This window comes from Thermobia domestica, chromosome 2 (genome assembly GCF_964235325.1).
Source record: "Thermobia domestica chromosome 2, izTheDome1.hap1.1, whole genome shotgun sequence".
NCBI classification, from domain to species: Eukaryota; Metazoa; Arthropoda; class Insecta; order Zygentoma; family Lepismatidae; genus Thermobia; species Thermobia domestica.
In genome coordinates this window covers 316,166,896-316,311,074 of record NC_137455.1, presented here as the reverse complement: position 1 = coordinate 316,311,074, position 144,179 = coordinate 316,166,896, and positions in this window count along the sequence as shown.

Below are 144,179 nucleotides of genomic sequence, written 5' to 3'. Positions count from 1 at the left end.
AGCATTAAAACTAACAATTGTATATCAGAGGAATTATTTTTGCTTGATTGAATAGTGTCGTCTCTCCCACTAGATGGAGAAACCAACTCATTGTTTTTCATTTTATATTGTTTACGAAACCAACTGACTCTTATCATTTTCATCGCTGCTGCTGATTAACGCACTGAGAATCACTCATGATGCACCATGAGCTCTACTGGGCACAGTTTAGGAAAGACTGTTGTAGGGACTGTATATTACAGCGTTAGGTTCAAACAAATATTTGCAGTCCGCGTTGGCTCCGTGGTAGAGCGTCCAACTCTGTTACATAGGATCCTTGTTTCGATCCGAGCTCCTATCAAGTGAACGTTTTGATGAACAAACAACGTGTGCGTGGGTTTCCTCGAGGTTCTCCTGTTTCCTCCCACTATCTTCATTCCACCATTTCATTCATGTTCATCATCCCATCTCCTTTAGACTAACCGGCATAATTGTGAGAAGTTAAACTCAAAGATTTCCTTTAATTTGATTTCAGTAAATATTTATACTTATCTGCAAACTTGGCAAGGTAATAAAAATATTGGTTTGGTACTCGTAAAAAGGCTCAAGCAGTTGTCAATCTTGATCCCCTTATGGATAATGTTACTGAAGGGGTATTATTCTGCATAAGCGGACATGACAGATACTATACGAATGAATTCATTTGCATACGTTAATGATGTAGCTTGTCTGCTCTATAAAAAGTGGCACTACCTTCGACAACATTATTGGCGTGTGCAAGTTAATCTTGTATACGTGATAACTAATATATAATTGAACTCCAGAACTCTAATTTATAGATAACTAATATAAACATACATCATCCAATCAGTAGGCAAAAGACATTAGGTACCCTATAGCTGCTGTTCTGAAGTAGTATATCCAGTTACTACGTTACATAAATATTCTATAGCCTGGTCTTAGCCAAATCATTCAGGCAAAACCATATACTAATTTATTACTTTTAAAATATCATATACTTGGCGGCAGACGAAATGTTCTTGTAGTAAATGTACCGTTCTCCTATGTAAGTCATCGATGATAAGAATAAAAAGAACATTTTACTAACAACCAGAAATTGTTTGGTCCACTTGATATCTTATTACTTTCCGGTGTGTCCCTAATATACCTGCTCTGGCATTAACCAACCAAAAGAAATTTCTACTTGATAAGCTTAATTTTAGTATGTTCTTTTTATCCAGCTGTGCCTTGGCTAATTTATCTAAACTTACAACAAACAATTTGTCCGGAAATCCTGTGAGTTACCATGGGATACAATTGAGTATATCGATACCAACATTAAACACTTCTGCTCTAAGTTATTATTTGCTTATATTGGGGGATGAAAGAAAAATACTGAATTTGATAGGAAAAGGAAATGAAATTGGTTAAGATACTGAGTCAGAGGAGATTACTTTGTAAGAAATTCTAAGGGTTCACAAACAGCTCTACCAATGTTCTTCTGTTAGATGATAATTGGAAACTCTACAGTCAAGTTCAATTAGAGTGGGATGCTCTTGCTCTTCAGTATGATGATTCAATTCTTCTGAACTGTTTTAACTCTTGAAAACTTACTTTAACATTAAGAATGTGATTCTGTTACTATTTTCTATAGAAAAGGAACCTATAAACCACATTTACAAAATTGATCGTAAGAACATAAAACCTGTCACTTCTTTACGAGGTCTTCGTGTTATAATTGAAAGTAAGATTACTTTTGCAGACATAAAAAGATCCTAATTCCTTAAGCTTATTCTATATCATATGTTGCTTCCACTATTGAGTACTGTTCTTCTATTTGGTCTATGGTCTGCCCTACTCATTTTTTTAAAAAAAAATCAATTCCGTAATTAATTTATTTTTAGCCATTTTATCTTACCGAGTACCTTACCTCCGAACTTCCAAAAAATGACGTTTTAAAACTCCTCAATGTCAAACCTCCCCTAGTGAGAAACAAAATTTCTTCAAATGTCCCTTCTGAACCGAATTGTCAGTAGTTACAATCAGTTACCAGAAACTGTAGAGATTTTTTCAAATAAGTATACATTCAAATCCTGTTTATATAAGCTAGTTTTGTAATGTTGCTGTTGTGTTGTAGCATTTTGAGCTCAAATTGTTATTCAATTTTTATCTAAAATGTTAAAATGTTTCATTGTAAAATTGCCTAGTGCTGTAACCTATTATAAATAAATACATACATACCATAGTAGTGCAAGTTCTCGAAGGATCAAGAGAAGAAGAAAAAGGTATTATCTCATAGACGATATCAGGATCAAACATTCTTAGGATTTAACAAAAAAGTAAGGCTGCAAATATAAACGAATAAAGGACGATAAGTTTACTATAAGCACGTTGTAATGTAACAAAGAGTATTCTACATCAGGCTAAATATTAAATTGTGTTCGTAACTTGAAATAGAAAGCCAATATGCTTAAAATCATAACAATAATTCCTCGGAACAAATAGCTTCATCGGACACTTTTTCCTGTAAAAGTTACCCGACAACATAAAAAAAGAGTTGTTCGCCTTCAGTGGGGAAACTGAAGGAGATACGTTTGACTTCATAGAAAGAAAATATCATTGGAATATATTTTGTTGATGGTTGTCTTATCTGCCCAACATAACAGCAGCAAGCACTACTTTAAATTCAAATCAACATTGTCTAGTTTTTTCCTAGCTTGAATGCAGTTTCTGATTCCTGATTAATATAGCTTCGTATGTCAGCAGCTGTTAAAGAACAAAAACATCCAGCAGCAAAATGCTTTTGTCTTTATTTAGTGTTTGAAGTTATTGAAGTTTGAAGAAGCAAGGTAATATGAGAAGTTGACCTACAACTTAACGAGGGATCCGAACCACATCAACTGTCACTGAGAATTTAACCCGAGTCTCCCACGCCAAAGTTATGTACGCTACACACTTAACTTTTTGAGTGTAACAGAAAGATGCACCTCCAGGAAGTCATGCGAGATTCAGTGTTACTTTATGCGAGACGAAAGAGCGTTCTTTAGATCTGGAATAGATACAAAATAAGTATAAAAGTCATTGTACATACTACAAAGGATACTTGTTGGAGAAAACATTTAACACTCTGAGAGAACTCAATGGTTACGGGTACAAATCTTATTTGATTGATGAGCTAAATTATGCTAGGCTAGAAGATTCAAGTATCGGAAACGTGCAATTAGCAGCAGTGTTAGACGATATTCGAATTTACATAATATACTATTCATAAAGCTCGAATAATTCGATCTTGCTTCTTTAACGAAAAGCTGATAAACAAACGCCAAGAGAAGATCCCAAGAGTTAGGATATGTTTCTGCTCAATGAGAAGTAGATCACAAATACACTCTATGACTTAAACTAAAAAATAATAGGTAAAGAAACAACTAACAGATTGCAGCAATAACAATAAATAAGGTCAGTAAGTTTGCAACCAGTGGAAACTTTTCCCCATATCATTATGCATTCTGAATACACAAAGCTACAAACATATACCTCATTTTAGGATCTTTGTTGTAGGAGAAAGAACGATGGATGAATGGAAGAAACATGGCGCCAGAACCAAAAATATAAATGAAAAGATTTGCTTAACATTTGGGTTTACAGTCCATACAATCGGTAACTACCTGCTACAGTATTAAAACGAACTATTTCAGAAAGAATGTTTGGTCACCTCACAGCCGATAAGGAGTTTCTAGTGGAAAGTAAGTTCCTAAAGAGAGGACAAAATAAACTTCACGTTTGAGGAGGTAACATTAGATTAAAGGTGGAACAAAAGCTTACTAGATTTATTGCAGCCAATGAGACAACAACATGTAAGGTATAAAGTACGTCACACAGTTGCGCAATACGACCACCCATGAGTGTACAACAAACGAGAAGTATGTGCACAAACGTACCGCGCATTGGCAGAATTATATTTACCAAGAAACATACACTAGCAATAAACCTCGAGAACAAAAGCAATAACTTAAATCTGTAAGGTCCGACTTCTTTTTTTCACAGTCAAAGATTTTGCGACAAAGACCCGTCAAGTCAAAAAAGGTAAAGCGTAAACGAGATAGCTTCACAAGAGGTTCTTGTCATCCGATTTTCTTCAAACTTGGCACATAAATACGAGACCAAAAATAAATTGACACGTATTTTTGTTTCTTTGAGTAAGTAGGTTAAGGGGGCAAAGTGCCCCTTTAAAAAAAAACGACTACCTTAATTAAAAGGGCCACATAGTTGAAACGAAACTTTGCGGATGCAAAGATGACTTCAAGGTAGGAAATACCTAGATTAGTGCATGCGTCAACAAAGTGACACCGGATCATTTTTTTCGTAAACCATTTGGTATATGAACAAATCAGCTGCCACGTATCCTATTATGTTTGTGGGTACACGTTTTGAAATAATACTTTTGGTCCCAGGGTCCCAGACAGGGTCCAACGCAAAATGACCCCGCACAGTCTTTTTGGAAATTGGATTTCGGCGGAGTTGCTTGAAAGCGTGATATATTGTAGATATTGGGATACTGAGAATAAGTCTTAATGAGCACAACCATCAATCAATGACCGTTTGGCCACTACAACGCCACTTTTTCGAAAAGAACCGAAGCACACGATATACTGGATTCCGATGGAATTGCTTGAAACCGTGATATGTTGTAGAAATTATACTCCTGAGAAAATCTCAATGGGCACAACCATTAATCATTGACCGTTCGGCCAGTACATGGCCACTTTTTCGAAAACAGCAGAAAATAACAATGTTCTGCATTTCGGTGAAAATGACAAAAACCGTTATGTGTTGTAGATCTTTTCATCCTGAGGAAAATGTCTCAAGAAACATAACAACCAATAACTGCGACAGAGGGAGGTAACTCAAGTGGTAAAGCGTTGGCTTCGCATTCGGCAGTTCGTGGGTTCTATTACTTCTGCCGACCATCCTGACTGGGTTTTCCAGGGATTCCCTCACTCCTACAAGTCAAATGTCGGGAAGGTACCTATTAAACAGGTCTTGGCCGATACCATCCCAAATCATTTCCATTGTTATTGTTGTTGTTAGATATCCAGTATAAAATGGCCTCTCAGCTGCAACTGGTGATTGCTAAATAAATAAAGAAATCACTGTCCGTTTGGTTACTGCATTGTCACTTTTTCGACAACAGCCGAAGACAATGATATTCTGGATTTCGGTGTTATAGATTTACATCGTGATATGTTAAAATATGTTGGTCCTTAGAAAAAGTCACAATGAGTGGGACAAAATTAAACTCCGCAAAACCACAGGATAATCGACCCAAGCGGAACCGCCTGAATGAACAAATGCTGTACCAATTGACCTATACTTGTTCGGTAGCCGCAACTGAACACTTTGTCTCAGGATTACATCTACAAAATATCATAGTTTCATTCATTTTGACTGAAATTCAAAATATAGTTATACTCGGCTGTTTTTAAAAAGAGACTCTGTAATGGCTAAACGGCCACTGATTGGTGCTTGTGTTCATTACGAGTTTTCCTCAGAATCAAAACATCTACTACCCGTCACGATTTAGAGTCTTTTCCACCGAAATCCACAATATCATTACCTTCAGCTGCTTAAAAAAAGTGACACTGTAGTGGCGAAACGGTAGGTGACTGGTGGTTGTACCCATTTAGACTTTTCTCAGAAGCATAAATTCTACAACATATCACGGTTTAAAACAATTCTACCTGAATCCACTTTCCGTAAAAAGTGTGCGGGGTCCTTTGAAAATGGCAAGATGGATGAAGTAGCATTAGGTTTGATAGTTTTTAAATAAGGAAGATAAAACACGTGTTTGTGTTCTGCGGAAAAATACGGTAAGAGGGAGGCAGCAAAAGCCAGAGTTCATAATTTCTGGTGATAAAGAAACGGTGCTCTGTCTATGCAAAGGCAACCTGAAAGAATCCCAGTGATCCACTATTTTGCAGCGAAACACAGAATATGGGACGTAATTGAACAATGGGGTAAAATGCTTTCTGCTAGGTGGCAAACATGTCACTTTTGTAGCCCAGAAATTAGCTGGAATGAATACAATGTGGTTCATCAGATGAGATGCTAGGTAAGATAGTACATATGGATATTGAGTGTGTTCCTGATACAAGTTGGGATGAAGCCAAGCTCATCCAATGATTGCAGCGAAACTACCAACTCAAGTGAGATGACCAACAACTCGAATAACAGAAATATTAAAAAACGAGGAACAAACGAGCAAGCAGAGGAAAGAAATGTTATGAAGTCCAAGAAGGTGAAGGGAGAAGAGAATGTAAATTGGAAAAAACAAAAATGTTCACAAGAAAATTATTGGACCAGACTGCAAATGTAAATGTAAATGCTTTTCGATACTAAGAAACGTGCAAAAGAACACTAATAAATCGATTCTACGATATTGGTGATAAAAATACTACCCATTTAAAACATTCGGAAAACATTCCAGATCCCCATACTCACACCTGTTTTGTAAACATATAAATATTAGCAGGAAAGGTCATGATTATATCAAAGGTCTCTGTAATCAAGATCCAATTGCGTGATGGTAAGTTACACTCATATCCATGCATATTTGATTTTTCTTGGGACGTTCTTTGTGTCTCCTGTCTCTTACCAGGTTTCAAACTATCAACTTAAGTGAGATGACCAACAACTCGAATAACAGAAAGATTAAAAAACGAGGAAGAAATGAGCAAACAGGGGAAATAAATGTTATGAAGTCCAAGAAGGCGAGAGGAGAAGAGCTTGTAAATTGGAAAAAGCAAAAATGTTCAGAAGAAAGTTATTGGACCAGACTGCAAATGTAAGTGTAAATGCTTTTCGAAACTAAGAAACGTGCAAAATAACTCTAATAAATCCATTATACGACATTGTTGATAAAAATATTGCCCATTTAAAACATTCGGAAAACATTCCAGATCCCCATACTCACACCTGTTTTGTAAACATGTAAACATTAGCAGGAAAGGTCATGACAATATCAAAGATCTCTGTGATCAACATCCAATTGCGTGATGATAAGTAACACTCGTATCCAAGCATATTTGCATTTTCTTGGGACGCTCTTTGTGTCTACGGTCTCTTACCAGGTTTCACTTTTTCAGTAACATCAGATTATTCTCCAAGCTATTTGACTGTGTTCAGTATTGATTTCGTTATTTCGTCCCTATATGACACAAAACGTCCCATGTTTTACCGCAGAAATACCAAGCCCCCATTTTCCTCATTTCCGATAGCCTGTACTTGGACATATTATTATTTCTCTTGCGCAAAACTTTATTAAATATGACGTCCATTTTTTAACTGCTGGAAAGTTTACGCTACCTTAATCTAATTTTCCTAGACATCAGTTCCATTGTTTTGACGTGTTTATGCTATGCGAATACTTTTGTAGTTCTACTTTCTCTTTGTTAGATATTGTATGATTTGTAATTTAGAGAAACATTTTCATTCATAGAAGGACTTCATCCCTTATCTACCTAGGAATAATCATTTTCTCGTACATACATAAAAATGTTAAGTGGTTTTAGGTAGTCTCTACATTACCCTTTTTGAAATCATCGAATACGTAAATTTCCTGTTTTGACACCTGTGTCAATGTGTCAGATCTATAGAAATGGCCATAGACTTTTCGATCAACTTTTTTTTACATTTGATCCGCCATTCTATACCAAAGGTAGGGCTCCTTTATGACTAAGCGGTTAGTGTACGAGCCTTTGGCGTGGGAAACCCGGATTCGATTCTCACCGATGGCTTATGTGGTTCGGATTCAACGTTAATCAATAGGTCCCATCTCATATAACCTGGCTGTTGAAAGGGACGTTAAACTGAGAATCAACTCAACTCAACTATATTACACAGGACTAGACAGTCGAGACTTCCACCAGCTTCTTTCACTTCAAAACAACTCTCAAACAATACGCGATTTGACACCTCTTGCTATTTGAAAATTATGAGTAGGACTCGTCTGTGACTCTGGGACATATTTTTCCCTTAATTCATTGTGTACTTTTAAAATGATGCAATAAGTGTTTCCCTGTTTAACATCTATCTCACGTTTCACATTTATAAAGGTTAGCATAGACTTTTCAATCCAGATTGTGTTTTCATTTTGACCCGCCACCATTGTGCGCAGGGCTATACCAGAGAGTGGAGACTTTTTCCATCTTCTATTTCACAACAGGCTTCATTCAGTAAGCTACTCGATTACCCTTGTCATGTGCAAATTTTGCATTCGAAACCCCCTGGGACCCTGGGGCCAAACAATTATTTCAAAACTTGTTCCCACAAATATAATGGGATCCGCGGTCGCTGATTTGTATATGTACCAACCGGCAAATTTAATCATTTCGTAGGGGAAAGTATCCCTGCAACCCTTTTCTCGCAGAAACGACAAAACACGTATTTCCTACTTTGTAGTTATCTTTGCATCGCAAGGTTTCATTTCTATAGTATAGCTATTTTTATCAAGGGAGCCCTTTGTTCTCCTGAACCTATTTTCAGAAAGAAACAAAAAATACGTGTCGGTTTATTTTCGGTCTAGTATTTATATGCCAAGTTTGAAGAAAATCGGATGAGGAGAAACCCTTGTGAAGCTATCTCCTTTACACTTTAACTTTTTGGACTTGAAGGGTTTTTATCCCAAAGTCTTCAATTGAACAAAGGAACACCGCCACTAATACAAGGATACTTTCATGAACGCTACATTTGCTCAAATGACTTCTTTCATTTTATGGATATTGAATGAAATCCTTCAAGTCCCGGGCTTTATATGTCTCTGGAAAGCGGTTGTGTGGGGAAAGAGAGAGTAAAGTTAAAAAAGGAAATACTACATTTATCTTCATACAAGGTTCTGCTACATTAGGTTTAAAGTGTAATTTTTGACGTTTCTTCGACGGTTAGAAAATAAAATGAAAATTTCACTTGCTGCCCGGTCTTCTCAGTACTATTATTTATGGTAGAAAGTTTATGTACGAAGTGATGTTAATTTTATTAGTTGTCTGTGGTTACCAACTCTTTTGTGTTGTTGATATATTTTGAGCTCATGAGCTAATAGAGGCGGAGAATTCTTTCCCGAAATACTTTTGTATAGAGTGGAGAGGAGGGGAAATAATACAAAGAATGCAGTCAAAAGTAGGGACTGACGCTCAGGTCAAGAAACAATTTAGGGACGTACTATATAACAACGCAAACGTTTTTATAGATAGACCACGTATAATGTATCTCATCCAAAATAACATAAAGTCCAAGAACATTGACCTATTTTATTTCAAGCTACGAGTCCAGAAAAGGTAGTATTCTTCTCAAAACTAAAAGAGGTTGTGTGCCATGCAGAGACGTCCGAGACAAAATATTGTACAGAGGAGAAACTCAAAATAGGAAATAAATTCATTGGATTATTATCTTTTTTTGGCAATTTTTCCGCTTCCATTTTTTAAAAAGAAACATTGCTGCTATACTGCTGATAATGACAATACTTTTAAAGAGCGTGCTATTCAAGTTGGACAGTTTTCATGATGAGGCTCTACAAAAAATAAAGGAATGCAGCAGAACATCGGAAGCTTCCCCTATAGAAATTTATTGAACCCTTTTCCATATTTCTCGACGGAAGCTCCATTGCCTCTCGATACACTGCTCGTTAGAAAGATGAGGAAGGGAAATATCGGTGGTAGAATATACTCATTCTGTCAGACCTGCGTTCACTGCGCAATATTTAAAGTAATGACCAAAATGGCAAGTTGAGAGATGTAAATATCCTAGCAAATAAACCGAGATAAATTACACATATTGATACATTCGCACAACTCCAAACTAGTAGAATGGTAGTGTATTGATATTGCTTTGTTCGGGGTGATGGGTTTACCAAACTGGTGAAATTATAGAATGTAAGGAAATTGACGATCAAAATAATGGTGGGCTGTAATATAAACTTGTTTGCTAACGCCGTACTTCATGAGATTAAATCATCTGACAGTCATAGTTGATAAAGTGGCAACCCATATGGAGATTTGTCACGGTCCTCCATATGGCATCATGAAAAGTCAGGCTAAACTTGCACTCAGTCTGTGAGAGATGGGTCCAAAAAAGTTCGATGAATAGCACAAGCGAAAACTGTGATAATCTGTCAGCACCTACTGGACCCTTATGCTAACGAAGGTTAAGCGTTTCTCATATGAATCATCAATTCATCACTGCAGATGAAAGCGGTTTCTTCACTTTGAACCTGAGAGCAAAGGACAGAGCATGGAATGGAAGTACCTGAGATCTCCCGTCAAGAAGAAATTCAAGAGTCAACCTTTTGCAGGGAAAAGGACACTCACAGTATTTTGGGAATCAAAATGATCAATTCTGGAACATGACCTGGGAAAACGGTTAATATTAAACAGTAAAAGGTAGAGTGATCAGGTAATCACACTAATCAATTAAACATTTGTATTGTCTTATTAACGGAATTGTTTTATTATTTGTTTTATGTAATTAATTAAACAGTAATCAGGTAATCACCAGCAGAAAACTACAAACGCCAGGCAAAGCGGTTGCGCCTTCAGTGACCTTCTTCCGAGAGATAACAACAAGGTTAATACACGGATAATGTTATATAGGTAATAACATAAAATTATAGTAACTTCAAAGCTAGAGCTAATTTTGCATTTTCATCAACATTTTCGTTATCAGCACACCAGAGAACATAAAGTTTAGCTGTTCTCATACCAGTTACAGAAACAAAGTAAGATTTTGTTGCCTAGTGTTATTAATAATTTATGTTTTTTATAAACTAGTGACATAAAAGTGTAGATAGCCAATGATGTTTTAATGATATTGTAATGACCGGATATTAAATATAACTCATGTGAAATGCATACATTTTATATATTTATAGGAGACCGCATGGTTGAGTAGTAGATCGCTTATAGGGTTCCTCGTTAGATCTCGGGCCAAGTAAGTTTCTAGAAGACAACATAATGTTAATGGGTTTTCTCACGGTACTCCAGTTTCCACCCACATACTATTCAATCTATTATTAAATCATTGCTTACTTACCTTCCGTAGCCTAACAGGCATAATCGTGAGTCGTTGAATTGAATTGTATACGTATATGTGCTTATATAATATTTTTTATAGTGCTTCACGTTTATCTTCGCACAGGTTACGTTTCAAAACTATGTGATTTAGTATTTCAGTATCTTTGTTGTACTTACGAAAGTCATTGTATTTGTAGTTTATTATATAGAACTGCGGTAAGCGCAGTAATTAATTTTAATATCAGCAACGTAATCAATTATCTTCTGTTGCAGTCTTTAATAATGATTCACGGATAAACTTTGTTTTAATTCTTTCACACTCCACTACTATGATCCCGGGCTGTCATTTCCAACATGATTATTCAATGTTTTTAATATCTGTAAACTTAAGGTTTTACAGTATAACTAAAATTGGAAGCATGTAATCTAATTGAGGCTAGTTGTCCCATGTCAGCTGGTCATTGGACAAATTGATCACATTCTCTGTAAGTGTTATGTTTGAATAGAATAAAGAGTGTATTAACTTTATTGGGTACTTTAAATTAAAGATAATGTAAAATTAATATTCTAATGACAACACTAACCATGTGGATTTATATTTCAGCGAATTACTCACAATGATATTAAACCTTTAATGTGTCATTTTTCCAATGAGATTGACTTTTATTTTTTAATTTAGAGTAGTTTCGAAGTAGGAAACACGGGAATCTTAAAAAAAAGTAATGCAAATGTTATGGCGTATATTGGGCATTTTATCGTGCATGCATATAGAGTCTATGCCAAGTTGCACCTTGACATCTGCAAAGTCCACTAAAAACAGATAAAAGCAATAGCGCGACGAATTGTCATAGTTCGGTGGTAAGAACCAAAATATTTGTACGCTCTGCAGTTTCTGACTAAAAGATCATACTTCTCACAAATCTTCTTCAACTTATACCCAACAATTTACGAACGGGAGCTAAGCTGAAATTCTTGGCGGATCGCTTTGCCAGGCGTGGTTGTATAGGACTACCTATAGGAGTGGGCTACTATTCGCTCCATTTGATTCGATATTTGAGATTCCCACGTACCCACTACGACACAAAAGATTACATTTCAAGTGTTGTTAATTATAGCAATAGAATATCTTTAAGAATACCGTAAACATAAATACAATTTTGGCGAGTGAAAATTTGGTAAATTCTGCATTTTGTTATCCTTCTTACATTTTTCTTCAGATTATTCCCACCCATTCGTGAAAAGCGCAATGTTGAAATCCTTGTTTGGTGTTTCTTAAATGTATGGTTCAGCGTCGTCGTCATTTCAGATTAGGTTGGGGGGAACATTCCTACCGACGTAAGAGCTTCACGTTTTTAACAGCATGTCGGTAAACGAGCAATTAAAGAAGATGTGTTCCTAAAAATCAGGGCGCCAGTGCCCCTAAAACTCTATGACGCCCGTGGCAAAATTCTCTATTTGTGACCTGCTCACATGCTCTCACTTGATACCTGGCATCCTGACGCGATGGCAGGTCTCAAACGACTTACCTTTGTAGTGCAAAAAAAGTGTCAATCTTTTTCAGCGATGTCTTTAGACCAAACTCACGAGGAAATTAACGCCACGCTCAAAAGTTACGGGGGAATTATTGGCCTGACGAAAGTTCGAAAACATTATGGAGATTTCTTTTAGCATTCTCAGAAATATTTCAATACACTGAACGCATGGAATTCACTTTCAAATGTTAAGAATTTGATACTAAACATTAGGGTGGAGCGTGTCGCAATTTTGTTGGAAATTCGATGACGGCTGGTGCATAAACGGTACCATTACTGACACCAATCTTCTTGATTTTTTTAAAATTGGATAAACCCTTACACTGCCTCAACGGACTTAAAGTTTTTAAGTGTTTGGTTAGGCAACACGCACAACACCAATGACAGAAAATATACTTGTGGTTGTTTTTAGAGTTACCTGATGACTATAATACAATTATTTTATTAAAAGAAACTTGTAGCAATGCCAGTAAATAATTTTAAAACCTTTATGAGTCAAAGTACAAACAAATTTGCTCAGTTGTTGGAATTAATGTTCAGATCTTTTTTCGAATGGCACGTTAACGATGATTATAGGCATAGCCCTTGATATAACAAAATTTTCTTTGTGCAACTCTTCGATTATTTTGCTCTGTATGCAAAATAACCAAGAACTCACCGCGGGGAGGTGGTTGCACATCGAGCTCCGCCCAATTACCCATCCGGTAGGCATACGTTGACATTTGACCTTAGGTCAAGTAGTTTTTTTTTTTTTGGTCTCGAAGCGGGGCATTCATGTTCTAGACTTCAGTTTTCCTCTAGATATCTCTTACGGTCTGGCCGAACTTTTGCGACGCTGCTTCGAACACCAGCTTCCCTTTGCGTTCCACAGCTTGACTATGGCAAGGGAAACTTGTTGTTAGAGTAGCTAAAGATCGGATGTTTTCATCAAGCCGCTGATCCATTATGTTTCGTGTGATTGGCGGTTCTTATACATTTGGGCCAATTAACCGTGTCGTAGTAATTTTCAGCTGTAAACTTTAATTTCGGAATAATGAAGTCACGTGGGCATCTTGATTTCGGAGTCTTCTGGCTGCGGCAGTTTTCTATCCATCTCCAGCCTAACGTCGGAATATGCGGATTTTCATCTGCTGTCATCGCTTTGAGCAGGTTTTCATAATGAGGGTAGTATTCGTTTGTTAGTAGAACAGAATGAACTATGTGTTGTAAATTTGTTGGCAGAAAACGTGATACCTTAGCTATGCTAAACAGATCCATGGCGCCCATTTCACATCAAGGATTTCGCCGTATTGAAAACTAGACGGGAGCGTATGCTTTAAAAATGTACTGGTAAGGTAAACATATACTTAAACTAGGTTTATCAGTACTGATGTAGTGGCGAAGCATCCTAGAGGCCAATGTAAGGCATCCTGAATGTGATAATGGTCTAGTTTTCTCTTTGCTAGATTGGTAGTACAAATTCCTGTAACAACACCCTCACAGATTTCAAAGAGATGATTGTGGTTGCTGCTTAAACCATCTGTTTTTCAATTTCAGAACCCATTCAATGGGAATGGATGTAAAGAAGACAATCGGTGCACGTTCACAATTCTTTAATTTCTTTCCGATGGGGCCGGAGAAAGCATTGGATCCGGTCGTCCCACCATCCAATTAGGTAAACTGGTGTCGAAATGGCAACTCGTTGGTATGAAGAAAGCAAATGAAATGCTGCAGTACCTTTCCTAGTGATCTTTCTATCTGATTTATCACGCTGTTATCCCATCCTGTGTTCGTGCCTTCACCATCGCTGCCGACTAAATCAAGACTTGACACGTCGTACTGGTTCTTTTCTAAAAGCTCCAATATAGAGTAGGCAATATTCTTGACAGTGCCTGACTTAGGTGTGGCATGACTCAAGTATTCTGAACCGGGCTCCGATACAACTGTGATATGCTTTTCTGTAACCTCTCGTCTTTGTAGTTTGCCGTTATTTTCTCTTGCACAAGAGTTGCATCATTTTTCCATCGAAGTAGATACTTGGAATCGGCCCGCCTAGGTGAGCCTTTTCTTTCTGGATCTTCTCACAAAGGTTATATTTTTCTCTTCGTACCTTAGAACTGTCAACAACAGATTTTTGTTCTCTGGCGTTATGAATTTCGCGTCCTCAAGTACGGCAGAAGCGATCAAAGCAACCTGTCTGTTTGAAGCTCCAATTCTAAACGCTGTCTTCACTGTATTTTGAAGAAAGATGCATTTTAGGCTATGTTTCCTTCTTAATCGCGCCTCGAAGTCAGGCCCCGACATGTTTCCCGATTAAACAATTTCGCTTGATTCCCCTTACGACGCCGGCATCTTTGACATGTGCTTATGCCTAATCCCACTAGTTGATGGACTTGCTTCAACACTGCACGTGTCCTTGTTGGTTCACTGCCCCTTAAATGTGCTCACTTTAAATGAAAATATCTTTAGCAGAGATTTGCTTGTTCGGACGTCAATGTTACCAATGCTCATTTCCCGCGACGTTCTCTGGTCCAAAAGAAACTTGAATTTTCGTTTTGGAATCTTGCGTGTCCTCTCACAGTTGCAATCTTCGGCGGTTTTACATTTGCAAGACTCAATATCAAAAAGAGAATTTTCCGCTTGTCAACAAAACCTGCACGAAGTGTTGCTTGTTGTCCTTGTCGACTGAAATGTTTTTCCTTGATGCGACACTTATTACAAAATGTTTTCTGTATGTCAAAACTCTATTTTCTGAAATCACAGGAATGCATGCTTGACGCCAAATATATATAACGAGATACTTTGTATCGGTTAATAATTACATATATCTTGGGCAGAAAGTGCTTTTACACAAGCACTATACCTCTTATAATGTTACTTAAAAATAATAAAAGAAGAATGTTCTAATATATAAGAAATATACATAATTGTCTAGTTGGTTGCTATGTAGTTGTTTATAGATACTCAGTGGACATGTTTGATTACAAGACAGTTTGTGTGAATATACATTAAAAGGGAATCAAAGAATAAATTATTTAATACTTATCATGGACTTGTAATTTCAGTAGAAAAGGTGAGCATACTAGTGAATGTAATTACGGAAGATATTTTAAGGTGTAAACGATTACTGTCACTAAAGTTATACCTATATTAACTGGAACCAGGGTTAACGACTACCTTTGGTGAGTCGTTGTAAAATTTTTGGTTTACCTCACCCGGGACTCTTGTAAATTCATATCCCGAAGTCTAAAGTAAGGGTGAATTTACCTCAGTAAGAAGATTCATGAATACGAACTCAACTATTCTTAGAAGTGGCAGAGTAATTACAAGAAAAATTATGATTGGTGAGACAGTAGAGAATGAAACTGTTGATAGTGTTAGCAACGAGCAAAATATAGCTCCCATTGCACCTGAAATGTTGACATTAGAAGACAGAATTTTACTAGCATTACAGCGACAGGAACAAAATTTAGTTCAGATGTCCAAAGAGTTAAAACAAACAGTACAGCAAAAATCTGAAGAATTGAATGGACGATTAGAAAGACAATATGAAGAATTGAATGGACGATTAGAAAGACAGCATGAAGAATTGGGTAGACGATTAGAACAAATGGATCAAAAGTCGGAAGAAGCTAAACAATCTGTAATCCAAGCTGTGACAGATATCACCTTACAATTTGACGAGAAACTACAAAGACTATCTGAAGATTGCAAGGATAATTACAATCATGTAATCCAAGAAGTTAATATTGTAAAAAAAGATTTTGAAGCAATCGAATCTTCTGTTCGTCAGCAAAAGATTCAGGTGACAGATAATTCTAACCAAATACGGGCAAATACACAATTGATATCTACCTTACAGGAGGAAATTAGGACGTTACAGATTAAAGACAACGCATACAACAACAACATGGTTAATGATCGTTTGGAGTTCCCTCATTCACGAGAGATGACCTCGCATTCACCCAAAGCAGATTGACGTGGACCTTACGTTATCTCTTCCTCAAGTAATCCATCCGATGAGGACATTATTTTGGAAAGAATTCAACCAAGGAATACAGATGGGCGGAAAAGAGATGGTGGAACTACGCATAACGCAGTAGGTAGAAATTGTCACTCAACACGAACACGAAATGGTGAAAGGAATGTAAAGTTAAGTGTAAAAATGAGCGAAATACGTGCTATGAGTAAGTTTAGTGGTAGATGTAATCAAAATGCTACTTCTTTCCTAGACAAATTTCAGGATGAATGCAGTATAATGTGTATAGATAAATCTCAATATATGAAACTAATCCCTCATTTATTACTTCCACCATGTTCTTTATGGTTTAAGGCAGTACGGGATCACGTCAATACATATGAGGAATTCAAAACGTGCGTTGATCGCAAATTATGAAAACGACTTTTTACTTGCAAACAGAGATGCTACGATTAGAAACCAACCTTTTAATCCTCGCTTGCACGAATCTGTTGTTGATTTTGTTGTGAATACGTATAACGAATTAAAAGTCGTAAACCCACTGCAATCTGAGTCTAGAGTGATTGCATCTATTCGAAATCTACTGCCGTTTAAATTACAACAAATCCTGTTTTCTACGCAATGCATGAGTTTTAATCATCTATTGATGCTTGTCCAATGTTATGAAACTCAATACCAGGCACAGAATCATCAAGCGGGAGTAGGCAAAATTAAAAACAATTCAGATCACTTTGTACCTGTCCGGAATCTAAATATCCGTAATGCAGACGATACGGAACATAACCTAGATCGAGTAAATTTAAACCATCAGAACAATCAGAATAGGCAAGGATATGATGGGAATCCACCTAACCTAACTAATCGTGACAATCATTATGTCAGACCATTTAACCAAAGTAGATTCAAAAATAGACGAAATACATGGGGAAATTCCAGAAATACTGTAAACTACATTGATAGACGTAACCGTAATTCAAGAGATGGCACTTCGTATCAAAATCAAAATAATGACACAATTCCTGTACAGAATAACAATGCGGGACATAATCATGATTGTGCGGTACAATGTACTTTATTGGAATCATATGCAAGTACGAATCTAAACTGACTGCAGTTGATGTGGTAAGGGTTAAACCCATATCAGCTATTGATTCTTATGAATATTTATGTGTGAAAATAAATTTATTTTCTTCTTTTCGCTCAATCGAGCATAGGTTATAATATCTACCTTTGGTGAATCGTTATGTTCTTACTGATTAAAAACAAAGGTTATTTATATTATATTGATTTGTGTTGAAACTTTATTGTCAAAGATTATATTCAATATAAGGTTCATTCTATTAAGCTAATTATCCGACCACAGTATTCATGTGTCACCTTATATGATACTCGAATAAGATTCTTTTGTATCATGACGCCTTATTGATATGATGTATACTTTAAAATACCATCTAACGTAGTTGTTATATAATGCGCCCTGGAAAGATCAAACATTTTTTTAACATGACCGCTTTTAATGATGAATGAAACCGCTGATCATTGTAATTTGTGTTTTAAAATGTAATTATCTCTTACGCTTTTGATTTCGCATCCTTCGTTGATTATATTAGTAAGCGACGACATTTTATGATAAAAGATAAATATTAATGGAATAATAGTTTTATTATAAATGTATTTATATGAAGGAAACTTAATGAAGTTATATATGAGGGGCGATCAAAATGTAAAAGACACAATTAATATAATATCATTATTATAAACGGACCAGTGGTTCTTAAATATAAAAGTCAAGCTCCCATGTAACTTTTATATTTAGTCCCTTTATCGGGCGACATTTTATATAACGAGATACTTTGTATCGGTTAATAATTACATATATCTTGGGCAGAAAGTGCTTTTACACAAGCACTATACCTCTTATAATGTTACTTAAAAATAATAAAAGAAGAATGTTCTAATATATAAGAAATATACATTATTGTCTAGTTGGTTGCTATGTAGTTGTTTATAGATACTCAGTGGACATGTTTGATTACAAGACAGTTTGTGTGAATATACATTAAAAGGGAATCAAAGAATAAATTATTTAATACTTATCATGGACTTGTAATTTCAGTAGAAAAGGTGAGCATACTAGTGAATGTAATTACGGAAGATATTTTAAGGTGTAAACGATTACTGTCACTAAAGTTATACCTATATTAACTGGAACCAGGGTTAACGACTACCTTTGGTGAGTCGTTGTAATATGTAGAACTCTTTTTCCATCTACTTACAAATGTCAGTCACTCGTAATTTAGTTACACATTCGTCACCACTTAAACCACTTCGAAATCAATGATAACGTCTCATAACGTCATCGTACGTGCGGTACTGCACTTCATCTATTTCACTTGGAGTGCCAAATAAGCCTCTTTTCACACTTTCGCGTGTTGTTCTGCGTGAGGCTTTTTCTTCATCTTGCTTTTGCTTGCTTCCGTACTGGAAAACAAGTATACAAGATGTCTCTGAATCGTATAGCACTAAGAAGACTGTAACTTTATGTACAATGCACAAACTATCTGTCTTAACAGAAACAGTAACGAATTAAAACCGTTAAAACTTAAGCTGCAATAAACTGGCCTGTTGGATTGGTTGGCCGAAGTACACAATATTTTTACCACCGCCAAACTTCGAGCGAGAATATTCGAGATACGTTGCCGTAGTTTCTGGAGCCAATGGGGCAAGAGAAATATTCTGGACTGAGTCGGACTTTGCGACGACCTTGTTGTTGCGACGACCTTGAAGTTGTGAAGCCTGCCGGTAGATGGCATTTGCTGTCGGTGCACATAACAAGCGAAAAGTTATCAATAACAAATCGTGTTATATCAAGAGCTATGCCTGTAATCATCGTTAACGTGGCATTCGAAACAAAATCTGGACTTAATTCCATCAACTGAGCTAATATTTTTGTACTTTGACTCATAAACATTTTAAAATTATTTATTGGCATTGCTACAAGTTTCTCTGAATAAACTAATTGTATTATAACCATCAGGTAACTCTAAAAACTAACACAAGTAGCTTTTCTGCCATTGGTGTAGTGCGTGTTGCCTAATCAAACACTTTAAAAATTTTAAGTCCATTGGGGCAGTGTAAGGAGTTGTCCAAAAAATTAAAAAAAAAACAAAACAGTAAGGTCGCTGCCACTAATGGCACCTTTTCCACACCAGCCGTCATCGAACTTCCAACAAAAGTGCAAAACGCTCCACCCTACTAAACATCATAATACATCTAGAACATTTACTGAAAAATTTCAGAGACGTGTACGTTCGTTATTAATGAGTTTTAAAGTATGCTGGTAATCTTTTCTGGAAACAACGTGAGAGCTTCATCGGTCTTACAAATGACTGCGTGTTGTTTAGTCGTCTTTACATTGCATGCCATCAGGCGATTTGGAAGAATTCTTTGAGTATGAAAGAGAGTTGCACCCTAAATCACTGATAGCACGAGAATATACAGCTGAGTAGACGTGAATAGTTTTGATATGGCAGCTATTATTCATATGATTTCTAGAGGAGCAGCCAAAACGTTTGAGAAATATACTGCAAATTGCTTGCAATAGTAAAATAGATCGATATGGTATGGAACGAATATTTTCCCACCTCCATAAACGTAATGACACGAGAATCAAGGAGAACTAGATAGAAATACTGCTTCTCCTCTAATGCTCCAATTCCCGAGAAATTTGTTCAGTTCCTGCGATCAAGTGACAATAAGCGACCACTTTTTCGTTTAATCATTCCAAAGTTGATGTAGATCAGGCAAATGAATAAAGAAGTTTATACCACTAAAAGGAAGTTTGCACTGACTACGGCCACCAGATTGAACACTAATTCTTTAAGCAACTACAAGCAAGAGGAAGCGGACTCACGGATGATGATTCATTTGGCAGACACTGCCTCTTGTGGATATCGAAAGGTGTTCCTTTGAACTGTGGACAGAGATGTTGTAGTTTTGGCTGTCAGCGTTTTTTTTTTTTTTTTTTTTTAGTTGACACTGGAGAACACGTTCTTTGTCTTTGAACTTGGAGAAAGCATTTAGTATGTACGCAATGTCATTTAATGAAGGATTTGATGTTATAAAGGTTGTTTCGAGAAACGTGGAATCGGTGAAACCATATTCAGTTGGCATTGGACTGGGCATTATCTGTCCGTATACGCATTTCACACTATTCACAGGAATAACTGCTTAGTTACTGTATAATTAAGATTAGGTATAGAGTACCATAACTACTGTGAATATAGGCTATCCACGAATAATCGGTTGGCCTACCAAGGACATTTAAATAATTTCTATAAATACAGCAACTCATACTGTTATTCCCTAATACACTCACACACCTTCATGAAATATCTTTTTGTTTACTGGTAATCGAGTGACACTGTACGCTTTGCTTACTTAAGTATTGCAAACGCCTAAGGTATGTGCTATTTCTATATTCTAGATACATAACCGTGAGAGAAATGTCAGAGTCATTGCGACCATCAAATGCGGAAACACTTTTTTAGTTCCATTCATTTATGGGATGTGATACTACATCATTTTACGGAAGAGGGAAGGAAGTGGCAAAAAAGCGCACTACCAGTAGTGACTGGAGCTTTTACTTCACTGGCCAACGGAAATATAGATGAGGTGACTACATCATTAGAAAACTACGTTTTGCTACTATATGATAAATCATCGAATATAGATTCTGTAAACGAAGCAGGGAAGCATATATTTACAAAGAAAAAAGAATGATGGAATCAATTCTACCTACACAAGGCACTCTGTTTCAACATGTTCGCCGAGCATCTTATTAGTCTATGATTTGGGCTCAATGTTTGAGACCACTACATGAGTTTCTCCAACTACAGAGACCTGTTTGGAGTTGGAGCTCCTCTGTGGCTAAGCGGTTAGCGTACGCCCTTTTGGGATCTTAGACCCGGGTTTGATTCCTTGTGGGAGCTCATGTGGTTCGGATTCTCTATTAATCAGTAGGTCCACGTCTCATATAGCCTCGCTACTGAACGGGACGTTAAACTTAAAATCAAGTCAAGTCAAGTGTTTGGAGTAGGTTAAGTGTGGTTGCAAGAGGATGTGCTCCGAGAATCAGTACAAATGCTGGAAGTCTTCATTGACCTATACACCACTTTGATACTGCGTATAAACTGTTTCGAGTACTTTTATAAACTTCTTTGGCTTCTGTATTTTCCTTTAGTAATTAGTTGGTAGTGCAAATAACGTTGTGACAGCGTACAGTGTTGTTAATGGCAGTTAACTATGGATTGCGTTTGTAAAGCAAAAATGATGATGGTATTCTACTTATATATGTGCTCATTTTAAATCACTCTTATGCTATAATTGAACAATCCTTGAAATCTGACACTTTTTGATTACCTACTCAGGTATACAATTTGACAAATCATGTGAGAATCAAACACTTTTATGGCTAAAATTAAAAAAAAAGCAATCCCCCAATGTAGGCAATCCGTCATGAAGACCACCCTCTTTTACCGAAGTGTACGACAGTGTTTGTACATTTAGTTAATGATTGACCCTACCATTTTTACACTTTTCATGTAGTAGGAAATACGTTTGAATGCCAAATACCGAATCAAACTCTGCAAACAGTGATCTACTTCTGTAGGCAGGCTACCATGCTTGACAAAGCCTGCCGCCAAGAGTTTCAGCTTTTCTTTCCTTCTTAAATTGTTGACCATAGTCCAAAGAATATCTGTGGGAAGTGTGATCTTATAGTCATAAAATGCAGAGTTGAACCCATTAACCGCCGGACTATCAGTGTACTAGCACTTTTGCACCCGTTACACTTCTGTCTAACACAGAAAAAATCAACAGTTCAAAACCTGTATACCTAAATAGCAAAGAGAGCTCAAAAATGACAAGTTGTCAACACCGCGTGCAGCAAGTACCAAAAAAATCCAGTTCTGATTTACTATGATATCAAGCGGGAAATTCACAACTCATTAATGAAAGGGTATATTAGCTGATACACAAAGCTGCTTTTCTTTATCCGAACTAGAAACTACTTGCTGCAATACGATTTCAAAGTAAACTTTGCATATATTCAAAGCTGCGCGCTAAAGGGTTAAAACGGTGAGAGATTCAGTCCATTTTCAAGCAGATTGTTTGTTTTTAATAATACTAACTAATGGCAGATTGCAAATGTTTCCCGTTCTAAAGATAAATGTAAAATTGGTAATTTTATATTTACTTTTTAGGGTAATACTTGGAATAAGTGTTAATGATAACATTTTATTAATTGGTTTTGAGGCAAGCTGTAAATTATAAAATTGTTTCATTCACTAGTTGGTCAAAGGAGAAATGTTCCAATGGAACGTTTTATTTGTTTTGCACACATTTGCTAAAGGAGACAATGGAAAGATTGGAGTAAGAACCTTGGTGTTGTTTTCATAATTAAAATTATAACAACAGAGAATGTTTATTTATTAATTTTTTAGCGAACGTTAGAGAAAAGAATCGTATATGCAAAGCATTTGACTAAAATATTTCAATCTACTTCTCAAATGTTTATAAGCTAACAGGTATAAATTGTATACATTTCCTATGAAAATTACAACAGTCATATTTGAATGTTCTAAGTATACTATTGTTACTTAGGAAACGATTTATCAATTGAATGAACTGAGTGAACATATTTTAAACAAATTTCTCAGAAGACAATTAATGTACTAATAATATTAACAGTTGCTTTAAAAACATTTATTCCCAGCCACATTGATGTTTTTGTCCTGATAGTATAGCACAATTTGAGCAAAGGAATATTGAGTTTTCTAAGACATTATTAATTTCAAGATGGATGATAATAAGAGATTTCTTCCAGAAACAAGTCTGCAATAATATTTGGTATATCTGAGGTAGGTAGTTTATTGCTATAGTTATCGAGTGTTTCATATACTTATTAATTAATTACAAATACCTGGAGAAACTGAAATTTACAAGGTTATCGCAGTATTGGAACAACTTTAGGTCTCAAAAGAGTTCTGATGTGATGTGTATTAGATTCATGAAAATACAGAACAATATTAAGTAGAATATTACACCACTCTGCATGTGATATAACACTCACTTCCTTTAGAGACGATGTAGGCGGAAACCTAGGTCGAATTCATGTCTACAAAATTTAGCCCCAATACTTACTTAAGTCCGGGGATTCAGCTAAGCATGGGAGAAGTTCAACTTCATTCCGTTGTCCTAAATCCACTCTGCAATACCTCTAGCTACGTAATTGATTGCACAATCATTATAGGATATTCCGTAATTTGTATACTCTATTATCTGCGACATACTATGAACATGATCATCTAAATACACATACAACACAATCAGTGACCGTACTGGTAACCGTCACCACAGAGTAACCTGAAAACAAGAATATTGCGGCCAAGAGCAGAAGTGAGTCGTTGACGTGTTTCTCGGTTGGGGATAGACGTTGCATATCACAAGCTTCCTTCGGCTTCCTCCACACATCGCATGAAATCAAACCAAATATAATTTATCTGATCATGTCTCACGATATCGTCCTTCGTTGGTTCATATTCCATGTTTGTGACACCATTGGGGACGTGCCAAAGTTGTTTATCAAGTTGTAACCTATTCCATATGCCCACAGCATGCCCATATATACTTTCGCTCATGTCATGCCGATGTGAAAGCTTTATGTGCTTTTACAAATTGCCTGCCAAGTTCTGCCCTACTCTGGATGTTCATGACGCTACCTAGATTTTACTGTAATGCAAATCCAATGTTCACGAAAATAAAACGTGATTGAATTTCAAATGTTAACCAGTACATTACATTTCAAAATGGGTATTACAGGTTGGATTACTCAGTGCAGTATTCATCTTGCTAATGCCAATAATCGATATCTAGACACATTTGAACCACAGAACTGTATAACGTATCTTAAATACAAGAATATTTGTATTGGCATGTAATATATGAGTCCTCTTGTTGGCGATTTTTATTTCGATATTCTGCATTCGAGATATAATTACGATGGTATGATGCAACGAAAACAAGATCAAACTGAACGCTGTTTTCTTATGGTAGATTTAGACTACCCATTCGAGCTTCATTACAAACACTCTGATTTAAAAATTGCTACTGTGAACGTATGCTCACGTAATAGTAAACAATCAAAATTACTGCTAACTTTAGAAAACAGATAAAATTATATATTTCATTACCGTCGACTGCAGTATTACTTGACGACCACTGAGTACAAGCCTGCGCTAAAAGATAGTAAACTAAATCAAGTATAATGCTATAGAGAGTTGAAGTGATTCGCTTGGCACATAGAAATCAACACACACAAACGCTCAGAAGCGAAACGTTTGCTCGAGAATAGTTTCTACAAACTGCACAAAGAGAGAGTGTTTATGATAAAATAATGAATGGCGTCAGCAAATATCAAGATTTGAAACTTATATAGTGTTAGCCTGGTCTACTCTTGTACGAAGTTAATGTTTGGGTAGTAGCAAGAATGAGAAGACCAAACTAATCTAAGAGAAATATCTTTAATTTCTCTCTTAACATGCCCCAGAAAGTTAGGCAAGATGTGTAACATGAAGTTCAAGAATAATTTAGTTGTGATCAATGAAAACGTTATCGAACTCAGAGAAAAGGCATATTATTCAATTTATAACAATTTATTGGTCAATGATTTTAGTGTCCTTAGATTAACTCGATTAAATATCTGAAAGGTCATGAGGAATAAAAGTAAGGAAATCTGGCCATAAGAATTATCATACCTGGGATGCTTCTGGTTCTATGCTGTCAGAAACCTCATCTGCAGTTCAGCCCCAAATTCTATAAAATGTCCATGCAAAGATGAAACTTGTCACTCGTGAATTATACGCGAATACGTTGACTAAAACCACTTAATCCGATTCGTTCTTTGGATGTAAGTTCGTATAGTAAAGCAACATGTCAGATTATTATTTCGACGCGTGATCTAATGAATCTTAACTTTTCGTTGACTACCGGTCAACTCTCGGCTTATTAGCTTCCCGTTAACTAGCTTCTTATAAACTCGCTTCTAATTAACTGACTACTTAATAACTGACTTCTTATTGACTGAACTCTCTTTCCAAGGAAACGGTTTTATATAATTGAGAAATGAGGTTGCAGATATCGGAGATATTTCATGACAACAACAGACTCCAGTTAGCACTTGGAAATCTTGAGAAACTCAAATGGAACAGAACATTCTGCTGACTAAAAATCCTTAGAATCTCCAGACACAATCTCTCGGATAATTTAAATTTTGTCAATCTAAGAAATTTTATAAAAACAAATAGATACATAATTCTTACGATATCATAGACATTCTGTTCTCAATTTTGAAAGTAAAAACGCTGATCCAATCGTAATTGTTTGAAAGACGTAATGACCTCATTGTATGAATTCTCTTGTTAACATAATACAACTAGGTTGCAGTATTTGCTTTTTCGTAATGAAATAATAAAGCGTCAGCAAACTAAATGATTATAATAACATGATGTTGTTATTATTTGTGTGACATGATTTTAATGAATAAGAATGATGATGTAGATAAAATTAATTTAAATGACATAAAATATTGTAACTTTACCAAAAATTGAAATCTAAAACTATAACATTTAATAATATCCCATAAATATCCTAAAGTATTATATGACATCACATAGCATCCTATAACATCCCTTGGCGAGTAAAACTTCGACACATTCGTGCTGTCGAAAAATAAAAGTAAAAATATAATTTGCATGAAAAATAAATATATAAATATATATATACATTCTTAATATAATATGAATATAAAGAAAAATAAATTTAAAAATTAATGTTGATGTCTGAATATTGCTATCAAAATTGCACTTGTAATGTTCAAATGTAGAAAGTAATAATAATATGAAATTAATAAAAATCTTGCAGATAAAAATTCTGTCCATTTATATACACATATTGCGCAAATATTGTATTTTGCTTTATGCATTGTTAAGATTCTAGTATCAGTTCAGCACGCAAGAGTGCATAACTATAAAGTATGTCTAATGAGATGTTCCAGCATGTGCTCCCCTCTGTCGACATAAAAACAAAACATCACAAAGACACTCCAATGAATCACAAATAACGTAAGTTACGCCTACTACCAATGAATGGAAGATTACGATGTTCTTTTATCGGCGGGATGAGTTGTGATTCGCTTTTACAGTTAGTAAGATACCTTTGTATCTACGTTGACCGACATGTCGTGACACTTGATATGCTGAAACAGTCGTTCACACACAAGTGGACACATCTTTGATAAGAAATAATTAAAAGAACGAAAATAATTATTTTCTTTTTTGTAAACTTCACTGCATTTTGCACTTAAACACAAAGAACACAAATCTCCACTGTTTGATTTCTGTGAAGCTTTCCACTGAAAACACCATTTTTAATAAAATATTTGCCATCACTTTTCAGTAGTTTAATCACTTATAATTACTTGTGGTGTAAAAACACATAACAGAGATTGCATCCTGTAAAGTGATGAGTTGGAACTAGTTACGTATTTCCAGGAGAAAAACTGTGATATCGCAGTCCTTTCTGCAATGTTTGCGAGGGGGAACCCGTGTCGAACGTCTTCCAAAATTTTAGTAGTTTTCCTGGTGAGTTTTTCGGTGTGTGTTAGTGATACATTTTCACAGAATTGGAGAATCCATTGATAAAAAAATGCATTCACATTGCGATAAAGTTTTATCGTCTTTGAAACATTTGAAGTCACTGGGTGCATCCGTTGTTGATGGTGGTGATTCTCTTCATGTTCGTGGTATGGCCAGAAAATTTGGGAAGGGTTGGGGTAGGGATAGGGATTCAGATAAAATAAATCTCAGAAAAAGAAAAGTGGTGTTTTTCAAGGAAGATTCATTTAAATAGAAAGTGTTTATTACATAAGTGCTTGATCGTGATGAGCCTTGGCCTTGTGTATAAGAATGTAGATCAGTGTGAGTTGTGCAAGAATGAGCTTGAAGGAAATTACATTGTAGCGTTAGTGATGTTAACATATAATTGATGATATAAAAGATTGATGTTCTTTTTAGCTTTTCTCTTTCAAAGTCGAAAGGTACATTATAATAATAATAAATAAAATTCGTAATACTAATATCGTGGTGTGAAGAATTACCATAATCTGTATGCATTGTAAAGAAACTCATGAATTAACTGTAGATGCGAAATAAATAATTAAATAATTTAATCGTGGCTTAAACACTAGGATGTAGGTTCTAAAATATTGATGTTAATTTGTTGGTTCCAAGTGGCTCGAAAGGAGTTAAAATTAACCAAAATAGGTAACACTAAATGGTTTCTTAATTCATAAATAGTATGAATGTTTAACCATTACATACTCTTAATTATACCGAATATTTGATCGATTTTCTTAAACTGTATTTATTATTATAATTTTCATTTAAAATGGCAACTTATAAATATGCTTAGCATATATTCAAGCCATAAGTTAATATTTGTTGTAGCTAGGTGGTCAATAGCTTAATAATATAAATAATTAATAATTAATAACTTATTAATCTATCAATAGCTTCCAAGTAAGTGAATACTCTAATTATCAAGTATTAAATGTTCATAGCTTCAGTTTTTTTTAAATATTACGCTATTAAATATATGATTAAAATGAATCTTAAATCTATGATCTTAAATTTGATTTACTTATGAACGATACAGTTCGTTACAAACATGAAGCTTAGTATAGATATGTTATTATTAAATATTTGAGCTGTATGGAAACCAAAGGGTAATAGAACCTTAAGAGTTATTGTGTGTGGAACTTACGCGCTAGAATAATTATGGATGGCTACGCGCTTACAAATAATGTACATGGAATCTTACATAGGTGAGTACCATAATTTATTTTAAAATATCAATGTATTCTTTACTGTACTATTTATATCGTTACTACAATGTTTATATATGTGACTTTAAAAAAACTTTTTTGAACGCTAAAATCTGAATTCAATCATGAATTCTGTGATATCTCGTCGAAATTTTACGTATTTGAGTACGTTCGTCAGCATTTATTTCTAATCTTTGCTATAAGCAGCCAACTTTTCGGTTAGCGAAGACCGAGTGCACAGCCTGAAATAACATATAGAAACAAATAAAAAAAATTCAAGTTGATAATTTTTTTTAATAGCTGAAGTCAATCATTTTTGTATTAGATTATCAATAGTACTATATTGCCTTCAAAAGACATCCCATTTCCTGAATGTCAGAAAAAGGTGTTATGTTTGTGAGAAGATGTCTCAGCCGTGCGCACCGACTTCCCGGTAAAAGAAGAACAATAATACTACCATAGAATAATCAATATTCTTTTCTTCCTTTTTTTTAATTTAGTTCTCACATGCCTTATTGTATAATTTTAATCTTCGGATATCGAAAGTGTCAATTTTGGTTTGTTTCTTTTCGTTCACATATTTTATTTTATATGAACTTTCGTTCACTTTTTCTAGTATTTCACCTATTAATTTATATTTATTGAAAAAACAAGCTGCAATTCCGGGTTTCTGTCCTAGTTCTTTGATTAAGAATCGTTGACCTGGAATGAAATTTTCTTGTTTATATTTCTTTTCCATGTATCGTCTTTGTTGTTTATATTGCTTTTGCAAGTTTTTGTAAGCTAAATCGCGAGCTTCTTTTAGCGCTGTGAAACGTTCCTCGTTTTCTTGGTCATCACAAGGTCAATAAAAATGTGATATATTTTCATTCTCGCATCATAACCATGAAGAAGAAAAAAAGGAGAAAATTTTGTCCCTTCATGTACATGGGTGTTCAAAGTAAATACTATGCTTGGAAGAACGATGTCCCAAGAATTTATATTTTTATCTATGTAGTGTTTTAACGTATCCTGGAAAATAGCGTTTATTCTTTCTACTTGACCTATTGAAAAATGAGCTCCGGTATCGGCAAAATTCAAACAAATTCCGAATCTTTCTGTCATTTCTTCCATTATTTTCCCTTGATGAGAAGAGACGGTCTAGCAAGATCTGTCTTGGGATTCCAAACTTTAGTATTAGTTCTTCATATATAATTTGTGAGATTTCTTCTGCGCATACATTGGAAATTGTATTGGAATTGGAATTGCGCATACATCATGTCAGTCATTACTAGAATGTATTTGTGTCTATGAGTTCCAGATAAAGGAAGGTTTCCTATTTCGTCAAGAACGATCGACTCCATCGGTCCATATTGAGGGCATGTTTGTGGGTGTAACGTTATTTTTTCCTGCTTTCGTTTGTTTACTTGGCACGTTATGCAGGTATCAAATTTTTCATGTAGAAAACCTTTCAAATTGGGAATATAGATGTTCTTATATAAAGCATTGTACATCTTACTGTAGCCAAAGTGACCTCCGCCCATGGGGTCAGAATGAGCTTGGTTAAAAACTGCATCCCTCATGCTGTATGGTATACACAAAAGAAGTTTCTTACCATTAGCAAAACGATGAATCCTGTATAAACGGTCATCTTTAATTTCATACATTTTCTTCGTTCTGTCTAAAGTGATGGAACTATTTTCGGGATATTGAATCGCTTTATAGATCGGTCCGAAAAAATTATCTTCGTTCTGCAATCTAGCAACATCTAAGCCTTGTTGGAATGTTAAAAATAAGTCAAGTTGTTCAGAATCGAAATCTTTTGTCTTCTCGATATCCGTATTTCTGCTTAAAGTATCGGCGGGGTTGTTTTTACCAGCTATATGTATAGGAAGGTAACGGTAACTTTCAAGTTCAAGTGCCCAACGAAGGAGTTTTGGTGATAATTTTGGTGATGTTTTTAAATATGTAAGACTCTTACAGTCTGTTAACAGTCCAAATTCGTTACATGCCGAAAAGAAATTGAATGCTCTGCAAGCAGACAAAATAGCTGAAAGTTCTATTTCTACAATATGGCGTCGTGTTTCCTCCGGTCTTAACAATCTGCAGAAATAGCCTAAAGGAGACCAAGAACCATCTGATTGCTGTTGTAGGAGGACCGCTCCAATGGATTTGGTGCAAGCATCTGTACATAAGCGTAGAGGCTTTCCTGGAACATAGGGTGCTAAAAGTGGTGTACCTAAAAGAACTAGTTTTAGTTTTTCAAATACTTTTTGTTTTTCTTCATCCCAAATAAATTTAGAGTTTTTTCTTGTCATGCGCTGTAATGGAGCTACTAATTCTGCGTAATCTTTACAGAATCGGTGCACATAGTTCGTGAGACCTAAAAAAGACCCTAATTCTTTTTGGGATTTGGGCGGATGAAATGATTTTATTGCTTTAATAGTTTTTTCACTTATCTGGTATCCGCTGTTCGATACGATGTGTTCTAAACCCAAAAATTTTTCTTGTATAAATTTACATTTTTCCACTGAAATTTTAAGTCCTGCGGTACGCAAACGAACAAAAATTGCCTTTAAGATGTCTATCATATGCTCTTGCGATTTCGACCATAGGAAAATGTCATCCATATAACAGTTGACATTCTCTGGGTGAACATTCGCTAAGGTCATTGCCATAATCCTAGAATATATTGCTCCTGCAGAAACGAAACTCTGAGGAAGTCGCTGGAATTGAAAACTGCCCAATCCTGGAATACTGAACGCTGTACATGGTCTTGATTCAGGTGTAATTGGGATGGTGAAATATGCCGATTTTATATCGAAGACCGAAAACCAATTATGTCCACTCATCGTTGTCAAAATTTGATGAACTAAAGGTAAAGAAATTGTAATCAGAATTAGGTAAAGAATTGGAGGTAAAGAAATTGTAAAGAATAATAATCTGACATGACACGTTGACTAAAACCACTTAATCCGATTCGTTCTTTGGATGTAAGTTCGTATAGTAAAGCAACATGTCAGATTATTATTTCGACGCGTGATCTAATGAATCTTAACTTTTCGTTGACTACCGATCAACTCTCGGCTTATTAGCTTCCCGTTAACTAGCTTCTTATAAACTCGCTTCTAATTAACTGACTACTTAATAACTGACTTCTTATTGACTGAACTCTCTTTCCAAGGAAACGGTTTTATATAAATTGAGAAATGAGGTTGCAGATATCGGAGATATTTCATGACAACAACAGACTCCAGTTAGCACTTGGAAATCTTGAGAACATTCTGCTGACCAGAAATCTTTAGAATCTCCAGACACAATCTCTCGGATAATTTAAATTTTGTAAATCTAAGAAATTTTCTAAAAACAGATAGATACATAATTCTTACAATATCATAGACATTCTGTTCTCAATTTTGAAAGTAAAAACGCTGGTCCAATTGTAATTGTTTGACAGACGCAATAACCTCCTTTTATGAATTCTCTTGTTAACATAATACAACTAGGTTGCAGTATTTGCTTTATCGTAATGAAATAATAAAGCGTCAGCAAACTAAATGATTTTAATAACATGATGTTCTTCTTATTTTTTGTGACATGATTTTAATGAATAAGAATGATGATGTAGATAAAATTAATTTAAATGACATAAAATATTGTAACTTTACCAAAAATTGAAATCTAAACTATAACATTTAATAATATCCCATAAATATCCTAAAGTATCATATGACATCACGTAGCATCCTATAACAATAGGACAATTAAAGTGTAGAAAGCTACTAGCATCTAGAGGTCAAAAGAACCGCGTAATAAATAACCAACAGCTTGAATTGTTCAATATGCTGAAAAAAAGGTAAGTGAAGTTAGGTAAACCCATGTACATAGTTGCAACAGTGCTTGAGCTGTCTAAGCTTGTCATTCAATACAGAATTCACTTATTGAATATTAACGTTTGATGTAGAAAGAGCTTTCGACAAGGTTTAGCACCCTGGCTTACTACACAAACTTCGTAACTACATTGGTAGAATTCAGCTCCTGTTTCATTGTGAGGAAAGTCTAAAAAAATGTCCTTGTCACTTTGTTTGCGACTATGAAAATTTAGGTCGGCCATCATAATGTAATGCCGGAAATTGAAACCAATCTGGTGGAAGAAATCGTAGTTGATAACTCGTCCTGGACGATGGCAAATGATGACAAGGGTAACTGTGCGACCTCGAAAATAAATCGCCGTGATGCTATGCTCGGAAAGGTGAAGTGTAGGTGGAACCGTAACTGTACGATAAGAAAGATTGTGCCGGATGCCAATAGATGTGCCTCCGTAGAGACGTGGACTGTTGGAGCGTCGTGACGAAGTAGATGTACTTTGGTATATAACACGTTAAATATGGTGCCAGGTAAGTTTCATTTAATGCAAACGCGGCAATTTGTTCTTTCTGGAGAAGAGTACTAGATGCGTAAACAGAAATCGTATGTTTTGAAACAGTAAGTTGCAACTCATGATAATAAAGGATAGAAGAGAATAGATTGTTTGATCCATATTAAACATAAACTTGAAGGGGTTGGATTTGGAAATGCACTGTTGGTCCGGAGTGTTACCTGAAGTTGTAAATTAAATAATAGATTGACTGTGTGCATGATTTGAGTTAGAATATGGTTGCGAAGAAATGGAGGAATGTTTTGCAATGAAATAGTGAGAAACCGGGGAAGATCTTCTTCAGTTACTCGATGACGTAACGAATTTGCTGGTGGAGTTGATGCGTCGACCGAACGTACAGGAACAACAAGTTCACGCTTATCTGGATCTGGATGACGCTTAGCTTTACATTTGTAGCTGTATGTTGGGTGATGTTTAGAACAGCGATCACAACGTGGTGGTACTTAAAAGTTTTGACACTCTTAAGTAGGATCTTCGAGGGAACAATAACCAGATTTGACGTTGTTTGTGCACTCAGCTGTTGGGTGTGAGTTATACTGTTGACACTTCTCGCATAGAACGGGCAGAGGTGCTGGCGTGCGAGATGGCTCAACCTTATATCGGCGTCTATATATATATGATCCGTTAGATAGAAGTTGATCGATCAACTGCTGTTGATCAGTTAGCAGTCGTATGAGATAGGTTGATCCCTGGTCGTTCTTGATCCTAATGCAACGCTTTATAGGTATCCCTTCCTGATGAAGTTTAGCAAGAATTTCATCAGCAAGATCAGGTTCTACACCACGAATAACTACGGACAACATAGGAGCTCTCCGTGGTGGAGGAGAAGTATTGTGTGTATCCGATTGCAAGGTAGAACTCTTTGCTTTCCTCCTTAAAATTTCATAAGTTGCCTTATTACGAACATGCTTGGCGAAATTCGGGTTATTAGATTTCAAAATGATGCTACGGAGTGTCTTAACAATTTCACGAATGTCAGGACGAGGGACAAACTTGATTAATTCTAACAATGTCGTACTTTGGATCATAGTCAGTTAATAAGAAGTTGTACACCGGATCTGGTTGATATTGCCGCTGTTTATTGTCGGCAGAAGTGGTCCAATCCATATTGTAACTGGCAGCTGGAGATGAAGACTGACTAACGTTGGTTGTAATTCGTTCCTTCTTTAGATCTAGGGTTTGTTCACCGTCAGCGAGAGATAGAGAACGAATCCGATGTCCCTTAGTTACGCATTCAGCATAGGTAGAAGAAGTAATAGTTTTACGGTCTAAACGAGATGTTGGCGTAAATTGCGTGGCTGTGTTTTCTGGCGACCGTTAGGCCCAATGTTGAGAGGTAGTCATCCTAAATCCTGACTTCTTGGTGAAGTATGCTAATGTTATACATTTTTTTGGTAGCCGCGGGTAGCCACCCGTGCGAGGGATACGCCATCTATGGGAAGGTAGATGTATGTGAACTGATAAGAAGAACAGTGGTAGTTGGTCTATGTGATATTTGAATACTGATATATGGACGGTTAAGGATAAAGAGAAAGGAAATGGTGAAACAACGAAGGAAGATTGTGAATTGCATTTTTATTTATTTATATATTTATTATTCTCAGTTTTGAAAGGGACATTGTGATCTTTGGATCACAATCATGAAGTGATGATGGAGGTGATGAACATGATGTGATGAAGTGCGATACACAGCAAACAAAATACAGGGTTATATTAGTGGACAGATGCATGTTATCCTTCTCCCTTGGGGGCTGCTCCAAGCATTGATGAAAGGACAACTGGAGCCCAGATTAGTTACAAAGGACTTACTGTGCATATGAAGGGTGGGATGAGACGGACTTCAATTCTGCGGCTAAGAGGAGATGGTGGTGATTGGGAGGAAGAGTGTAGTGACAGAGTGTAAAAAGGAGCGCCAATGGTGTATGGAGAGTATGGGTACGAAGTGGAAAGTCGATGTGTGCTGTCATCGTATCGATGAGGAGTGGGTGGCGACCCTCAAGGCAAGTAGTGATGTACTTAAGACATAGAGACTCAAGATGGAAAAGAATATGTGGAAAGGTCATGCGTTGATAAAGTCGGACTGGGTAGTTTCATTCTGTAAGCAATGTGGAGTGTATGTCGTTCCAATATCTTCAGTTTATTGTAGAATGTGAGGAGTGTGGTAATCCAGGCTAGATGAGCATATGTGATGACCGGACGTAGAAATACTTTATAGGTATTGAGTACAGTTGTTGAACTGAGACCCCAAGTAGTGCTTGTAAGACGTTTAAGTAAATTAAGACGATTGTAAGCTTTGGTGGTAATGTGCTGCAAATGAGCCTTCCAGGTGAGATGTGTGTCTAAGAAAAGTCCTAAATATGTTACTGTTTTGTTGAGTGGAAGACGTGTATCGCTGACTGAGAGATGAAGGAGTTTGGGATTTCTCTGTACTTTTGTGCGATGTTTAGGGTGTAGGAAAACTATAGTTTGTGACTTGACAATGTTGATCTTTAGGCGCCACACTTTGCACCATTGGACAAATGTATGGCGGATGGCATAGAAGTAATTGATGGATGGTTTTGATCAGCGCCAAAAAGGCGGTGTCATCTGCGTATTGGAAAACATGTATATTATCGGGCAGAGTTGGAAAGTCAGCTACATAGAGCAGATACAATAGTGAAGAAAGAGACGATCCTTGCAGGTACACCAGAGTGAAGAAATATTGGATGAGAGAAGGTATGATTAATGGTAACGTATGCTAGGCGACAGAACAGAAAATTATATATGAATCTGATGTAAGTAAGAGGAAGACGAAAGTTGAGAAGTTTATATACAAGGCATGGTGCCAAAAGCTTTTTCAAGATCAAAGAGAGTTAAAGAAGATGGCCATGAAGTATTATAGTGATTTTTCATGTAGTTATGAAGGCGGAATAACTGATTATTAATACTGAAATTTGGACGAAAACCTGCTTGATGTGATGGTAATAAATTATATCTGGAAAGATGTGTATGAAGACGGTGTACTAGAATCTTTTCTAAGATTTTGCTGAATACTGGAGTCAATTGTATAGGTCGATATGAGGAGGCACAGTCGACAGGTCTGTTGGGTTTGAGAAACAACAGTACCTTTGAAGTTTTCCACTGTAATGGTATATAGCCAGTGCGGAGGATGAAAGTAAAGATGAGAGAAAGAGTGTATAATACTGCGTATTTACTTTCCTTCATATGTCGATATGAGATGTTATCAGTGCCAGGTGCGGCGTTTCGTTTTCGTGCAATAGCTGTCCTGATATCTTCTGGAGTGATGGGTGTCGTAAGAGGACGTGATGTAATAAGCGGATGAGTACTGTTTGGCTGAAGATGAGGTGAAGAAAAGTCGAAGTGACCCACTGGGTGATTGCGAACTGGATGTTCGGGAGTTAGCGGTGTAAAGATATCTTGGAGATAACTGGCGAAGGCGTTCGCTTTGTCCAGATCAGAGTCTAAATGTGAGTCCTTGATGATGAGTGGGTATGAAGTTTTGGTATATTTGCCAGAGAGAGCGTTTACCCGTTTCCAATATCATGTAGGATGAGTGGTTTTGGAAAGAGAATTGCAAGTTTTGATCCATTGTCTTAATTTAAAGGCTTTAACATAATTGTGAATAGTGCGCTAGAGTGCTCGGTGATGTCTAAATACTTCTCGATTTCCTGTACGAGTATATTCACGGAAGAACTGCCGTGATCTTTTCACCATGGCAAGATATTGTGGTGGAAGTTTAGGTTTGTGTGGTGCATATTGAGATTGTGGTATATATTGTGCAGATGCTTGATTGATATGATTGGTGATAGTCTCTAATGATTGATATAACTCTGACTCTGTTGTAGGAGTATTTAGACCTTCGAGATGTTCAGTGAGATATGTTCGATGTTTCTTCCAGTCCGCTTTTTTATATCGAGTAACTATGCGACGTGGAGGTACATCGAGATTTCGAGGGGTACGGCATTGCATACTGAATTTTATGGGCACATGGTCGCTCCCGAAAGGATCAAGGACATATATAGTGGAGCGTGGCGTTATAGAGGCAGACGTTATAGCGATATCGGGCGTGGTATTTGATTCAGGTCTGGTTGGGTTACGAAGGTGATGAAAAGTGCCCGTCGTATTGGTGAGAATGAAATTCAAAAAATAAGTTTGGTCTCTATTGGATCGACTATGGCAATTTATAACAGCTTGAATGATGTAGCGCTGAAAAGTGTTTGATATGTATTAAAAAATGACTGAGGAATTGGATGCCCTGAGTAGACGTAGATAGCGACCACTGTAGTATAATCGGATTTATAGTAAAGATTGATTACTAGATTTTCTGGGAGGTTCTGAATTGCTGGATTGTGGATAGGATATGGGATGTGAGGTGAAAACCCAACAGCTACCCCGCCATTTGCCCGTCGTGCTGGTAAAGTATTGTCTTTGCGAAAGATCGTATACCCTGTTATTTTGAATTTCATTTTAGGAGTCAGATGTGTTTCGTTAAGAAGAAAAGCATTGATTTTCTTCTCGAGTAACAGTTGTTCAAATAGTATTTTGTGCGTGCAGAGAGAGCGTATGTTAGCAAATAGAAAAACAACACCCATAATGTCCACACTGTGATGATATTTAGAAGGTTTGTGAAGATGGGGATGTATGAAAGTAGGCAGTTGGCCCATTGTATGTCGCTTGGAACTGAAGATGGAAGACTGATTGAGCAGCATACTGGACGTGTTGTAGAACTAACGGACGTGCAAACGGATGGATGTCTTGTAGATTAAGAGTAATGAAAGCAAGAAGCTGTTTAATAATTATTGGTTGATCAGATGTGCTGTTTTCGGAAGTTTGATTCTGTGCGTTGTAACGTGCCCGTTACAAGTCACAGGAAAAAAAAAACAAAAAAGAAATTAAAAAAAAATTAAAATTTAAAATCATCGATAAGGAAAATGGTAAAATTACTATTAATGTATTTAATATTATGTGTTACAGCAGGAGACATAAGTTTATATAAAAGAATCATCTTCGAATTTTTTTAAAAATTTAAGAGAGAAAGAATTAATGTAAAAATAACGCTTGTGAGAAGATTTCCTTTGCCTTTCGTAACCGAGAAATATCAAGGTCTTGGCTTATGCGCTAGTCGTTGACTGCGCATGGTCACGGCTTTGCGGCCGTAAGTAGCTGGCCTCGGCTAGCTGACTTGGGATGTGTTGTATGAACGGGTAACATCTGGAGGGATTAAGCTGTTCGAATGGATTATGAATCTAAATGGACGTTTCGTGTTGGTTCACGTTTCTTGTATTGAAGTCTTCGTTTGTAGAAGAGTGTGTTATAGAAGGAAATAAGAATATCCATTACAAGTGAGGATTATGATTATAGTGATATTTCATTTTCTACAATATTTAGTGTATTTGCATATTTTTGAAAAATTAGTGAAAATAGTGTTGCTTGGAAATTCGATAAAAGTGTTGGAAGGGAGGCTTGGTTTAGTTCTCTCTGATTCTATTAGCAAGCAAATTGCAGAAAGGTGCATGAGTAATACTCAGAATCACGTAATTATAATTGTGTATATATTTTTTTCTCGATTTCGTGAATGTGGGAAATTGTGGATCTACGTCCCATTTTCTCAATTGAGTTTCAAATTGAATTGAGATCATTTAAATTGAATCCTGAGCATAACCTCACCTTACAGTGGAATATTCTTGTTTTGATAAGAGAGTCCGAGACGATTGAGGGCAGAGAAACTACAGAAAGTTGAGGTAAAAACGTGGATTTTCAGAGGTGAGTTAATTTTCAATTTTTCTATTAGATTGTCTGTCTACGTCTTTATGTGTATTCTGTGGGTTGTCTTGTTGGTTCCATTTGGTTAGGTTTTCAGTGGAATAATTATCGTGAATAAGCTCGGCAAATCCAGGGGAACAAAGGTGGAGGGATTTGTACCCGAAACCTATGAAATGTGCTATTCATCCTATGTTTATTACAGGTCTGAAATTCATGTTTTTGATTCAAAGAGTAAAATCCGAAAGGCTTATTAATGCTGTTTTTGAATTCTGAAGAACTGACAGTAAAATTTAATTCTCTTTTCTTTAAAAAAGAAAACTTCGTTTGACTTGTTCGTACTGTTTGGAGTATGTTTGACCGGTTTGTGTTTCAGATGTTTCGATGTTGGAACGCATTCAATTGAGTATAGCAAAGTTGTTTGCAGTTGTTTTACGTCGGGAATTTTTCTTTTTTCAAACTAAATTGCGACAAATTAATAAAAAAAATAATTTCTTTTTATGATAAGAATTTATGAAACTTTTTCTTCGGTTTGTAAGAAAGGGAAATCTTCACTCGATTAAAGGTACAAATGTATTTCTTGTTTTTAAAGAAAGGAATATATTAGTACTAGACTAGACAAGAGAGGTCCTAGACTGGCCTTGATTGTTCATATTACAGTTAAGTGTGAGAGGTCCTTGACTGGCCTCGAATATTTGCGTCAAACTTCAGAGGTTCCTGACTTGACTGGAGAATTTGCTTTATTATTCAATTTTTGAAGATTTACAATTCAGCGAACAATTCTTTGAATTATATTAAATATTTTTTCTTTTCTCAAACTGAGAAATAAAATACTGAATCCAGATTTTGACTTGGCAGCGAGAAGACAGATTAATTATTGTAATTTATTTGTAATAAACATTTATTTCCTGAATTGGTTGTGTTGTTATTTGTTTATATATATATATACATATTTACTGTTAATTTGTGAACTATTACTCCTCTGGATTTCCGAATTGAAACAACAGCCTGAGCTATCCGGATGCTTGCTCGTGTAAAGCCCCTTCTGAGGCCAGGCTGGATTGGTTTTTCCCACCTTGTCCGCTAGGCTACGGATGGGGGCGTTACAAATTTGAACACAGCCCAAGTCAGCTTCTAAAATTTTTGGGTTTGTATTGTAAGTCCGTTCTTTTCTAAAATTTTTGGGTTTGTATTGTAAATCCTTAAATAATTTTTTTTAGTTGGTATTGTAAGTATTTCATGTCCGCTATTAATTTTGTTGTTGTAAGTATTTCAAGTCCGTTGGTTATTACTGATATACTTATTAAACTCATAATTATTTTTGGATTTTCGCAATTGCTTTTGCATTTCAGAATTAAATTCGTGATTGCTACTTGGAAATTATTGTTCATTTATAAATTACTAGTATCTTTGATAAATTAAATTAAGGTGAAGCAAGGTATTATTAGGATTATTTCCATTTGGTCAAAAAAAAAAGTCTGGGTCGCAGTAGTGTTCGTAGTTAGTATTGTATTTTGTATGTATTATAATTATATTATTTATGTTCTATTTATACTTGTATTGTTCTATAATAATACATATGTGTAATCCGATGGAGTATGTCAGTATTGATATTCCGGAGCAATATTCCGAATTGATAACGGTAGATAGAACCGGCAATCTTGAAACAGATACTAGATCTGATTTTGGACAGTTGAATATGTCACTGACTCCGCCAACTCAAGGGAGTTTTCATATTAGACAACCATCTATGGGAGCTAATAATTTAGAATGTGGAGGTAGTTCGCAGTCACCTGCGGATGAATACAATTTCAGTAGATTTGTTAATATTGGGAGTTTGAACGAATCGTTTCGAGATCAGAGGCAAGTCACTTTTAATGAGCCTTTAATGAGTTCTGGTTCAAATAATGATAGGAATTCGATAAATTTTGGAAATTCAGGTCCTGATAAGAATGAGGTTCCTTCTAGGTACTTGAATCTTAGAGATTATTACCGAAGGGTTTCTCAAATTAGAAATTCCACTCCCAAGACTTCGTTACATCCGCGGTATGGTGCTCCACCTAGGAGAACTCAGATGGGTGAAAATGTATTAACAGGGTTGCCAACTTTGCATAGTACTAATGAATCTTCAAATGTTGAGCATAATCTCCTGATGAAGTATACATTTAAAAGAACTAGTGATTTTCTAGAGTCAAAATTTAAGGAATTTAAAACAACTGATGGCAGTAATAGTTTGCAAGTTTTTGAAATATTAGCCAAAATTGAGGAAACTCTAATGGATACTAGCTACTCTTTGAGTATGATTCTTTCTGTTCTTGTCGGGAAATGTGAAGGTTCATTATTAAAAGAAATTTTGTTAGCATTAAATCATCAAATAGCTTGGAATGAGTTAAAATCTAGGCTTGTTAACAATTTTATTACGCCTGTTGCATTACATTCACTTATTTCTGAGAGAATTTATAGACGTAAACGCCTCACTGAATCAGTTACTCAGTATGTAAGATCTATAGTAATTGCCATGAATGTATTAAATTTTATGGATAATGAGTCAGACATGGTAAATATCATTGTATGTGGCATGAATCCAAACCATAGATATAAAATGCTGAATTATTACATCCCAGCTACCCGATCCGAGTTAATGGATATTGCTGATAAGCATGAATTAAACTTTCGAAATCAATTGGAATATAATAAGGAAATGGGTTTTTCTCGGAAAAAGACTAATTTAGTAATGTTAAATCCTGATCAAGGTTTTAAAAATAGAGAATTTCCAGTGGGTGATAAAAATTTTTCTTTGAATAAAGAATTAAATAATTCTTACCCTACTAATGTAAAGAATCGTTTGAAAGTAGAATCTCAGGTTCATGGAAAAAACAAGATTCCGAATGAATGGACTGATCAATTCAAAGCACCTAATGCTTCAGTTAACACAATTCCTAGTGAATTGGATAATACCGTCGCTTCATTTGTGGTTGGTAAATTACATAATTATTTAACAGACATTTGTGTGGATGGAGGTTCAAGTTTTAACATCGTTCGACTGGACTTAGTGCGGTTTTGTGGATTGGAGAAATTTATTAGATTGACTCCTGAAAAGGTGGTGAATGCTCCGTCCGGGTTAAATTTTTCAACAAACCGGGAGATAATATTGACTTTGAATCTCTCCGGTCATTTTGAGAGAATATCATTTAAGATAGTGGAACAGTTGCCTTGTATGTGTCTTTTGGGAACGCCTTTCTTACGATCGACAAACTCAGTTATAGATTATGCTAGAAACTGTTTGATTCTACGCGGTGGAAAGAAACGGGTTAGGTTAAATTATAAGAAGGTGATTCAACATAACAAACATCTTAGCGGATTTAAATCTGGTGATGAGTCTGGCCAAAGGGATGTAATGATAACTGATCATCACTCTACTAAACATGATGTTTCTTCTGTTTCGAACTTTATGGTATCGATTTTTATTTGTGAAGATGGATTTAATTTTCGGAAAAAAGATGCGAGTGTTCAGTGCGATTTGGATTATTTTGACCTTGAATCCAAATTATTAGAAATTCCAGCGCCTAGTGCTATCCAGCTGAATCATCTGAGATCTATGATTGATTCAGAAGTTGGAGATGTTCGAAAGATCGAAGATTCCATTGAATCCATGTGGAAGGATGAAAGTCGTACGAATTTTGGGAAAATACTGGGTGGTGCGATTGAAAGGTCCGTAGTTACAAATCCAGTTCGGACTCAGTATAATAATTCATCTTCAGAGGGCAGTTGTGTCTCAGTTATTGATAATTTTTATGGAAATCAGAGTGGTGCAAATGAAATATCCGAAATTAACTTGGAGAATTCGGGACAGTGCATTGCGAATTCTCGGTTAATGGACAAATTAGGAAATAGTAGTCCAATAGAAAATTCGGGTCAACCTTTAGTTGTCGATTTAACATCTGCAGTTCTTAATGTTGAACTTGGTCATAGTGAACATTCGGCGAGCAATGCTAGGTTGCCAGATAAGGAGCAAGATAGTGTTGTGAAACCCGATGCAAATACTAGTGGAAAGAAAAGCAAGCGTAGGAATCGTAGGAAGAAAGGATTAAAGAATAAAACTTTAGTGGTAACTCCGGATACAAACTTAGCTGAAAAGAAAGTGGAGCTTAGTCATAGCAGTGGTCCAGTGAATAAAGTGGATAAACTGAATTCTTTAGATGGTAGCAGCGGCTCTGAAGTTTCAGATATTGATATAGATCAAGCTGAAAACTTTCACAAGTTGATTCAGAGAAATAAAAAGTTTATTTCGGACGAGCCTCGTACATCCGATAGTTTACATGATCAGACTACCATGCAGGTGAAAAATCCGGAATGCACACAGTTGAAAAACCAAAATGATAATCGGGATTCTTGGAGATTCAATGAACCAGAGGTGATCTCTTTCATTGATTCTATAAAGGTTAAATATAAAGACGTGATATCAGATAGAGTAGGGTGTATAAAAAATTTTATTGGCAGATTATATCTTAAGGACAATAAACCATTTAAGGACACACCATTTCCTATTCCAAAAAATAAAGAAAAGATTTTTTATGATCAAATTCGAGAGTTATTGGATCAAGGTATTCTAGAGGAAGTTGATCACTCTAATTTTGCCAGTAGCTGTTTTCTAGTTCGGAATAAGAATAACACTCATCGTATTGTTGGGAATTACATTAAGGCTAATTCACTTATTGTGAACGACGTATATCCGTCTCCTAATTTAGAGGAATGCCTTACAGGTTTAGCTGATAAGCGCGTGTACACGAAAATAGATTTACGCCGTGCGTACTTCCAAATCCAGCTAGATAAAGGTTCTCGAGACATAACAACTATTGTAACTCCAAAAGGGTGCTATCAGTATACTCGTCTTCCAGTAGGAATTAAGACGGGAAGTAATATTTTGTCTCGAGCCATGGAAAAGGTATTAGGAGATATGAGAGACGAGGGTGTTAAATTATTTTTCGATGATGTCCTGATAGCTTCCAATTCCATCGAAGAACATATGAAAACTGTTGAAAGGGTATTCGAACGATTTAAAGATTATGGTATTACTGTATCCCCAGACAAATGTATGTTCTTTTATAGACGTATTAACTATTTAGGATATGTGATAGAAGGGGATCAAATGGAAATCGATCCTAGTAGGGTGTCAGCCATTAAAAACATTCCTCCTCCTAGAAATAGACGTGGTCTTATGAAAATATTAGGTTTATTTAATTACTACTCCAAATTTGCTTCTGAATTTCAAGAACTAATGGGACCTTTGAGTGCCTTAAAGTCACCCAAGGTAAAATTTGAATGGACGAAGGAGCATCAAATGTTGCTAGATAGACTAAAGAACATTTTAATTGAAAATGTCGTTTTGAAAACGCCGGATTTGAACAAGAGGTTCATTGTTAACGTGGACGGCTCTGGGAAGAGTGTGGCTGGGTGCGTCTCTCAGGAGAATGAAAATGGCAATCTTCAACCAGTTGCCTACTTTAGTAAACGGCTTTCGGAGGCTGATAAGCACCGAAGCATATATGAAATAGAGTTTATCAGCCTGGTTAAAACTATTTCACGTTATAAACATTATCTCATAAATGAATTTGACGTACTCACCGACAACAAAGCGTTAACTTGGATTTTGAATAATAGCAAGAGACTCTTGAAATATGGTCCATTGGTAGAAATACTTTGTCAGTTTAATTTTAAGATAAAACATGTCAGGTCAGCAGACAATACCGTTGCGGACTTTCTGACCAGGATGTACGATCCTTTTGAGTTCGACATTATGGAAGGACCTGTAGGACTAGCTGCTTTCAAGAAGAACATGGAAATAGCCAATAAGTGGAAACTTCCTTTAGTAGAAGATTCGATTGATAAATTACAGCGAGAAGACATCGAGCTGAAGGAAATAATAGAGAAGTTAGAGCGTGGGGAAAGTATTTCAGGATTCCTACTTAATAATAAAATACTTATGAAGAAGACTAAATCTGTCATGAATCCATATAAGGTGGTAATTCCTAAAAAACTACGAAAGGTTATGATAGAATATCATCATGACGACAGGATAGTCGGAGGACATTCTGGTACTTATAAGACATTAAAAAAGCTGATGCGGAAATTTACTTGGGAAAAAATGAAAGAGGATGTTAGAGACTATGTTTCTACATGTGATATTTGTCAGAAATCCAAAGAGGTTAATCAGAAGAAGATGGGGCATCTAGCTTCCGAATTCAGTAAAAGAATAAATGCTCATTGGATGTTTGACATTGTAGGTGTTCTCCCAAATTCTCAGGGATATAAGTTTATTTTGATTGGAGTTGATAACGCCAGTCGCTTCGTTGTGTTGGAAAAATTGAGGACCATAAATTCAACAGTGGTGGCAAATAAAATGATGGAGATTTTCAGTAGAATTGGTTTTCCGGAGGCCATATCGACTGACAATGCTTCCATCTTTGTGTCTGAGAAATTTAGAACCTTCTTGTTTGGACTAGGGATTCGTCATATCCGACTCAGTCCCTATCACCCGGGAGGAAACGCAGCGGAGAGATTTATAAAAACCTTAAAGGCGGCGTTACGTGCCTATATATCAAAAAGGTAACATCTATGGAGCAGTCTGATTCCGCAATTGCAGTTTACACTGAATATCAGCGAGCATGAGGGACTGAAGATGTGTCCTATCGAATTATTCTACGGACGTCCATATTCTACACCATTAGAGAATCGATGGCACATCGTCAGTTCAGACTATGGTGGGAAGTCATCGGCTGAATTGTGGAATAACGCTATTGAAAACATGGAAAAGAGCTGGAGTAAACGGCGGAAGCTGATGATGAGAAGAAGAAACCCTGTAAATTTCAGTATTGGTGATAAAGTTTTATTAAAAACTCACGTTAAATCTTCGTTGAAGGATAAAATAGCTAAGTCCTTAGCCGATAAGTGGTATGGTCCGTTTGTAGTGAGGAGTTTCTTAACTCCCAATACGATTCTTGTTTCTGACGAAAATGATTCTCCAAATTCTTATCGCCGATCCCATGTTTCAGAGGTAAAAGTATATAGAGATAGAAGAAACCTAGATAGAGTGGGGGACGAAGATTAAAATTCCTTTAAAAACCTTGCTTTATCCTTAAAAGTTTAAGTCTAGTTTATGGTTTAATGCAATTGCAATTGAATTAATTATGTTAGAATATATATATATTCATCAGTATTTTTGCTATTTTTATTAAAATTGTAAATTATTTATTACTTGTAAATATAGATTTTACTATGGCCATAGTGAAACAAAAAAAATGTAAATACAGTAATATATTTATATATATATATTTAGTTTTGAACCATAGTGAAACAAAAAAATTGTAAATATAATAAATTATATATATATATATATATGTTTAAGTAAAAATTTTGAATTTGTAAATAACAGTAATAACTTTAAATATATATATTAAAGTAAAAGTTTTTTTTGAAATTTTGAAACTAGTTTAGAATATTTAACGTTGTTTGTTATATATATATATATATTATTTGGTAGTCAGTTGATTCTTGTATATATATGTTTGTTTAAAATTTGTGTCTTATAATCTTTTTGTATTCCGTAGCTTGCCAAGAAGAAGACGTCGAAAAATTCTTGGTTTGAGAATTTTTCTTTTCCAGGGCGGCGAGTTTGTAACGTGCCCGTTACAAGTCACAGGAAAAAAAAAACAAAAAAGAAATTAAAAAAAAATTAAAATTTAAAATCATCGATAAGGAAAATGGTAAAATTACTATTAATGTATTTAATATTATGTGTTACAGCAGGAGACATAAGTTTATATAAAAGAATCATCTTCGAATTTTTTTAAAAATTTAAGAGAGAAAGAATTAATGTAAAAATAACGCTTGTGAGAAGATTTCCTTTGCCTTTCGTAACCGAGAAATATCAAGGTCTTGGCTTATGCGCTAGTCGTTGACTGCGCATGGTCACGGCTTTGCGGCCGTAAGTAGCTGGCCTCGGCTAGCTGACTTGGGATGTGTTGTATGAACGGGTAACATCTGGAGGGATTAAGCTGTTCGAATGGATTATGAATCTAAATGGACGTTTCGTGTTGGTTCACGTTTCTTGTATTGAAGTCTTCGTTTGTAGAAGAGTGTGTTATAGAAGGAAATAAGAATATCCATTACAAGTGAGGATTATGATTATAGTGATATTTCATTTTCTACAATATTTAGTGTATTTGCATATTTTTGAAAAATTAGTGAAAATAGTGTTGCTTGGAAATTCGATAAAAGTGTTGGAAGGGAGGCTTGGTTTAGTTCTCTCTGATTCTATTAGCAAGCAAATTGCAGAAAGGTGCATGAGTAATACTCAGAATCACGTAATTATAATTGTGTATATATTTTTTTCTCGATTTCGTGAATGTGGGAAATTGTGGATCTACGTCCCATTTTCTCAATTGAGTTTCAAATTGAATTGAGATCATTTAAATTGAATCCTGAGCATAACCTCACCTTACAGTGGAATATTCTTGTTTTGATAAGAGAGTCCGAGACGATTGAGGGCAGAGAAACTACAGAAAGTTGAGGTAAAAACGTGGATTTTCAGAGGTGAGTTAATTTTCAATTTTTCTATTAGATTGTCTGTCTACGTCTTTATGTGTATTCTGTGGGTTGTCTTGTTGGTTCCATTTGGTTAGGTTTTCAGTGGAATAATTATCGTGAATAAGCTCGGCAAATCCAGGGGAACAAAGGTGGAGGGATTTGTACCCGAAACCTATGAAATGTGCTATTCATCCTATGTTTATTACAGGTCTGAAATTCATGTTTTTGATTCAAAGAGTAAAATCCGAAAGGCTTATTAATGCTGTTTTTGAATTCTGAAGAACTGACAGTAAAATTTAATTCTCTTTTCTTTAAAAAAGAAAACTTCGTTTGACTTGTTCGTACTGTTTGGAGTATGTTTGACCGGTTTGTGTTTCAGATGTTTCGATGTTGGAACGCATTCAATTGAGTATAGCAAAGTTGTTTGCAGTTGTTTTACGTCGGGAATTTTCTTTTTTCAAACTAAATTGCGACAAATTAATAAAAAAAATAATTTCTTTTTATGATAAGAATTTATGAAACTTTTTCTTCGGTTTGTAAGAAAGGGAAATCTTCACTCGATTAAAGGTACAAATGTATTTCTTGTTTTTAAAGAAAGGAATATATTAGTACTAGACTAGACAAGAGAGGTCCTAGACTGGCCTTGATTGTTCATATTACAGTTAAGTGTGAGAGGTCCTTGACTGGCCTCGAATATTTGCGTCAAACTTCAGAGGTTCCTGACTTGACTGGAGAATTTGCTTTATTATTCAATTTTTGAAGATTTACAATTCAGCGAACAATTCTTTGAATTATATTAAATATTTTTTCTTTTCTCAAACTGAGAAATAAAATACTGAATCCAGATTTTGACTTGGCAGCGAGAAGACAGATTAATTATTGTAATTTATTTGTAATAAACATTTATTTCCTGAATTGGTTGTGTTGTTATTTGTTTATATATATATATACATATTTACTGTTAATTTGTGAACTATTACTCCTCTGGATTTCCGAATTGAAACAACAGCCTGAGCTATCCGGATGCTTGCTCGTGTAAAGCCCCTTCTGAGGCCAGGCTGGATTGGTTTTTCCCACCTTGTCCGCTAGGCTACGGATGGGGGCGTTACAGCGTCATACATTCTAAGTGGAACTACTAGTTCAGTTTTTCCTTATTCTGGAGTAGGTTTGGCTTTGCATTTATAGTTATACGCTGGATGACGTTAATGACAGGTTGAAAACTCAGGTGGGAGTTGAATATTTGGACAAGAGCGGGTAGGATGAGGGCCACCGCAGTAGCCACATTTAAACGGGTTTACGCATTTAGGTGTAGGATGAGTGTATTCCTTTCATCGATCACAGAGTATGGAAAGGTAAGGCCATGTGTTGAATGATTTCACTCTATGTCTTTGCTTATATATGAATACTCCATGTTCAAGCAGGTCGTCAATCGTTTCCTGTGACTCTGTCAGTCCCCTGACCATATAAGTAGCTCCTTGATTATTTCTAATGCGAATGCATTTTTAGAAGGTGTATTCCTCTTGGTAGAGTTCTTCTTTGATTTCTTCGTCACTGTAAGACGGATCAACATCGCGGATGACTACGGATAGAATAGGAGTTCGTCTGGGTGGTGGCATTTGTTTCTTATGGTGGTTGTTCAGTTTTGTTAGTTTTGCTGTTTTACCGAATATCTTAAAACTATGTTTGTCTCTAACTGTTGTTGCGAAGTTAGGTATTGGCGATTTAATGATTTATCCGTTTTGAGTTTGTATGATCTGTGTGATTTGAGACCGTGGTCTATATTTGAGAAGTTGCTGGAGTAGAAGTTTGGTGTCCCGGAATTTGGGATCATAATCCTGGAGTAGAAAGTTACGAGTTTGTATCTGTGGTTTCTGAGGAAATTGTTGAATGTCATCAACAATCATAAGGCGGGAGCTGTCGTCTGAACTGGCGATGCTAATATTGTCATCATGATGCTTTTTATGAGGTGGGGATTTTGGATTAGATGCTGGGTCGCCTTGAATAGGATTACCCACTAATCCTTGATCGTGATCACTCTTGCGCTTCTCTACCGTCGTTGAGACAACAGAAGCTGTAGGAACTGCATCTGGAAGATCGGGATGCTGTCCACTGGCCATAGTAGCCGGACAAGATGATTTTTAGAATGCTGTGTATGCGTGTGTAGCAGATGTCTGTTGCAGTACAGATGATGAGATGAATGATGAAGCAAAAGCTTCCAAAAATTAGTACACTAATGTGTACTGTAGTGCGGCCTCCACTCGAGTGAAACCCTTGATCTCCCTCACTCTCTCGCCCAAAAAGTGTGAACTACCACGCTTGCGTCCACAAACGCGTAATATTCTCAGCCTAGACCTGACACTACAGGAATACCTCTAGTGAGAAAGCTGGAAACCAGCTAGGTATGTGTTATACATTTTCTTACAATGCCAGCCAAGGCTAGCTACCTTTTACAGGGTTACGCCCTGTTTTAGGGAGGTGGTGTGGGAAGCCTTAGGATTCAAGGTCTAGGGATAGTCTAAGTGCTGTAGTATACCTTTATTCATTTAAGTGGTAGACTTAAGGAACGCTGTGTTCCCTAACATTTGGCGTGGATATGCAATGATCACAATTGACAAACATTAAATACAGTGATACATGTTAATACATACAGTCATGCAGTTGTTATGAATTGCAAAAACAAAATAATAATAAAAATAATGAAAATTAGGTTTTCAGTATATAGGATAGTCACGGAAATAACATACATAATAAGAAACATGATATGAAACAACTAGAACAAGTATGAAAAGAGACAAATTTTGAAATAAAGACAAAATGAGCAAATATATCTTTTAATATATGAGTCCGGAATTATTTATTGATGGAAGTGAAGGATGAAGTGGGGTGCAATGCACAAAAGAACACAAAGCATTAAATGTTAGCAGACGAATACGGTTATCTTCTTGCATGGGGGGACTCTAGGCTATGGTGAAAGACGGTGGGAACCCAAGTTAGTAGACAGATGAAATCACTGTGCATGAAATGATGGGGATATGAGAGGACGATGAACATGAGTAATGTAATCATTAATAAGGAAATGTGAGGGATCGTCTGGTGGAAGTGTGTAATGATATAGCGTGAAAAGAAGGGGTAATGGAGTATGTACACCTTGTCTCAAAAAGGTTGAGCGCATTCTTTATTGGTGTTTTGAGGCAAAAATTTTCAAAGTCCAACTTCGGGTATCTTCGGGAAATAGTAAACCAGGTTCGAACCTCCAAGCCAGCCTTTGTAATCGGGAAAAAGTTTGCAGATGTGTTTTTCTTCTTTTAAATATAATAAGACTTGTTATCAAGTGTTGAAAAAAAGCAACATTGATTGAAATACTTAATGACACAATATTTCGAAACTTTGTATTAATGTCACCACATGCTTGTTTGTCATTTAGCTCTCCATACGTAATGGAACATTTAGATATGTAAACGAATCTTTCCATATGTAAAAGAATGCTCAAAGTTAAGACATAGAACATAATTATCGCCTAAGTACTAAAATAATAGTCAAAGTGGAACAAAAACAGCGTTTGTAGTGGATATGAATGTCATAATTTTCTTGAGAACCGTTATACGTCGCTAAAAGTACCTTAGCAGAAGTCCTTGTGTTAGCTCACTGGTAAGCTGTTGGATTTCAAATCATAAGGTTGTGAGTTCAAATCCCTTCTGGGTCAATGACTTTTTAAAAAATTATATTTTCCGCAATGCATCAAAAATTATATAAAATAATGACATTAAATACATCAGTTGTATATATATAACATAATCATTGCAGAATGTAGTAATTATTATGTTTAAAATATAACATCTGAAATAGGTAGGTGTCCACAGTAGGTCTGTATTATATATATGTATTATATATATATGAGAATATTAAATACAAGTTAAGAAACTCGTTCACTAGCAATAAATAAATCATGTAGTGTATTTATTTGCAGCTATTTGTCATATAGAGGGTAATTCTCAACATTCATAATACAGCATGTCATTTATGTTCTTGAAAACTTATTCGTTGCATAAACCGAAAGTTTAAACAGAGAATCCAAAGTCGCAACGCTCGCAAGAAATTCATGAACCCCAAAGGTCACGTGAGCAGACTGGAATTGTCCTTATGAAGCACGCCACAGCAGAAAGTCTTTACATAGATTTTCAATTCAATTCCTGATATATGCTTTTGCAATGTGGAAGTGGTGATGCCTTTAGTCGCTCTCTCTCGCTCGCTCGCTCACTCTCTATTTATACAGAATATAAAAGTGGATGGATGTGTGTGTTTCAACATAATTCTGATATATCTAGCGCAATTATAACTATATTTCTTACAGTCTGGAAAAGAGTACTGTCGGGATACATATCAAAAATGCTAGAAACTGGTCGATATTAGTATCGAATCCATAGCTTCGTGGTCGCTTAGGTGAATAGTTCTACTTTCAATTCAAGTCCAATTAAGTTCCCATTAGCGCCCAGGGTGGTTACGTAGCGACATAAAAATATCGAAATCAACCGATATTAGAATCGAATCGTAAATTTTCAGCGCCGCTAACTGCCGCATTTCCCATTAGTCCACATTAGTCCACATTTCACATTAGTCCCATTGCCTAGAGGGCAATATATTTGCAGAGTGCAAAGTTTAAAACTTGAATAATATTTTAATTTTTTCCGTATGAAAAAGTTAAAAATCAAGAGCAAATATACTATTTCATGAACAATCCTCTTTTACTGTTCTAATATGTATAATAATAGCGTAAGAAATCTAAAAATAATTCAGAACACGTTTCACATTTGTTATTTTTTGTTACGTAGTTCTAGCTGTAGCATGTAGTGAGTGGTATTTAAATGTAATAAATTCACTAATTAAGCATATTCGAATTAAGTTTTAAGTTAGGGATGAAGGGGCGGAGAAATATGTAGTTATTGGGGCGCCGAGAGCAAAAGTGCGTAGAGGCGCCGAGCTTTTAAATGCAACACTGGTCGCTAAATTAATTGGTAGAAATTTTAATGTCATTTAAGACCAAATTTAGTCCTAACGGTGGCAGTATCCGTTTGCTCTCCTAGGAGAAATGAAAGGGGCTGACATCAAAATTATATATATACAAAAGACCGACATTAGTGTCGAATCCATAATTTTCGAGGTGGATTAGATAAAGAGTGGCACTCCAGGTGCTTAATGATATAGAAAATTAGTTTTTCTTTCTTTTTTTACGTTGGTCTACTTTTCCTTGATTTGAGACTTTCAAATTTCATCCTATTTTCTACTGAAATGTGTCTGTAAGGCAAACAAAGAAATAATTATATATGATAAATTTAAATTCATTTTAATTCGGAAGTTGAGAAACACTTTGCCATTATATATCGTAAAGGTCAAATCCACCAGCATAGTAACAGAGAGGTGCTTGAGCCATTGACGGTAGAAATTCAAACTCCGGTAAGTGATAATTTCACAGTCTTGTTTTATTACAAGTGTAGCCTCTTTAGTCAACGGAGAAGAGGACGTTGATCATGGGTCAGAGTTGATGTCGATGGGTCGGAGTTGGTCGCAATGGTTCAGAGTGGTTCATAGTTGGTGGTGGGTCAGAGTAGATCACGATGGATGATGGGTCAGAGTGGGCCAATGGGTCATTTGGGTGGTGGGTGATACTGGATCATGGTGGGTCGTGAATCAAATTTTCATTGACCCACACCATCTCTGGTTAAAATTGTACTAAAGATAAGAGGCACCGAAGATGCATGTCGGCTATTATGCTCAAATTTTGCACATAGATAGTACCCCACCAGAAAGCAATAAATCTGAAACGGTTCACGGTATCACCTCCTAGAACTCGAGATGTAGGGGTTTGTCTGATTGGCTAAATTAAGACGTCAATGATTTATCCATTAACAAGCAAGCTTTTTATGATCGTTTCCGTAGGGAAATCAGAAGAACGCGTGCCTAGTAATCTTAATATTGATAGTTCGCGTCCACCCCGGGGTATTTGTTTTGTGTTCTTTTGACTCACCTAAATATAAACAAATCACACATATAGGCATTTTAACATATTTTGGGAGAGTAATTTTGTGGTTCGTTGTCGTTTCATCGCGTCTCTGCCGCTGGTAGTAAAGTTTTCAAAATGGAACTGGGGCCACCGCGGATTGTCGCTGCGGGGCCACCAATTTTTGGCGAGAGGTCAATAGTTGACCATCTGTAGTCCACCGACGCTTACAGCTTAGGGTAATGAACGATGTCTTTGCCTTGTAGACGTCATGACTACCGACGTCGGCAGTCAACTAGCTTTTAGTATTCCTTTACTAACCATCTATCGTTCATGTTTATACACGGTGTTGTACTACTACTACTACTACTACTACTACTACTACTACTACTACTACTACTACTACTACTACTAATAATAATAATAATAATAATAATAATAATAATAATAATAATTATTATTATTATTATTATTATTATTATTATTATTATTTGTAGTAATAGTAGTATAATTGACAATAGAATAATTATATTGTCTATGTGTTGTCTAGGTAGGACTACACACAGGATTTGGCTCGTTTTACTTTGACTCGACTCTAATCCGAGTCGAGTTGGAGGATATTTTTCGCGCCGAGTTCTAGAGTAGACCTCAAAGATGTCTGTTTCGAGTCGAGTCGAGTTTCAAAGAAAAGTCGCTCGTGCCCATCCCTACTAATGAGAGCTTAATCGGAGTTAAGCGAAATCGAAAGTCACACTATTTATCTAAGCGCCCCGAAAACTATGAATTCGACACTAATACCGATCATTTTCTAGCAATCTTTTATATGTATCCCCCTCCCATTCACCATAGGTAACCCGACAGCACTCTTTTTCAGACTATAAGAAATTTGGTTAAAATTACTCTAGGCCAGTGGTTCTCAATCTAATTCCTATCACGATCCCCTTTTATCACATCCTCTTGCCAGCGACCTTTTTATAATTTGTGTTTTATAATAAGCTTGTGTGGGATTTTTAACATACCTATTTCTATAATAGTAGAATCCATTTCTTGTTTATAGTGAACAGTGCCGTGGCATGGAAAATCAGCGCTCGGGGCGAGAGTATACGACGATGTCTCCGTACATATGAGTGAGGTCGACACACTAGCTGTGAAGCGCCACCATGGTTGGCACGAAGCTCAATAAAATTTTCAAAAGTAAACTCTGCCTTTTCTTGATTTTGAGCACATTTTATTACGTTTTTCCTTCTATTTTATACATGTGCACATGCACTTTCCTATAGGGATGCACGCGAGACGCGAGAAGTCTCGTCTCGTCTCGCATTTGCGATACGAGACACGAGACGAGAGTGAAAATTTTATGCGAGACGCGAGACGAGACTAAACCATGCGAGACGAGACTCGGTTAAGTCTCGCACGAGAAGTCTCGCGAGACTTCTCGCAGTCTCGCAACATTTATGAATTACCTTTAATTGTATATTTAGTAATTTTACATTTATTGAGTTTTCTAAGTTGAGCGTTAATGCCTCCAGGAACAAAAAAGTGATTGGGGCAATAGACATTTTATCAGATTTATTATTATTCAAGGTTGATTTTCAGAATTAAAGCCTTCTTTAGTTTCTAAACATCATTAAAAAAGAAAAGCTTTGTAAATTGGAAATTTATTACAGCATCAATTTAGGACTTTATTTTGCGACACAAACACATACACGCGGGCGCGCACGAATACATGAACTTCTGTTTTTGGTCTAAAAAGCGAATAAGACTCCCTATTGCTGCGAAATATGATATTTCTGTTGTTTCTATCTTTTTCACATTACAACTAGCGATTAATGTTGGGGAATGGCGGGGAAATCCCCTCTCGTCAAAGTTTATCCCCGGCCCGGCTCGCAGAAATAACATGATATTTTTACATGGAATAAGTATTTTTTTCTATATATTTATCAAAAACATCCCCCTCTAGTTCGGAAGTTTAATTCAAATACTGGTTTGGCAGGATGTCCCTATAGGTTTCGTGGGAGATGGTAGGAATGGCCCTATATCTGTCAGTAATTTTATTTTCTAGATCTGGCAGTATAAGTTGAAAGCGAAAGTTGATAAAATGCGATAATCCAACATTGCTACAAGCCCGAACGAACCAAAAGAATTGGGTCGTATTGTGTTGTGAGGAGTTCTTCTGTTGTGTACAAGCGCTTTTGGTGGTATAAAAACATCTTTATATTGGAAAATCACCCTTCAAGGAAACGACCAAAACGTGTAAATGTTGATAGTGGCGACGATATTTTAGAAGAGGCAAATATTGCTGGAGACCTCTAAGCTAAAAAACAATGTTGGATCCAGCAACAATTTATGCTGGTTTTGCTGTAAATTATGCTATTAATTTGACGAATATTAATGGTCCAGCGATCAAATTCCAGCACAACTTTTCTTTTAATTTGGAGCGGAGGGGACACAAGTTCGGATACCATATTGAACTCTAGGTTCCGTCTCCTTAGGATGTTAGGATCCCATGGAAAGCAATGGCAAACCACCATTCACCTTGCCAAGGGACTTTTAGGTCAAATACCTGCCTTCGGACAGAATATCACATCATCATTCATTAACAGCCATAGAATAACACATTGCAAAATTTTGACCTAGAATATATGCGAGACCATGCAAGAAAGTCTCGCGCGAGACGCGAGATGAGACTCAAAATTTTATGCGAGACGCGAGACGAGACTTCACATTTGCGAGACGAGACCTTACGCGAGACGAGACCAACACTTTTCCATTTCTCGTATCGTCTTGTCTCGCGTGCATCCCTACTTTCCTAACATGAGTAACACACTTCCTACGAAATTTGTGCCCCCTTTTTTCGGCGCCCGGCATTGACAGTGGATACAGTAACTGTACTATCTATATTCCCAACGACGAATGTGCTGGTTCAAGATGGATGTTAAACTCCTTCTTTGAAGAGGCCATTAACGTATCTGATCTAAGCCCACAACTTCTTAACCAAATAATAGAATGATCATGCTACAAGTCTTTGCAACTGGTTTTCTGTAACAAAGACTTGGACAAGTTCTGCCTGATGAGGAGAGAAGAATATCCTGGTCTGGTATCTGCTGCTTTAAAAGTAATAATTCCATTTGCTACATCGTACTTGTGCGAAAGTTTTTTTTTCATGGTAAACATTAAAACAAAGACAAGAAATCGCTTATCAGTTGAAAATGACTTCATAATGTTCGTCACGAAGATTGAACCGGGCATTGCCACACTAGTGAAATTACACCATGCTTAGGTATCTCATTAGGTTTCAATTTTAATTGTATTTCAATGTGCAGGTTTTGTTCCATGTGTATTTTTCTAGTATTTCTATATACAGTTCTCATTAGTATCATATCATACGTCTTTCATTTAAATTCATTTTTAAACAACTCTGCACCCTTTGACAATGTTCAGTAGACTTATTTTTTATTGTTCTGTACAGTATGTATAAAAATTAAAAGTATGCCTATCAGAACAAAATTCAAAATAATTTCCGGTATTAGATTCTAACTATATTTATCTCTTCTGCTTATCTTCGCGACCTCCTAGGGGCCACGACTCCCAGGTTGAGAAACCCTGCTCTAGGCATACATGAGTTATGTTGGAACATACATACATACACTTTTATATGTATAAATGCAGATAAGAGAGAGTTGAGAGAGAGCGATTAAGGTATTACCGCTCTCAATCTCTTCACTTTACTTTTGCGATTCGTGAGTTTCTTACGTGACAGTTTGGGGCTAGCTAGTTTTTTGTCTTGAACCACGATCCGATTTTCGATATGCTCTACCTAAATGCTGTAATGCGAATATTGAGAAGTTACCTGCGTATGAAAATAGCTGGAAATAAATACATTACATAACTTATTTATTGCTATTACACGATTTTCTAAATTTGTATTTAATATTCACATATAACATACCGACGTTCTGTCAATATCTCAAATGTTATATTTTAAAGATAATGATATTCAACTGATATATACAACTGATGAATTGTAATGTAACTATTTTACATAATTTTCATGCATTGAGGAAAGTAGAATATCATAAAAGAATCTCACCTGAACGGGTATCGAACTCACGATTTAAACGCTCGAGTGTGTACCACTGAGCTAACATGACCGCTTTTCGGAAGCTGCTTCTGAAATATAACTGAGCTCATACGTAAATTATTTTTTTCGTATGGAAATCACAATGACGAAACGAGAGTGTGAATATATAGTTTCGAAATATTGTATCATTAACTATTTCAATCAACTTTACTTTTTTTCTACACTTAATACCATTTCAACATGTCTTATTATATTTAACAGAAGGAAAAACATATCTGTACATTTTATCCCGATTGCTAAGGTTGGCTTGGAGGTTCGAACCAGCAGCTTTAGTTTACTGTTTTCAGAAGATACCCGAAGTTGGACTTCGAAAGTGTCGTCTCAATACAGCTATCATTATATCGCTCAATCTGTTTGGTATATGGTATGTGTTTTTATACGTGTAAAGTCAGTATAAGAATTCATTCTTTAAACAGCTTTTCGTATGTATTAATACTCCTTTATAAAAACTTTTTAATATTATTATTACGGCGCACCATTTTCAGATTTCTTTCGCGAGTCGTTGACCAAGTCGTTCCCCACAATAGGCGTGTCGTGCAATTAACCAACCACGCGTCAGGTACTAGCTTTTACCTATTGCTTCCTGCTCACAGCTCAGAACATTGGTAACTATGGATAGACGTACAGCAGTAATTACTTTATGGGAGTTGGAAGGCTATTCTGCAACTGCAGCTAGCAGGCGAGTAGGTGTCCCGGCCTCTACAGGAAAGCGATGGATTCGGAAATATGGTCCTACACGTCAAACTGGTAATTTACGATCTTCTGGTTGTCCGCATGTGTCAACCGAAGCCGAAGATGCGAGATTAGTAAACGAAGCCCGGCTAGACCCACTAAGGACGTCTAGACAGCTAAGGGAAGCTTCTCTTTTTCCTGGTAGTAAGCATACAGCTCTGCGAAGGATTCGTCATGCCGGGTTACGTGGCTGTGTTGCTGCCGTGAAGGAAAAACTCTCAGACGACCACAAAATTTACCGTCTCGCGTTTGCACAGGCGAATGTGGGTCGCAATTGGGAAAACGTGGTTTTTTCAGATGAATCCATATTCACAACATTAAATGAGGGACGCCGTTTTGTGTATCGCCCAAGAGGCACCCGATATGACCCTGGATGTGTTGCTGCTTGAAATCGCAGTGGCCATGTATCTATTTCATGTTGGGGTTGGATTTTCAGCCGCGGAGCAGAACAGCTTCACAGAATTGAAGGACACCTGGACAGTGCTCAGTACTTAGATATTATGAGTAATATCATGGTGCCATCTGTACGAGTATTTCAGCCTGATGGTGTAATTCAGTTCCAGCAAGACCAGTCGCCAATACATACTTCCAGTGTGGTTTAGGAATGGTTCGCAGGGCAGCCTGAGATTGATTTAATTGACTGGCCGCCTCGTGGAGCAGACCTCAATCTCATGGAAAATATGTGGGCAGAAGTGAAGAGTACTCTAAGGGATAGTTGGCCTGAGGCAGATCCACCAGAACCCAAGATGACCTGTGGCATCTTGTTTCCGAAGCATAGCTGGAGGTAGGGGAAGGAGATAAATTTGTCACCCATTTAATAGATTCCGTGCCCAGAAGAATAGGGCGTGTAATAAATTCAGAAGGGTTAATTTTTTTTATTCTAGTGTTTGTTTTAAATTGATAACATAGATGTAATATTTTATGTAAGACTCCTGTAATTGGGATTCTTTTGTTGGAGTCAGCGGATTTAAATAAATAAAATAAGTATTGGACACAATGTCCCCGCCTTAACTCCCGAAAACAGTCCTTTTCAGGGCTACCTAAACGCTTCTGAAAATATTTCTAGAAGTAAACCACTCCTTGAATCCGATTTCTGTGCAATTCTACTAACAACAACAACAAAAAAAGATAATTCTCTGCAGGCTTTGAACTCAAGACGACCTCATTAACAAGCCCGTACTCTACCAGTGAGCTAACATGAACACGCAAATCCAACCTGGAGAAACACGACTTTCAATTTCCGGTATTCCATTACACTGATGGTCATATACTTTGCAAATGTATTCAACTTGGGATATTCCGCAACACATAAACAAAGCGAAAGAGATAGAGAGAGAGAGAGACAAACGAATATACAAAAGCATATTCAACGTATTCGAATGAGACTCTAAGTAACGATATTCCGTTCTAAAGAGAATTTGTGTTTCTTCCCGTGACGTTAAGGGGATCGGGAAAAGTTATGTGTCTTGAAGCAGGATCCGACTTTGGATACTCTGTTTACACACTTTCTATATTCGTAGGAATATACTGTATTTCACGAATGTAAATGACATGCTATATTGAGAATATTGAGAAGTTACATCTGTATGACAAATAGCTGCAAATAAATACACTACATAATTTATTTATTGCTATTAAACGATTTTCCTAATTTGCATTTAACATTCTCATATATAATACCGACCTACTGTGAAAATTATCTCAGATTTTATATTTTAAACATAATAATTACTACATTCTGCAATGATTATGTTATATATATACAACTGATATATTTTAATGTAATTATTTTATATAATTTTTCATGCATTGCGGAAAGTATAATTTTTAAAAAAAAGGCATTGACCCAGAGAAGATTCGAACTCATAACCTTATGATTTAAGGTCCGACAACTTACCAGTGAGCTAACACAAGGACTTCTGCTAAGGTACTTTTAGCGATATATAAATATTCTCAAGACAATTATGACATTCATAACCACTACAAACGCTGTTTCTGTTCTACTTTGACTTTTATTTTAGTACTCAGGTGATAATTATATTCTATGTATTAACTTTGAGCATTCTTTTACATATGGAAAGATTCGTTTACGTATCTAAATGTTCCATCACGTATGGAGAGCTAAATGACAAACAAACATTTGCTGACATTAATACAAAGTTTCGAAATATTGTATCATTAAATATTTCAATCAATGTTGCTTTTTTTTCTACACTTGGTAACAAGTCTTATTATATTTAAAAGAAGAAAAACACATCTGCAAACTTTTTCCCGATTGCAAAGGCTGGCTTGGAGGTTCGAACCTGGTTTACTATTTCCCGAAGATACCCGAAGTTGGACTTTGAAAATTTTTGCCTCAAAACACCAATAAAGAATGCGCTCAACCTTTTTGAGACAAGGTGTACATATCGTGAAGGTGTGGTATGTAATGCTAAGTATTGCATTGTGTCAAAGAGAAGGGGATGGTGAGCTTGAAAGCGGCTACGGAAATAGGAGAGTTTCAAGGTGATATTGCAACGTTGGAAAGGAGATACGAGAATAGAGATCATGTGTTAAGCTAGACAATGCTATACGAAAAGCTATCCGGAAGGCATGTCGTTCAAGGACAAGTAGTTTATTGTAGAATTTGTCGGAAGCAGCGATCCAAGCTGTGGAGCCATACGTTAAGGTAGGGCGCAGAAAGACCTTCTAGGTGTTTAAGATAGTAGAAGATGTTAGACCCCAAGTCGTACCCACGAGACCTTTAAGCAAGTTTAGTATGATTATAAGTCTTTGACGTTATTGTTGTAAGATGGTGCATCCATGTAAGGTGAGTGTGAAAAGTGATTCCTAAATAGGTTACTGTACTGGTAGCTTCCAACGGAACATGATCAACATGTAGCGAAAGACAATGTCGATTTCTTTGTACTTTAAATGTTTTCTTCTTCGGGATGAAAACGATGGCTTGTGCCTTTGTAGCATTAATTTTAAGTTTCCAGTGTTGACACCAGCGGCAAAAGTCATCTATGGCGGTTTGTAAGATGCGGTTAAAATGTTGAATGGATGTGCCCAGCGCGAGAAAAGCGGTGTCGTCTGCATACTGGAAGGAATGAACGAAATCTGGAAGGCGCGGCATGTCAGCTACAAACAATATGTACAATAGAGTTGAGAGAGCGGAACCTTGAGGGACTTCTGAGAGTAAGAAGATCGGATGAGATAGGCAATTTCGGATGGCTACTTATGTGAGACGGCCGCAGAGAAAGTTAAAGATGAGGCGTATGTATGCGGTAGGTAGCTGAAGTCTGATAAGCTTGTAAATAAGTCCAATATGCCACAATTTATCAAATTCTATTTGCAAGTTGAAAAGGACGTGGCATGATGGGTGCACTGAGTTATAGTGTGTACTGATTAGGCTTGTGAGGCGTAAGACTTGGTCATTTATAGAAAAGGAAGGGCGGAAACCCGCTTGCTGGGAGGAAGAATGTTTCTGTCTGAGAGATAACTATGGAGGCGTTTATCAAGAATGCGCTCAAGAATCTTGCTAAATGTTGTTGTGAGTTGAATCGGGCTGTAAGAAGATAGTTCATGAGGTGGTTTATGTGGTTTCGGAAACATTAGCGTGTTTGAAGTCTTCCAAGACATAGGGAAGTATCCAGTGCGCAGAATGAAAGTGAAAACGTTTGCAAGAAGAAGTAGTAATGTAAAAGGACATTCTCGGATCTGGCAATACATTATATTATCGATAAATTGTGCTGTATTTCTTTTATATCGTATGGTATCGGTGATCTCCGTGACAGTGATGGATACGGTAACAGGTTGATTTGGATTGAGAACATGCAGATGACTAGGCTGTAAGAATAGAGTAGATGGGTTTACCCGATCAGCAATGTGTGATCAGTCCTCAGAAAGGGGCGGGGTGAAGATTGTCTGGAGGTGATCGGCAAAAGCATTTGCTGTGTGTGTATCTGTAGGAGCAGAGGAGTTTCCAATTAGTATGGGGTATGGAGTGCTTCTGGACATGCCGCATAAAGCGTCTAACCTTTTACAGTACTTTGTTGGATAACTGGTGTTTGATAGATTATTGCAGGTTTTAACCCAGCATCTGAGTTTGTACGCTTTGATATAGTTGTGCACTGTGCGTTGCATTTGTTTATGATGATGTAAAGCTTCAGGGTTTCCGGTGCGATGGTAATCTCTGAAGAGTTGCCGGCAGCGGGATATCATGGTCACATAATGTGGTGGTAGACGTGGTTGGTATGGAATGCTTTTACTGGTTGGAATAGAAAGTTTACTGGCTTCCTGAATGGTAGTGATAATAGTATTCATTGCAGCGTAGAGTTCATCTTCAGAGTTGGGGAATGTGAGATGTGCCGTATGTTGAGTCAGATAGCTGCGATAATCGTTCCAGGTTGTTTTATAGAAGCGATAACAAGTACGAGAAGGCATCTGTGATCGAGGTAATGTAGTGGCTTGCAGCTGGAGCGTAAGATGAACAGAAGCGTGATCACTACCTATTGTATCGAGAACAGTGATAAGACTATGGGTGGAGAGATTAGCAGAGGTGTTGACAATGTCAGCTGTTGTGTTGGAAATGGGTCGAGTAGGCTTGGTTAGGATGTATTATCTCAGATGTGTGCGTAGTTATAAAAGATTCGAAATTGACACGATCTAGTTGTGAGCGACTATGAAGATTAAAATCGGCCATGATGATATAGTGACGGCATGTGTTTGAAATATACTCAACAAACTGAGTCGGAAGAGAGTGGCGAGGACGTACGTAAATGGTTGCGAACGTGATACTGAGAGATTTGAAATATACAGTGGTGATGAGAAGCTCAGCTAACAGATTGATGGCACAATGGTGTTGACGATAGGGGAGATGCGGGGAGAAACCAATTGTTACGCCCCCATTTGCTCGTTGTGCTGGAAAGTGACTGTCTGCCCTAAGGATGGTGTAGCCTGGTATAGGACATGGAGTTCTTTTTGTCAAGAATGTTTCATTTAGCAGAGAAACTGTGATATGTTCCTCCATAAGGAGAGTCAAACAGAAATTTATTTGTGGAGAGTAATCGGATATTCAATTACAGGAAGTTTAATGCCATAGCGAAAGAGTGATTACCCGATGTGAGTGATTGGAGATGTATGAAAGTGATCTGTATTACCAAAATAAGTAGCTGTGAAATTGAGATGGAATGTTGATTTAGCTGCTAGAGTAATTTGTTGTAGAATCTGTGGCCTTATGAAAGGGTGAATATTTTGGAGCGGCAGAATAACAGAGGTGAGCAATTGATTCAAGGTGACAGGAGTGTCAGTGGCAGGCGGAGTGGAAGAGGCTACAGATGCTGTACGTAGAGGTACAACAAGTTCAGGATGGGCTGGTGTTAGTTCCGGCTTTGCTTTAAACTTATAACTGTAAGTGGGGTGGTCATCGGGACACGTGGAGCACTTCGCTGGCTGGTCTGAATTGGTGCAGAGCCGTGTTGAATGGGGTTCGTCACAGTAGCCGCACTTATCATTGTTTTTACATTACGATGTGTATGTGTATTATATTCCTGACAACGTTCAAAGCGTAATGGCAATGGTGCTAACGATTTCGAGGGTTCGACTCTATGCTTTCGATTATAAATGAAAGCTCCATGTGCAAGTAGATAGTCTATCGTCTCCTGATGGGTTGTAAGAATTCGGACCATGAAGGTGGGCCCACGGTCGTTACGAATGCTAAGCACTTTAGTAACAGAGTAGCCATCGAGTTTCAGTTCCCCATTAATTTCATCATCTGTGTATGACGGATCTACGCCGCGGATAACCACAGAGAGAAGTGAGGGTCGTCGTGGTGGAGGTGGTTGTTTGCATGCTGATTCGAAAAGGCGAGTGATCTCGTCGTTGGCTCCAAAAGTATCTATTGGTACTTTGTTACGAATAGTGGTGTAAAGATCGGTGTCTGCTGTTTTGCGAATGTAACCATTCCGGGTATGAACTATTTCCTTGAGAGCAGCACGTGATAGATATTTCCGTAATTGAAGTGAGACAAATTTGTCGTTGGAAAACTTGCTGTCGTAATTGCGAAGTAATATGAAAAAAGTTGATGAAATAGGTGAACTTGGCGATGTTGATGCTCCTATATCCATAGTGTCAGTACCGAAATCTTCCTGGCGATTTTTTTCTTTGAAGGTGAATCATGAACACGTGAAGCATAGCTGTCTTTAGACTGAGGTGACCTGGATCGGACGGAGGTTGTAGGTTCAATAGATGCAACTGAAGTATGAGAATCTCTTGGTGTGCGAGAGGTTGTCTGCATCTTTGACGATCCCTTCCGTGGTCTCACCTTCGTGGGACACACAGTAGGTTCGTCAACGACAGAAGGAAGAGAGGTATGCCGACTGCTCGTGCGTTTGCCAGAGGTGGTGCGTAAATCCATAATATTCAAAGACCGTCCCTTGCGCAACTGCCCAAAAGCAAAAATCTAGCGAGAATAGTGTATATATAATGAACCCTATGAGTAATGTCAAGTTGGGACTACCCGTTTGGATAGGAGTCCAGGTAAGACAGTTCCCCTATTAATGCAGTGTCACTGTACACCCTTGGCTGAGATAAGTCTGATGAATAGTGTTCTGTAAAAACGCGGAGAAAAGTCCAGGATCAGGAGTAGGAAGGTTTCTAGAAAAATCGTCACCGTTCTTGGTAGGTGGCGCTTCAGAGGCAAAACCAATGGAATAGTATATGTTATACATGCTTTTTTTGCCCGCTAGCAAAAGCTATCTACTGGCCGAAGAGGGTTACACCCTCTGTAGGAGAAGAGAAGCAGAAATATTATGGCAGTCAGAAGAAACAAACAAATGGGATATGGGTGATTAAAAGAAATAACTATTTGTAATCAAGTTATAGGTAATTATGGCCTTTAGCCATAATCATTGTCAAGGTGCAATAGGTACAGATAGAGGAGAAGCACCAAATTTGGATTAAAGATGAAATGAAGTGCAGGTCACATCACAACACATAGGTTCTGTTAGTATGACAAATGAGTGTTATCTTCTCGCCTAGGGGCGACGCTAAGCATTAATGAAGACAGGGGTGCCCTGTTAGAACGGTAGGTGTTACGCTGCATATGTAGGCCAGATATGAGGAAGATGAACATATGAAGAGTATGGTGCGTGGTATCGGCTGTCACGGTACAGAGTATGCAGTAATGAAAGCGGAGAAATGTGAGTAGCAGAAGGGGAGATATTACGGGCCTGTTGTTAAAATGTTTGCTGTAGAAGTGGATGATTGGACTGCAGACGGCGGGTAATATATTTTGTGCGAAGTGTTTCCAGATTATATAAGATGTGTGGAAATGTCAGTTGAGCATAGAGGCACCGTGTTGGACTGGGCAGCTTAATACGAAAAGAGATACGCAAGGCATGTCGTTCAAGAATGCGTAGTTTCTCATAATATGATGGTGGTGTAGGTAACAGGGCTGTGAGACCGTAGATAAGGATAGGTCGCAGACAAACTTTACAAGTGTTCAGGATAGTAGTCTCTGAGAGTCCCCAGGTTGTTCCAGCAAGGTTTTTTAACAAATTTAGACGACCATAAGCCTTTCTTGAAATATCTTGTAGATGTTCCGACCAATTAAGGTGGTGATAGAAAGTAAGGCCAAGATATTTGACAGTACGATAAGGTTTGAATAGTACATCTTGAACAATGAGATGCAACAGACAGAAGTTACGATGTATGCGAGAACGGTATTTCGGAGATTGGAATACAATAGCTTGTGTTTTCGTCGGATTTATTTTGAGGCGCCAGTGGGAGCACCAATCGACAAAGGTATTAATAGCGTCTTGTAAAGCCAAGTTGAGTTGGTGGATAGTTTTTCCAGTGGCGAACAGCGCAGTGTCGTCTGCATTCTGAAAGAGTTTTACTGTAGCTGGAACAGCAGGAAAGTCGGCAACATATAGAATGTACAGTAATGGTGACAAATCCGGTGCTTGTGGAACCACAGAATGAAGAAAAATCGGAAATGAGGAGCTGCAATTTATATAGACGTAAGCCAGGCGACAGGTGAGAAAATTGACAATGAAGCGAAGAAATGGAAGAGGTAATCTGAGCTGTTTGAGTTTATATAGAAGAGCTGGATGGCAACCCTCTTCAAATGCCTTTTCTAATTCAAACAGGACCAAGCAAGATGGATGTCCTGTATGAAAATGGTTGTAGACGGAATTTGTAAGGCGTAATAAATGGTCGTTGATGCTGAAGGAGGGTCTGAAACCAGCTTGTTCGAGAGGAAGATTGTTGTGAAGTGAAAGATAGCAATGAAGACGTTTGACAAGGATACGCTCCAAAATTTTGCAAAAAGTTGATGATAGCTGAATGGGCAGGGAAGAGTTTACAGTGTGGGCCGGATTGCCTGGTTTGAGAAACATAAGGGTTTTGGATGTCTCCCAGTCAGCTGGGATATAACCGGTGCGAAGAATAAAAGTATAGATGAGAGAAAGCAAATATAAGACAGTATAGGGACTTTCTGGGATCAAGTCCATCCCTGGAGCTGTGTCGCGTCTATGAGAAACGACGGAAGTGATGTCAGAAATTTGAAGTGGCTCAGTAAGAGGAATGTTTTCAGTAAGAGTGTATTGAATATTTGATTCTAAATGCGGAGATTCACGATTTAGTTTGTCGACGGAATGACGACGAGGAGGCAAATCAGGTGTAAGTGGTGTAAATATGCCTTGAAGATAGTGTGCAAAAGCATTAGCCTTATCAGTATCGGTATGAAGAGGCGTATTATTGTCTATGAGAGGGTAAGTTGTTCGTGTAGTTTGACCAGTGAGTTGCCGGAAACGCTTCCAATACTGCGTTGGATGAGAAAGGGAGCCAAGACGGTCGCAAGTTTTTATCCAGCATCGTAATTTGTAAACTCTAAGGTCGTTATGAACGGTACGTTGTAGTTGTCGGTGATGATGCAAGGAGTCTAGGTTACCAGTAGCAACGAAATCCCTATGCAACTGACGAGAACGTCTAATCAGCTGCAGATATTGAGGAGGCAAGGATGGCCGAAATATAGAAGCAGTAGGTTTAGGAACACATTTGTCGGTAGCGTTTTGCATGACAACAACCAGAGAGTCGAAAGAAAGGTAGAGTTCTGACTCAATAATAGGTGGCGATGGATGAGATGCAATCTATATGCAGTCCAATTGGCTTTATCATAGCGATAGCGGTACGTAGTTCGATTATGAGTATTCTGAGAAGTATTGGTTGAGAGAATTGTAATAAGTAGTTTGATGGGAGCATGATCACTTCCAATGAGATCAAGAACCTCAACACTGCTACGATTATATATGTTATTCGACACAAGAACTATATCCGGGGTAGTCTGACTAGAAGGCCTTGTATGTTATGGTAGTGGCAGAGTCACGCCAGTAGTATGGCTAGTGATGTAATTAACGAACTGATCTCGCTGATTGACTGGTCGGCTATGTAAATTCACGTCTGCCATGATTATGTAGGTGCGAATGTTATGGATGATTGGAAGAAATTAAGAGGAATATCATGGCAAGGACTTATTTACACAGTAGCAACAGTCACGTAAAGTTCCTTATAGTATAAGGATGTGACAAGATGTTCAGGAAAATTTGGAAAGGTGGTAGAGAACGTATGTTCAAAAACAAGAAAGAGAGCGCCATAGTGCAATGAAAAAGATAAGATGGCTTTCAAACTTCTACTTCCAATACATTTGAATGATAATAGACATTATAACCAGTATATGTAGGACATATGTTCGGGTGGAAAATTGCCTTGGCTGCATACTGAATTTGTTGAGCAATGTGGTTACATAAGAAGGGATGAATATTTTGTAAATAGAGAGTGAGAAATGTTAAGAGCTCATGAACAGTTAGAGACAGTTGAAGTGCTGGATTTGTAGGTGGTTGGATTTGATCAGGTATGGCACTACTGTTTCTGGTTTTGATGGCTCAGGAGCTGGTTGGGATCGGCATTTGTAGCTATATGTTGGGTGTGAATTTTCTTGACATGTGGAACACGTCAGAGGTGGTTTTAAATTTGTACAACTGCATGTAGGGTGTGGACCTGAACAGTAGCCACTTAAATGGGTTTTTGCACTGAGAAGTAGAGAACTGACCATAAACCTGACAGCGCTCACAGCGAAGAGGTAATGGGGAAAAGGTGCGAGACGGTTCTACACGATGGCGCTGTTTGTAGATATAGGCACTGCGAGTAAGCAAGTCATCAAATTTCTGCTGTGAATTCGTAAGGACATGCACCATGTATGTCGGACCATGGTCGCTTTCGATCCTGATACATTTGATGATAGTGTAGCCTTCTAACTTGAGTTCTTCAAGGACCTCATCATCAGTATAACTCGGATCTACACCACGAATAACAAAATATAGAGTGGGCGATTTTTTCAGTGGTGGTGGCTGTTTGGTGCGTTGGTCACTCAGATTGGTCATGGTAGATTTTACTCCGAAAATTTCGAAACTGAACTTGTTCCGGATTGTACGGAGAAATTCCGGATCAGGTGTTTTGATTATCATCCCGTTCCTGGTCTTTATGATCTGAGTGATATTGGCACGAGGCATGTACTTGGTGATCTAAACAAAAAGAAGTTTCGTATTAGTGAATTTCGGATCAAAGTTTTGAAGTAAATAAGAATAGATAGCTGGTTGACCCGGTGGAGGCAATTAGGAAATTGGTTATTGACGTGAATGTGAATATTCATTGAAGATTCGGAACTAGCGTCACTGATGTTATGCTGTCTTTTAGCAAGCAGAAGTTTTGTTGAGGCCACTGGGAAACGGGAGCGAGATGAAGAAACCTGGTTGGCTGAAATCCGCTCCAATGAATGACATCTAAGTCTTAGCGATGTCCCGGATGAGCAGGAGGCTTGCGGTACAACTCTTAGGAAACCAGAGTGTTGGCCACTCACGGGTTGAGATGCCATAAGGCACGTCTGAGCTCGTGATAATCTCCGTCGTGTAGTATGTTGAAATGAAAATGATGAAGAAGAAATTATGTATGAATGATGAAGCTTAGCTCCCAAAAATTATGTCCACTGGTATGCACGGTAGGGCAGTCTCCACTTGGGTGAAACCCTTAGTCTCTCTCACTCTCTCGCCCGTAACTAAGACTTGCCGTGCTTGCGTCCACAAGCACGTAATAATCCTAGTCTAGTCTTGACAATGCAAGCAGTGCCTCCGGTGAGAAAGCTGGAAACCAGCGAAGTGTTATACATTTTTTCATATTTTTTTGCTATCCCAAAGCTAGCCCCACCCAAGGGTTACGCCCTCGACTCGGGAACAGGTAATCAGGAAAATGGAATATGGACTACTTTTGTTGGGATATGTGATATTTGTCCAGTTATTTATTTATTTATTTATTAACATTTAATTGTAATTGGATTTTATGATCTTGTGATCATAAACTTTAGCATAAGGTAGATATGAAAATCTTATGTGGTATGAAAGTAATGAGTACGTGCAAAACACATCACAACACATAGGTGAGGCTAGAAGAACAAGTGAGGTTATATTCTCTCCCCGGGGCTACGCGGGGCATTGATGTAAGACAGTTGGTGCCCTGTTAGTACGGTAGGATTACTGTGGATGATGTGATGGAAAGATGAAATGCGAATCAATATCGAGATGAAATGCATCGAGGAGAGGAATGTCGGGATGATTCGGAGGGACAGTGTATCGATAAAGGGTAAAAAGCAGAGATAGAGGGGTGGGGCGTAATGGTGTGAGAGTAACGAAGTCGGCTGCAGTATATACTGTGTCCATGGGTAGAGGGTGGTTAATTGTCAGTCAAACAGTGATATATTTTAAGCGAAGATGTTCTATGTGGAAAAAAGAGTGGGAAAAATAATGCGACTATAGAGATCGGCAGTAGGGCTAGGTAAGGATATACGGTAAGCAGTTCTGAAGGCATGACGTTCTAATATTTGTAGTTTCTTATAAAAGAAGGGTGCAGTAGGTATCCAGGCTGTGAATCCGTAAGTCAGTACTGGTCGGAGAAAGACTTTATACGTAGTGAAAACTGTAGAGGCTTTGAGATCCCAATTGGTGCCAGTCAAGCGACGAAATAGGTTAATTCGATTATAGGCTTTGGACAAAATAGACTTTAAGTGAGGTCTCCAGGTGAGATGTTTGTCCAAGAGAAGTCCTAGATATTTGGCTGTGTTGGAAGTGTGAATACTTGTTCCGTGAACGTAGACATTCAGCAGTGTTGGGTTGCGGTGAACCTTATTGCGTTTGCCAGGAGGCACAAAAACAATTGCTTGAGTTTTGTCAGCGTTGATCTTTAGTCGCCATTTGGAACATCAGGGTGTGAATAGATCGATAGCTTCCTGAAGATGTTTGTTGATGTTCTGTATGGTTTCGCCAAGTGCCAGAAATGCAATGTAGTCCGCGTATTGAAAAGTGCTGATAGTTGTTGGAAGAGGTGGAATATCTGCCACACACAGAAGGTAAAGAAGCGGAGACAAAGAAGATCCCTGTGAAACTCCTGAATGTAAAAGACTGGATGAGATAATGCATTCTTAATGGAGATGTAGGCTATGCGTCCAGTGATAAAATTAAGTATAAGTTGTATGTAGGTGAGAGGCAGATTATATTTAGTAAGTTTGTAGACCAGATCGTGGTGCTATACAGTATCAAATGCTTTCTCTAAGTCGAAAAGAATCAGACAAGAAGGTTTCGTGGAGAGAAATTGATTGTAAATATGGTTAACAAGGCGAAGTAGCTGATCATTTATACTGAATTAAGAGCGAAATCCGCCTTGATAAAGAGGTAACAGGCGATGATCGGTGCAGTAAGCGTGGAGGCGAATAACGAGAATTCATTCGAAGATTTTGTTGAGTGTACTGGTTAACTGAGTGGGGCGGTAGGAAGAAACAAGATTGGTAGGTTATTGAGGTTTCGCAAACATTAAAGTTTTGGACATTTTCCATACGACAGGAAATAAACCTGTGTCGAGTATGAATGTGAACAGTATAGCCAGGAATTGAAGGACACAGTAAGGGGCCTCTTTAATATGCCGGTAAGAGATATTGTCCATGCCAGGTGCATTGTTGCTGCTTTCGTTTGGTGACAATTAGAATGTTATCGACTGTGATCGGTGATGTAAGTTCTTGATTATGACCTAATTTGTGGCTGAGTGCGGGCTGGAGATGTAGAGATTGAAAATCAATTCGATCAACGGGATGTCGTGGATAAGGATGTGTTAAAGGCGGGGTCAATATATCCTCCAGATAAGTTGCGAAAGCATTTGCCTTGTTAATATCAGTTTGAAGCGGTTGATTTTGAAGAAGAATCGGATATGTGGTGATGCTACGTTTGCCGCTGAGTTGATTAAACCTTTTCCAGTACTGCATTGGATGGGAAGTATCAGCTACCGTATTACAAGTTTTAACCCATTGCCGATGTTTATATGTTGTGATGTAATTGCTGACGATGCGTTGCATGTATCGATGATGAACTAATGATTCTCGGTTTTGTGTAAGCTCGTAGTCTCGATAGAACTGACCAGATCTACGTATGAGCGGAAGGTAGTGCGGAGGTAATTTTGGACTGCATGGATTTGAACTGGATGTAGGAATGAAGTTACTGGAGGCCTGATTGATTGTACTCGTTAGGAGATTAAGAGAGTTATGCATGTCGTCTTCTGATGTTGGTTCGGCAATGGTAGAAATGTTTGCAGTTAGGAAATTTCGATATCCGATTCAGTCTGCTTTGTTATAGTTGAGAGATTAGCGTGTTAAACTTTTGTGGTTGGAGGTATTAGGATGCGAGCAGTTGATGGTAAGCTTGATTGGAAAGTGATCACTGCCTATTAGATCCAGCACTTCTACGGTACACGAAGATAGTAAGTTTGTAGAAGAAATTACATCAGGTGTGGTTTGAAAGGATGGCCGGGTGTGCTTAGGTAGCTGATAAAGAGTACCAGTGGTGTGAGTTGTGAGGAAGTTGAGAAAAGTCTGTCGCTGTTGAGATGTTCTACTATGGATATTGATGTCGGCCATTATGATATAATATGGGAAGTTTTTTTTTAAATATACTGGAAGAAATCTATCGGAATAATATGCCAGGTCAAACGTAAATTGTAGCAAGCGTGATATACAAGTTTTTGAAGTAGAGAGTTGTTATTAGGTACTGTGGAAGATTTTGCTGTGGAAGTTCGTAATGATGACACGGTATTGAAGGGGGAAAACCTATTGCAACTCCGCCTTTAGCAAGTCTAGCTGACGTAGAACTGTCTTTCCTTGTGACGGGATATCCAGATATTTTGTAGGAGCTTCGAGGTGTAAGGTGAGTCTCATTGAGAAGAAATCCTGAAGTGTGGTGTTCTGGCAGTAGAAGTGCGAAGACTGGTTTATGCTGGATGAGAGAACTCATGTTAACAAATATAAAGGATAATGCCATGATAATTCGTAAGAAAAGGAAGATGGAATTAGACTTCGGTTTCAAGTGGACTGACATGAAAGTATACTTTATGTCCACTGTAGGTAGCATGGAAGCTCATATGAAATATTGCACGTGTTGAGTATTGGATTTGTTGTAGGATGTGAGTGCGGTGAGAAGGATGAATATTTCGTGAGTGTGAGTGTGAGTGTGAAGGTCTACAAACTTTCTAAATATAATCTGCCTCTCACCTACATACGATTTATATTCAATTTTATCACTGGACGCATAGCCTACATCTCCATCAACAATGCATTATAACATCCAGTCTTTTTACATTCAGGCGATCCCCAGGAATATGCTTTGTCTCCGCTTCTTTACCTTCTGTATATGGCAGATATTCCACCTCTTCCAACAACTATCAGCTCATTTCAATACGCGGACGACATTGCATTTCTGGTACTTCGCGAAACCACACAGCACATCAACAAACATCTTTAGGAAGCTATCGATCTATTCACATCCTGGTGTTCCAAATGGCGACTTGAGATCAACTACGACAAAACTCAAGCAATTGTTTTTGTGCTTCCTGGCAAACGCACTAAGGTGCACCGCAACCCAACGCTGCTGAATCTTTACGTTCACGGAACAAGAATTCACACTTCCAACACAGCCAAATATCTAGGACTTCTCTTGGACAAACATCTCACCTGGAGACCTTATTTAAAATCGATTTTATAGATACCCTATAATCGAATTAACTTACTGCGTCGCTTGACTGGCACGAATTGGGATCTTAAAGCCTCTACAGTTCTCACCACATATAAGGTCTTTCTCTGACCAGTACTGACTTACGGTTTCACATCCTGAATACCAGCAGCACCTTCCTTTTATAAAAAACTACAAATATTAGAACGTTATGCCTTCAGAATTGCGTACCGTATATCCTTATCTAGCCCCACTGCCGATCTCTATAGTGGCATCTCGATCTCTATCTAACTTTGCTGATGGTATGTTCTTCGTATTGAAGTTCTTCTTGAATCACCTCATCACTGTAAGTTGGGTCGACTCCACGAATCACGACGGAAAGTAGTGGAGATTGTCTCGGTGGCGGTGCTTGTTTGCGTCGAGTAGAGCTGAGTGATGTGATGGTAGCCTGTTTGCCGAAGATTTCGAAGGACGCCTAGTTTCGGATTGTAATGGCGAATTGTGGGTCTGGCGATTTGAAAATGTATCCGTTTCTAGTTTTAACGACTTCTGTTAAAGGGATGCTAGGTAAATATTTCCGAAGTTGAATAGTTATGAACTTTTCGTTGCTGAACTTGGTATCGTATTGTTGAAGGAGAAATGAGTGAAGAGAGGGTTTATCTGCAATATGATTGTCCATGAGAGATGATTGATTATGATTGGCGGCGTTATCAGTGTGGCCATCGGCTGCATCCATATCCGAAGAGTCTGACGGTCTATCTCGATGCTGCTTTTTCGCCTGATGGCGAAGCTGCGTTACAGTATCAGAATATAACTGCTTGCTTCGTGGTGATCTGGACCGCGTGGAAACTTTTGATGTAGTAGAAGCAGTTGAACTGCCCGACTGAGTTCGTTGTCTATTACCCGTATCCTTCCGCTTGACCACCTTCGTGGCCGAAGCGGAGGGAGGAAGGAAAAGAGGTGGTAAATTACCATGTCGGCCATCCACTATGGGTCCATCAGAAGCATTGGAGTCCGCCATCTTACAGACCGGGAGAATAATAAGCCGTCACTCTGGTATGTGAGATGCTGATCAAAGATGAATGAATGAGATGATGTAAGTAGGACAACCCGTTTGGTTAGCTGTCCAGGTGGAGCAACCCGTTTAAAGGGTTACGCCCTTTCTTCGGGAAAGTGTTGCATTAGGATTGCAGAGGCTACAAAAATTGTGGTTGGTCTAAGGGGATTTCCTTTATTCATTAATTATTTTAAGTAAATAACATATATACATACAGTAGAGATAAATTTCAACAGGTGACACAAATGTAATAATAATAATAACAACATAAAGAGAATAAGTGCATGGAGGCTTAAAGAATGTGGAACAAGAAAATAACAAAATTTTCAGTGCATGAAGGCGAAGTGCGTGAATCTAAGAACAGAGAAGAAAAAGAGTAACAGGAAGAACAATGCAAAGAAATAATATTTTTGAAATGATGATGAAAATGAGGATGAATTTGTACTGGACGCCACAACACTAGGTTTTGTTAGTGAACGGATGCAGTTATCTTCTGTTCCTGGGGCTATTCAGGAACTGATGTAGACAGGAGAGGCCCATATTAGTAGGTGATTACTGTGCATATGATGGATATATGGAGGATGACAGATGGCGTGGATGATATATGGCAAATACTTCTGGGTCTCGGTCGCCAGGATTTATTTGCAAGTGGTAAAATGTGAGGTAATGCTGGAGCGGAGTATCGACGTATCGTGGTGGTGCATCATTGTCTCGGTCATAGCGTATTACATCTAGAAGCATGGGGTGTTGTAAGCCAATATGATTCATAATGTAGCGGATACGAAGCCGTTCTAGATGGGTGAGCAATGTTGGAAAATCTATGAGATCATAGATAAGCCTAGTTGGGCTTGGTAATTTAATTCGATAAACCAGTCTGAAAGCGTGTCGCTCCATTATAGATAATTGTTTGTAAAATTTGTCGGGGGCTGCGGCCCAAGCTGTATGACCATAAGCTAGAGTAGCCCTCATAAAGGCTTTGTAAGTATGGAGGACAGTTTGTGGTCGTAAACCCCAGCTTGTACCAACTAAGCGTTTAAGAAGATTTAGTCTATTCTTGGCTTGAATAACAATTTTCTTAAGATGCGGAGTCCATGTGAGTTTCGTGTCAAATATCACCCCAAGGTAGGTAAGAGATGATGAAAGAGGAACGGGTGTGTGGTCCACGTGGATGTGTAATAGATTCGGATTGCGAAACGGATTGAGGAGGTGGTAGAAATACGATAGATTGTGTTTTCGCAGAGTTAATACTGAGTCTCCACACGTGCCACCAACGGGCAATTGTATCGATAGCTGGCTGCAGTAGTCTGTTGATGCGCTGAATAGTACGAGCTGTTGTTAGAAATGCTGTGTCATCAGCGAATAGATAGACTTGAACGGAGGAGTGAGTTGGAGATCGGCAACGTAAAGTAAGTACAGCAATGGAGACAAAGAAGAACCTTGAGGTACGCCAGAGTGTAAGAAAATGGGGTGAGATACAGCATTGTTAATAGAAATATATGCGATACGCCCGGTTAAGAAGGTAGTGATTAAGCGTATATAAGGCAGCAGATAGTTATGAAATTTGTATATTAAGCCAGGATGCCAGACTTTATCGAATGCTTTCTCCAAATCAAATGTAACTAAGCAGGAAGGGATACCCTTGTTGTATTTGTTATAAATGGCCGTGGTAAGTCGTAATAACTGATCTAGTGTACTGAAATGGGGGAAATTCCCCTGTAGTGGAAGTTTGTATAAAATCTAGGAAGAGCTGCTTGTCGCGCTGTGTTCGGCTATGAAAATTTAAGTCTGTCATGATGATATAATGTCGAGATTGAATATCGATGAAACGAAAGAAATCATAACTGATAATCTTTCCTGGGCGAACATAGATTGTGGCAAATGTGACTGTATGACCTCGAAAGTAAATAGTTGCTATATTGTACTCAGGAAGATTGAAAGCGTGAGCCATCGTAGCAGTGCGGTATGGTAGACGAGCGCTAATGCCGATAGCTGTACCTCCATATAGGCGCGGTCCCGATGGAGCATCTTGGCGTAGTAAATTATATTTTGGTATGTAACATTGGAGGTAAGGAGCCAGGTATGTTTCATTGAGCGCAAAGACTGAAATTTGTTCTTCCTGTAATAACTGCGTGAACAGCACTTGCTGTGTCAGCAGAGAACGAATGTTCATAAATAATAAATTGTAAGCCATAACGAAATAACAGAAAAGGTAGAAAATGAAAGCAGCTATATGAAACGTAGACTTCGACAGGTTGGATTTGAAAATGAACTGTTGGTCCAGAATAGGTGGCATTGAGTTGAAGATTAAACAAGATTTTAGGGGCATGAATGATTTGGTTGAGAATATGAGTGCGAAGAAACGGGTGGATGTTCTGTAAACTAATAGTAAGAAAGCGGAGCAGATCTTCAACCGTAACAGGGTGGAGTAGAGAATTAGCAGGTGGAGTTGGACGATCAGCAGACCTTATGGGAGCAACAAGTTCTGGTTTGAATGGCTCAGGTGGTGGCTTGGCCTTACATCTGTAGCTATAAGTCGGATGTTTCTCAGGACATGTACTGCACTGTGGCGGTGATTTTTGATTGGGGCAATCCTTGGTAGGATGCTGCAATGAACAATAGCCACATCTAATATCGTTAGTACATTCGGATGTGGGATGTGCATTATACATTTGACATCTCTCGCATCATAACGGTAAAGGAGGTGGTGTACGAGAGTGTTCGACCTTATAGCGTCGTCTATAAATGTAAGCACCTTTAGGCAACAATTGGTCGATCAACTGTAGCTGGTCTGTGAGTACCCGCACAAAATATGTTGCACCGTTATTGTTCTTTATTCTGATACATCGTTTTACAGGGAATCCTTCCTGATGTAATTCCTCACAAATTTCCTCATCGGTGAGGTCTGGTTCCACTCCTCGTATAACGACTGATAGCATTGGTGATCGTGTATGAGGAGGAGGGGTTTTGCATGTACTGGGAGTTAGTGCAGTTAATTTAGCCTTTGAACCAAATATTTTAAAGTGTCCTTCTTACGCACATGCGATACGAAATTTGAGTTCGTTGATTTTAAGATTATGCCTCTGCGAGTTTTGACCATTTCGCGTATTTCAGGACGAGGCACATATTTAACCAACTGTTGAAAAACTGCGCGAACAGTGTCATACTTCTGGTCATATTCGGTTAAGAGAAAACTATATACAAGCTCTGGGTGGCGCTGTGTGTTGGTGTTTTCGACTAACTTGATGCCCAATCCATGTTATGGCTGTTACTCTTGCCAACTATAGGTGTTACACGTTGTTTCTTAGGATCCATACATTGTTCACCATCTGAGAGAGACCGAGAGAGAATGCGTTGTCCTCTTGTAACAGACTTAGCGTAAGTAAGTGGAACAGAGACGCTGGGTCCTGATCTTGGCGTTCCGGTAACGATACGAGGCTGAGTTTTTTGACTACCGTTTGGGCCTATATTAAGTGGAGTTTGTTGACCGAGATGCGATGGTCCGGTAGCGTTGCTAAGATCCTTCATGATGAGAAACAAGCCTAGGGCCGAATCCCAAATGAAGATGGAAGCGAAAAGAGAGATGATTAATGATGTTCAAAAAACAAGCTTGCCCTCCGAAAGTGAGAACTTTCGTCAATCCCCTAAGTGCGTAAGTGTGCTATGCTCACAAGTACGTTTTGCAATACTTGGTCCTCGCTTGCACAGTAACGAACACAAGAGAGGCTAGGCTTCTTGGTGAAAGTATGAATGCGTTATACAAGTTATTTTATATTTTTATTTTTTAGTCGTCCCGTTTAAAGGGTTGTGCCCTTCCTTCGGGTAAGTGCTGTAATGTAGATTAATTGTCTCTATGGAAATTTAGGTGGTCTAAGGGTTGCCAGGTTTATTATTTCTTTATTTATCACATTAATATTAAACATACATGGATTGAAATGATTCCAGGAGAGAAAAAAAACATATAGGGGAAACTATACAGTCGTGGGCACCTTAAGGCATTTTTTTAGTAATTAATTTATAACTTTTATACGTTTGGTCATATGTATATAATATTTGTTAAATAGTGTTGTTACAGTATGGGCTTTAAAATAAATATGATATCGGACTGAAATGTAACGTTAGGTAAATGTAATATATTTAAAAAAAATACTATAACTTTTATAGTGATGGGCCCTACAGAGACTAAGTTGGGCACTTTTGATTACAGTTATGGGCACCTGTGTAGAAGTTTCTAAAATTACTTCATAATGTCAAGATACATTACTTTGTTACATAAATGCATAATACAGTATCTCGTTTTGATATTTTGTAATTTTATAGTAACAATTTTAATAAAAAATTAAGAACTTATGAAATTAGGCACTCTGTATGCCTAATCGCTGTCACTTTCAGTTTCGTCTAAGATCTGCGAACACTGGATACAATAACATACATCATCATCGTAGGCTTCTCCAAAGCAAGAAGACAAGCTTTATGAAAAGCCTGTCCACAGCGTTTGCAGTTCATTCCTTTTAAACGAGGTCCTACACTCTCACCACACTGGTTACACAATCCACAAAGTGAAAAAAGTATGGTTTTCTAATTGTTCCGTACTGTTTTCCAGCACCTTCACTTTCAATAAGTTTGAATCTTCTTTGGATGCTGAAGAAGAATGAACTCCCTCATTTTTGTTCTCTTGCAGTTCGCCAAAAGGCACTCGTTTAGCCGGAGGGGCAGAAGGTAATTTCTCCACATCAGCTCCAGTCATACCTGTACGTTCAGAAGAAAATAAATTAACACTAGGAGTATCTTCGTGTCTTTTTTTTACTTTCCCAGCTGGACTTGACTGTTTAACTTCTCTTTTCCTCTTTTTCCCTCTCTTGTTTTTCTTGTGTATTTCTTTTCTCTTTGTGCAGCTCTTTCCATTTATCTGATGTCATTACAAATGGGAATCTTTGAATATTACGACCTTTCCGCTTTGGCGTTTCTGGCCATACCAAACAGTCCTTAAAAAGCGGCATATCTGATTTCTTGATTGGATACATTTTACCCGGATCAGTAGTTCTGTTTTGCTCTTCTGGTGTCACCTCAACTTGTATAGAAGTGCTTGCTTCCTCAAGTTGTTCTGCTAAAGCACTTTCAGTCTGTTGTAATCTTGGTGAGTTTGAGGCTTCATCTGACGGCAACTCATCATTTGTGTGGATTTTTATGAGCGTTTCATCTTTAGAAAATTGTTCAAATATCTTACAGAGAAGGCGAAAATCTTCACATTTTTCTTCATGACCATTTGCAGCTTTATCTGTAAACTGTTTTATTTGGTTACACTTTTCGGGACCAAGTAAATCACAAAACTTCTCATAAGTCAAATCACGAAACCTTGATTGCATTTAAATTGTATTTAAATAATTTTGGAAATAATTCAGTCCTCACTCAGCGCCGCAAAATAACTTGGGCAGCTACCTGAGTGAAAACGCTGTGATTAGTTTCTTAAAAGCCGGTATTAACAGCAGTGGCAAATAATGTGCTGAGTAATCACATCCGAGGAATCAATGCAAAAACCACCGATAGACACTGGCCATTACATCACAGAATTCAGCTTAAAAAGCAACTAGGCCTATTTCAGACTCCATAACTTCATGTGTAAGTACTGTACATGGCCACAACGTAAGTCACTGACGTTTCTCCTAGCGCGAGGACTGTAGCTATATTTTAAATGTAATCATATGTGATAAATATGAATAGGCCTTGTTATTAATTTTCAAAGAAGAAACTGTACACTTAGCAATATGAAAAAAGAGGCTTCGGACTTCCAACACACACTGACGACACTCATGATCTAGGTCTAGCTGAGTCGAAGCGTCGAAACCTTCCTTTCATATTGGTAAGAGTGCAGATTTCCTCCTTTTCCCTAAAATTAAATGTAATCAGATACATGAGAAACTTAAATCTACTTAAGTAACCTGATTATAATGGGCTCTATACCGAGATCGTAGTTATACCCTCCCTTGTACATTTTTTCCAGAAAGGGGTCTATAAAATTATCCTAGTTCTGTTGTTATGCTTAATCACGGCCGCCTTTATTATTATACAAGCCAGTCTTGAAATGGCAACTGCGCCTCATTCCCTTCCACAGACTATCCACCCAGCACAGCCGGCTGCCCAAATTCTCTTCATTAATGTCTAGAGAAAGGGGGCATCCTTGCTAAAATGGTAGAGACATAAGTCTGTGGACTGCCAACTGTTGAAGGTGGATAGTCTGTGGCAGGCCGATTTGCGCAGTTGCCACATTCAAGGTTCTGGCTTGTATAACAAAGAAGGCCGTGGCTTAATCCAATATAAACATACAGGGATGGGCATAGAGAGTTTACAGTAATGGGCACTGGGCCCATCACTGTTACATAACCTTTAAATTTTATGAAATTTTCGAGCAAGAAACACAACAGCCTGAAATGCACTTTAGGCTTAAAATAACGACAAAAAAATTCATATAGTAAAATATAGTTATGGGCACTAGGTGCTCATCACTGTCATTTTCCATAAAATTAAAATACAGTGGTGAGCACCTCATGATTTGAGAGCAAAACTCATTTAGACTTACATCTCATTAGCATGAAGTGCTGTTATCGTTTAATAATTATTCAAAACACAAAATTTTAATTTCCAATTGATTTATAATGAAACGAAACCTTAATCAGTACACCTATTTAATTAAAAGAATTCTTTAGAAATGAACAACAACCATCACAACATTTCACATCGCGCACCTTTCTACACCCCGACACACACACGAAAGAAGAAAGACAATTGACAAACTGTGAGCGTAAAGAAGAAAGACGTATCAACATTTGAAAGTCGTCAATAACTCGTTACAGGCGCTCAGACTCTTATTATTTGAAAATAATTGGCATAGGTGCCCATCACTATCAGAGTGCCCATGACTGTATAGTTTCCCCTATATAACAGAAACATTGATAGGTTAATGGCAAGAAGAGAATATTGGCAGTTATTACATAAACACTAATTAAGAGAGGAAAAGAAAGTTGAGGGCTGCAGTAATATAATGAACAACTGTAATGAATGGATGAAATGCAGTGCTTTGGACGTCACATGACAAGCTTATGTTAATTCAGACGAATGAGGTTATCTTCTGTTCCTGGGGCGATTCAGGAACTGATGAAGACGAAGGAGGCTCTTGTTAATAGGTATTATTTTGCATATGATGGATAGATGTGAGATGAAAGCGTGCGGTCGGTAGATTGTATAGATTTCGGATTCCAATATGTCATCATCTAACTGCAAATGATATATTGTCATGAAGTGTTGGAGAGGGGTGTCAATGAAAGTTGGTGGTGCATCGTTGTCACGGTCGTAGCGGAGTATATCAAGTATCATAGGATGGGGCTGTGCCATACGTTTGCTGATGTAACGTATACGAAGTTGTTCAAGATGCGTTAATAATGGCGGAAAATCGATCATCTCATAAAGTAAACGTGTTGGATGCGGTAGGCTTATGCGCTATGCTAGGCGTATAGCATGGCGTTCTAGTATAGCAAGTTTTTGATAGAATTTTAATGGCGCAGATGCCCAGGCTGTATGTCCGTAGGTTAATGTACTCCGCATGAAAGTTTTATATGTATTGAGAACGGTATGTGCCCTTAATCCCCAGGTTGTGCCCACTAATCTTTTGAGAAGATTAAGTCGATTTTGCGCTTGACCTATGAGTTTGGTGAGGTGTGGAGTCCAGGTAAGATGAGTGTCAAAAATGACACCGAGATACGTAATAGTACTTGAAACTGGAATAGGCTTAAGATCAACCTGAAGGCGAAGTAGATTCGGGTTTCGATGCACTCGTGAACGGCGTCGACGTGATAAGAAAACTATGGTTTGTGTTTTGAAAGAATTAACATTTAAACTCCAAACATGACACCATCGCACAAATGAATCAATGGCTACTTGCATGGTTTTATTAAGTGATTGTACGGAGAAGCCAGATGTGAAAAAAGCAGTGCCGTCAGCAAACTGAAATATTGTGGTGTTATTAGGAATAACAAGATCAGCGACGTACAGTAAGTATAATAAAGGAGACAATGACGAGCCTTGTGGTACACCTGATTGCAGCAAGATAGGATGAGATAGCGTTCCATTGATCGAGATGTAAGCTAGTCGTCCTATTAAGAAGGAGTGTATGAAGCGGATGTATGAAGTTGGCAGGAGATAGTTACGAAGTTTATATAGTAAGCCAGGGTGCCAAACTTTGTCAAAAGCCTTTTCCAAATCAAATGTTACAAGGCAAGAAGGAAAACCTGTATTGTATTGATTGTAAATAGCTGTGGTGAGACGGAATAATTGATCTTGAGTACTAAAATTTGGTCGAAATCCAGCTTGGTGTATTCTAAGAAGATTATGTAAGTGAAGATAGTCGTGCATGCGACGGACAAGGATTCTTTCCAAGATTTTGCATAGACAACTAGTGAGGTGAATAGGACGATAGGATGTGACTTCTGATGGAGGTTTCTTCGGTTTAGGAAAGAGAAGCACTTTTGAGTATTTCCAGTCGAGTGGAATATTTCCAGTTCGCAGAATAAATGTACAAATGGTGCTAAGAAAGAGTAGAAAGGAAGGAGGCGCTTGTCTGATGAGTACATATGTAACAGAGTCAAATCCTGGTGCAGTATTCCGTTTACCTTTAAGTGTATTACTAATAGTTTCGGGTTGAATCAGCATGGTTAGAGGATTATTTGGTTCTAAATCATGATCAGCAGACGGACGAAAGAAAGGAGAAGTTGCATCGGTATGTCGGTTTATAGTTGATTGCAAGCGATCTGGTGTATGCCAACCGGGTAGAGGTGTAAAGATATCTTGAAAATAGGAAGCAAAAATATTAGCCTTTTCTGCATCCGTGAGGACTGCTTGATGATTATGAACAATGGGGTAAGGCGTACGAGAAACTCTACCTGTTATTTGATGGAATTTGCGCCAATATTTGGTAGGATGTGTTTCATTAGCTAGTGTGTTGCAAGTTTGAATCCAGTGGCGTCTCTTGAACGCAACGATATAATTATGCGTGATCCTTAGGTACTGGCGATGAAGCCGAAGCGCTTCAAGGTTACCCGTAGCGAGATATTCCCGGAAAGCTCTCCGGGATGCTGAAATAAATGGTAAATATTGCGGAGGTAGCTTAGGTTTGTGTAGCTGAACTTCGATTGTTGGAATGGAACGTTGTGCTGCGTCTTGAAGGGCTGTAGTAAGTCCAGTGATTGTTCGATCGAGTTCGTATTGAGTATTAGGCATTGTGAGCGTAGTTTCGGCATTGTCTAAATCGGTGCTATATTGTTCCCAATTTGTCCTTTGATAGCCGTAGACCTTCTGAGGAGGAGGCTTCGGCTGAGTGTTGGGAGAACAATGAAGTTCGACTTTGATGGGGACATGGTCGCTACCTATTGAGTCAAGTACAGATATGTGAATAGACTGAGATAGTGAAGATGAAGTTATGACTACGTCAGGAGTAGTGCGACTGATAGGACGTGTAGGTTTCGGTAAAGTATGAAATTCAGCTTGTGTTTCATTCCGAACAAAATCGAGAAAGTTGTCTTTGTTACGTTGGGAACAGCTATGAAAATTGAGGTCGGCCATGATAATGTAATGCCGGAAGTTGGCATCAATATAGCGGAAAAAATCATAGCTGAAAACTCTGCCTGGACAAAAGTAAATAGTAACAAAGGTAACTGTTTTGTCTCTAAAATAAATTGTCGTGATGTTATGTTCAGGAAGGTGAAGAGCAGGTGGAACAGTAGCTGCACGATAAGGAAGATTTTGCCGAATACCAATAGCTGTGCCTCCGTAGAGACGTGGTCCAGTTGGAGCGTCGTGTCGAAGTAAATTATACTTCGGTATATAGCATGTTAAATTTGGTGCAAGGTAAGTATCATTAAGAGCGAATGCGGCAATTTGTTCCTCTTTGAGGAGCTGTGTAAAAAGCAGTTGGTGCGTTAATAGTGATCGTATGTTAAGGAAAAGTAAATTGTAACTCATAATGAAAGTGAATATAAGTCCGAAGGTAGAGTTGTCCATATCAAACATAAACTTCAAGTGGTTGGATTTGAAAATGCACTGTTGGTCCGGAATACGTTGCATGTAGTTGTAGATTAAATAGTAGTTTGGCTACGTGCATGATTTGAGTTAGAATATGGTTGTGAAGAAATGGGTGGATGTTTTGTAGTGAAATAGTGAGAAAACGGAGTAGATCTTCGACGGTAACTGGATGGCTCAATGAATTTGCTGGTGGAGTTGGTGCATCGACCGAACGTATTGGAACAACTAGTTCAGGCTTTGCTGGATCAGGCTGAGGCTTAGCTTTACATTTATAGCTGTACGTTGGGTGACGTTCAGAACAGCGATTACAACGTGGTGGCTCTTGAAGGTTTGGACAGCTTTTGTAGGATGTTCGCGGGAACAATAGCCACATTTGGTGCTGTTTGTGCATTCAGCTGTTGGGTGTGAATTATATTGTTGACATTTCTCGCAGCGAACAGGTAGTGGTGCTGGCGTGCGAGATGGCTCAACCTTATATTTGCGTCCATAGATATATGCGCCCTTGGATAGAAGTTGATCGATCAGCTGTTGTTGATCAGTCAGCACTCGAACGAGATAAGTTGGTCCCTTGTTGTTCTTGATCCTAATACAACGCTTTATAGGTAGCCCTTCCTGATGGAGTTCAGCAAGAATTTCGTGATCAGTAAGATCAGGCTTTACACCACGAATAACTACAGACAGCATAGGAGGTCGCCGTGGTGGAGGAGGAGTTTTGCGTGTACTCGGCTGTAAAGTAGAAATCTTTGCTTTTGTCCCAAAAATTTCATAAGTTGCCTTGTTGCGAACGTGCGTGGCGAAATTTGGGTTAGTGGATTTCAAAATGATGCCACGGCGTGTCTTAACAATTTCACGGATCTCAGGCCGAGGGACGTACTTGACTAACTGCTGGAAGACAGCACGAACAGTGTCATACTTCTGTTCGTGGTCGGTTAGCAAGAAGTTGTACACGGGATCTGACTGGTATTGCTGAGGATGATTATCGGCAGAAGTGGATGCCCAATCCATACAATGGCTGTCAGTTGTAGTCTGATGAACATTGGGAGTAATTCGTTGCTTCTTTGAGTTTAGCACTTGTTCGCCATCAGAGAAAGATCGAGAACGAATTCTATGTCCTTTAGCGATGCAGTCAGCGTAGGTAGTCGAAGGAATAGAGTTACGGTCTGAACGAGTTGTTCCCGTAACAATCCTTGGCTGCGTCTTTTGGCGACCGTTAGGCCCGATGTTAAGTGGTGGAGGTTGTAATCCTAAATCCTGACCGATATTCGTAGGTCCGTTAACTTTGCCAGTGTCTGTCATCGTGATAGAGTAGCCGAGGGCCGAAGCCCAGATGAAGATGAAAAAAAATGAAAAGGATGTTAGATGAAGTTCAAAAAACAAGACACCCTCTTGAGTGAAAACTTTCGTCAGACCCCTAAGTGCTGTAATTGTGCTATGCTCGCAAGTACGTATGCTATACTTGGTCCTCGCTGGCACAGTAACTGACACAAGAGAGGTTAGGTTTCTTGGTAAGGTGCATTACACAGCTTAGCTTAGCTTAGTTTAGCTTAGCTTGAAAGTGTGGTTTTGTGTCGAGTATCGGACAAAAGTCCCTGACTCGATGACAGCTATAGAAAAGAAAATGAATAGACCTCTGGGGGTGAGTTAGAATATGAGATACGACGACGTCATGTGACCTTCAGCTGCAACTGTCGCAGTGAGGGGGAGAGTGTGGGTAAAGAGTTATGCTACAACCGTGGCGTCCTGTAAGTTCGTCGGTGTGTATGCGCTCTGCCAATGGCTGCTATAGTGGGGTTAACGTGGCGGGGGAGGTTGTCCCAAAAACGAGTATGGTGTTGATGTAACACGTCCCGGATAGGATATATGTTTAAGTCCTCTAAAAGTTGACGGTTGCGCGTATATCGGTCATGACTTGTTATGATACGAGCTGCCCTGGTTTGCACACTCTCGACCGTGCGCAAGTGACTGAGTGCCGCATGTTGCCATGCTGGACATGCGTAGGTAATTGTGGACAAAATTACCATTTTAAAGACGTGGAGTCTTGTTTCATGACTTAAGGCACTGCAACGCAGAATAGTATAGAGGGCAGACAATTTTCGAAGGGCTCGGTGTTTAGTGTCCCTGATATGAATACCAAAAGTAAGGCCGCATTACACAATTTTTTTTTGTCGTCTACCCGGTTAAAGGGTTGCGCCCTTTCTTCGGGGAAGTGTTGTATTAGGAATGTTGAGGCTACAGAAATTGTGGTTGGTCTAAGGGGTTTTCCTTTATTCATTCATTATTTTAAGTAATTAACATATATACAATAGAGATTAGTTGAAACAGGTGACACAAAAACATAATAATAATAACAAAGGTAATATGTGCATGGAGGCTATTAGAAATATGAAACAAGAAAATAACAAACTGTCAGTGCATGAAGGCTAAGTGCGTGAATATAATAACAAATAAGAAAAACAGTAACAGAAATTACAACTCAACGAAATAATATTTAGAAATGATGATGAAAATGAGGATGAATTGTACTGGACGCCACAACACTAGGTTCTGTTAGTGAACGGATGCTGTTATTTTCTGTTCCTGGGGCTATTCAGGAACTGATGGAGACAGAGGAGGCCCATGTTAGTTGGTTATCACTGTGCATATGATGGATAGATGGAAGGTGACAAATGGCGTGGATGATATATAGCAAAGACTTCTGGGTCTCGATTGACAGGATCCATTTGCAAATGATACAGTGTAAGATAGTGTTGGAGCGGAGTGTCGACGTATCGTGGCGGTGCATCATTGTCTCGGTCATATCGTAGTATATCCTGAAGCATGGGGTGTCGTAAATCAAAGCGTTTCGTGATGTAACGAATGCGAAGCTGTTCTAGATGGGTGAGCAGTGGTGGAAAGTCTATGAGATCGTAGAGAAGTCTGGTTGGGCTTGGTAAGTGAATTCGATAGGCCAATCTAAAAGCATGCCGTTCCATTATAGACAATTGTTTATAAAATTTGTCGGGAGCTGCGGCCCAAGCTGTATGGCCATAGGTTAAAGTAGTCCTCATAAAAGCTTTGTAAGTGTGGAGGACAGTAGTTGGTCGTAAACCCCAGCTGGTGCCAACTAAACGTTTAAGTAGATTTAGTCTGTTCTTAGCTTGAGTAACAATTTTCTTAAGATGCGGAGTCCACGTAAGCTTTGAGTCAAATATCACCCCAAGGTAAGTAAGAGATGATGTGAAAGGAACTGGCGTGTCATCCACGTGAATATTTAATAAATTCGGATTGCGAAACACTGTGGATCGTCTACGTGGTGGTAGAAAGACTACAGATTGTGTTTTCGCTGAGTTAATACTCAGTCTCCAGACCTGACACCAACGGACAAATGTGTCGATAGCTGGTTGCATGAGTCTATTAATACGCTGGATAGTGCGAGCTGTTGTGAGAAATGCTGTGTCATCGGCGAATTGGTAGACTTGGACGTGAGGAGTCAGTCTGAGATCAGCAACGTACAGTAGATATAACAAAGGAGACAGAGAAGAACCTTGAGGTACGCCAGAATGTAAGAATATGGGGTGTGATAAAGCGTTGTTAATAGAAATATATGCAAGACGTCCTGTTAAGAAAGTATTGATTAATCTATGTAAGATATGGGCAGCATATAGTTGTGTAATTTGTATATCAAGCCAGGATGCCAGACCTTATCAAATGCCTTTTCCAAATCAAACGTAACTAAACAAGAAGGAAATCCCTTGTTGTATTGGTTATAAATAGCAGTGGCGAGTCTTAAGAGCTGATCGAGTGTACTGAAGTGCGGTCGGAACCCGGCTTGATGGATCGGCAGAAGATTGTGCATGAGGAGGTGGTCGTGGAGCCGACGAACGAGTATACGTTCTAATAATTTGCAAAGACAACTTGTTAAATGGATCGGGCGATACGACTGTACGTCGGATGGTGGTTTCTTAGGCTTAGGAAATAAAAGAACTTTAGAATACTTCCAATCGAGCGGAAAGAAGCCAGTGCGCAGAATAAAAGTATAAATATGGCTTAGAATCAGAATGAAAGAAGGAGGTGCTTGTTTGATGAGAGCATATGTGATGGAGTCGAAGCCAGGTGCCGTACTGCGTTTGGTTGCTAAAATAGCCCTGATGTCATCTGGGTCTATAGCCTGAGTAAGTGGATTATTAGGTTCCAGAGTATGGTGGTCAGAAGGCTGTAGATGAGGAGCGGTCGGATCGGCGTGACGATTGATCGAAGTTTGAAGGCGGTGCGGTGTGTGCCCTCCAGAAAGAGGAGTGAAGACTTCTTGAAAAAATGCAGCAAAAATGTTAGCCTTGTCGATGTCATTATTAAGAGCTTGTTGGTTGTGAATAAGAGGATAGGGTGTACTAGACGTTTTGCCAGTAAGTTGGTTGAATTTACGCCAATATTTGCTGGGATGAGTTTCTGCAGTAAGAGTATTACACGTTAAAATCCACTGTCTTTTCTTGTATGCTACAATGTAGTTGTGTGTTATTCGGCGATATTGGCGGTGTAAGCGCAGTGCCTCCAAGTTGCCACTGGTTCTATATTCACGATAAGCTCGACGTGAAGCAGAAATTAGTGCAAGATATCTTGGTGGCAAAATAGGTTTATGCGGTTGTACATGAGTAGACGGAATAGAATGTTCCGCTGCTCCTTGAATTGCTGCAGTAAGGTCAGTGTTAACATGATCAAGACTATTCTGCGAGGTAGGTATAGTGAGTGTGCTAATGGCGTCGTCTATTGTGGATCGGTATTGATCCCAATTAGCCTTATGATATAGATAAATTTTTCTAGCTGGTAAGTGATTTGACGACTTCACTGTACATTGCAGTTCTAGTTTAACAGGAACATGATCGCTGCCGATGGAATCTAGTACAGTAATGTTAATAAGATTAGAAAGAGAAGACGAGGTTATTACTACGTTAGGCGTTGTGTTGCTAGCTGGCCTCGTAGGTTGTGGCAAGATGTGAAATTCTCCTGTAGTTGAAGTTTGTATAAAATCAAGAAATTGCTGTTTGTCGCGCTGTGTTCTACTATGGAAATTGAAGTCTGCCATGATAATATAATGCCGGGATTGCGTATCAATGAAACGAAAGAAATCATAGTTGAGAATCTTTCCTGGCCGAACATAGATTGTGGCAAATGTGACTGTGCGACCCCGAAGGTAGAGAGTAGTTACATTGTATTCAGGTAGATTGAAAGTTTGAGGCATGGTAACAGTGCGGTATGGTAGACGAGTGCTAATGCCGATAGCTGTACCGCCGTATAGACGGGGTCCGGACGGAGCATCATGACGTAGTAAGTTATATTTTGGTATGTAACACTGTAGATAAGGAGCCAGATAAGTTTCGTTGAGTGCGAAGGCTGAGATGTGTTCTTCCTGTAATAACTGCGTGAATAGTACTTGATGTGTCAATAGTGAGCGTATGTTCATAAATAAGAAGGTATACGCCATTATGAAAATACAAAAAATATTGCAAATGGAACCTGCCATATTAAACGTAAACTTCGATAGGTTGGATTTGAAAATGAACTGTGGGTCCAGAATAGGTTGCATGGAGCTGAAGGTTAAACAGAAGTTTAGCTGCATGGATGATTTGGTTGAGAATATGAGTGCGAAGAAACGGATGAATGTTCTGTAGACTAATCGTGAGGAATCGGAGCAGATCTTCAACAGTAACAGGATGAAGTAAAGAGTTTGCAGGTGGAGTGGGACGGTCAGTAGACCTTATGGGTGCAACAAGTTCTGGTTTAGAAGGTTCCGGTTGTGGCTTAGCTTTACATCTGTAACTATATGTTGGATGCTTTTCAGGGCACGCACTACACTGTGGTGGCGCCTTTTGATTGGGGCAGTCCTTCGTAGCATGTTGTAATGAACAATAGCCACACTTATTATCATTAGTACACTCGGATGTGGGATGTGCATTATACAGTTGACATCTCTCGCATCTTAACGGAAGAGGAGGAGGTGTGCGAGAAGGTTCTACTTTGTAACGTCTTCGATAAATGTAAGCACCAGTGGACAAAAGCTGGTCTATCAACTGTGGCTGATCGGTGAGAACCCGTACAAGATATGTTGCACCGTTAGCGTTCTTTATCCGGATACATCGCTTTACAGGAAATCCTTCCTGATGTAATTCCTCATGGATTTCCTCATCGGTGAGATCTGGTTCAACTCCTCGAATAACAACGGATAGCATTGGCAATCGCCTAGGAGGAGGAGGAGTTTTACGTGCACTTGGAGTTAGTGCGGAGATTTTAGCCTTTGGTCCAAAGATCTCAAATGTGGCTTTGTTTCGCACATGCGATACAAAATTTGAGTTAGTAGATTTTAGTATAATGCCTCTGCGAGTTTTAACGATTTCGCGTATCTCAGGACGAGGCACATATTTAATCAACTGCTGAAACACTGCTCTAACGGTGTTATACTTTTGGTCATAATCTGTCAGCAGGAAGTTATATATTGGTTCTGGTTGGTGATGTGAGTTTGAGTTATCGACGGAATTAGATGATGCCCAATCCATGTTATTGCTCATACTTGGATCAATAATAGATGTAACTCGCTGTTTCTTCGGATCTATGGATTGCTCACCATCCGAGAGAGATCGAGAGCGAATGCGCTGCCCTTTAGTAATGCAGTCAGCGTAAGTAGCAGAAACAGTGGTAGTAAGTCCTGACCGTACCGTACCGGTAACAATCCGGGGTTGAGTTTTCTGTCGACCGTTTGGCCCTATATTAGCTGGAGTTTGTTGACCGAGATGCGATGAGCCGGAAGCATTGCTAAGATCCGTCATGATACGTAAGGAACCTGGGGCCGAAGCCCAAATGAAGATGCAAACGAAAAGAAGGATGATAGATGAGATTCAAAAAGCAAGCGCCCTCCGAAAGTGAAAACTTTCGTCAATCCTCTAAGTGCTCTAATTGTGTTATGCTCGCAAGTACGTGTTGCAATACTTGGTCCTCGCTGACACCGTAAGAAACACAAGAGAGGCTAGGCTTCTTGGTTAAGTATGTGGCATTACACAAGTTGATTTGTTCATACATAAACTGAAAAGAAAATTAATCTGTGCCCTACAAAAGAATTTACGATTATACCAGAGATTGTCTGAGACATTGTTAGGAACGTTAAACAATTTAATTTGTAGATAAAAATAAATGTCGATTATGTGGACTAAATTTATAACTGAGTTTCTTTTTTCATACCTACATCAGTTGCATAATTGCTTACAGACTCACTGCTGCTATCTAGGGAGCACTTGATGAAATACAGAGCAAAATATACTATTTGATTCCAACGTAGTTAGTGAATTGCTATTAATTCTAGGGTGATATGAAAAATCTAATGCCAGATTCTGATTGAGCGACTTCAAAAACATGTAATCCACCTGAAATTTTCAAAACTACAGTACCCATGCTGACCAATGTTATTGGTAAGGGCATAAAAGAGAAAGTAGTAAAAGTATAATTGTTGATGAAAGACCAATAATGTTAAGACTTCAAGTTTTAAAAATGAAGGATTTATTAATGATAGAGACATACGTATTGACAACTTTACATACAAGTGAAGAAACAGGAAAATTATGACAAAATAGAAGAAATTATAGACTGGGAAAAGACGTGTGCATTCCTATTTGTAAATGTAGTTTTGGAAGGAAAACGACGGTAATGTTACAGCCAAATATGGCTTAGGCGAAACAAATCAGAATGAAGATTGATTGGTCAATTTCTGTAGACAGAAGTCACTATTATTTTGGAATATTTGGCTCAATCAGCACAAGAGAAGAAAATATATTTTAAACCCCAATAGACAGCCGAATATATAAGATAGACTAAATTATGATTCAGGACGGATATAGGAATAGTTTGAAGAAAGCGATAGTCGTCACTGAGGCTGATATTTTTTCTCATCATTATAACCTTATACTGGCCTGCAAAATTTAGGTAGAAAGAAGCCAACAAGATGTTGAATACTCAAAAGCCCGAAAACATGGAAATAGGAAATCTTTTCTTTAAAAAATACGAAGAAAAATGCTCAATCGAGGAAATGATAGGTGCAGGTATTAAGAGACGGTGTGTTACATTAAACTTTGCCCACATAAGGTTACATAGGAACTAATAGATTACCGTGAAAGCAAAACGGCTAAAAAAAGCCGTGGTTTATAGAACGGATGTTGGAAAAACGAAGGAAAGTGGTGTGTGGAGGAAGGTTGATACAGGGGAGAGAAGAAATATGTAGAAAGTCAAACAAGAATTACAGATGGGTACAGAGGGAGCCTAGATTTTCGTGTCATACGACTATAAAATTTCACTTCATACTTGAGCTATACATTATTTAGATAATACAACATTACATTTGAAACAATTGTCGAGTTGTAGAAAGAGTTTCACCTGCATCTGTAGGTAAGTATTACAATCTATCTCTGTGCCATATTTCAAGTATTAAAGAACATCTCTTCATCTCCAAAACTTACAGATAATGTCTTTGGGTATATGCTACTGAGTCTAGGAAGGTAGTGCCGATATTAGTTTTAGTTAGATCTCAGAAACCTCATTTACAAGCAATAAATAAAACGTGGACTGCACAAAGCATTTTTTCACTTCTCGTGTTAAAGAAAAATGATAATATACAAAAATAATTGTTTGTTCCTGGGTTTAACATAAATAAAGTATATATACTAAGTTCGCTAATTACTGTGGTTAGGTACGATTTCTACACTAGTGACTATTACAGACAGGTATTACACCGTTCATGATTTAAAAGTATCTTGTACGTTTTCTACATGCAACTGAATCACTTATTTTATTCTCATTGATCGAATTTTGTAAAAAAAAAATATTAATTATTTTAGTACGGAAACTAGAATTGAGGAGGGTTGAACTCGTAAGTATTACATTATTTAAAAGGAATATATTAAATGACTAGTTATTGTTTAAAATGTAATATTTACGCAATTTTCGTATCAAATACTTCATTAAATTTCGAAATTTGTCCTTTACGTATTAAGATAAGGTTTTATCCATTAGTATATTTCGCATTGTACTTGACATTTACGTAATATTTTCCAGAATTAATGTCTTGTCTTAACTAGTATTTCCGGCTTTCTTTTAGATGGTGAAATATGTACGTCTAGTTCAAATCAGTGTGATTCTGCTTATGACGTACCGAATGGCTCTTTGTCATTCGGATCCTACTGGTAAGAACTTGTTAATATAAAAATGAACATAAATAAAGATAGGAAGTCTAATGTACAAAATATTATTTTACTCCTATAAAACTGATGTCAAATTAAGTTTTACATACCTAATCTGATATGAGGTAAGGTAAAAAAATTATATAAACCCATAATTAATGAAAATCAAGTTCATTCTTCCAAGATATGTTTACTCTTATTCTTCATGCTAACGGTAATCACCAGATAAGCTATGTTTCATTCTCAGCGCGTAAGTCTCATTTCGTGCGCAACTAACAAAATCCTGTAAAACATAATTTCTTATTTTTCACTTCAGTTCATTTCCAAACTCCGCACTACGGACATAAATTGGACAACACTGATAGAATATTACGCACACACTGTAAAGCTTGATCAATTTTGCTTGGTATATATTATTGTCCATTTTAAATTGATGCAGTGTTTATGATGCATCCAATTATATTTATTATGCTCTAACATTACATTCAACTATATGAGTTTTGAAAGTTATAACGTTTAAAATTTAAAACAGCCATATGTAATATCGTACCTCTGGGACATTGCATATGTTCAATTATCCGTTATTGAGAATATATTTGCTACAGAATATCATAAAATGAATTGAAAATATTTCTGATATTCAATCGCACAGTGTGAAACGTACGCAGAACATGAAGTATTAATTGTTACACTAAAACAATAAGTAAACTATTATTTCTGTTACCTTAATAAATATCTTGGTTTATATTTGAATTGATTATCTTTTCCTGTGATAATAGTGAATGCTAAATTATTGTGCATTAAACGTGGACATTGAAAGTTGGATTTCGGGCTAGACAAGAATAGAATACTGGTTAGGAGCATAGAACGAAGAGGAATCAAGATCTTAAAATTAAGTAAACCAACATTTGGAAAAAAAATTGTTAGTGGACAGCTTATCATGGAGTGTGTACTGGCGGACGAGATTCATCAGGCAACTCGGACTCAAAACAAAGATTAAACATAATGAATATAGTGTAAAGTCTAAGGCAAATACGGTTTGCAATGTGATTTAACTTACGAAGTATTGTAAAATGAAGAAAGTCAAAAAGAGAGTCTAATGAACCCAATGCGACCAAAAACGTGATTATCACACTTAAACCACACATGTGTTTTGAGTAGCGAGATGAAATAGAATATGTTGTTTGAAAATTAGTTTCCTCTAAAGATGTGGTTGCAAACAGTAACCAGATCACGCTATTCAAATTTGGTAAAGTGAGTGCGAGTAAAGTTAAAGTTCCAATGAAGAAACATTAAATTTCAAAGATTTCAGTCAATCATGTCTCCTGAGCCATTGACCATCCACTCCTTATTCACTACTTCTTTTCATACCATACAAGATTATGTTGATATTAAAACCTGATTTTTAGTCGAAGTAATTTTAGGATTTCTTTAAGAAAGGCCTAGATTTAAGAGAATTAGGTATATGATTTCCTAGTTTTAAGAGACCAAAAGTATGCAAGTAGAAACGAAGTGGAGTAAATTAAGCAATAGAACAAGGAGGTCAGTACGACAATAGAACGAATTTAAGAGTTTTATTTCAAATTTCTGGTTCAGTCGGAACACTTTCTTTGGAATAATGATTTACAGCACTAGTGGCTATTATACCAAGCATGATATCTTACATTGTTTTGTCTCTTTGGAATGAGGATTGGTTAGTACTTCAAGTAGGATTATTACCATTACAGTTAACACAATATAGCTTGGGCACTGTGTAGGGCTTAATAGTACAAGTTTTTTTTTACAGAGAGAAAAGCAGACAAGTAGATTCTTATTGCGCAACTACTGGTGTATCATAAGGAATTGACACTTTAAATTGCAAGTAAACACGAAATGTAGAGATACACTTTTAAAGTTGAAAATGTCGGTCCTTAACGACGTTTGGGAACGTAGCCAAACATATAGTAACGATGAGGGATCGAAATGAAAGCAGTTCAACTTACTGTCTTCTATTGACCCGAGGTACCTGTCTGATATTTCGAGTATTTAATGGTGATTTAGTCCCCTTTTCTGTTGTCATATATAGATCCCCACTTTTCTAATTGATGATTCACATAAAGGACGTTGAGTTCTTCCAATTTCGGAAGCATCTCCGTCAGTATTCAATTTATTCTTCGCAAAAATGTAACTTTTAAAGACCTACTGGTATCTATTTAACATAGATATTATTTATTTATTTATTGTCAACACAACAGTCTATACCCAATTACAGTGTTGTAAATTAAGCAATTACACGTTGATAAATCTTGATAACATAACTTGAGTTGATAACTCTTGATAACTCATGATAATTGCATTTCTAAATTTCTTACGCGACATATTATATATATCAAATTCATTGTTATTAGAACACATTCTATTATACAAAGCTGTTGTCCTCCAAATTGGTGATTTCATTATATTAGTTCTTGAATTTTTGTAGTAATAAGGACCAGTGATTCTATGTACTTTTAATGTGGGAACATGCAAATTCAATTAAGAAATTAAATCAGGAGAATTCAAAATATTTTGCATTAGTTTTTGAATGAATAAAAATCAATCGTATGTCGCCTTTGTTCTAGTGTAGGTAGATAAAAGTTACCAAGTATGATTTTACAGCTGTCATAAGCGAGCTGTCATAAGTAGGATAAACGTGAGTTCCTTTATATGTTAGAAATTTTTGAAAATGTCTGTATTCTTTCTAATTGCTTATGATGTTTTATGTGAGTCTTATCCCAAATAGTAGAAGCCTACTCTAACTTTGAGGGAACATATGCATTGTACAACTTCTGTAATGTTGAACAGTTCTTAAATTCTTTTCCCGTTCTAATTATGAATCGTAATAGCTTGAATCCTTCACGTGTTATATTTACAATGTGATTGTCAAACGTTAACTTACATTAGCATCAAACTTAACACCAAGATCTTTAACTGAATCATGCCTATATTAATTAATTTCATAATTAAAGTGACGAAGTGATTTGCTCCTAGTGAATGATAATACTTTGCACTTGCTTGCATTGACCCCAAGTTGATTCGAAGAGCATCAGTTACCAATATGATCTAGATTTTGTTGCAGCTTTATGTTGTCGTCCATATAATTGATTTTAGCATATATTTTTAGATCATCGGCATATAGTATTTTTTCATTGTCAGGAATACAGTCAGGTAAGTCATTACTAAACAAGAGAAACATTTGAATCCTCGACTCTCTAGGGTACTCTTGAGGATGCAATATATTCTTTAGATTTATATGCATTAAAAGAACGGATTGTTTACGATTAGATATACAGAAATATACCGAAATTAACACAAATATTTAACATTTGTTATCCTACATCACTAATAGAAATAATGATATGATAACTAGAAGTTATTAACCGAAATGACACAATTACACTGAATTTATATAAATTACAATTTAAATATATAATTATAAGGTCAAATTAAAACTATTGTCCAGGGATTAATATATATAAAACAATTATTCTCAGAGTATAAACACCTCATCCAATTCTTTTCCAGGAGGTAAAGTGCCAAGGACCGACGAGACGTTACCACGTTGGATATAAACAGATATGCGCTGTATCAGATAAGTTGTGGAGCGAACTTCTCCGGAAACACAACAAATGCGTCTTCCTACCTTCCTAATGTATTCAAGACTTTTGCGCTCCAAGCACCGCTGGTTTCAATAGCGATTGGAGTGAAAACAAGACTTTCGAGAAGGTTCTTGTATTTTCTTTGCTTTTCAGCTTCTCTGCGATTAGCAACAGCTCCAGCGTTCATTACTGACAGAGGGAGATTTGAATGAGCGTATGTGTCAGCGCATATGAAGTCCCACAATAAACATTTACCTCTTATCCATGGAACCAGTGTCATCCCATCCGGTCGCTTTCCATCAGAACGACAGCAACCAGAAGGTTCCCGTATTGAAGGAATTCCAACTGTGTTTACGGAGGATTGTCGGGCGAATCTACCAGCGCTCTTCATACATGAAAGGCCGTGCAGGCCACGTTGATTAACCTCATCTCCACAAGCTGGACAGCGATGAGGCTCACAAACAGCTAAACCTAAACGTAAGGCAACAGCCATTCGAAAGCTTTCATTTGACAAATGAAGGCCTAAAGCGGAGAAGGTATCGCCATCAACCATGCACCCGCTTCGGGAGATGAGGTAGCAAGGAGCCTGGCTTTATCTTCCCCAACCACAACAGATTGTAACAGATGATTGTAACAGATTGTACCAGATGATTGAGATGCAATTGGTGTATACCAAGATGACTGATAACACTTTTTGCTAATTTCTGAGAGGTTTGTGTCTGCTAAGCTTGCCCACTTATTAGATCCTTCCTGAACTGAACCATCTGGTTCCAAACAATAACCCTGTGGAAGAATAGCTTCCATTAAACGCAGAGGTCCACGGTATGTCGCTAAAAATGTAGGAATCGCCATATCCAAAGCTCATCGAATACCAAGACCGCCCAAGGCAACAGGTAAACATGCTTGCATCCAAAAGTCGTCATTTAAGGAACAGTTCAGAATTGATTTGAGGCCAGTTTTCTTGACAGTATCATATTTTTCCAGCAAAGAAGTCTCATGTCAAGATGGAAAGCATCGTAAAAATAGGTTTAGCGAGAGATTGATAAAGATGCCCGTGAAAGAAAAAAGGCTGAATGGGTTGAAATTGAGGAATGTGAAGTTTCTTTAATTATTTTTATTTTTATACTTTTTATTCAGTGTAATAAAGAAAGTGAATGCTGCACTTTACCAACGGTAAGAACACAATTGGTAATGTTTTTACACTCAGCAAAGTAGGAAAAAGACAATCACACAGCGTTCATATGAATTTACTAATCCCAGGAAATACTAGAACATTATTCCAAGTGTGAGGAAAGAAAGTGAATCTATCACCGACAATCCTCTTTACCTTGAGCTTAACTTACTTGAAGTTGATGTAGCTAACTTATGCTTGTTCTTAAGGAGGTGCTTATCGAATTGTTCAAACATTTCTTCAGTGTTACTATGTGTTTCTGTGGAAAAGAAGCAATTTTCTTAGTTCCCTGAAAAGAAAATTATATTGTGTGCAGGGTTTTGCCTATAATTTTATGTCAGAATTACGAATCATTTCTTAGAACAGTTCTCTACAAAGCAAAATAAACATACAAACTCCTGCAGTGGTTGCGTTGAATTTTCTGACTATTGTATTCAATAAATTACATGAATCTGTTCTGAATTCAATCATAGTATTTGCAAACTAAGTTTGGTCGTTCGCTAAAGACTCCTATAGCAAAGTGTTTGAATGTAGAAAGGGACTGCGTATTCGCCTTTCAAAACAATGGAAGCCTAAACGGAAAATATGATTTGTTTACAATGCATTTATATCTGGATTGTAATGAAGCGCTTATGGTTCATGTTGATTATATTTTTTTCGATAATAGCTTCAAAATTTTATTCAATGTTTTACACCTAAGTCAGACAAAAATTCTTCTTATTTCGTTCTCATATACGTCGGAAACTTTGGTGTCCTACCGAATGACCTTTACGGCCAAGTTGTTTGCTAAACGATTGCAATTATGTCGATTAAGTGGGATTGTTTTATTTGCCACTTGTATTTAAAACAATAGAATTCTTCAGCAGCTATTTAATAAGTATACAGCCTTAAAAATGACTCTTATATATAAGAAACTGAATATGTAGTTTCTTTGCAGTAATATGCCTCTTAAGAGCAGGTTGTTGCATTCAATATTTGTGTGGCAAAAGAAACTAGTCTAATGATTTTACGTGCTATATATTGGTATATAAGATTTAATCAATGTAGCATATTTCATTATAATATTTTTTTTATTCTACATTAAGATGTCGAGCTCCACTTGACCCAGGTCCAGGTTTGGCTTATATTCGAAGATTTTTCTACGATTGCAATAGTAAAGAGTGCTGCATGTTTATATATGGTGGATGTGAAAGAAACCCCAAAATTTCTATACGAAAGAGCTATGTGATATCTGTTTCTTCCTTTAATTTCCATATTAATTGAGTTATTATTCATTCTGAACGTATTTAATATTATACCTTCTGTATACTTTTGATGCTTATTTCTGGTAACCGCAGATGTTTCTAAATATTTTCTTCGTTTTGCTTATCACTTTTGTATTTGATATTCCTGCTTCTGTTTCACAGCCTTAGCAGCGGAACCTTATCAAATGGAAGATGGTACAATTAATTCTTATTTATGTGAATTAATCTAATTTCATTATCATGTTCTTCGCCTTGCTGTCGTGTTTGTCGAGAATATAGAAAGATTTGAAAGTGTTTAGCGTTGGCCCATTAAGTATAAAAATGTGGATGTTTTGTTTGTATCTGGTAGAGCTTGTATGCCCCGAGTTTGTTGGGCGTTGGTTCAGTCTTATTTTCTATATTACGTTCAAAGGTAAAACAAGCAAGAAATCTTCTCAAAAGGTAATTCTAGACGACTTTGTGGAAAATTTTAATACTAGTGTTAATAAGTATATATTCTCTTTATTTCGCAATGTTTCTATTTCTGCTCCTGCTTTTCGTTTCTAGGGATACGTTTTGTCAACGGCAACATTACGACGTACATTAAACGTTCACCCTGATTACGTCATTAACACAATATGTTTATAATTAGGGCGTTCCTATGAGATTGAATTTATTGTGTGGTCTGGCGGCAAACTACACTACTCTTCTCATTTAAGTTTTCAGCTGAATTAAGTTTATATATAAAATCATTAATGGGTTTTGGCATTTATCACCTCGTAAGTGGCATAAGGATGGTATGAATGAGGGCGAATGGGAATTTTCTGAGCAAAATGTTGAGACGATTGCTATATCGATTCTCACCCTTACCCTTACGTTAATACTATATCTTTTATTGAAATTAAATAATACTGTTACTTGTATTGTAGTTTACACCCGTTCTTTGACATTAATGCTTTTCTTTTTTTCGTTTATAATAAGAGGATAATGTATACAGCTGAGTAACTCAACTATATTATTAAAATACGAAATGACACGTTATTGCCGGAAATGATCACTGAAAAAGAGATAAATGGTCTAAATACACAATATTAAAAACAATAAAGTTTCAGTAGAATTCCATCGAATATTGAATGTCAATTATAAAATGGCTTAATAGTGCGGTTATCTAAACGGTGCAGCAAAGAATATAAAACGGAGTAAGATTCCCAACATGTTATTAAGTTGGCGTGAACTAAAAGTAGGAAGTCACGGGAAATTAGATCCTAAACCACAAGTTGTTAGGTCTTCCCTGAATGGACAATAGTTTACTAACAAATCAAATGTCGTTCCATAGTTGGTCTCTCAAATGTTGCGTTCTCTGAATCTAAGTTTCACGACGTCAGGATTTACCTTAAGAATCTCGAAAAAATTGTATGTGATAACTTGTAGCATTGTTGTTATTGAAACAAAAGGTGAAGCTTTTGTAGTATCGTGATGAATACAATAGTTCTCGGGATAACAACAGAGTTGAAAAAAATCTAGATTTTCTCAACATAAGAGATTCTTGCATTAATATTACTATGGAGAAAGAAAATTACGGCATGTTTCCCCACAGGCAACCCATACATATGGATATCTTCCTCTATCTGAATACTTTTAATCATAAGTTTCATTGCATGACATTATTTGACATATAGGTAAACAGATCAATAGCCATAGCAAATAGATATAGCATCCAAACTGTTCTGCAACATCTATGAACAATCTTATTTCAGAATGGCTTCAGAAGAGCAGATATACGAAGGAGCCTTAAAAATGGCTGTTATCAAAGTACATTTTCCCAAAACATCAAAGAAAGAAGATCCAACATAAACGGCTCAGACCTGAGCTACGTGTAGTGCAAGAGAGCTTATGGTTTGGACCACCGATATATCACTCAATGCTAACTTAAGTACTATATTGGAGAGTCTACGCACTGTTCACTGCAAAGGAAAGAATATTCCGATTATAGAGCCAAGTAGATCATCCAGGATTCGCAAAACAGCCTAATTACTGGACACAACATTTCGTTTCAGAACCCATTTTGTTAGCTGATTGTACAGGCTACTAGGGAAGAAATGTGTAAGAAGCAATAGAGAGTTGGAGGAAGGCAGCTACCTTAATGAAAGCAATAGTTAACAGCAACATAGACAGGAAAAGAGGATAACGCTGAAGTTACCAGATTCCGCTAATTTTCTAATTTTCAACAAAAGTAAGCTGTGAACCTTCATTTCCGAAAAACCATGATCTATATTATTTTCATTAGGTTATGAAATGTGGAAGAGTACATTGTTTCTTTGTAGTTATTATACAAAGAATGTCCTGTATTATAGTCTTTAATATATAGTAGATTGGAATATATTAGTAAGAGCCAAAGACCAACCCAAAGGAGAAACGTCATATTTTCGAGGAAGGAAACTCAGGATATGATTCTTTTGCAAACTTCGTCTTTGGCTGAAGTAAGCATATTGTCAAATCAAGAATACCTTTTCCGTTCCACATCTGAAAGACAAGAGTTCAGAGCTTAATCTTTTCCTAAATACATTTCTATGTCTTGTAAAGCACTGTAGCTTGGCTCAAATGTTGATAAGATTTGTAACAGCAGAGCAGTAATGAAACAAAAATTTAATGAGCAGCGAATTGTAGTAGTCCAGTAGTTTCAAAAGTTTATTCAGTACCTACATCATCCAAATTGTTTTGATACAAAAAAAACTCAAGAACATATACTATATATTCAAATTTCTCTTGAATAGATTTCAATGTTTTTAAATATCCAGTCCATTATTGGTCTATCAGCTCTTAATTTTAGGTCTTTGGACATGTGTGGCATTCTTTGTTTTCTGAGAAATAAGTACTTCAGCTTGAATAATTCAAAATATATTTCATGCTAGTTTGCCGGTGCTGTGCCATCAGTTGTAGCTCAGAATACTCTCTAAAATACTGTTAGAATAATGTAACAATTGGGGATGAAACGGTTGCACAACACGGTACTTAACTGTAAAATTGTGGTTGAATTTAAATAAAATTTAAATGTTTCTAATGTTGAAAAATGACTAGTTGTAGGAAATAGGTGTGAGAGAAGAAGGATATAATTAAGAAATAAGAATGAGCACTAGCCTGATAATTCCAACGAGACTGGCGTCGTCCTGGTCATCTGGAACGATGAAGGGTTTGCCGTGAAGGAACCTATGTTCTGGTAGCAGCCAACAACTGGAATCCAATCCTGCTGGACTGCTAGGGGCGTCGAACTTTCTCCGTGAAGCGTCTCTACAATAATGCGTCTCTAGGATGTCCTTTTACATTTTTATTCCACTAATCTCAACTGACAAAAGTGTCTGGGCGATGAACCGACAGAATAGTATTCTTTAGACATGGAGTCGGTCGTCCTCCAATGGTGGGATCTGCTTGTCTTCGATGATCCTGCACCTTCCTCAACCTCGTGGCGAATACCCTCTGTTGTGTTCCTCGTGGTTTTGTTTGGCTGAAGAATGATGAGTTAAGCCTCCAAAGAATCGGAAAGTATCAGGCTATGCTTGAAGATATGCGGAAAGTACTATTGGTAAAAACAAATATACTCAGAACTCGAGTAGAAGCTGCTGCACGCCCTTAACCACCATTGAAAAATTGTATTATCTTTACAATTAAACAAAAGTTTTCAGCGTTTTCTTCAGATTTGATCACTACCTGTGTTTACTGATCATATTGGTCGACATATTTTATAAGTAATAACAATAATTGGATTTTCTAGAATCTTGAAGAAGATCCACTGGGAGTTACACGCCCACACACGACGCGGAGATGTGTAGATTAGAGACTTTCTATTTAAAAATAATTGAATTTGAGTAACGACCTAACCACTTAATGAAACAGAAAATTCTAAGAATTTAGATCATGTCAGTACTTTTAGTACATTGATTTAGCACAAAAGAGTATTTATTTCATCCATATATGTACAAGGATAATACCTATCCCCATAAAAGGCAAAACGGGTGAGAGATAGAGAGGTTATATCTAATGAGTAGTGTACATATGTATGTTCTGCAGACAATTTTCCCTCTCCCAATATTTTTTGACCAGCACACAGGAAAGCACAAGGCATTTTACATAAGGGTCCAATTAACTATACATAGCGCAAAGCATTTAGATAACTATAATGCTAAAGTGAGATTGAATAGGGTTTTATAACATTTAAAATCATAAAAACTTACATCTAAAAACTCTGTAACATAAATAAATTTTCAAAGTAAAAAGCAGCAAAACCTGTACACATGTGGAACTGAGAGGACTTACGCATTTCTCTTATTTGTTTGTTTCGTTTTGCTTTTGGCTGCCTCTCACGCTCCTTTTTCTGTCTGTTTCTCTTTCTGCTGCTGCTTCTGTTGTCCCTCTGTTTTCCTTTCCCGATTAGCTCTAGTCTCCATTCACGTCAACTCCCTCTGATCAGTTTGGCTTGTAGAGGAGAGTGTGAAATTCCTTCTTCCGGCTTGGAGGCGATTCGAACCTGCGACGTCGACCACGCCGATCACTACTCACAGTTGGCCAGACCATCAGCGAGCACGCTCGGCTAACACGTGCTCAAAGAAATCTAGTGAAAAATGGTCCTTATATGTGAATAATACTTCTACAAGCAACGCCATCTATTAGCAAAGAGATAAACTAAATGATATGCAACGCTATATATTGAGTAAGTGAATAACTGCTTGTATATGTTCACCTAGCCGTCAAATTAAGCTTAGGCATCAATGTTCAGAAGGAAAAAATGTCAGCGTTGCCAACCCACTTATTATACTGTTTAACCTAAATATTTTTAAGATGAAGTTTTACCCCTCCATAGTTACATGCTAACTCATCAAATGAAAAAGCCGGGAAATTTCAGAAAAAATATGAGTGCAACTCTGTAAAAAATAAAAATTCAGATATTTGAAAAATAAAAAAATAGCATATTCTATATAAAATTCTAAGACTTTTTCAAAGAATAACATTTTCCAAAGAACTCAAAAATAAACCCGTAAAAATTCCAGAAATTTTGAATTTGTTATAACTTTGTCAAATATTAACCGATTTTCAAAATTATAAAGACAATCAATAGAGAAATAAATTTACTATCTTGTGAATGTATTGTAGGTTGCATAACTCTAAGGATAATATTACAAACACTCAAATAACACTTAATAATATATATGGATCTTAAAAATCCAAATGGCATTGCGTTCTGTATGTCTAAAGAATTTAGCTTTTATAGGTATGTACCCACAAGAACACTTATACACTTAAAATATACTTAAAATTACAAGTTTGGATACTGATAATGGAATCTTCTGTTAACCTTGTTCCCTATGGGAAACAATGAGTTCTTAAACTCAGTCCATTGGTCATAGTTTAAGCTGAATAAACAAACCTTAATTTCGAAGACGACTTCTGTGCTTTCTTGAACATTCTTAATGATTACTTTGAAATTATTAGTAAGAATGAACTTCTTTTGAGGATCCATACTTATTACTCCATTTTTACTTTAGAAACTTTTTTAATCATTTTTTTTATTTTTTGGATTCATTTCTAAAGTAAAACTGATGTATTTTATAACCATTATCTAAATCTTTCAAACCTTCATACTAAACTAAAAGTATATTTTTTAATGTCTTTCAACACTTGCTCAGCATCATCATTATATCTTTGTGGTAATAGCGTCTTATATTTCTCATCTAAATCTACTAAAACACTTTGATCATAACGTTGTATTTGAATCAATTTACATAATGTTATCTCGTTTGATTTACCTTTTTCAACTCATCTATGCGAACGAATTTTAATGCTTTAACGTCATTTTTCATATTCAAATAATTAGCCATAGATTATTTGTTATAAAGAAATTGTTCGTTTTATGAAAATTTCATAAAACCGCTCTCCATTGGAAATTTACATAGAGAATTCAACAGTTGGATAATTATGTTTTAGACAAGTGTATTTGATTTTTAATCCATCTTTAATGATCTCATCAATCATTTTCTCTGTTAAGTGTTTTGCAAATCTATGTGGAAGAAAGATCTTAAACTCTTCGCATTCAACTAAAATGCTCTTTCCAAATTTAGTTTTAATCTTTTCCATTTTCACAATCTTATATTCTGTATCTAGTTCTAATTCTCTTAATCCAATAACTTCTTTTTGTTCAAGACTTCCAAGTTTATTTAAAAGCTCAATATGACTCGCCATCATATTTATTATATAGAAAATCAATGATCACTCTTCAATTTTTATCTTAAACAAAATCTTTTTGATCATTTTTGTTAATTTTACAAAAACGTTTATGGAAAAATTCCATAAACATTATAAAAAGTACATTTAACTATTTAATACTCTTCTACTACTTTCTCATTCTTAGGGTCATATGTAAAGTTCTTTTGTCCAATTAAAATCGCATAACATATAGTATTACCAGCCACAGCTTCTTCAAAGTCTACTACAATCTTTATGTTTGTTCTCTCATTTACCAATAAATTTTTCCTCTTACTACAATTAATCACATACATTGGCCTGTTATCTATAAACTATTTAGGATCGTAGTACATTTCGGTATTACCACATGTTATTCTCTTAAATGCAGTATAATCTTCGTATATCTTAAAATAATCCTTGTTAGCAATATCTAAGTTTCTTGATTCTTTAGGATATACCTCATTCCTTTCATTCTTAAGATAGACATTCTTTACCTTCCAATGATCGAACATACTTGCATCTGCTGCTTGTTTACCACTTCTATCAGCTTTGAACATTATAACTACGAAATCAGGCATATCAAATAGTCTAGAATTAAATTGAGGAGTAACATCGAACTCCAAGAAAGAACCTACAACAGTCTTCTGAACACACTGATAAGTATGGAATGAAAACACGATTTTAGGTTCTTTAAGAATATTTAACTTTAACTTGGTTTCGTAATTAGATTCGTATTCAATAATAGGCATTCTTATCTCCATATTCTCTATTGTTATTTTTCCATCATGAGGAGCTATTGCACCTGCTCCTGTTCCAGCCCATTTGTACAAGACATCGTTATTGTTGTTAGCTTTTGTAAATGTTATTCTCAATCCACCTTTCCACATAACCTCTTTATAGTCACTTAAAAAGCCTGGAATTAATCTTAATGGAAACAAAACGTTGAAGTCCTTTCGTAGACCAAGTTTAACATGTTTCAAATCTTGCTTGTTTTAGATATTCAAATTCTGATTTGGAAATCTTTAATGTTCCAATAGCTGTAGATGTTATTCCAAGTAATTCAATCTTATCTATAACAACTCTATGCTTTCCAACCTCAATTTGAGAAAAGAAGAATGGTAAGAAGTTATCTACAAGTTTTATAGTATCATTTGCACCAAATGTTCCTCCAGCTGATGCACCAACAACTTCAAAAGTCATATGACAATCTACTTTGTGTGGATGTATAAACCCAGTCCCCACATCGAAATCAAACTCAATATCTTTGTTAGCTTCATTTAAATTATTAAATGTTCTTGTGTTAGGTTTAAAACTCAGTAACTCGTAACTCTCAATACTCATTTATTATAAAGAAAATCTCGAGACAACGCTTTTATGGAATGTACCCATAAAAATTATACATAATAACATTTAAAAACTTATAATCCCCAGCCTAACTTAACATTAGCATTCATAGCAGTACCAACTTCAAAAACAGCTAATCGTTCACCAATTGATGTATCACTACTAAATGCTTTATTCCATGCTTTAGTTTCTAGTTCCTTATCTGCAATATGTCTTGACTCTGTATCTTTATTGTCTCTGTAGTATATATAATGTTCTTTACAAGCCTCATATAATGGGTTAATACCTCTATCACCTGTCTCTAATCTTTCTAAGCTTAGTACCCGGACCACAGTACGACATACCAGGAATATGTAGCTCAAACGGTAATTTATTAATTAAGTCATTTACTAATCCTTTTCCAAGCTTCTCATCATTCCAGAATCGTGGTGGTAATGTATTTAAGATCTTGATCAAATATTCTATACCTTTCGGATAATTAGGAATAAATTGCTAAAGCTTATTATTAATCATACTCACTATACCTACTTTCTCATTATAAAATTTATTATTACCAGCCTTTTCTTCTTCATCTATAACTATTAACCGATCAATTAACTTTCTCACATCATCCATAAATATATATTCTTTACGTAATTCGTTGTATATTTTTATTTCTTTCCCAGACTTTGGTGTTTTCTTTCTTGTTGATGTTGGAGGTAAATATGGTTTAATATAATCATTAGGCTTGATAATATTAATGTATTTATAACCTCTATTTGATGCTACTTTTTTATCTCGATTATCTTTTTGGAGGGCAGCATCTGTTTCTATTATTATTTCCTTGTACTGTTCAAAATCATCATCATCATAATCTTCAATGGTTTTATTAGTATTCATCGTTAACAATTCCCATAGACCTTTTGTTCCTTTATAAGTTTTACCATTAATTATCAAATCATCACCACTCACTTTAACTTCAGAATTTCCTATCTTATTATTTTTCCATCTTCTTCTACAGTTCTTATTTTAAATACACTCTCATTTCTTTTACTATGATATTTCGTTGCAATCTTACCAAATTTTTGTGCTATTGTTTTACTTACCATCGTTTACCTTCCTTGTCATATCAGTTACTATAAAACCATAATCTTCTTGCCAACATTTTGAACATATCTCTTTAAATTTATCATGAGGCATATCTCCTCCAACAAACTCGTTATGCGCATGTATAAGATTAGTATCATCTTGTCTAAATACGCATAGGAAGATAACGTTATCTCTTAAAAACTCTTTAGGCACTTTTGAATATGTCTGCGCAAGATAGAAACAGTCTAAATGTCTATGTCTACCTCTCGTAAAGTAATTTCTAACAGTATCTTGGATCTCCAAAATGTGATCATCAAACAAAACGACAGAGTATTTTTCACATTCATCAATAGGTACAATACAATTATTACTGCTTAAGAACGTTGCTATTTGCTTCTTGAGCTATAGTTCTGCTTTTTCAAATCGTTCTTTAAATTGCTCATACTGCGGCTGATTCATGCTTTTAGAATATATGTAGAAGTAATTATTGTTTAACCAAACTAGCTATAATAAGAAGTTAAATAAGAGAAAAGTCTTACAACAACCAGATGGACCCACAATAAGACATCGAATATCATCAGGTATAAATTCTCCATTTCTTTTCTTAGCTGTTGTTTCTTTTATCATTCTTTTTCATCCCAATTAATAGTTTCCTTACTCATTTATTATAGAGAAAATTTTGATTCAGACCCGCTAAATCGTTGGGTTCTTATATTATAAGTTAACCATTGGTTTCAGCATCTTTTATGATCTTATGTCTTTAATTTGTTTTCTGATCTTATGTAATGTATTTTTATATATTCTTCATCCATTTCACCATTTAATGGTATTATCATCTCTAACTGTTCTTTAAATGAGTTAATACAAGTGACAATGGTTTTATGTTCATTTTTTTCTTTTGCTTATGTTTAACTTAGAAGACAAACCTGTTATTATAGCACTTCCAGTTTCAACAGATGTTGTTAATATTGAGTAAATTGTTACAGGTATAAAATATTAATAAACCCAGTTGTTGCAGAAAGTATAACCGATAACGTAATCAAAGTGTAGTATGCATATCTAACAATTCGTTGTTTTCTCTTTTTCTTCTTTAAGTTGTATTCTAACTTTTGAATGATATTTTCTATTAACTTGATTACTTTCTCCCTTGGAATATCTCTAGGTAAATCAAACTGGTTCATTTATTATATAATAAATGGCCAAGGCATTTAAGTTAACGAGTGAAACTTCCGTTTTGAAGAAGAAACTCCATTACGAACTAGACAACAGTAACAAGAATTTAACTATAGGACTAGTTGGGTTTTACAGTACATATTTAACACCAAACATTACACATAATACGTTGATTAGCTATGGAGATGAAATTGTTAGTATACCAAATGGACAATAAACTTAAATAGTCTTAATGATTATTTAAAATCTCGCTCCATAAACATAACGCTAAAAGAGGATCATATAACAATCAGAGTAAAAATAGAAACCTGTTCTTGGATTTAGGTTTTATGAATTTTTAGAAAAGAACAAAACACATGTTGGAGATAAATTACCAAAGTTTCATCCGTACGATACAATTAATGTTCACTGTAATATAGCAGATGGTATGTTTGTTAAAGATACGGAATATACACATAGAGAAACAGGAAATATAGCATCATTTAAAACAGATGCCGAGTTTAAACATAGTATTATTTACGAATCTACTTATCCATGTTTTTCCCTATATCTAAGGGCAAGATTGATAATTTTGAGATAAGGATAACATACGAGAATGATTCCTTAATTGATTTTGGTGGAGCTACAACAACTGTACTTTTACAAACCAAGGTTTTCTCTTAAAAAAATAGGAACACATGTTATATAATAAAAGTTGTATGTTTAGTGTTCCTTACAGTGAACTAAAGGATTTAAATATCGATCATGTATTAACCAAGAAACAACTTAACGATAAATCCAAGAAAATTAAAGAAGGTAAGGGAATGCATTTAACTCTAACTACTGCATAAATGAAAAAGATTAAGAAAGAGCATATGGGTGGTTTATCTTTAAAATTCCAGCCATTTTAGCAGCTTTAGAAGCAGTTGGCTTATTAGCAGTTGGTGCTGCAGCGATTACTCAAACTGTACTTGATGCTAAGAAAAATAAACAAGAACTTGAAGAACAAAAAAGGCACAATATGGCTATAGAAGGAAAACAAGGAGCAGGTAAACCAAAGAAGTCAAAAAACTAAAACCATTGACCTACTTCGATATAGAGAGGATGGTTAAAGAATTAAAGATAAAACGATTTAGATGTGTATTTATGAGTGACGAACTTCCACAAAACCCTATGTAAATGAGTCTGGTATAGTTAACTTCGATAAATCAGAAAACATTGGTACTCATTGGATGTGCTATTGGAAAGATAACAACGTAAAGTACGTATTCGATTCTTATGGTGGTGTTCCTCCTAAACAATTAGTACAATTTCTTGGTACCGATAACTTATTTTACAATGCCGAACGAATACAAGACTTTAATTCAAATATATGTGGTCACCTTTGTGTTAAGGTTTTAAATCTTCTAAATCAAGGGTATTCTTTTAGTGACGTTATGTATATGATTAAGAATGATTAAATATTATTAAGTTTAAGTGCTTTTATGGTTTGTATCCATAAAGGTTTTGTTTAAGATAAAAATGGAAGCTATACACAATAGATTTTCAGATTATTTTGAGAAGCATGTGGGTGAACTAGATGCATTAGATAGATATAATTTTTATCAGTATTTTTAGGATGTTAGTGAGATAGAGTTAAAAGATAGAAACAACGCATATAAAGTTATTGATTTATGGAAGACGTTAATACCTAAATTTTTCTACGCGGATGAAGAGTTGGAAAAGTTACGTCCAATAATTACCTTAAAGGAATTGTTGTCAAATTATAGCTCTAGACCATTCGAATGCAGTAATTGTGGTAGTAAGTCATTAACAAAAGGTATGAAAAGCTACATTTGTAATGATTCTGTAGAGAGTGGTTGGGTTTACAGAACTAAGGAAGAAATGAAAGCTGGTTATGCAAGAAAACCAAGGTATGATACTACAAAAAGATTTAGGTTACAGCTATCTCGTTTACAAGCTTTACAGGATAGAATTATTTCCAAAGATGTGTTCAAGATGTTAAATGATGAATTTAGAAATATATCAAAAGATTTAAAATCAACAAAAGATGTTCTAGAAGTACTAAAGAGAAATAAATACACAAAATATTATGATGATGTCTATTTAATACACTATCACGTTACCGATCAAAAACAATTAAAATTACGACATATGGAAGAAACACTTATAAACGAGTTGGAAAACTTATACGAGGCCTTTACAGAAGTGTATCAGAAAAGAGCAATGTTTATTAACTTAAAATGTGTACTATCTGTTGAAAAAACATGATTATCATGTTGATATTGATTTTAAACACTCACCTAAACAAATAGAGATGTTAAAGAAATGTTTTGAAAAATTAGGATGGGCATTTTCTTTATAATAAATGAGTATGGATATATATTGGTAATGTTGTAGATAGAAAAAGTGATGTTGATATTGGTGAAGAGCTCAAATATCTTATTGATCTAGCTAAAGTGTTTATATCAAATAATATAACATGGGTTGATTTTAAAAAGAAAAGACTTGTTAATGTAGCTGATGCTATTGACTAACAAGATGTAGTAACTTTTCATCAGCTTGAGTCAATAAATATTCAATTAGAAAGCGATAGAAACAAATTTGAGGATGTTTTAAATCCATTACAAAACATATACATAAAGATAGATGGTATTAGCACTTTTCAGAAAGAATATATGGAAGAAATCCAAAAGACTATTAATAATGTAGTTCTCTTGTTTAGTGCAAAGGTTCCTATATCAGAGTTCAATAAATACAAAGCGAAAATGTCCTTGCAGTTATAGAATGTTGTTAGAAAGAATGATATAGATAATTTTGTTACAAAAGAAGATTTCCAAAAATCAAACAAAGAAGGAAATATGTTCATTATGAAGAAAGAAACTATAAATCTATTATGTTGATTGAGAACTAAGAATGTTAAAGACTCAATCTTTAGAATATTTAATCTATCGAATCGTTATAAGTTTCTCTATATTGGGAAAATAATGCATATGGAATTAAGTTTGGATAAATACTATCTGCATATATTTTTGAACGATACTTTAGTTGAAACTTTTCCTTTAGACGTTAAAAATGGTGATATAATTACGTTTCAAGCAGATAAAAATTCAGCTTTCGAGGAAGGACAATTACTATCTGTTATTATGTACGTAGAAAGACAACTTAAATGATTTTCTATATAATAAACAGGATGTATTGTGTTAAATGTAAGAAATCAACAGATACGAAGAAAGGTACCATTAGAATTGAACAAACGAAGAATGGAAGATATGTAAAGAAAGGTATATGTAGTATATGTGGAATTAATAAAACTCAATTCGTTAAAAAGAAAGATTGACTATATGATGGTAAAGGTGTTAGAGAAGACATTATAGAAGAAATTCACAAACCATTTAGAAATAACTTTGACAGACTAAGTGTGGTTATAAAAAGTATCGGTGATATTTGGCAAGCTGATCTTGTGGAAATGGATAGTGGAGTATTAAAAGGTGTTTCCAAATTAAACAAGGGCTATAAATATCCGCTAACGATTATAGATGTGTTTTCGAAATATGTGCTTGCTGTTCCTGTTAAAGATAAGAGCGGTAAAAATGTTATATAAGCATTTGAATCCATATTAAGAACGAGAAAACCTAGTAACCTACAAACTGATCAAGGCAAAGACTTTTACAATAAAGAAATTAAGAAGTTGGTGGAGGAAAATAAGATTCATCTTTACTCAACCTATAGTGGTAAGAAAACTTCTGTTGCTGAGAGATTTAATAGAACACTTAAACAAAACATGTGGAAAAGATTCATGACACAAGGGAATTACAAATGGATAGAGATATTACCAACATTGGTTAGTGAGTATAATAATAGAGTACATAGAACAATTGGTTCAAAAACCTATAGAAGCTAATAAGAAGAACAATATTGGAGAAAGTGTATAAGAAAGAATATAAGCGTTTAAACCCAAATACAAATTAGGTGATCATGTTCGTATAAGTAAATTGAAAGTATTATTTGAGAAAGGATATACACCTAATTGGTCAACAGAAATATTTGTTATTAGAGAAGTTATTCCATCTAATCCACCTACGTATAGAATTAAAGATTTAGAAGAAGAAGATGTGCAAGGTAGATTTTACGAACGAGAACTATTAAGGACGAGCCATAAAGATGAATACTTGGTGGAAAAGTGTTGAGAAAGAAAGGTGACAAAGTATACGTTAAGTGGCTAGGATTTGATGATTCACATAATAGCTGGATAGATAAAAGTAATGTTGTAGTGTAAATATAAATGTCTTTTATGGAATAATAACCATAAAAGGCTAGTTTGAATGAGATAAGGGTAACGAAACGTTCCACTTGTGTTTAAGCTAAGATGAATTATGATTGTTTTTAATAGGAACGAATCGTTCCACTTGTGTGTTGTATTTATTTAAGAGGTTGACGTTTATTTAAAGAAAGAGATTGTGATCCAGACAAAATGCTGAGGATTGAATCGTCGAAGTTACGAGCAAGTGGTGGTAAGAGGTTTGATCACTGGTTAGAAAATAAATATTCAAAAGAGTTATTAGATTACTGCAATATAAAACTAATGGACTCATTTCAGGCTACTTTGAAGACTCATTGTTTACAGTAAAACTAGGTGGTAACGAAATGAACTTAAAAATAATGATTTTCTATATAATAAATATGAGTACTATGGATAGTTCTCTTAGTTTAAACGATATTTGCTACGAAATGATTAAAGACAATCATTGGTATGGTGTTTTTGGTGATTTTGAATTGATTATAGATAAGAGTACAGAATACTTCAACGCTACGAAGTTATGTGCAAATGGTGGTAAGAGGTTTGATCACTGGTTAGAAAATAAGCAATCAAAAGAACTAATAAGGTACTATGATGAAAAATCGGACTCCCGGATTTCTAGGAGTCGCTCTAAGTATTAGTGAATTGTGGAGGAGATACAGACACAAATATTGCTTTCTCCGGAACATATGTTTACAAACAGATATTTCTCGCTATCGTCTTATGGATATCACAAGACTTCTATCACAAATGCTATGATATTATCGAAGACTATTTTGTTTCTAGTTTTAAACAGAATCAAGAAAACCAAGAAGAGTTGCAAAAAAGTGCAGAAGAAATAGATCAAACAATGGAGAGATTGAGAATTCAAAACGAGAGCTGAAAAGAAATTACAGCACCATATACAGACGATAATTCCAAAGATAATTATAATATATAATTGTCTAATCATATATAAGAAGAACAAACCTAATGATCCTTTCCCTTATTATGCTATTCGTTGTAAGAAGAGAACGCTATATAAGCCTCTTAATGAATCAGAAGAAAAATATCTGAATCATATAATAATATACGACAGGTTTAGAGATCCTAACAGTATTAAGCTATTAAACCTAATGCAGCAAGAACTAGATATTCGTAAAGGTAAGGGTAATGAATTTTGGACATCCCTATCAGAAGATATTTTGGTTAAAGACATTGATTGTTTACATGATTAGTTATCTGATAATTAAGGTTACTACTTGTATGGTATAATAGCCATAAAAGGTGATTAGTTAGGCATCAAACAAAACATCTGTTGTAACATCGAATGCTAAATTCAATATACTACCTAAATCAGAATTATTATGGTATCTTCTTATTATAACTCTATAATCTACGAAGTGTCTAAATAAATATATAAACTCTACAGAGAGATTTTGATAAATTGAAATGTTATGCCAATGAACAATGTCTTTGAACTCTGCAATAAATCCTTCTGTTAAATTTTGAAACCTTGAAATCATTGCCCAATCTACTTTGTCAGCGTAATCTCTTATAAGGATTTCTGATAATTGTTGGGTCCCACATAAGCGCCGCCAAGAAAGTTTATCTGCATGTTCTCGTATAAAAGCTTCAGAGAGTTTGCTTCCATAAGATATGGCATCAAAATCAACTTTGTCTATAAACTCATTAATAAATTCTTCAGATAGGTTTTGATTAAACGATACTTCTCTCCAATGAACTCTATCTCCAAATTCTCTTATAAAGTCTTCTGATAAGTCTTGGCTTTCCGAAATAATCTCCTAATCAACTTTATCAGCCAATTCTCTTATAAACTCTTCTGATAATTTTCTCCCTAAACATATTTCGTTCAAATTAACTTTCTGCTGATATTTACGTATGAAGTCTTCTGTAATGTGATCATTGTTATATTCCTCCTCATAATCATCACAACCTATAGATAACCATTGTTCATCAATCAGTGAATCTAACATCTCATCGGACAAGTTCATAACATTTGCTTAGAGAATGTTTTGTATAAGATACGAGTTCTTTTCTTTAGTAGCTTTCTTGAACAAATGATCTAACATACCTATGGACACGCTAAAATTTATTTTGTTTTCATCATTATAGCCACCAATATCTAAATGTTTACATACACAATCAAATATAGGTTTGTGAGATAATATTTCCTTAGCACTAGTCATATTCACCTCTTCGTTTTTATTCTTCGATTTTTTAAAAATGTATTTCATGTTTGGTTTTCTATATAATAAATATGGAGAAACATTTTGATTTATTACATGATAGACGTAAACTAATTCATGAAGATCTTAAACTCTTAGCAGCACTACTAGAGAAGCAAGCACTGTTAATAGAGAGGCAAGCACTGTTAATAGAGAGGCAAAGAGGGCTAAAGGAAAAAGAATTATTAATAACACAACAAAAACACCTGATTTGGGTAGTGATAAATACGAATATGATAGTGATGATTATGACGATGAGTAAGTTTACAAAAATGATTCAGTTTTAAAATGTGTATATGTAACTTTGATGGGTCTTCCCATGAAAGCTCTATAGTAACACGTCAAGGAAACATATGTAAGCAATGGCAGGCGCGTGCAGATGTTTAAATGATGTGTTGAAAATGAATGAAAATGATTTAAAGAAATTTGGTGAAGATAAAAATTGAAGAGTGAACGTTGATTTTCTACATAATAAATAAGATGAGTAATTATAATAGATTTACTGTAGTAGAGTTAAGAGAAGGGAATCAAAAGATATTCCCGATTACGAAAAGCAGAACTAATAAACCTTATTAACCAACATGAGAATGAACAAAGCAGAAGACAGATTAGAAATATATTCCCATTTCAAGAAGAAGTAATTGAAGAACCGAAACCAACACGTATACTAATTAAGATAGAATTAGAAGAAACAGCATTCAAAATGAGTTTACAAACTATGTATAAAGACCCAATAAATTTTTTTGATACAAGTGGAAGAGTTGCTATTAACAAAATTAAAGAGGAATTAACATTTCACCCTGTTAAAGTTAACCTTGTTTTCATTTGTTACTATATTAAAGATAAAGAAATACAAGAACGCAATTTCGAAACATCAAACGAGAGAATATTAGAATCAAGTGACTTAAATGAATATATATCTCATGCAAAGCAAAAACTTTGTAGAGAAATGGAAGAATTTGAAGGTAGATGATCAGGATGGACATTACACCAAATTAAATACTTACAAATCAGATTAAACAAATATGTACCATTAAGAGCTTCTTCCTATATTGAACTTCTCATACCAATTAAAGATAAGAAAGCAGTGATTAATATTAAAAATAACGACAAAAATGTTTCTTATACGCTATTGCAAGTTACTTAAAACCTATGTTCTCAGTATCAAAGACCTTCGCATTATAAACAGCTTGTTAATAAGTTGCAAAAGAAATATTGTGATAACATTGAATTTCCAGTGCAATTAAAAGATATTCCAAAATTTGAAAGAAGAAGTAATATTTCCATCAATGTTTACAGCTATGACAAGAACTACAATGTATATCCACTTCAAATCACTAAAACAAAGCAAGAAAAACATGTTAATTTATTATATGTAAAAGATGATCAAAATAATAATCATTTTTGTTGGATAAAAGACCTATCATGATTAATAAGATGTCAAGTGACAAAGCATACTGAGAAATTATACTTTTGTGATAGATGTTTAAGAAGACACTTTCGAAATGAGAAGCAGTTGCAAAACCATAAGCTATATTGTAAAGAGCATCAGGCTGTTAGAATAGAACTTCCTAAATCATATGTCAATCAAATAGAGTTTCAAAACTATAATCGATCATTAAGAGTTCCATTTGTGATAATTGCTGACATTGAATGTATGTTATGTAAATTAAAAATAGAGCATAATTGTACTAAAACAGTAAAATATCAAAAGCGTGAGCCAATGAGTTTTTGTTACTATGTCAAATATTCAAATGGAGATTATAAAAGTCCTGTTAGTTATATAGGTCCAAATGCTGCAAAAGTATTTATTGAAATGTTACAAAAAGAAGCAATAGAAATTATGAAAATTTGTAAAAGGATAGTTAATATGAACCCGCTTACTGAGGAAGAAATAGAAGCTTATAACAGTTCGGATACTTGTCATATATGTGAGAAAAACTTGAATGACTTACCACCAGCCGTTGAGAAAAAAATAAATATATTAAAGAAGAAAATACGGTTCTACTAGGATAGAGATGATATGAGTGAAAAAATAAAAGAATGGAAATATGAATTAAGAAAATGTTTGTATAAAATAAATAAAAATAAAGCAAAAGTAAGAGATCATGATCATTTAACTGGAAAGTTTAGACGTCCAGCTCACAGTTTTGCAATTTAAACTATAAAAATCCTAATTTTGTTCTAATATTTCTTCACAACTTAACTGGCTATAATACACATTTGTTCATTAAGGAGTTAGCTTATGATATGCACAAAATTAAACTGATCGCAAATAATGAAGAAAGGTACATAACATATGAAAAATATATAAAAGCAGGATCAAAAGATGGAATAAATTTACGATTTGTTGATTCATTTAGATTTATGTCAAAGAGCTTATCAGAGTTAACTAGTAATTTGAAACCAGAACAATTTCGAGAAACATTAAAGTTTTTCCCGATTGATAAACTTGATCTAGTTACTACTAAAGGTGAATATCCATTTGAGTTTGTTGATTCATTTGAAAAATTGAAATAACCTGTTCCATTATCTCCAGACAAATTTACAAACAGATTAACAGGAGAAAAAACGAGCCCTGAACGCCATAAGCTTCATGTACGAGTTTGTAAAGAATTCGATCTGAAGTTAGTAAGGGACCTAACTGAACATTATAACAAAACAGATGCCCTTCAATTAGCAGATATATTTGAAAACTTTAGAGATGTGTGTTTAAAGACATATGGAGAAGATCCTGCATGGTATTATACAGCACCTGGCCTATCGTGGGATGCAATGTTAAAGATGACTAAAATTAAGCTAGAAATGTTAACTGATTATGATAAAATACTAATGTTAGAAAATTGTATACGTGGAGGAATCTCGCAATGTAGTAAAAGATATGTAAAAGCTAACAACAAATATATGCAAGATTATAATAAAGACGAGTGTTCAAGATATTTAGCATATCTAGACTCAAATAACTTATATGGATGGGCAATGAGTCAATACATGCCTTATAAAGAGTTTAAGTGTGTTAAGCCTTACATAGATATAATGAACGTTCCAGATGACTCAGAAACTGGTTACATATTAGAAGTAGATTTAGAATATCCGAGGTATTTACACAACAAACATTCTGATTTACTATTAGCTCCAGAAAACATGTGTCCACCGGAATCTAAACAATCAAAACTACAAACAACACTTTATAATAAGGAATGATATGTAATTCACTATAGGAACTTAAAACTATATATGTAGCTTGGAATGAAATTAAAGAAAGTGCATAGAGTATTAGAATTGAAACAATCAGACTGGTTAAAGAAATACATTAATTTAAATACAAATATGAGAACGCAAGCTAAAAATGAGTTTGAAAAAGATTTTTATAAGCTCGTGATATCTCAGTATTCGGAAAAACGATGGAAAATATTCGAAAGAGACAGCCCATACAATTAGAATGTGATCCTGAAAGAGTAGAAAAATTAATTGCAAAACCAAATTTTTATTACAGAACAATATTTACAGAGAATTTGTGTGCTATACATATGAAAAAAGAGCTTTTGGCATTTAATAAGCCAATATATGTTAGTATGAGTGTATTGGAATTATCAAAACTTTTAATGTATGATTTTCACTATAACACTATGAAGGCAAAATATGGAAATAATATAGATTTATGTTAAATGGATACTGATAGCTTTATATATGAGATTGTGACTGATGACTTTTACAAAGATATGGTAGAAATAATTGACCAATTTGACACGAGCGAATACGAGGAAAATAACATATATGGACTACCACTAATAAACAAGAAAGTAATAGGTAAGGTGAAAGATGAGAGTAAGGGTAAAATAATGATGGAGTTTATTGGGTAAAGAGCTAAAGGAGTAACTAAAGCTGTAATATCAAAGTAGTTACAGTTTAATGATTATGAAGAAAGCGTATTTACAAATGTTAAAGCATATAAAGATATAAACCTCATTAGAAGTTATAAGCATGAGCTATATACCATAACAGTTAATAAGCTAGCATTAGATTCTTCAAACAATAATATATATATATTACGAGATGGTGTAAATACATTAGCTTGGGGGCAGTATAAGATAAAGTAAAAATGTAATTACGTATAGTGTAGTGTAGTGTAGTTTTACTTATAAATTTTTAGATGTAAGTTTTTAAAGATTTTAAATGTCATAAAAGCCTATTCAATCTCACTTTAGGATTGTTGTTATCTAAATACTTTGCGCTATGTATAGATAGTTGGACCCTTATGTAAAATGCTTTGTGCTTTCCTGTGTGCTGGTCAAAAAATACTGGGAGAGGGAAAGTTGTCTGCAGAACATACATACGTACACTACTCTAATGTTTCTAATCTCTTGCTTTTTCACAGACCACAAAGGTTTTGGTAAATAATATGATTTCTTAGCTTTCTCGATATTTACACGTTTTCCCCTACATTGTTAGTGTCGATTTTTTTTGATAATAATTAGCTTTCATCAGTCATCCATTTCTGTTAGAAATGATAAGGAAATAATAAAGAAATACATGTACATTAGTATTAATCCAGTCTTTCTCTGAGCGTTTATTTTGTACTGTTGCTTCCAGATTAACCAAACGTGTATCTGTATATCTATTTCCAATTCTAATTGAAACTTGCACTCTTTACTGGTTGATATGTCATACTGTATGTTATTTAACTTTGACATTCAATTATAACTTAGGAATTCTAAAGTTTCTATCGAGGTCACTGTAGTGTCGTGCCTGCAACATATCTAAATTGGCACTAATGAAATCTGATGATAAAATTAATTCTAATTCCCTTTTTTAGACTTTTATTCAACACATTATTTTCAATTTATTGCTCCTTTTTCATATTTTGTAGAATTTTGAGCTGGTCATTGTGCCGAAAAAAACATTTCTGACGCAGTTATTGAATCAGTACCTGTTCATTGTTATTATTATTTGTAATCACCCTTGATATTATAAATATATTCATGTATTTTTGTGTAATATTTATTCCACCTTGATTGAAATATAAATAAATGTGTACGTGCACAGACAGAGAGAACGAATCAAACTATGAAAAGTACATTTAAATATCAATAGATAGATATGAACGCTTTTAACTTTAATTGTTTCTACTTTTTACTTATCAAATTAATAGCTGACTTCTAACCTTTTTAAAAACTAATTCCATTTGTATGTTGAGCATTGTAGTAAAATATTCTTCGTAAATTTAAATCGTTTACATCAATGGAACTTATTAATTTTATATTATATTTCAGTTCGAAAATTAGGTAAGAGTAACATTTAATATTCACTATTACAGAATTATCCAATTATAATACCAATGTAAATTATGGAATATATATATATATATATATATATAAGATGATTCATATGATATAGGGCACGATTGTTAATTCATACACCAATCTCTGTACAGTGTCTTGAAATGTAGACTCAACTAATTGAAACACAAATAGCTGGTAAATGAAAACAAATTGCACGTAGCTAGACATATGAATCGTTGTTGATGATATGATAATGTAATAGAGAAATCGATGGACGTTAAAACTTTCTTGTACTCAGGCTTAAAACCTAGTATAGCAAGATTAATTGTTTACAAGATTCACGTTCGACATAGGAGAATCCAAGACATTGAACCTGATTACTTGAATTTATTCGACGTATAAAAAAATTTAGTGAGAGGTAATACTGTACATTCGTCATTGCTTCTAGAATTCATAATTTTATCTTACCTAATTATGCGTATTGAGATGTGTAATATGCAATAGAATACTCATAATCCAATCACTCATTGTATGTTCTTCCTGTACATATGCAGTATTATGCAAGATAATATGCAGGCGTATTGTCAAATCAAGACTACCTTTTCCCTTCCATATCTGAAACACAAGAGTTCAGAGCTTGATCTTTCCCCAGATGTAGTTCTATGCCTTGTAATGCACTGTAAACTGACTCAAATGTTGATAAGATTTCTAAGAGTAGAGCAGTAATGAAACAAAACTTTAGTGTTCAACTTATTATAGTACTCCAGTAGTTTCAATAGTTAATTCAGGTGCTACATCATTCAATTTTTTGATACAAAAACTAAAGAACAGATATTACATAATCAAATTTCTCTTGAATATATTTCAATGCTTTTAAGTGTCCAGTTCGTTATTGGTCTATCAGCTCTTAATTTTAGATCTTTGGACATGTCTGTCATTCTTTGTTTTCTGAGAAATAAGTCCGTTAACTTGGATAATTCAAAATATATTTCACGTTAGGGATCACTGAACATGCACGAATTATTACAACATGAATATGATGATTATAGAAATGGATATAATAAACTGTTCTTCTAAGTTACTAATCCCCTCATCGGTGACACTAAGGATAACTGAACATAATTTCAAACCGCGAGGGATGTTCAATAGGCAATGGGTTCTACCAACACGTTAATTATTCCAATGGTAATCAGTTCAATGGTAATAGTTTCGCTATTTGCTTCTCGTCGACCGTTTCCACAGATAAACTACCATCTCGTAATTTCTTCAAATTTTTAACTTATCCGTCTTTATTAACACTAATTTTATTAATGAAGATTCTAGGCAAACGCTTAATAACACTCACATTATTTGGTTACACATTATCACTTTCAACAACATTATCCTAGTTACAAGATACTGAACTACATGTGTCACAATTCATTTCCTTTCCACACTCTCTACGCAACCTGATAATGTTTGATTTGTGTTTCAGAACATCCAGGGATCAGCCACTACCCAAGGCTGCAACCAACTCCCGCGAGCCAAGTTGCGGTATTCCATTTTACAAGATCATGCAGGAACGTGCAGATGAGGAGTAATTCACGAATGAGAAATGTACATGTTTTCCCAGCTCCACTCATCCCCGACTATGACTGTCCGATACATGAAAGGGGCATCTAAGTAATCCACGTGTGACAGAGATAAATAGTCTCTTTGTTGACGTGACAGTTAAACTTGCAATAATTAATATGTATGCCATTTGTTGATAAAATCCAATATTTCCTTGTATAATTTCTACAGATTTATCCTTAGACTGAAATATATATTTCAAGGAATTTTGTATTTAATTAAGCACAGTCGTGCTACGTTAGGTTATGGTTGAATTTTTCTTTTACGATATTATTGTAAGCTAATATGGCATAGGTTGCATTATGGTTGCATTGTTTAATTATTGTTTTGTTCGTTTCTTGCTTTCCGACGTTGTTCTATCCTTAAAATTCGGCTCTGTATTCGCGCTTTCTGAAATGACACTCCTTCTATCATAGATGAAAAAACAATAGAACATTTGATCTGTTCTTGTTAGAAAATTCTTCGGAAACGCAGAATCACCTTGCATTACTCCATACTTCTGCATTCTCCTGCGACGTTCACATAAACACTTGGTGTGTAGAAAGTCATACCCGAAACTTAGTTTGTATGCTAGTTGTAACTCAACTCTTATAATTGTTTCAACACTTTTCACAATCAATATTGGCTCTAAATATCGGTCTTCTGTTATCGTCACAAACAAAAATCACTCATGTTCCTAGAAATAAACACTTTGCCTACTAGAATAGTAGTATATTTTTTGTATAGTGTTGGCGCATATGATTACTGTTCTTTACTGCTGGTATAGTTATGTTCATGATTTACTTCATACAGCATAAATTCAGTATAAAGGTGCGGTAACATGAATTGCGATCACTAACCATGCGATTCATATTTTCCTCCATCATGTTCTCACCCGCGATTATTTAGAGAAAGTAAGAAACAATAGAACGTCTATGGTAAATACATCTAAATCAAGAATTTATGACGATGCAATCAACTACAGTAGGGCTGTATTATTGTTATCTGTTCCGTAACATTCATTTTACTATCATCTTACCCATTAATATGTTGTGCCTAACCAATTGTCGTGTTTGGTAGATTGATAATCCCTAAGAACTAGTGACATTCGTTCACTGATGATCAGATATCAAAGAAGCTTTAGAACTGTTAAATAATATTAGTCAAGAGTAACTCAATTTCAACTATTTTAATCTTTCCTTAGCTCGTGAACTTAAAATAAGGAATCGTTTATGAACCTTGTTAAAGTAGATTGTAGGTGACTTATTGTTATCGTGTGTAGTTAAACATTTGTACTTTACATTAGTTATCTTGCTATATTTATGAATAATGACTTTCTAAAATATGTTGCAATAATTTCCTTTGTTTTATGTTTTAATATGGTGATTCTTTTCAATAGGTTACTAAATACTAAATTCATTAATTGACTTTTTGTTGGTGGTCGTTTAACTTGATACATATATCACTAGTGGACGTTTTGTGGCATGGAAAAATACCTTCGTTAATAATAAGGCAAAGAGGCTGAGAGATAGAGATGATATATCTAATGTCTCTAATCTCTTGCTTTTACACAGACCTCAAATGTTTTGTTAAATAATATGCTGTCTTAGCTTTCTAGATATTTACACGTTTTCCCCTACATTCTTAGTGACGAAATTTTTTTGATATTATTTAGCTTTTATCTGTCACCCTTTTCTGTTAGAAACGATAATGAAATGATAAAGAATTACATGTACATTAGCATTATTCCATCTTCTTCTGAGAGTTTTGCACTGTGGCTTGCATATTAATCAAATGTGTATCTGCATATCTATTTCCAATTATAATAGTTATCTTGAAACTTGCACTCTTTACTGGTTGACCTGTTATACTTTTTGTTATATATCTTTGACATTCAATTATAACTCAGGAATTCTAAAGTTTCTATCGAGGTGACTGTAGTGTCGTGCCTGCAACATATCTTCACGCAGGTTATTGAATAAGTACCTGTTCATTGTCATTATTATTTGGAAAAACCCTTGATATTGTAAATCTATTCATCTATTTTTGTGTAATATTTATTCCATCCTGATTGAAATATAAATAAATGTGTACGTGTAGAGATAGAGAGAACGAATCAAGCTCTAGAAAAAATTACATTTAAGTGTCAATAGATAGATATTAACACTTTAACTTTAATTGTTTTTACTTTTTACTTACCAAATTAGTACTTGACTACCAGCATTTTTTAAATAAATAATTACAATTGTATTTCTAGCATTGTAGTTAAATATTCTTCGTAAATCATTTACATCAATGGCACTTCTTAATTTTATATTATATTTCAGTTCGAAAATTGGGTAAGAGTAACATTTAATATTCACTATTACAGCACTATCCAATTTTCAATGTAAATTATGCAGTAGGAATATATATATATATATATATATATATATATATATATATATATATATATATATATATATATATGTGTGTGTGTGTGTGTGTGTGTGAGTTTGTGTGTGTGTGATGATTCATATGATATAGGGCACGATTGTTAATTCATACACTAATCTCTACAGTGTCTTGAAATGTAGATTTGATTAATTGAAACACAAATAGCGGGTAAATCAAAACAATTTATACGTAGCTAGACATAGGAGTCGTTGTTGATGAAATGATAATGTAATATAGAAATCGATAAGCGTTCAAACTTTTTTGCACTCAAGCTTAAAACCTAGTCTAACAAGATCTTTTACAAGATTTACGTTCGACGTAGGAGAACCCAACACATTGACCAGGGTTACTTGAATTTATTCGATGTAAAAAAGAATTTAGTGCGGGGTAATATTGTATAATGGTCATTGCTTCTAGAATTCACAATTCTATCTTACCTAATTATGCGTATTGAGCTATGTAATGTGCAATAGAATACTCATCATCCAATCACTCAATTTATGTTCTTCCTGTACATATGCAGTATTATGCAAGCTAATATGCAGTCTTTTAAAGTGTTCTGAAAATTTATAGAAGTGACGCAACATTCAGCAAGACCATATTAGATTTCTTTTTGACAGACAATATATTTTCCATTTGAATTTTTCAAGGAATGAAATAATCAACAATTCGGTGTATTGTCATACAAAATGCAAAGCACGTTGTGCGAAAAAGTATATTATCCGTAGAATAGTTACGCCTCTTGGAAATGCTGGATCGTATACAATCAAACAAAACCGATATCTCATCTCTTAATTTGATTATGTATTATTTGACCTTCCTTCATGTAGTCGTCTCTTGGCACTAAGAAATCTCTAGTTGCTCGTTCAACTGAATAAGTTCCGAGATGTAGAAAATTTTGATAAAAATTATGTTAAAAACCCAATACCGTCATAGCTATCATTCGAATGATTATCCCTCTGTAACAATGAGAGTACTGAGCAAGCGAGTAAATTAGAATAAGGAAAATCCTATCAAGAAAAATATTATGATAATTAAGTTACCATACGCATTTTTCATAAATATCTTTTGAATATTATACATAATTTTCATGGATGTCAGTTAAGCTGTATATCTTTTTTCTATTCCCTCATTGGGTTACTTATTTTGTTTTAAGTCTAGTCTCACTGATTACATTAAAATGGAAGCTTATGTGGAACCTATGGATTTCAAGATTGAATTTGTGCACAGATTTAACACAAAATGAGTTTCATAATCATGAGACACTGATGGTGTGTAGAAATCTCATTCGTACTACATATATCGTTTTGACAGTTTAAGTACAGGGTGCGGCACGTAAAACCGGCCCGTAAAGTGAACACATAAAATGAAATGTAATGTATTGAATATGATTAACTACAACACATAAATGAAATGTAATGTATTGAATATGACTACTCACCTTCACAGCAGCCTTCACAGCAGGTGCTGAAAGTGTCCTCCGCCCACTTCAACACACTTGTGAGCACGATTGAGGAGATTCATATATACCTTTGTCAGTTCTTGTGTTGTAATGCTATTGGTGACATCCTGGATCCTGGTCTTGAGTTCTTCAATTGTGTGTGGATTTGTTTCGTATACTCTTCCCTTTAACAGTCCCCATAAGTAAAAGTTACACGTGGACAAGTCTGGTGACCGAGGAGGCCACAAGCCTGTGCTGATTGTCCTCTCTGGTGTAAACATCTCATGCACATGGGACAATGATGCAGCTGATGTGTAGCATGTTGCACCGTCCTGCTGAAAGTGACATAACTGACGCTCCTCTTCGGTCAAGTGTGTATAAAACTCCTCCAGGATTCCCATATACACGTCACTGTTCACTGTCGTCTCAAAGAATATGGGCCCAATAACGCGTGTGGCGGAAATGGCACACAAAACACCAATCTTCTCATCATGCAAGGGTACCTGGTTGATTGCGTGTGGATTTTATGTCGACCAATACCGGTTGTTTTGGGAATTTACGTACCCAGACAGGTGGAAACACGCCTCGTCACTCATGATGAACATTAGTGGATCCAAGAAACCACTGGCAACATTGCTCAACAGCCATGAACAGAAATGCACCCTCTTCTGCAGGTCAGGCTCCTTCAGTTCTTGCACAACACTTATCCGGTACGGTTTTAACTTCAGTCCCCTTAAAACACGTCTGCAACTTCTCTCACTCGCATGAACCTATTGACTCACTCTCCTGGTTGACTTTCGAGGACTTCTTGTCATTATCTCCTCCACCTGCATCTTTAATTCAGGTGTGCAGACAGATGGTCGTCTGTTCCTGGGAACATTTTGAACCGATCCTGTACGCCGCCATTTTTCAATCAATTCCTGAATGGTGCGTTTTGCTGGCACAGAACGTCCTGGAAATTTCTTCCGAAACAAATTCTTTGTTTTCACAAAAGATCCAGTGAGAATGAACCCTTCAACAATGGCAACACGCTCGGGTATCGAATACGGCATTACCACACACTGACACTCACCCGGCTTAACACAACGATGCCTTTTTCTCAACTGGTTTCGACAAGTTTCACTGGCTGCGGCTGCACGTGACTGCTGCAGGTCACGTAAGTCGACCCGACCTCGACACGCCATCTCTTGTTAGGAAGGTAGATTATTTAAGTGTTGCCAAAAACACAATATACCAGAATATTACGACGGGTCGGTTTTGCGTGCCGCACCCTGTATTACAGTTCAAATTACGTTTACTGGTAAAAGAAGTTGAAATTTTGAATACCCGGCAAAGACAACTAATATGATATGTTGCTACTTTTGCATTAGTCCCTCCTTCCACATAGTAAAATGAAAGTGTTTTCGAGGACTTCTCAATATTTTACTACTTATTTTAATTATCAATATTTTAACACAACGAAGGATCCTTGGGGAATAAAGATATCATTTTATATTCAAATAGAATGATTTCAATGTTGTAGTTTGATCAAATTCTTCAAACAAGTTATTTTCCGTAAAAGTTACTTATTTTTGCGCACTTAAACGCAGCAAATAAGTGGATCCAGTACAGTTCAATGGATACTTTTACAAAACTGCTGTGTCTGATTACATTACTATTTTGATTCTGGTACAGATGCGTGCTTAGTAACTGATGATCAATTATATCTTCATTATATTGTGTTTAATTAAAAGTAATAAGCCGCGAATTATATGAATGAAACAGTACGTATGTTTTCAATCTATGTAAGGGCCAATATTATATTAAGGTATTGATGTATGTTGCAAAACATTTGGAATCCATGCAAGGCAATTACTTTAGTTATGATTTGAAATGTGTTCTGTTACATGTACAGAAAATAACGCTCTCAGATTTCATAAGCTATGCTTGTAAACATCTAAGCACAACTGTGTAAGAACATGTAGAATTTATTTTATTCAAAAATTAAGAATTGCATAGCTATTGAAAATCAAGTCTAAGACGAATATTCAGAAGATTGTGAAGTAATTGAAATCAGCTCTCATTACATGTTCATTACATTTTGCTTTATTTTTATAATAATATTCATATTCAATTTGTAGTGAATAAAGACTAACGTGATCAATTCATAACTTAAGTTCATTATTTACATAGATAATTTCTTTGCATTTCATAGGCTTTTTGAAATATTTTTCTATGTATTTCCAGCGATAAAGATATGTTTTCTTAAACTTGTAATATGAATGCATTTCTTACATGTTCAAAGAAGAACGCTTAATACATCTTCTGAATAACAGTTTTGAGAGATTTGTAATAAGTCAGGTTGTCATTGCAAATAAAGTATAAATATTAATTTATTTTTAAGTAAAATTTCGATTTTAGCTTTTGGAGAAATATTTCTAACATCCTATAAAATGACAGTCCAATGTATACAAAATATTCACACATTTTTATTATGAGTGTTATCCATATATGTACATTTTAAGTAGTAAGAAAAAATACACAGTTACAGATAAACCAACAGTAGTACATGAAACCACATTTATTGATACAGGAACCAGATTGATAGATTATGTATGGAAACCGTATTGCTAAAATCTTGAATTATATTTAAAAAGTTGGGAATTTAAGTCCCGGTTAGGAAACGGACGGATTTAGCTTACTTACGGCAACGTTACTTAACGGTAGTTTATAGAATTTATAGAAATCACTCTGACTTATATTCCTGTAAAATTCTGGTAATTTAATAAAGATAAGACAGGGGTAGCAAGATCTGAGACACTGTCAATTGTTGCTTGAATACATCTAATGTAAATCAAACATTTCTTGTTACTGATAGGTCCAATTATAATTGGCTGAATTATCAATTGTTCAATACGTATTTCTCTGGTATATGTATTGTGTTGAAATTTACATATATCTGCTAGTGTCATCGTGAATTTCTTCTGTGTTAATTTTTGTATTGATTAGCTGACAATTTTTTGTACAAGTGTTAATGCCTCATGTTATATATTACAAAAAAATGTACTTAAATCTTGTTTCGGTAGTTTGTTAATTTGTAATGAATAATAGATGCTGCAAAATATTTTAAGTGAGAAGAGCTTCATTGAAATTTCAACATGTAGTAACTAGCTCTAAAGTTTTTTTTGTTTCTGACATTTACTTTCTCCTCATTGAGAGATGTGCGTACTTATGCATACCCAGAGACATGGAATACTTGTGTGTAAGGAAGAAAAAGAGAGAAAGATATAAATTGTTTTTCTGGTAAATATACGTATCTTAATTTAGTACACTTTAAACCAGAATTTAGCTTTTTTAACTCTATATAATTACGTGATCGTGAAATACTATTTTCTTAAAAACCTGAATGCTTTACAATAACTATTTGGGTTATCAATCAGGCTTAAATTTCAAATATTTTAATAAGTTCTACTTATTGCTTTAATGTTATATTTCACGATATAGAAGGAATAGAAATAAATCTTTACATTCATTTTAAATGATCTGTAATTATTTGAAACATTGTGAGTTACAGAATAGTAACATAAGCATAGAATTTTTCGTGATTGATGATTTAAATATACAAACAAGTTTGAGAAACATGTTTTAAAACATAAATAATTTAATTACAAATATAAGCTAAAACCGAATGGTTTAATTTTACTTTACCCTATACCCAGAAATGGATTTCTATGAATTTTGGAGAAATACAATATTCTAGAAACATACAAACTATCTCGCTTCAACGAAACAGAGAAAGAAAGACAGATGGGGAGAGATAATATACATATACAGGGGTTCTACTAATTTTTTTGTTATATTTCAGGAGGTCCAAATGGTAAGAACTATTCTTTGAATTCATTTTAAAAACACTGTGTAATTTGTATAGCATTGTGAATTAGGAGATTGTAATATTCCTACGAGCATATTCCTATTATATGATTAACGGCATATGAATGTATCTGTACATTAATTTCGATAACTCTGTGTAATATTTATAGCATTGTGAATAAGAGAATAATCATATTCACATAGTATTCATGATTGATTATTCAAGTATACAAACAAGTTAGAAAAATATTTAAAAGAATACATAATTTAATCACAAATACAAGCTGAAATCGAACGAATAATTTTTCCTTTAAACTATTCTCAGAAATGTATTGTCACAAATTGATGAAGAAATATAAAATTCTAGAGGCATTCAAGCTTCCTGGTTTGCACTAATTTGGCTGAAGTCATTTGTTGTGGATTACTCTCAAGTAGCAATATCCAAAACGTTAACAGGAGTTGCTTCAATCTGTTTCATGTAAACACAGTTATGAAAATACTAGAATTAGTGACAATTGCTCTGAGCAATTATATACTGTTCCTGTAATTTAGTAAATAGTAGTGAATAATAGATAGTGCAAATTATAATTAACTGCAACAAATGTTCATTGAAAATTCAAACAGTTGCTCTATTCCTCTGTTGCTGTATTTTTTGTTTGTAACGTTCCTTCTCTTCTGAATGGAAGACGTAACTGGAATCTCATGCACAGAGACAGAAAGAGTGAGAGAGAAGAGAGAGAGAGAGAGAGAGAGAGAGAGAGAGAGAGAGAGTGAGAGTGAGAAAGTATACATGTAGAGGGGTTCTGCTCATTTTGTTTTCTGTTATATTTCAGGAGATTCAAGCGATAAGAATGAATCTTTATATTCATTTTAATAAACATGTGTAATTTTTATAGCATTGTGACTTACAGAATAGTACTATTCACATCAACTTTAATTCTCATAGAGATTTCATTGCTGATTGTTTAAATACGCGAAGAAGTTTTGGAAACATCAGAAATAAATATTTAGACAATAGAATCACAAATAGGAGCTAATGAAAGATGGATTAACTTTACAAGAAGCTTAATATAAACATGAATATTCATTAATTATTAACATAACATTTTATACAGAGACCACCTTGCGTTCTGGTTTACCGTAATTTAGCAAAGATATTTGTTAAACACTTACACTGGGGTAGCAAACTTAAGACATTAACAATGCCTGCTTGAATATATTTTATATAAACATATGCACACAGGAAAACTTATTTAGTAACAACTGATAGTGAAGAATGATAAATGCGTGATTTCACAATTTTATCACATTTATATAATACTCGTATGTATCTGAGGTATGAAGAATTATGGGAATGGTACACTAAAATCAAATTATCATTACATTTATTTCCTTGATTCTTTAATCATTAATTATTTGATTTAACAACTTCGTACGTGTTATATGTTAACGTCTGTACTTGCTTGCATATCCGAAGTTCCGAATATTTCAATAAGATAATTTCCTTTTATTTAATTTTACATTGCAGAGGAAATAGACGGTAAGGATAAAACTTAACATTTATTCTAATGACATATGGTAATTATTATAGCATTGGAAGTGTAGGGTTTTTACAATACATACAGTTTGATAAAGTTAAATGTTTCCTTTTCGGCAATCTTGAAACATATTTTAAATACCAGTCTTATTTTATATTTTTGGCTGTATATAAACAAAGAAATTAATCTATCCTTGTGGTTTACTAATTCCAAAGTAGAATTTATAATTGCTGCATCACATCACTTTAGTCTCAGATTTCACAAATATGATTAATAAAATGGTGTCTTATATCGTAAGGAGATATGTACTATGGGGATACTGCTACATATACCTGTGAAAACCAATGAGTGAACGCTAAACTACGAGGAATAACCGAAAGAAACAGGAATAATTGTGTAAAAGCTTTAATTGCAAAGTTTTTACAAACCAACATTATCTCCTTCAAAATACTATCCATTACAACTAATACATTTGTCTTACCGGTGCTTAGTAATGGAACTTTCGGTTTAACTTCGGAAATGAGCCTAGTAATTATTGCAACATTGTGGGAGAAATAAAATTAATACGTATAATCATTATCCAAGGTAAAGGGATCACATGAATGACTTCTATCTGGAAACATTTGTTGCTATTATCTTAAATTATGCTTGAGTGATTGGAATATAGATGCCGTATAAAATCCAGATATATTTAGTTTACTTATAGGTTATAAGTTTACTTATAAGTTACTTTAAGGTTTTTCATAAGATTTAAAGGGAACAAACAGCTCAGTTAGCATTCACGCTATCAGTCACTGTGCTTTAGATTTCTATAGAAGGTTGGTAATTTATCAAACATAAGGATGGGATTACAAAATGTAAGACATTATCAGTTCTTAGTTGTAAATTTCTGAGGTAAGCCAAAAAATATTTACTTACTGATAGTGTAGTATAATAAATGCCTGATTAAAAATTTCGACATTCCTACAAGATGTATGTGTTTGAGGTGTATGTATGCTGTATCCTTTAGTAGGTTTAATTATTATCTGACTAGCAAACATATTTTCCTAGAAGGGCAAATATAACATTTTTAATATTACGAAAAATTTCAGAAAAAGAGCTAGTTAACCCCAATTAATCCCCCTGCATAACAAAATAAAACTATTATTTTCAGAAGCTTGAAATAGTTGTGAATCAGATTAAAGATCACATTAACACCAAGGAACTTGTTCCGAACAGTAAAAATTCTTGTTTTGTTTGGTACATAACATATAATTAAGAGTATAAAATGTTATCATATTTGCTTTCGGTTAGAAGAAGAAAAAAGAAATATCAGAAACATAAAGTTTTCTCTTCCTTTCAATTACTCTGTTCGATTACAGACACACCACAATTACTTGGAAGCCAAGTGTATTAACAAAATATCGTATAGAGAGTTTAGCCAATTGTGGCAAATCCCTTGAATTTACAGAAAAATGATTTATAAGGAAAGAGTTTGTTTGTTCTCACTTTAAGACAACACATAAATCATTTAAACATATTGAAATTTAGAAAGACATTAGAAATTTAAAAAGAATTGTTTCTTTTTTTTTAGATTCACGCTTCTTTAATTCACAGAAAAATCTTTAAGAACATTTATCTTAATAGTAAGACAATATATACAGTATTCAAACATATTTAAATTTCTAAAATAATGGTGTAATTCGAAAGATCACCTTCTTAATTTACAGAAAAAGATAATTTTATATGAAAAGTTCATCTTAGGTTTACGACAATGCATAAATGATTCAAAGATATAACAATTTCTATAATAATAGTTTTCTTCCCAATATCACATTGAAAGTGTTCCAAATATATGATTTAGACCCGTTTTGAAGCATTAAAATTATTACAAATTTTCCAGATATAGAAATGGATAATGGCGTATTACGTAGATGTTATTATATTCAACTTACTCTATAATTTTCCTATCCTTACATTGATCAATAAGATTACCTTTTATTGTGGGGAAGAATTTGTTAATTGGAATGGAGCTATTGAATCTTTGTAGAAACTAATAGTTATCAAGTTGGATATAAAAGTCCATGAAAATAATACATTGCTTGAGTTACAATTGACAAAACATTTACAGAAAGGAAACGTGGAGGTACAGATGGTAAATGGTACTAACTAATATAATGATTCGATTAGATTAACGAAAAACTAAGTGACGTTCCTATATCAAGTAGCTAAATGAAACTGTTTCGAAACATTTTCAAATTATTGAATGTTATGTAGAAAGCACTATAACATTATTTCTTTTGCACTGTACGTTTACTATAAGAATTTAAATATATTACTTTACACATATTCGTAAGGTCTCACTGGTTTTGGTTTTAATGTAGTGATGCATTTTCAGGACTTACGATCGCAATAAGGCCTATCGAACTTCGCACTTATCTTTTGAATCATCTGAAATAGAGTTAGTGCTTTAGCAGGTAGGCTGGGTAGCCAAGGGCCTATCTAGAACTTTTGAAAAATGTACAAACACTAAAAGATATAATAAAAAGCATTTATATTTTCCACTATTTGTATTAATGGTAGATTATTAATCAAATAGCATCAACTACTACTGTAAAAGTAATTTCCTGCTGTCATTAATCAATCAAATGTGTATATGTATCTAAAGCGAAGGAGTGGGTCTACCTCAAGTTGAAATTCTACTCTCTGGATCAAACCTCTTGACGTTTGTGGCGTGTCCCCTTCCGTTGCTCTATCCACTAAGTATTATGCTACGTTGCCGCATGCGAACTTCATAATCCTCGCGTGTAGAATTTACGCTCATACGCTCGAAAAGGTTATTGTACTTGGAGACTTCTTTCATACTCCAAACGAAAGACATCGTTCTTCTGAACACGTACGAAAAAAAAAACATTCATAGGTCAAGTGGTTCAGCTTTTATTATACTTCTTTTGTTTACATGTTAAATCACATATAGCCCAGACATGATATATCACACAGCTGTATATGTATAAACCACTTCGAAATAAATATCCACGTTGAAGATAATAGTCACACAACCAGACTGCCTTTCAATAACTGGAGAAACAAAGAACCATAGCATCACCCTCAGTCCGAATGTTTACTTTGGGGTGTGCGGTCAAAGAAAATTTCGTTGCAGGTTTTGGGTATATTCGTTGTAGTGTCTCATTGTAGCGAAGATTAGATTAAACTATTCACTATGTTCCTTAGTAAAACCAGTACAAGTAAGACTGATCGTTCTAGTGGTTACGGTAGTAAAGTTCGGAAAGTAGTGTTCATTGATTATTCTTTTTTCACAAGATACGCATCTGAAGATAGCCGAAGAGATCTCGACTTTTCCAAATGCCAAGAACGGACAGCAGAGGCGTGTTCCGTAAGTGTATCGACTGTTTCACGTATATGTAGGGAAGTTAAGAAAGCAAAAATACAAGGTGTCCCAAAATTATTTGTTTCCCCAAGAAAACATATCATGTTCCTAAAAGTCACGAAATTAGATGACTTCGAAAAAAATATCTTCCGTCGTACAGTGTTCGAATTTTATGACAAGGCCGAATTTCCCAGTGTCAAAAAATTACATGTGCATTTCAAGAAAAAATATCGTACACTGGTTCGGCTTCGTCAAGAAAAAGATTACTGAAACAGTTAGGTTTCCGTTATTGCAGAACTAATGATGGCCGAAAATTTCTTATGGACATTGTTGGACATCGTTGAGGCAAGATTGAAGTTCTTGCGAAGAATGCATAATATTAGAGACACACGACCTATATTCTATTTAGGTGAAACGTGGGTCAATCAAAATCACACTGTCAAATTTGTTTGGCAGGATTCACCGAGAAATGATGGACTCAAATTACCCGTAGGTAAAGGTAGTAGACTCATTATTTGTCATGTGGGGTAAGAAAAACAGGCTTCCTTCATGATAGCAAAGGGAGTTTAGGTGAACGTCGTCTGGAGATTATCACCAGGAAATAACAGATGGGACTGGTTTCTGAACAGATTTTTAAATTATTTAGAGGAAGACAGTGTAATTATTATGGACATTGCTCGGTATCATTCGGTCTGTATAAACAACATCCCTAACACGTCTACTAGAAAGCGATATAATATGCATTGGTTGAAACAAAATGCCATTCCCTTCTCTCCAGCAGAAACGAAAACAGAACTCCTGGAAAAAGTGCTACCTTTTTAAGGACAGGCAGAAGATATATGAATTGGATCAACTTGCGATCCAAACAGGACACGAAATTATCCGACTTCCCCAATACCACTGCCAGTAGAATGAAATTGAGCTTATTTGGGCTCAAGTAAAACGTGAAGTGGCGCAGAAAAACACTTCTTTTAAAATTTCGGACGTAGGAAATTTTGTTACCCAAGAACTCAATAAAGTGACTCCTGGACAATGGGCTGCTTGTGTGAAACATGCACAAAAACTGCAAGAAGATGATTTTGTGAAAGAAATAGGACGCGATTAAATTTTAGAACCAATAATAATAAATATGACCGAAAGTAGTGATAATGACGAAGGCGATCACTAGCTTCGCCTCTGGATTAGCAGCAAACATGTTGAAGGTATGCTTGATTGTACTATTGTTTCTTATTCTTTTCAATTATTATATATTTATAGAATCAAAGTTGATTACTGATATTTGTTATTTGCGGCTCTTGAATAAAATTTGCACGCGTGAAGGGAAGTGGCAATCTGACAACGTCGCCTTCGCACTTCATTGGCTCTCATCAAACGTCAAGATGTTTAAGCCAGACAGTAAAGCCACATTTGCTGAAATATCCGGTATGTTTCCTACTGACAGGAGATCAATATTATTTTCGTTTTCAACATAGTCAACTAAAGTATGACTGCTGCCATCTGTAACAAAATGTTCACTATATTTTCAGGTAGAACAGGGCCCTCTGACCACATCGATTCTAGAAACGTATCACTTATTTGAATTGGGCTTGGAAAATCAGTATTTGCTACATGTGATTCCTCATATACCACGTCTGTAATTCACAGGTTTGATATGTTAAAATAACAAAAGTTACATGGGGCAACTTAGAGTGTTCCACTTTAGAAGAACATGTTGTCTGGTTCTACTGGAGCTGGACACAGTGGCATGATGGTTAAGTGTGGTGTTTACCAACGTTGGATCCGTACAGAATCTGTAAGGAGCAAGTGTTTTGAAATGGTGCATCATATAACCGCTATGATTCGCGGTCAAGGTACTCTGTCAAACGTCAAACATCTTTTGTCATCAAAATTTGTCCAAGCGAAGTTACAGTTGAGCGTGCAATGGAAGCAGTACTGGATTTTCTTAATTCGTTTAGAGTTGCTGATAAAGATAGTTTATACATGATTTCATCTGCTGCTTCTCTTCCTTCAGATATTGCATGCGATGTTCTGGCTGCTGAAAAAGCAGGGGAAACGAGAAGAAATATATTTATACAGTTAATGCTTCAGGTTGAAGAAAGTGAGCTTAAACCCACGGAATCATTTTACAGATTACCACGTCTTAATTTAAAATCCATAGCCCACGAAAACAAAGTGATCAACTTGAAAGCATCCATTACTACATATAAAATACCAAGAACGGGGAGATGGTGCTTTCAAATTACTTGTTAAATCTCAGCTTAAAGAACAACTTGTAAGCGTTGATGAGCTCATGACATATTGTATAACATCTGTTGCTCACAGTCTGGGCACACCAGATGAATTCAAGGTGAAAGCAAACAAAAGCAAAATGTACAATACCCTAATGAACATGTGTAAAATGCTGCAAATTCTCCTCTTACAGACACATGAAACCCTTTTCACAGAACATGACAATGCCCAGTGCATACAATGAAGGTTCTTCCTCCAGCTTTTGGGAAAATTTGTCTTAAAGATGTGGACCCCCCAACAGACGTAAAGCATATGTAATATTTTCAGCCGATACTTAGTTGAGATTTCTATAAAAAATTCACGAACGTCTGCGCCATGGGTGTAGTGAATCTATTACTTCAGGGATCTGAAACCCTAAAATCTTCAGGTCTCAACTGTTTTCTGCTAAACGACGAAAATAACAAGCAATTGCTCTACTTAGTGCATCGTATTTTGAAGATGACTCAGCAGCAACAGGGTTTGTTTGTAGAGAAGTTATACTTATTGCTAAAGAAAATGTTTTCCTTTCGAAATCAGATAGAAAATCAGTTTAATAGAAAGAGATTGAATTCCTTCATTTAAGTACGAAGAGAGAGGTACTAGAGTAATATTGTTCCTCATGTACGGGAAAGAAAATAATTTAAGAATGCAGTGGTTCGATGCAGCGCGTTCGGACATATTTTTAAATGTTATTTTTCTATATACGAATGTCAGATACCTTCATAGTTTATTTGGATACCAGAAATGGACAAAACAGACGACGTCAAAATACTTCAAGGAATTTTGGCCAAGATGTGTGCGATACTTCTTAGAGAAACGAGAAAAGTGTATCTATGATATTTCTTCTTTTTCTTCTAAACCAAAACAAATATGTGGAGAACAATATATGCTCTTAATTGTTTCGTATGTTCTTAATTATCTGTCAAATTAATCAAGGTATGCTTTATAGTTGCACTGTGGCCATTATCTTGCATTTTCACTTTCTGAAAATCTTTTTCGTGCTAACATCTTAAATCTGATTCGCGGCTGGTTGAAGCTTCTGAAAATACTAGTTTCATTTAGTCCTGGATGGTCTATTGGGGGCTAACCTAGCTCCCCTACTAATAAATATATCGTGTTCGTGCCAATTAAATGACAATGAATACTAGACAGTGCTGCTGTTGTACAATACTTTTAGCTACCACAAAGCTTCATTGAAAACTGAAAATATAATAACTATATTCCTCTATTTTTGTTTTTTCATTTTCCTCTCTCTCGAATGAAAGACGTATGTCAATATACATACGCAGAAGAAGAGAGAGAGATAAAGGTAGAGAGGGAGAACGGGTTGAGTGTTCAAGTAGAAGGAGGAAAAAGATACAAATAATCATATATGTAAATTTAGTTCTATTAATTAAGTATATCTCAAATTAGAATTGAATTATCTCCACTTATTACCGTCAATTTCATATTTATGAAATTGTCAATTTCACATTTTAATAAGAATATGCAAGTTTTACATTATCTGTTTGTGGTTACTTGCATGGTTTACATTTCAAACATTTAAATAACATTTTCTAATGTAATATTTCAGAAGATTCAAGTGGTAAGAATAAATCATAACATTCATTTTAGTAACACTGTAAAATGTTTATAGCTTTGTGAATTATTGCATATTAATTTGCACATGTGATTATTCATCATAGAGAAATCATGATTGACGGTTAAATTATGCGAACAAGTTATTGAAACATTCAAAAAATATTTAGATAACTTGATCACAAATATGACTTGACATATACTGAATTAATTTTATTTGAAAATAAGCACAGAAATTGTTGGTAACGAATTGTTAACTTAATATAAAATTCTGGTGATATTGAAACAATCTTGCTTCCTGGTTTACACTAATTTAACAAAAGTAATTCATTAACCATTTACATTGTGGGTAAAAATAGCCAAGATACTAAGACTAATTCATCGATACTGTTTGACATAAACACACCCACACACGTGAAACCTTAAGAATCAATAAATGTAATTGAAAATGAAGTAATGATCCTGTAATTTAGTTAACTATAATGAATAATTGATCGTGCAGAATACATTTTTTCTGTTACAAATCAAAATCGAAAATTTAAAAGAGAAGAACGCTCTTGGTCCATTTTCTTTTTTATGTATCCTCTCTCCAGAATGAGAGACTTAGTTTGGTATGCATAAGCAGGAAGATATTGAGCGGAATATATAAGTATGTAAGAGAGACAGAGAGAGAGAGACGGAGAGAGAAATAGAGATAATAATATTGATAAATTTTGCTCTGTTACTTAGGTACACGTCAAATTAGAATTTTATTTTTATGTTTTGTTATTCTGAATCCGCAAGTTACATATTTAAATAACTACATAATTCTTTACGTTAACAGTTTGTCATTAACTGTACCCATTAAATTTCAGGAAATGAAATGAGATTAACTTGTTTTCTTTTGTGTTATATTTCAGATTATACAAGTGGCAAAAGTGAATATTTAAATTAATTTAAATAACAATTTGAATTTTTATTACTTTCTGAATTGTGGAATAGCAATATTCATATTATTCACGACAGAGGATTCCTGACTGATCGTTCATATATACTAACAACTTTTGAAAACATCTGAGAATGTATTTAATTAATTAAGTCAAAATAGCAAATCCGTGTGAATTTAACTTACTAGGAGCAAAATATAGGCATGGTTGCTCATGAGCTGTTAACATAATACTTTATAGAGAGTTATTCAAACCACTCTCTGTCCTGTTTTCTCTAATTTAAGAAAAATTATCTATCGTATATTTACGGTTGGAACAACAAAGCCTTAGATATTAACTCCGATTTCTTGAATATGTGTAACATAAGCACATATATATGTCAAACCTTAATTAGTAACAACTCATACTGACCAATGACAGTTGCTTAAATTATCAATTTTTAATATCCACCTAGTTATTGTCTGTACTAAGTAAAATAGAATAGTAATTTTCTTGCAAATTATCAAATGTTTTATTCAGGATGTGTACCTACTATAAGTGTTAGACACCTTATTTTATTACTACAGTTTATTACTTTAAATATAGTTCAATTATTCTGTTTTATGTGATTTATATAATAGCAATGGATAATATAAATTGCAACGTTATTTCTTCGTTACACTCACTGAATCCTAATGTATATATTGAATATATATACAGCACACGAGATTATAATGAAGCACACAACACAATTGTTCACTTGTGAATATGCATATGAGTAGTAGGCCCCCGCGTATATTGCGCCGAGTCAGCAAAAATTTTCTCGATTCTGATTGGCTGAGAGAGGTCACGTGACGTTAGGCCCCGCCCACGCGGGAAATTCAAATTTTTCAGGTCACGTGGTATGACGTCATGAGTCACCCTGTGGGGAAATCCCTCATTCTCTTTTATGACATGGATATTTGAAATTCGTTCCCTTTTATGGATAACATAAATGCTTTGGTACCACGATGCTGATTGGCTGATAGAGGTCACGTGATCTTAGGCTCTGGGATTTTTAAAATTCGTTCCCTTTTATGGGTAAGATGAGTCCTTTGGTACCACGATGATGATTGGCTGATAGAGGTCACGTGATCTTAGGCTCAGGGATTTTTTAAAATTCGTTCCCTTTTATGGGTAAGATGAGTGGTTTGGTACCTTGAATTTGATTGGTTGATAGCGGTCACATGATCTTAGACCCTGGGATTTTGAAATTTGGGTATCCTCTTTGATGAGTACTTTGGTACTACGATACTGATTGGCTGATAGAGGTTACATGATCTTAGACCCGCTACACGGTGAACAGGTCACATGGTATGACGTCATGTTTTACCCTTGCAGGGAAATTCATCACTCGGGATTTTTGAAATTCGTTTTTTTTTACGGGTAAGATGAGTGCTTTGGTACCTGAGGTCACGTGATCTTAGGTCCTAGGATTTTTTAAACTATGGTATCAATTTTGATGTTTACTTTGATACTACGATACTGATTGGCTGATAGAGGTCACATGATTTTAGACCCGCCACACAGTGAACAGGTTACATGGTATAACGTGTGGAAATCCCTCACTCATTTGTTTCATTTTATGTGTAAGATGAATGTTTTGGTACCTCAATTTTGATTGGCGGATAGAAGTCACATGATCTTAGCCCCAGCCCATGCGGGAAATTCAGAGTGATATGATGGCGATCCACCCTTGACCAGGGATTTTAGAATTACGTTCCCTTTTATTGTTACTGTACTGAAGTTCATCTTAAATATTATCGTTTCCTTTTATGTGCAAGATGTCTGTTACCTTGTATGTTTACGTATGAAGATCCTGTACTTGAATTAGCGTGTCTCTAAAAGGATACATTTATTCTCTAATGATGAAAGAGGGTTCCGTTCTTGTCGCATGTAGATTTCTTATAACACATTGTTGTGAGTTTAAGCGATTTATTGCTCAGTAAGCGCTTCATTAATGGAAACAGTGTTGCCAGATTTTTTCTTACCTAAACTGCTCCGATTCTTTTCGAAACGGTTCCGCAGAGTGCAAGAAATTTTAAACTAAATTTTTTTCGAACTAAAAAAACATTTGTAACTAAAAAAATTTAAAACAAAAAATTTTCGAACTAAAAATTTTGAAACAAAAATTTCAAAAAAATTTCGAACTAAAAAATTTAAACAAATTTTTGGAACAAAAAAATATTTTAAACTAAAAAAACTTTCGAACTAAATTTTCAAACCAAAAAAATTTCGAACTAAAAATTTTAAAAAAATTTCGAACCAATTTTTAAAAACAAGTTTCGAACTAAAGTTGTAAACCACATTTGAATATTTTCAAATCAATTTTTTGAACTAAATTAAAAACCAAATTTTGGACACTAAAAAATTATTTAATTAATTTTTCGAACAAAATCATGTAAACCAAATCTTGGATATATTTTCCACCTTAAATTTTCAAGATTACCATTTATTTGAAAACAAGTGTTCAGGGTTTCAAGAAATAATAAAACATATTTTTTTTTCAACTTGTTGTATTTTAACGAAAGGTATGTGGTCTTCCTATACATGTTTATTAACATAATAAATACAGGATCTAGTTTAATGAATATGTTGGACGTATCATCATCTTCGAATGTTGTAGACGTATCCTGTAAAGAAAAAGAAGAAACAATGGATTACTTTTTGAATTTCTTTTTTTTTCTGAAACAATAAAAAACGAGTCAATATTGATAAGAGAGAAATAAAACTTACTCGTTAATGATGGATCTGTTTAGGCTCATCTTCCTCCTCGGGTACGAGATAACACCATTTCATCCACTGATGTTGGTTTACGAACTTTTTCTGGGTACTGCATTTTTCTAGCTGTTGCACCTTTATGGTCAAGGTTCCCCCTTGGGTACGAGATTCTGCATTTCTTCCACTGATGGTGTTGTTGATAATTTATGAACTCTTCTGGGTACTTCATTTTCTTCTTGGTGTTGGTTTTGTGGTTAAGGAAGGGAAAGAAAAAAAGGAAAAGGAAAAAAAGAAATGACGGCCTTATTGGGTATTTACAGTTTTTTTCTTCTTCATCTTCTTTTTCCAGTTCCATCTTCTGTTTTTTAACGTACCCGTACGGAACCGTATCATAAGAATTGAATTCTTTAAATCGACGTTTTGTGTACTGGATACTGTACATTTTTTCTTCTTTGCGTGTGACGATGGTATGGTCTTTGGTCCTGCATATCTTATGGGGGATAGTGATGGTGACTTGTCCACGGCATGGATTTGTAATCATTTCTTTTAGCGTGTTGAAATTTAATTGTTGTCCTGCATTGTAGTTTAATGTAAATCCTCTAATTTTACATATGTAGCTGGTGACGTTGGTATCCGGATTGTATATTTCTAGGCTGTAATTTTTTGGTCCTCCACTGACAAATGTCTTGATGTATGCTCGTGGTCCGTAAGACTCCATCTCATCCGATAAGCCTCCCAAGTACGTAGAAGGTTCAATGGTTGGCTCCCCGGGCTTCTCCGTAAATATTACAGAATCCGTGTCGAAATATAAAACACGTTCCTGCAACATTTCCAGGTACTTGTACAGTTCCAGACGTGCCTGACATGTTGTAAATGCACCTAACACGACATTGGTGTTTCGGTTTTGAACAGGCACATGTTCATTGTACTCCCAGAACGCATACAACATCGTATCATTGATGGGTACAATTTGATGGAGTTTAATGTCGGGGGAAGTGAGTTTTTCATAAAATTCTTCCGGCCGATCAATAATTGTGGTCTGGCTAAAGTTTGTACGCTGGCAAAGCTTTCCCCATAATGAGTTCCCGCAAAGCTTAGATAAACTTCTTCGTGCAGGATTATTTTCAATTTTGGACGGATCTAATGCAATACCTTCACGCTCCAGGACGGTTTGTATGAATTTTGATTTGTCTTCTTCGGTCACACAGGAACTAGGCCAGCCAGACGCTTCCATTTTTGATTTTAAAAATGTATTGATATATTCCGTGAACAAGCCACCTGTTTTCGTGATGGGATCATATTGTTCAATGTCATAATCCCAAATTTCA